Source organism: Carya illinoinensis, chromosome 4 (genome assembly GCF_018687715.1).
Source record: "Carya illinoinensis cultivar Pawnee chromosome 4, C.illinoinensisPawnee_v1, whole genome shotgun sequence".
NCBI classification, from domain to species: Eukaryota; Viridiplantae; Streptophyta; class Magnoliopsida; order Fagales; family Juglandaceae; genus Carya; species Carya illinoinensis.
Window position 1 is genome coordinate 1,834,905 of NC_056755.1, and position 116,340 is coordinate 1,951,244.

The 116,340-nt window shown below is 35.1% G+C and overlaps 13 protein-coding genes, 2 long non-coding RNA genes and 1 pseudogene across 21 annotated transcripts; 10 read left to right on the forward strand and 6 right to left on the reverse strand.

The window, feature by feature from the left end:
• Positions 1 to 1,088: 1,088 nt before the first annotated feature.
• Positions 1,089 to 4,132, forward strand: LOC122308410 (probable prolyl 4-hydroxylase 7). Its single transcript, XM_043121715.1, has 8 exons — positions 1,089 to 1,347; positions 1,423 to 1,506; positions 1,601 to 1,658; positions 1,810 to 1,914; positions 2,851 to 2,908; positions 2,998 to 3,173; positions 3,359 to 3,419; positions 3,646 to 4,132. The coding sequence occupies exons 1-8, from the start codon at positions 1,241 to 1,243 to the stop codon at positions 3,951 to 3,953; spliced, it is 957 nt and encodes a 318-aa protein (XP_042977649.1). The 5' UTR covers positions 1,089 to 1,240; the 3' UTR covers positions 3,954 to 4,132.
• A 1,271-nt stretch (positions 4,133 to 5,403) lies between these two features.
• On the forward strand, positions 5,404 to 9,187 carry LOC122307060 (transcription factor MYB35). Its single transcript, XM_043119673.1, has 3 exons — positions 5,404 to 7,634; positions 7,777 to 7,906; positions 8,262 to 9,187. Exons 1-3 carry the CDS (start codon positions 7,502 to 7,504, stop codon positions 9,112 to 9,114), a joined length of 1,116 nt encoding a protein of 371 aa, XP_042975607.1. The 5' UTR covers positions 5,404 to 7,501; the 3' UTR covers positions 9,115 to 9,187.
• A 1,322-nt stretch (positions 9,188 to 10,509) lies between these two features.
• LOC122307779 lies at positions 10,510 to 12,309 on the reverse strand. Its single transcript, XR_006241813.1, has 2 exons — positions 12,154 to 12,309; positions 10,510 to 10,824 (listed from the first exon to the last, which is right to left on the reverse strand). It is a non-coding gene; the product is annotated as an uncharacterized LOC122307779 (long non-coding RNA).
• Positions 12,310 to 15,889: 3,580 nt separating this feature from the next.
• LOC122307778 (probable inactive receptor kinase At1g27190) lies at positions 15,890 to 18,263 on the reverse strand. Its single transcript, XM_043120868.1, has one exon. It carries the CDS (start codon positions 17,896 to 17,898, stop codon positions 16,066 to 16,068), a length of 1,833 nt encoding a protein of 610 aa, XP_042976802.1. The 5' UTR covers positions 17,899 to 18,263; the 3' UTR covers positions 15,890 to 16,065.
• A 2,332-nt stretch (positions 18,264 to 20,595) lies between these two features.
• On the forward strand, positions 20,596 to 24,763 carry LOC122306694. Its single transcript, XM_043119166.1, has 4 exons — positions 20,596 to 20,945; positions 21,100 to 21,276; positions 22,387 to 23,940; positions 24,365 to 24,763. Exons 1-4 carry the CDS (start codon positions 20,928 to 20,930, stop codon positions 24,395 to 24,397), a joined length of 1,782 nt encoding a protein of 593 aa, XP_042975100.1. The 5' UTR covers positions 20,596 to 20,927; the 3' UTR covers positions 24,398 to 24,763.
• A 1,385-nt stretch (positions 24,764 to 26,148) lies between these two features.
• LOC122308017 lies at positions 26,149 to 29,692 on the reverse strand. Its single transcript, XR_006241893.1, has 3 exons — positions 29,549 to 29,692; positions 28,903 to 29,434; positions 26,149 to 27,181 (listed from the first exon to the last, which is right to left on the reverse strand). It is a non-coding gene; the product is annotated as an uncharacterized LOC122308017 (long non-coding RNA).
• On the forward strand, positions 26,614 to 29,285 carry LOC122308016 (type IV inositol polyphosphate 5-phosphatase 7-like). 2 transcript variants are annotated; one of them, XM_043121164.1, is made up of 7 exons: positions 26,614 to 26,757; positions 26,848 to 26,938; positions 27,023 to 27,133; positions 27,236 to 27,847; positions 28,114 to 28,377; positions 28,616 to 28,804; positions 28,940 to 29,285. In XM_043121164.1, exons 1-6 carry the CDS (start codon positions 26,658 to 26,660, stop codon positions 28,785 to 28,787), a joined length of 1,350 nt encoding a protein of 449 aa, XP_042977098.1. In that variant the 5' UTR covers positions 26,614 to 26,657; the 3' UTR covers positions 28,788 to 28,804; positions 28,940 to 29,285. The 2 variants fall into 2 exon arrangements, with proteins under 2 accessions (XP_042977098.1, XP_042977099.1); XM_043121165.1 differs by having other exon boundaries at positions 28,616 to 28,724.
• Positions 29,693 to 42,978: 13,286 nt separating the features above from the next.
• Positions 42,979 to 49,507, forward strand: LOC122307762 (ABC transporter B family member 15-like). 2 transcript variants are annotated; one of them, XM_043120843.1, is made up of 7 exons: positions 42,979 to 43,517; positions 43,702 to 43,771; positions 43,916 to 44,094; positions 44,192 to 44,649; positions 44,973 to 45,513; positions 46,445 to 47,350; positions 47,831 to 49,507. In XM_043120843.1, the coding sequence occupies exons 1-7, from the start codon at positions 43,287 to 43,289 to the stop codon at positions 49,217 to 49,219; spliced, it is 3,774 nt and encodes a 1,257-aa protein (XP_042976777.1). In that variant the 5' UTR covers positions 42,979 to 43,286; the 3' UTR covers positions 49,220 to 49,507. The 2 variants fall into 2 exon arrangements, with proteins under 2 accessions (XP_042976777.1, XP_042976778.1); XM_043120844.1 differs by having other exon boundaries at positions 42,980 to 43,517; positions 43,702 to 43,756.
• A 7,655-nt stretch (positions 49,508 to 57,162) lies between these two features.
• Positions 57,163 to 67,127, forward strand: LOC122307350 (paired amphipathic helix protein Sin3-like 2). 4 transcript variants are annotated; one of them, XM_043120194.1, is made up of 24 exons: positions 57,163 to 57,420; positions 57,538 to 57,633; positions 58,130 to 58,306; positions 58,398 to 58,584; positions 58,666 to 58,764; positions 58,866 to 59,024; positions 59,136 to 59,436; positions 60,112 to 60,248; positions 61,247 to 61,322; positions 61,410 to 61,439; positions 61,649 to 61,842; positions 61,936 to 62,090; positions 62,443 to 62,570; positions 62,651 to 62,905; positions 63,046 to 63,735; positions 63,903 to 63,994; positions 64,152 to 64,760; positions 64,852 to 64,952; positions 65,150 to 65,288; positions 65,359 to 65,511; positions 65,648 to 65,811; positions 66,030 to 66,141; positions 66,549 to 66,714; positions 66,814 to 67,127. In XM_043120194.1, exons 2-23 carry the CDS (start codon positions 57,557 to 57,559, stop codon positions 66,681 to 66,683), a joined length of 4,170 nt encoding a protein of 1,389 aa, XP_042976128.1. In that variant the 5' UTR covers positions 57,163 to 57,420; positions 57,538 to 57,556; the 3' UTR covers positions 66,684 to 66,714; positions 66,814 to 67,127. The 4 variants fall into 4 exon arrangements, with proteins under 4 accessions (XP_042976128.1, XP_042976130.1, XP_042976131.1 ...); XM_043120196.1 differs by having other exon boundaries at positions 61,247 to 61,310; XM_043120197.1 differs by having other exon boundaries at positions 58,153 to 58,306.
• A 1,231-nt stretch (positions 67,128 to 68,358) lies between these two features.
• LOC122308152 lies at positions 68,359 to 71,327 on the forward strand. The gene is made up of 3 exons (XM_043121341.1): positions 68,359 to 68,645; positions 68,882 to 68,942; positions 70,191 to 71,327. The coding sequence occupies exons 1-3, from the start codon at positions 68,574 to 68,576 to the stop codon at positions 71,054 to 71,056; spliced, it is 999 nt and encodes a 332-aa protein (XP_042977275.1). The 5' UTR covers positions 68,359 to 68,573; the 3' UTR covers positions 71,057 to 71,327.
• Positions 71,328 to 73,402: 2,075 nt separating this feature from the next.
• LOC122307959 (probable galacturonosyltransferase-like 10) lies at positions 73,403 to 75,192 on the forward strand. Its single transcript, XM_043121092.1, has one exon. It carries the CDS (start codon positions 73,823 to 73,825, stop codon positions 74,969 to 74,971), a length of 1,149 nt encoding a protein of 382 aa, XP_042977026.1. The 5' UTR covers positions 73,403 to 73,822; the 3' UTR covers positions 74,972 to 75,192.
• A 1,402-nt stretch (positions 75,193 to 76,594) lies between these two features.
• LOC122307960 lies at positions 76,595 to 78,703 on the reverse strand (annotated as a pseudogene).
• A 6,380-nt stretch (positions 78,704 to 85,083) lies between these two features.
• Positions 85,084 to 88,825, forward strand: LOC122307815 (protein NRT1/ PTR FAMILY 5.9-like). The gene is made up of 4 exons (XM_043120912.1): positions 85,084 to 85,449; positions 85,659 to 85,876; positions 87,216 to 87,754; positions 87,882 to 88,825. The coding sequence occupies exons 1-4, from the start codon at positions 85,389 to 85,391 to the stop codon at positions 88,723 to 88,725; spliced, it is 1,662 nt and encodes a 553-aa protein (XP_042976846.1). The 5' UTR covers positions 85,084 to 85,388; the 3' UTR covers positions 88,726 to 88,825.
• A 1,106-nt stretch (positions 88,826 to 89,931) lies between these two features.
• On the reverse strand, positions 89,932 to 91,450 carry LOC122307816. The gene has a single exon (XM_043120913.1). It carries the CDS (start codon positions 91,216 to 91,218, stop codon positions 90,223 to 90,225), a length of 996 nt encoding a protein of 331 aa, XP_042976847.1. The 5' UTR covers positions 91,219 to 91,450; the 3' UTR covers positions 89,932 to 90,222.
• A 2,436-nt stretch (positions 91,451 to 93,886) lies between these two features.
• Positions 93,887 to 100,782, forward strand: LOC122307817 (protein CREG1). Of its 2 annotated transcripts, XM_043120914.1 has the most exons (6): positions 93,894 to 94,309; positions 95,170 to 95,205; positions 97,423 to 97,624; positions 99,925 to 100,003; positions 100,110 to 100,227; positions 100,490 to 100,782. In XM_043120914.1, exons 1-6 carry the CDS (start codon positions 93,924 to 93,926, stop codon positions 100,524 to 100,526), a joined length of 858 nt encoding a protein of 285 aa, XP_042976848.1. In that variant the 5' UTR covers positions 93,894 to 93,923; the 3' UTR covers positions 100,527 to 100,782. The 2 variants fall into 2 exon arrangements, with proteins under 2 accessions (XP_042976850.1, XP_042976848.1); XM_043120916.1 differs by having other exon boundaries at positions 93,887 to 94,309; positions 99,925 to 100,023; positions 100,110 to 100,782.
• Positions 100,783 to 102,725: 1,943 nt separating this feature from the next.
• LOC122307813 (UPF0051 protein ABCI8, chloroplastic-like) lies at positions 102,726 to 105,385 on the reverse strand. Its single transcript, XM_043120911.1, has 2 exons — positions 103,795 to 105,385; positions 102,726 to 103,116 (listed from the first exon to the last, which is right to left on the reverse strand). Exons 1-2 carry the CDS (start codon positions 105,325 to 105,327, stop codon positions 102,898 to 102,900), a joined length of 1,752 nt encoding a protein of 583 aa, XP_042976845.1. The 5' UTR covers positions 105,328 to 105,385; the 3' UTR covers positions 102,726 to 102,897.
• Positions 105,386 to 116,340: the final 10,955 nt, after the last annotated feature.

Sequence of the window (116,340 nt, forward strand, 5' to 3'; positions counted from 1 at the left end):
TTATTTTTAATGTAACTGTACGGAATTTGTTAAAAAGACTACACAGGATTTTATTATTTGATATTCAAGATTATATTTAAAGTAATTAAGATCAGAAAATATTTTCTTTTGATTTTTACTTTCAAGTTGTAAAGATTTCTCCAAATCATCAAAGTATCATCCATGTATTCGTTAAGGAAGCCTTGCACCTAAGTACATATTAAAAAAAAGTCTTGAATTCACAAGGAATTTAATAGGTTGGAGGAAACCTATATTATTATATAATACATGTATATGTATGTATATTTATTTTAAAAAAAGGTTGAAGAGGAAACCAATACCCAATTGAATGGAAACGATGATCTGTCGTAATCTTATTTTTAGTTGCCAAAGAAACAAAGAGAGATATAAAAAGCTAGTAAATATTTAGGCCTCGTTTAGTTACATAAATAATATGAGAAATTCACTTAATAGTAATTAGGTATTGAGTATATTATAAAATGATTTTTGAAATAATTTGAATTAAGACTTTTATATAATTTTAAAAAAGGAGAGATAAAATATTAAATAATAAATTATAAAATTAAAAGAGGATTAGAATATAATTTTTTAATAGAAAAATTTAATTTTTGTTTTGTATTTTATTTAAAAGTTTAGAAAAATTGTAATAATTAGATAAAAAAAGTTAAAAATTAAAAAATGTTCATATTTAAATGGTATTTAAATATTGAGATGAGACGAGATAGTTTACGTTCACTTTCACAAAATTTTTTATCTCATCTCATTTAATCATTATAACTTTTTTAAATTTCTATATAAAATAAAATAAATAATTTAAAATTTAATTCAAAAATAATACTCAAATAATATATTTTAATAATATTTTATTTTATTTTTAATTTTAATATTAATTCGTTTCATCTTATCTGACTTTATCTTAAAAAACATACGGGTCCTTAATATATACGAAATAATTGGAGACTTTTTTGGAGCAGACGATTGATGACAACCTTAATGATGATGGATTTGATACGTTGGTTCGTTAGATTAGACTTTCACTTCGGCTTAAGAAAAGAAGCTTCCACAAACAAGCGGCTCAAAAGTCCGTGAGTTCCAAAATCCAATGGGCACCCACAAGAAATGAGACAGGACTGAAGGCCAGGAACCCTCGCCTGCCCGTCATTCCCCTTCAATAAAACCCGAAGCCGAAGCCATACGCGAAGTTGTATCTAAATTCGAACACTGCACAACAGATTTTCCCATGGAGTCTCCACATTTTCTCCTGATCTCTCTCTGTTTTCTATTCCTTCTACCTCATCTCTCTCATTCAGCTCCTCATTTACGCGGATTGCTCGCAGACACGAAAACGTATGTCTCTCTCTCCCCCTCTCTATGTGCTCGTGAAAGTGCCTTGAATGTTCTTTAAATTTGCTGCGGTTTCAGGCATGAGTCGGTGCTGAGATTGAAGAAACCTTCTTTCTCTTCTTTTGATCCCACTCGTGTCACTCAGCTGTCATGGCGTCCCAGGTCTCTCTCTCTCTCTCTCTCTCTCTCTCTCTCAATAAATTGCATTTCGTTTGTGGTTTATATTGATTCATTGCCTATATTTTTAATTCCGAAGGTCTTTCATTTATAAGGGATTTCTGACTCATGAAGAGTGCGACCACCTTATGAAACTCGTGAGTCAAATACTAATCATTCTCCGTCTGAATTCATGTTTTTCTCCTGGATATGTAGAAATATATAAGAATAATCAGAAATCAAATTTGATCCAAATGTAGCCATCTTCCTTAAATTCGATTTGATTTGTGTTAATATTGGGGAAAGTAGGCTAGGGATAAGCTGCAGAAATCGATGGTGGCGGATAACGAGTCTGGTAAGAGCGTAATGAGCGAGGTCCGAACGAGCTCGGGCATGTTTCTTCAGAAAGCTCAGGTATTGTTTAATCACTTATCTGTTCAGCATTTATGGACCTTTTCTGAGATTATGCATTTGAATTCTTTGGGTTCAGAATGGATAAACTTGCTAGCGATTGCTTTATTTTGCGTAGAGTTAAGGATTCGTATAAATCTGTAAGCATGTAGTGATAAAATCTGTGGTTGTAGCCGTCTTGCGTGCATTTCTCACAAGGATGTCCCAATCGAGAGAAGATCACGGGCAGCTTTTGGCATTTAGAAAGATACTTTTTATTTTTTGATAAGTATTTAAGGTGAGACGCTAATAAAATGAATGCTTCATTAACTTTGACAAGAATCAGCAGAAGTTTCACCAGAAATAGGGTCTTTATCTCATTGATCTTTAATTTAGTTTGAATGTGGGAATAGAGAAAATCTGAACTTCTTAAGTAATTTTGCACCTAGTTGAAACTTGACACCATTTGAGTTGGAGAATTATTGCATTTGGATAAACAGCGTAATCTAGTGCCGGATGGGTAACAAACAAGGTTCTCCGACCGCATTTTAACTCTCTTTGAACTGATGTCTTATTCAAACCTGAGCTCAGAATAAGCTATTTTCAGTTAAAGTCTGCTTTCTAAATTGGATGAATTGACATGGAGCTGTATTAGTTATGTTGGGTGTGAGATGTGTTACAACAATTTTTGTTGGTCCCAGCTGCTTGGACATCCATTAATCAGAATCAAAATTTAGATGTGTGTGAGTGCCAAACTTTCTTTATGTGAAGTGTTCCATAGAGTCACATGCAAGAAGTTGATTTGAGAGGCTTTTGTTAGACCCGGCATGTTTATGATTAATGCAGCCACTGGTTGCTGCGAGGACACGATCTGTTTTCATACCCATTCTGTGAAATATGCATTTTCCGTTTCTTATTACTTGACAAATTCTTACTTGGTGTCTTTGTTTCATCTTCAAGGATGAAATAGTCGCAGATATTGAGGCCAGGATTGCTGCATGGACCTTCCTTCCAGCAGGTAAAATAATTACTTTCTTCTCGTTGATTTAGGATTTCTGCGAGTGTATGGGAAGTTTATTATTCAATCTTTCTCACCCTGATTAACAGAAAATGGGGAGTCCATTCAAATATTGCACTACGAGCATGGTGAGAAATATGAACCACATTTTGATTATTTTCACGACAAGGCTAATCAAAAACTGGGTGGCCACAGGGTTGCCACTGTATTGATGTATTTGTCTGATGTTGAGAAGGGTGGGGAGACAATCTTTCCTAATTCAGAGGTAAAATTATCCGTGACTGACCATCGGAGTGATCTTCCTCCTTTTTTTCCCTGGTCTGGAAATTTTGTGAACGGCTTTAAGTTGGTTACACAGCTCCTTTCAATGCTTTCCGTGTATGTATGTGTTTTCCTTTTCTCCTATATGTCTACTTCACTAAGTCAACATTTATTTGTATCCTTCCACAGGCAAGGATGTCTCAACCAAAGGACGATGGCTGGTCTGATTGTGCTAAAAAAGGCTATGCAGGTATTAATTTGTTGGCTAATAACGAATCTGAATTTCTCTATTGTTTTACTCGGGTAATGCTAATTTATGTTTTAAGTTATTCAGAGGCATCTCTTTAAATTCTGTTGATTCCTGTCTTACAACAATTATCTATTTCATTACATTTGTTCTCGAGTAATTTACATTTGTTCTTTAAATACCCTACATCCATCATAGATCTGAAAATTACCTTTTCATAACAATGCAGTGAAACCCATAAAGGGTGATGCCTTGCTATTCTTCAGTCTTCATCCTGATGCAACTACAGATACCAACAGCTTGCATGGGAGCTGCCCTGTTATTGAGGGTGAGAAGTGGTCTGCAACCAAGTGGATTCACGTGCGATCCTTTGATAAACCAGCGAGGGACCCCGACAATGGGGATTGCGTTGATGAGGATGAGAACTGCCCTATATGGGCCAAGTCTGGTGAGTGTGAAAAGAACCCTCTTTACATGGTGGGTTCTGAGCACTCTAACGGAAATTGCAGGAAGAGTTGCAAGGTTTGCTCATCCTAGAAAAACCATTTTTACTTTGTTCTTTACGGGAGCGGGGATAATCATCGAATTGTTGTATATAATATTGAGGTGTGACTTAGTGGCACAATCATCAGAGTTGCTCGGACCAATCTTTTATAGCATTCGTTTGTATATTTGAAAACTTACCTATCTCATATCAAACCTGCCTCTCTTCCTTATGATGGCAATCCATTTAAAGCACTGGATCTAATTTTGGCCTTTGCACGAACTGCGTAATACCATACTTTTTACGGGGGTCTAGTGCTGGTACAATGATTCATTAACTTTTCTGGTGTCTAAGCTCAGTTCTAAAGTTTGAAAGTGGGAATTGTTTGTGTTTGTGTTTTTTTTTTTTTTTTTTTTTCCTGGTAAGTAAAAATATTATATATATATATATATATAACAATAGGAGAAACCAAATATACTATACAAAAAAAGGCCTAACCCATACTAGAGTGTCCCGAATCACCTAAAAGCCTGTGAAAATTACGCAAAATACACCAAATTTGAATTGGAATGGAACACACTTTTCCAATCCCAACTCCTTGTTTTTCCTACAACTAATTCAAATCCCTCTACAAGACCGTCTTCACATTGCCTTCCTTTTAGTCTTCTCTTGACTTGAACTACTTTCCTTAGCGTCGTAGTTAATTGTCCATGAAGGACGTTTTAATTCTCTGTTTTTCTTGAAACTTGATTTGGTTTCAAGTGAGTAGCTCGCCTCAATCATAGTGAAGAGAGTTTTGATTTGGTCTTCATATGCATCATTTGAAATCCCCATGATTTGCTTAAAACTTTTAACTTTATTAAAAACTTAGTTCGATACTGAAACTACTATATCATTTAACAGATAAAGAGAAACAAGGGGAGCAATATCCCTAGACATGGTACCCAACTACACTCTCGACTCTAAGCGGTCCTTCACACTAGGCACCAATGACAAATCCTGAGTCTCCTCGACAGCTAAAAGGTTGCTGTCCATTGTTTCTGTCACCATAAAAGGTTCCTTGCCTCCATCGATGACAACATTGCTGAAAATTGCTTCACCCCACGACAATCCTTGTAGTTCCACTTTGTTAGACCTTACTGTTCCCTCAGGAATAGAACAGATAGGAGATGCACTACCTTTTAATACTCCATTTTTGTCTTCTGAACAAGGCTCATCTGATTATTCATTTGTTTGTATTTTTGACATTTGTGTCAAAATAATTATCCTTCTTTGTTCTATATAATATAGATATATATATATACTAGGTCAAAGCAACGTGTAAAGCTCGTTTGCTTAGTTAGATCAAATGTGATTTTTACAGTATTATTTTGTGATTTCTAAATTGTAAAATTTAAATATTATGCTTTCTTAATATTAATAATTATTTTTGTATTTAAATTACACTCTAGTTTAAATTATTTTATTTTTAGGTTTTTTTTATTTTTTTTATTAATATTTAGTTGTACTGTTTTATTTGATTTTTATTGTGCATTTTTATCTTATTGGACTTCTAATTTTAGGTGGGCTTTGTTCTAGTGAGTTTTTCTTTGTTTTTGGGTCAAATTCTTTCAGTTTTCGGGCCCAGCCCGTGTGCTTTAAGCCCAGCCCCCTTTCTCCCCCAAAACGGTGCCGTTTGCTCCCCAACCCTTAGGGCTTTGTTTCTTATTTCTATCCTCCTGCTAGCACCGCTGCTTCCTCTTTCTTCTTCTTCCTTTGTTTTCTTTTATTCTCTCCCTTCTCATCGACCTAGTTGAGCAAATCAAGTTCAAGTAAAACCCATATGATAAGTTGGGATAAATTAGCGAGAATTGGGAATGGGTCAAGTTCTCTGCTTTGTGTTAAGTCAGAAACAAGCTTGAATTGGTGGATTCGATGAGAAGGGAGAGATGGAATGCGGTGGCATTCGGCGCTTGTGGTTTTGCAAAGCGGAGATGAATCTTGCGACTGGTATTTTTTTAGGAGCTTGTGGAGCGCTAAAGCCATTTAATTCCAAGCAGTAATCTTGCACGACGACGATGTGCTTTTCTAATTGGGAGGATGGAATCACATTCATTTGGTTGTTGCTGCTTCTTCTTCCTCTTTCGATTTCCATTTTTTTCTTTTCACTGTAGGTCCATCTATTTTGCCATTCTTTTACCATTTCCATACTCGGTTTCTAGCTCCATTTTCGTGCCAGTTTCTCTCCAAATCTGTATGCTATGGGTTTCGGTCATGCTCTATTTTTTTGACATCCTCTATGGGTTTCTACGTCCGTGATGTTGCTGCGTGGAGTATTCTGCAACCCGATCCCCAGCTTGTGCTTCTCCTCCAGACTCATCCCCCTCTTGTTCGGATCCTTTGCCTTCAGCTTTGGATGCTTCAGTGGTTTCACTGGTGGCATTTTCATTGGAGATTGCACCATTTGACGATTCGATGAGCTCGCATGGAGCTTCTGCAATGATTTAGAATGATCCGAAACCCCGTCCGATCTCTCCGTAATTTGCATCGGAATGGTATTACGATTATCGCTCGCTTGCAATTTTTCCCCTGCATCGAAAACCCATTTTTCTCCCTCTTCTTCATCAATCCGATCGATTTTCTTGTTGAATGGGTGAAACGACTCCTTGAATCTGGCCAGTAGCAGCTCGACAATGGCGTGCACGGTGTGGGGTTGTAGGTCAAGTTGCCTCGCATAAACGGCCAATAAATTATTGTTTTAGGCGAACGGATTTAGACGAATGGTGTTAACTTTAACGGAAAACAACAATAAATTGTTAAAATAAGATTTTCTGTTTGATAGCCGCTTTTTATATATAAAGATATATATAAGTATATTTATATATTTGTATAAGAGTTGAACATCTTTTCTGATCTCACGGGCATGCGGGTTTCACAAAAACACTGCTAAATAAGAAAATCTCTCAAGACATTTTGGAAAGAAAGTCCATTTCATGAGCACGTTTAAATCGCCTTTGGAGTAAATTCTATATGCCACAACTGACGATCTAAGTTTGGTTGATTTGGGTAGTGTGTGTGGGATACAAGTTGGACCCGGTGGAATCTGGATGATATTGATGGTTCGACAACTGGACATTTTCCTAGTACGCTAACACGACGCCATGGAAATTGCACCACTCATAAGCTTAAAGAAGCCTTTTTGGTTTTCATGTCAAACACAGGTAATCGGAATCAATTGATATTTTACCCGATTGAAACTATAACTACATAACTCACCCTATTTGAACCTCAAATAGAGTGCTCTAAGATCCAAGCATGTGAGAGAGAGAGAGAGAGAGAGAGAGAGAGAGAGAGAGAGAGAGAGAGAGAGAGAGAGAGAGAGAGAGAGAGAGAGAGAGAGAGAGATGCTTATATTGTGATGTCATTTGAAACCGTTTTTTGGAGAAGATGAAAATCATCATGCAATTGGGAGCCAAATTGCATGCATTTCTTGCCTCCTCATTTGTTAAACGTTCCCTTCCTCTTCATCTTTTAAAATGTACCCTCAAAGGTTTGCAATTGCATCACCATTACATAATTATACCTTCAGCTCTCTCTCTCTCTCTCTCTCTCTCTTCCTTCAATGGGAAGACCACCTTGTTGTGACAAATCCAACGTCAAGAGGGGCCTCTGGACTCCCGAGGAGGATGCAAAAATACTTGCATACGTTTCCAACAATGGGATTGGGAATTGGACCTTGGTTCCCCAGAAAGCAGGTTTTGTCCATTCTCCACTCTTCTAAATGGGAGCTGATTTTTATTTTTTCTTTCAATTTTTTGGATTTATCGTCTGTAAATGTAAGAGCGCCGCCTGCATTCTGTAATTATATGCGTGCATGAGCTAGTTTATTATGTACAGGACTCAATAGATGTGGGAAGAGCTGCAGGCTTAGGTGGACAAATTACCTCAGACCTGATCTCAAGCATGACGGTTTCGCCCCTCAAGAAGAAGACCTCATTATAAACCTTCACAAAGCTATTGGAAGCAGGTAAATCACCCAGTTTAACTCTCAATCTTGTATCTCTTTCAGTTAATTGTTCTTTGCCTGATTATATTCTTTGAGTTTCAAAGATGAACTTTTTTAAGGAGGTTGCACTTAAAACGAATATCTGGAGTGCTATAGTTACATGAAAGGACAGCGCTGTAATGTGCATCCTGAAAGAGAATCAAATTACAATTCCATGCACATTAATGTTCCTTATACCAGTTTACACGTCACCCGAGTCTTAAAAGATCATAACAAAAACTTCCTACTTGATATACAATTGTCAAACAGCCCAAGTATAATGACATGACTCTCTCTCTCTCTCTGTCTTTCTCTCAAACAAACCAATGTGTTGCAGGTGGTCTTTTATTGCAAAACAGCTACCTGGAAGAACAGATAATGACGTCAAAAACTACTGGAACACCAAGTTGAGGAAGAAGCTTACCAAGTTGGGAATTGATCCTGTTACCCATAAGCCATTTTCTCAGATCCTCTCTGATTGTCGAGACATTAGCGGCCTCCAAAACAGCCAAAACCAAATTGGATCTCTCAATAAGAACATCAAGTACTACGCATCAGTGCCCACACCAGAACACTCTTCAGTCCTCACAGTATTTCCAAATACCGATATGATCAGGAACAAGTCTGTGATGGAGCAAGTCCAAGATAGCTCCTCTAATGCAAACATCCACTCATGGCACTGTTTGTCTCAGTTTCAAGTCCTTGACCCAGAAATTATCCAGCCAAACTTCTTTAATGAAGCCACCTCTTCTTGTTCATCAACATCTTCTTCTAATGTCACACAGTTAGGCTCGCCACAATCGTATTCTTGCCAACCATCTCACGCACAAATCACACCATCTTCTTCCTTCAACTGGAGTGAATTCCTCAGTGAACCTCTTCCCTATCCGGGCTTTCAGCAACAGCAAGATCGCCACCTCAAGGGAGTCTTGTCACCAACCAATTGCCCTTCAACTCTAGAGCAAACACCCCAGTTAAACCTTGCTACTGGAAATTATAATGGCCTATATCGAATTGGACATGAGGGTGATTTTGGGACATTTGATTTTGGATCCACAAGTGGAGATCAAACAAACAACAGGTCAGAAGCTTCATCATCTGTGAGTTCATTTGTGGACGCTATTCTGGAACAGGACAGTGAGATGCGGGCAGAATTTCCAGATATTTTAGATGGATCTTTTGATTACTAGATACTGCAATATGGTTCTGTTACACTAGTAGAAAATAATAATAATAATAATAGCAGAATTCATAGTTTCAATAGGTAGTTTCTCGATGTAGTAGACTGAACAATATAGAGAGCCAGTATCTAGACAACACGGTAATGAGTAATTCCGGCAATGTGTATAATTTGGCATAAAATTTCTGGCGATCCAAATATTGAGTTGTAGCCCACAAACTACCTCACGAGAAAATATTTCAAGCCTGGAAATAATAAATATATAGTTGAGCAAAATTGTAAAGATTCCACGAGTTGGAAGTTCGCTGTCAACCCTACCTATGTTAATAATCAGAATTATATTTCTAACTCGTCCAAGAAAATCTACGTACATCAGATTCAGATGTTTGCTAAAACCTACCAATGTAGTTAATCCTCAATAATGGACATTAGCTCATGTAATGGGATATTGTGATGGCTAGAAAATGCAGTGAGAGACATTAGAAAAGTGGATTTTCAAACCATTTTTATTTTTCGAAAAGTTATTGTTCAGGTCCTTGTGACTCCCTCATCATTCTTGCCAAGCCTCAAATCAAGGTCCAAAGATGTTCTTGCTCTGCCCTTTTCGGCTGCTGTATGGGTTTTCCTACAGCCCAGGAGGATCTTTGGTTTTGTTCTTTTTAAGCAATCATCTGTGCAGATTTATTTGTATTAAGTTGCTCTTTCTTTCCGATATAGATTCAATTATTTCTTTCAACCTGTCAATCACGACATTGGTTCCTCTTAGCAAGAGATGTTCACTTCGTGCTTCACGATTCATATAGGTGTACGTTTGCCAGTTTTTTGGCATGTTTTCATTCTCACGTTCTTTTGTTTTACTCATAAACAAGTTTACAAGAACATTAATAAAATCCCTTCGAAAGAAACTATGCATCCATGCAGATGATGAAGGCTGGGGATGGACATCCCTTGAGCGTATTTTGTTCCTAAAATTTCTTCTTAATTTTAAGAGTTATTTTTAAGCACTTTTAGTTTAGACTCTCCCCACCCTCCTTGAATATACATACAATGGATGATTATAACAATGTTCACGAATCAAATGATAAATTGAAGGGTCCAACTGATTACATTATCTAGATTCAATGATAAGAGAACGTGGAGCCCTTCCTTCACAGGATAGTGGGCCACATTTTGATCAATCATAATATTCATAGGAGTCATAAAATGGTGTTCTTTCAATCAATAGAAATGTCTGATCTACACACAGTTTTTATATAAAAAAGTCACACCATGACGTGATTTAATGTGATCATTAAATTATAAAGTCTTTTTAAGCTAAGTTAGTATATAAACTTCTTTATGTAAGATTTATGTGTAAACCTATCTTCAACATATAAAAGGTGAAAGAAAATTTGCAGAGAAATGGTTTTGATCAAGACAAAGAATTCATTCAGTAGATGTCAAATATATAGAATTGTACAAGGTAAGCTGGAAAGGAAAGACTAAACTTAACAAATATACAATATTTGACAGATGTTAAGTTGTCTACACAGCAGTATGAATTAGTGGGATTCGAATGTTGGTGTCAAGATTGATCTCTATTAGGCATGTGGATCATATCTCTGAGTACTAAAGTTACTGCACAATTTCCTCTGCTGATGTGGCTGAAGAGATAGTGGGAGAGTTTGTGTGGTCTGCTGAATTGTACGATTTAACAAAAGGAACTGCCCGAGTTCGGAATCTGTATCCCATGCAACAAAAAGGCACTTAAATTTGAATCCCAGTTACTTTGGACCTAGTCTTAACTTCTCGAACCAATCAAAATCAAATCAGGAAAAGGAAGCAAAGAAAAAGTAAAAGAAAAAGCAAGGAACAGATATTGCTTCTTTCTTTTTTTCACTTTAGGAGAACTTCTATTTATACTAGAACTATATGTCCATATATTATATATACATGTATATAATATGTATGTATGGGCTATGTTTATCATTACCTGTCATTGGTTAAATCCCATTACGTTTCTTAGTTCTAAATGCACATTTAATCATACAGGGGTCAACAAAAGCAATTAAAAAGCATGCATTTTTTGGTTAAATACAGCACATTGTACGCTGTTCATTGAGTTCTGCAATATGTTGGTCTGTGTCTCCTTTCGTTTCTTGGGCAAGGGACTATTATATTAAAAAAAAAAAAAAGCTGTTAGAATATATAGGGAGGGGTGAGGTGAGACTCCTATAATCATCCTGTAGAGTAAAAATTGCCAGGAAAAGAAAAATACTCAATCAGATGGAAATGTTTGTTCTTTCGGGTATCAATTAGTAGTCTTTTGTTTGGCCATTGCTTGATATAACATTTAATAGAAGAAGAGTTATACTTATAAGGGGTGTAGATTGAATTCTAGATACAAGGAAAAACCAAAATATCATAAAAATTCCCTAAAATGCTCAACAAAGACGATACCTCATCATGTATTTGGACTGCTCAGTCAAGAACCTTTCTGGGGTAGTGTTGTTCTTTCTTATGGTAGCTATTTGGTCCACTTTTTTCAATACAAAGTAGATCTGTCCATGAATCTCTCCCTAAAACATTAAAGTAGGGACAAGAAAACAGTAGTTGGGATACCTCCAAAAGTTCAATCTTTCTCAAGCTTCCCCGTGTATTTTGTCTGATATAAACTCGGTTTTTTTAGACAAAATTACAGATTGCTTATCCAAGTCAGGAGTTGCGGGAATTTTCATGCCTCTCAACTGCCTAGAACGGCCTTGGTTGAATTTCGAATGGACGCTATTGGGTTGGTGCATTTCAGGCATCTACGTCTGTAATTTAAGTTCTTCCCTGGTCTGGTCTGAAGTTTTTGTATTCTTTAGCTTCATGTTTCATTCAGTTATGCAGAGTTGTATAGCTATTTGTGAAGAGCATCTAATTCATAACATTTTCTGTAATAAAATCTAAAAAGAAAACTCGGTTTTTTAATACCATGAAAACGTTACGGTTCGACCAATCACCGATCAAAAGTTCCGAAATTTAAGGCTGGCACAAAATGATTAGCAACTGAATGAATTGCACATACTTTTCCAAATATTTATAGGCACTCGCACCCAATCATAGCAGTTTGCATTAGTGTTCAGGGCAACACATTTCAACTCGGATGGCCTGATAATTGAGAAATCATAAATCTAACAGTCTCCTGCACATTCGCCACCTCACAATTGCTGATGCTTCTCAGTTCTCACTCCCCTTAGGCTCTACCAGGCGGCCGTCTAGTCTTCCCTGCTCCCCTGAATAAACAAATAAATTAGAAGATATTAACATCTCAGAGAGAGAGAGAGAGAGAGAGAGAGAGAGCTTTAACTTGAAACAAAAGACAATTTAGTTATTTATGCAGCACTATGATACCGGGTGTATTGAGGAGCCAAGTTAAACGGGGGCAGCATTTCTCTTCTTAGTTCTTATAGAACAGCAAACGTCTACGGGCACGATGGTTTGGTCGCTTAATGGGCCATTAATGGAATAAACTTCCAATATATTAATTAAAATTCGGAGAAAAAGGAAAGGAACAGAGTTTTCTTTGAATGTTTCCTCCAAACTGAAGTGGTCCATATCTTCCCCCGATGTCTTTATTTGTTTCTCATCAAAATAAGAGAAAGATTTGTTCAAAGAAGCTTTTAGTAAAGAGTTAAAAACTATCATCAACTTCCACGCAATTCATTTCTCACTTCATCAAGTTTTTTGGTTTCTTATCTAACGTCTTAGCTACAGCTTAGGTCGCCAAAGCCAAAGGGCCGAGGAAGTGCCGGGACAGTTTTGATTCTTGATGTTAAATAAAAGAGGAAAACACAACACACCCCCAAAGAGAAAAGAAAAGAAAATATAAAAATCTAGGCCATTGTCATCACGTGTAGAAGAAAAAGCAGAGAGACACTAGTATTTTTTAGTGGAGAAAGTGTACTGTCGCACTTGAATACCATGTTTGAAATTTAGAGAAATTGTGAAACAGGAAGATGGCATTTGATTCCAGTCTTCCAGACAATAAATTTTCTTCTTTGGGTCTGTTCCCTGTCTGATAAGGATGTCTCCCTCCTTAGTTTAGAAGCTGAAAAGCAATACCCGTTCATCCTCCATTCAAGTTCCTTCACGAGTACGTTTTTGATGCAGTAAATGATGCATATTTGATTAAGAAGGAGGAGAAAAAAAGTACCTGTTGTGAATGGGATCAGGTCCATGGGGCACTCTTCTCCTGCTCACGTAATTAAGATCGGAATGCCGATGAGCAGTATGCTTCTCTCTCCCAATCAGCTTCCAATACCTGAATATTTCAGTTGACCTTTCCATTGTAGTCGATGTTTTATTTTTACGGTTTGCTATGATTCCAACCGTCGACAGCCAAATGACGCCCACGAATATGAGAGCTCCAATCAGAGCCCTGAAAACCCTACGGCCACACACCATATCTGTTCCTCTCTTTCTCCTATAACTTCCCACTCGAGGAAATTGGCAGGCTGTTCAAAGAAGGGAATGAAGAGTAAATCAAAACAAGCATGTTGGGACTGAGAAGACGATGATCAATATGGATATGGACCTCCCACTTAAACGAAGTAAAAGAACAGAGGATAGAAAACGGCAGGACAACTGATTAGGTGGTTTTTTTTTTTTTTTTTCCCCTTTAACTTGGCGCGGAAGAAGTGGCTTTGTTCTATTTATAGGCAGAACATAGCAAGAAAGAGAGAACAAGGCTAATAAAACAAAAAAAAAATAAAAAGTTTTAACATCTTGTAACTTTACATATTGAAATGGGTCCATGCAAGCTCTCTCTCTCTTTATTTAGCTTTGTGCATTTTCATGCAGCTACTAGCACAGGGGACCTCCCTACCCCCGAATCTGGCGTTCTCTTAGGTTTGTAGAAGGTATAACCCAGTGCGTATATGAAATAATGAGGATTGATATATCTCCCATTATCGGTAACTCGGTTCCAAATACAGATTATCTTAACCCCTTGATCAAATAGGAAGAGCCCTCCCTTCTCTCTCAATCATATATATGTGGAGAGAGAGAGAGAGAGAGAGAGAGATTGCAGGCTCTTCGCAACGACGCCGAAGCTTGATAGAGAGAAGAAGAGGGGAGGGGGGCTATCACAAGGCGCATCCTTTATTATATTTGAATGGCAAGTGGTATTGTCAAAGCAATGACCTTGATGTCAAGCAATTTTTTCACCGTGTGCTCTGACAGCAACATAATTTGCTCCAGCAGTAGCATTTCCTAGCTGAAACTTCAGACACAAATCCAAACAGACAGACAGGGAAGACGAGCCGAAAAACAAAGAAAAGACACAAACTAAAAGAAGAGCATTGGATTAGTGATTTTCAAAGCTAGATGAAAAACATTGTCGGTCAGTAATTCCTGCGGGATTGCTGTTCAATAATACATGTGGGGGCAGCTCTTTCAATTGTGAAGGAAATGAAAGGTCCGTTGTCCACAACGTCTCAAATCTTTATTCAGCAGTTGAGGCATGTGTAAACTAGAGCCTACCGATTTTTTTGGTCCCTACACACAGATTTTATCTACAACAATTAACTTTTGTGGTCCCTAACCCTACAACTAGCAATTCAAACGGGAACAAGAGGAAGAGTGGAAGAAAATAACAGAGTAAGCATTACCCACGATAGTTTACAATAGAACGACTGCTGAAGGTAACCCCAAATTAAGAAACAAATGCATTTGCAACGAAAAGAATACAGTATGAGTACTGGAACAAGTTTGAACACTTCAAAATGGATCAAGATGCTCACACATTCTCAGGTTGCTCCTTCCCAGAAATGGAGAGAACAAATACTAATTCCGATTTTTTTAATGAGCAGGTCATTTTATTATGCCGGGCACCCACCTCTAGTACTTTATTAATAGCCTGCTATCGTTCAGTGATTCTTTCAATGTCAAAGAATTTGCAGGCGAATTTGTTTCTTTCTTTTTCTTTTTTTTATAGCCCTTTCCTCTTCAATTTTTGGGCCCCAACAGCTTATAAATAGCTTGCTACAGCCTACCGTTCAGTGATTCTTCGATGTCTAGGAATTTTATTTTATTTTTATTTTTTCCTTCTTTTGACTGATGATTTTGCATGCAAATATATGGTGACGTCGCAGGTTGTATCGAAAGCATTGGCACCATTAAAGGTACATTGATTATTTTAAAGGTACTTTGTCTGTCTAAGATACCAAGTCGCCAACAGTCAAGAAAAATCAGTGATTATCAATCCAGAAACCCAAATGGCAGGGCAACACAGTAGTCATAGTCACTATCTGGTTTCTGACACTTGAGGCACGAAAGGGAAATTTAATACAGTTCACCTCCTATTGGGATAGAATGTCTGGTTTTATCAGTTCTGTTTATTTAAGAGGACATTCCATCCTACAAGTTCAGGGCACCAGTATACCTAAATGATTGGTTGAAAGGCTAATGAGTACAGCCACTTAACAACCAATGCGTTACTCTGTCAATATTACTCAAAACATTCCAAAATAGCATGAACAAACATAGCATCATAATGTTCAGCAAAACATACAGATTTTGTGGAAGCCATTGTTAGGGAAGAAAACCACTAAACCAGTGGGGAATAAAAGAGTATATCTATCTTGGCTAAAAAATAATGTTTTAGAGAGATTAAATGATAAGGTTGTGACTTAGGTCAATAATCCCTTCAATGACTTACTGATGTTTAATAGCAGTAAGGCTAACAAACAAGGGAGAATAGCCCAGGTGTCTCGCATGCTTTTAGCCTCATTAGAATACACAGTAAAGGGCAAACAACTAGATTTTAAACCGGAGGTTTTTAAGAAGTTTATTGAATTTCATAGCTATAACGACAAATGGGAAACCGGCTATAATGGAGATTACTCCATTTACATAATTAAGATCCAGAAAAACCTTACCACTAGATGCAGAAAACTTAACAAATTTACCATGCTTCTCCCATCATTGCTCCAAGTTTTTATACTGGATCATTATCTAGCCTACCAGGTATCAGTTGAAATTCATTGTCTTGTTGGGAGAAACCATGGTCTTTGGACATATTCTTCAATGATTGATACGCCTGGTACATGGACCACCTGTCCTTGGGCCGAGAAACCACGCAATTACATGCAATTTTAAGGAACTGCAAGATTTCCTCTTCATGACCCTTTCCACACAGGGCCTTATCAATGGCATCTTTCGTTCGACCAGCACTGGAGAGGTGATTCATCCAATTCACCAAGTTGCCCTTAAATCCTTCCTCGACACTGTTAACTTCAAGAGGCTTTTGTCCAGTTACCAATTCAAGAAGCACCACCCCAAATCCATAAGCATCCCCTTTCAGCGAAGCAACCAATGTGCTTGGGTATTCTGGAGCCACATAACCAAGTTCTCCCAAGTCCCCATTGACAAAACTACTCTCATTAGAATCAGAAGAAGTCATCAGCCTTGCCAACCCAAAATCCATTATCCTGGCATCAAAGTCCTCGTCAATAAGGATCACACTGGAGCACACATTCTGATGCATAATTGGGGGGCGGCACCCACGGTGCAGCCAGGCCAGACCCCGAGCCGCTCCCAAACCAATCCTAAATCTACCTGACCAGTCCAATGCATCACCACCACTTCCATGCAACAAAGAAGACAGAGTCCCATTACACATATGCTTATAGACCAAAAGCTTCTCTTCCGCTACCACACAAAACCCCAAAAGGGGTGCCAGATTGGGGTGCCTAAGCTGTCCTAATCGGTTCATCTCCAAACGAAACTGCTTCTCCGGAAGCTTACAAGTACTCAAACGCTTGATTGCAAGCGCCGATCCATCCGGCAGCACAGCCTTGTAAGTAGTCCCAGTTCTAGTTGAAATGATTATATTTTCGGGGCAGAAGTTGTTGGTGGCTGCCATTAAATCCGCCAACTTAACCTTGACAAGCGGTTTCTGAAACAACGTAACTTGAACCAGTCTGTGTGCCCTCAACCTCTCAGCCCAATCATCATCTCTGCCAAGCCCATACCCTCTCTTCCTCCTACCCAACCTCAAATGGTACCACCACCACGCCCCAAAACCCAGCAACAACGACCCCGCCGCACCAAACACCCCTGCAGCAATGATAATGGCCAAATTCTTCTTGCTCAACCCCCCACACTTCCCTAAAGGTCCCCCACAAAGCCCATCATTCCCAGTAAAACCGGCCTTGTCAAACCGACCGAAAGGCGACGGCACCCTACCCGTAAGATCATTATTCGCCACGGAAAACTTGTTCAGCCTACCCAAACTAGAGAGTTCGTAAGGTATGGTGCCTGAGAGCTTGTTATCCGACATCATCAGACTATTCAGATACTTACAATTTGCAAGCTCGGGTGGAATCGAACCGGAAAGACCGTTATTTGATAGATCCAAGGTTACTAAAAAGGACAACCAAGTACATGTTTCTTTAGGTATCGTACCGTGCAGGTCGTTGGCCGAGAGATCCAGATTCTGAAGGCTCCGACAGTACTTCAAGGACTCGGGAACGGTGCCCGACAACTTCATGTCGCGGAGTTCGAGGCTGAGTACGCGATTCTCGCGGTCGTTCCAGCATGAGACCCCAACGAACTTGCATATGAAGCCTGCGGACGTGTTGGAGAAGCTCCACGAGCCGAGCTTCTGCAATGGATCGCGCAGTGAGTTCTTCAAACCTTGGAGGCACTTGAAGTCGTCATGCAGTACCACCTCCGCCGAAGAAGCAGAAAACGCGAGAAACAACGCGATCGGCACGATAACAAAGTTAAATATAACCAGAAACTTTTTGCCATCGGTTTGTCCTCTCATGCTGAAAATGAAACCGGTACCCAATTCTTCAGTATTCCGTTTCTAATATATATTGGAAACAACTCATGAAACTAATCGAAAAAAACAGAAGGAGGAGGAGGCGATGGAGATTACGCGTATAACTGTTGGTAGTGGTGTGGAGGTGAGATCAGGGCCATTGAAATTGCGTGGTGGGAGACGAAATACCATACAAATTAATGGCATAGAAATCAATTCAGGATTCAGTATGTTCATGTGGTTGATGGATTGTTTTTTTCAATGGGTGAGTGTGTGTTTGATGATCACAGCTTCTTTGAGGAGTTTTTTGACCAAAGAATGACTCGTCGGACGCTCCACTAAAAAGTATACTCTTGGGATTGATGTTTATTCCCATTGAGGAATTTTCTTTTCTAGACGGCCAATGAGAGAGTTGGGCTTTGGATCTTCCCAAGTCACGTACAGTATATTGCCACTGCTATTTTCTTAACGAGTTTATCGTATATAAATACAGTTACACACTAATCTTGTATTAATATTAATTTATTCATATTTAAAATTTAAATTAATACTATTTTTAATAAAATTTACTTTTTGATCAATCACATCATATTGATGTATAGATTAATGCACAATTATGCTTGTAACTATATTTTTCCTTTTTTGATTAATTGGGAATGGAGTAGGAAAGGTCTTTACTGTACGTCTTCCTGCGATGAATTTCTAGATTTGTAAGTGCCATTAATTTAATATATATATACACACATATTACGTCAAATCACATTAATTTATAAATTTACTTTTATATGATTATAGCACTCATCTTTATAATTTTATAATAATGCATTCAATTTCACTTTCATAACACTTTTTTATTTTGATATATTTGAGAGGAGCGGAGTTTCGAAATCTAGATCTCAATTTTAAAAGCTGTAGGTTATGTCAATCAGGCCACATGCCTTTGACAGATGTGCCACATAATCGATATAATAAAAGTTGATAAAATCTAAAATGAATGATAATATTACTCTAAAAATAGCATATAATACTAACATGCTAAGATAATATGAAATCAAGATAGAATTATTCGGATAGAAAATCTATGTCATCATTAAGGCTGAGCCTGAAATTTGTTTAAATTTTGGAGAGTGGTCAAAGATAAGGTTGTCCGAAAGTTAACATGTAGATTTTAGGCATGACACGGGCGGTTGGTGCGGTCAAAGTGTCCAACACTCGTACCTAACTGAATATTATGGAAAGTTGAGAAATTTTAGCCTAATTTAACTGCCCACCAACTTCATTAAGCTCTCGATCAGTTTGGATGTAAACTTATCGTTTTTTGCTTGTATAAGTAATTTACAAGCTATTGCCACATCCTAAAACGTACCCAAAACCCTAACTTGCAAGAATGAGTGTTCACGGTCGGGGGGGAATTGTGGAAGATATTAGATCTTTATTCTTAATGAGATCTTATTGGAATCTTGTGTTTACATGTCGTGAAGGAAATGCTGCAGTTCATCTCCTATCAAGGAAGGCTTTACAGATGATAGAGGAAGCCATATGGATGGAAGAGGCACCCACTGATATTGATTATGTTGTATGGAAGGAAATGGCATGTAATTGACTATTTTATTGAAGTGAATGTGAATGACTAAGGAAAAAAAATGTATTTTAAAGGTCACAAATAATTTAATGGCTAGACAATTGATGGTGACGCGTATTATTTAATGGTCTTTTTTATTAAACATTAATTTGATATTAACCTTATCTTTTTTAAATGTGTCTTGGCTCTTAATAGGGTTTTTTTTTTTTTTTCTTTCCTTGAAACTATGAGAGGCTGGAGAATAAGATTTAATAAGAAAAATGATTTAATCACAAAGAGATTGTATAAAGGAAAACAATAGTAGATTAGTGAATATACCCACCAATGTGCACACTCATATATTTTTATTTTTTTGAAAGTGACTATTAGTGAATTTATATATTTTTTAATGGCTAAGGATGTTTAAATAATGATTAAAGAAAAAAAAAACTTCATTTATACTAGTGTGCATATTTGGTAGCTACCTTAGCATTGTCATTTTATAAAAGTGAACTAAAAAATAAACTCACAAATTAACATGACTTAATGTGGTACGTTAAATTATAAAATTATTTTTATTATAAAATAAATATGACGTATCGTATAAAATTATATCAATTTGTATATTTATTTTCAAAATATATTTTTATAGCTGTAGTACTTTTCTTTCGTCAATACATGTTTATTTTTTAGAGATATATCATGCATTAAATTTTTATAATAATCATGAAAATGTCTTATAGTTTCTATATTTATTAACATATGAGATCGCATTTCTTTATTCTAGAAATATATGATATTCCAATTCAATTTTGAAATCATAAAAACTAAATAGATTATTCGGAAATCAAAACCTGATATTGAATCGGACCCATTCGATTCAGTTGATTTTATTCAATTTTTTTTTTCTTACCATCGTACAGTGTTTACTGTACCTCCAAAAGCATAGAGGAAACTTGGCACGCACGAAACGGAAAGCCAAGGTAAAGGTTGTCGATTCAAATTCGAAAAATTCTAAAAACATGTTGTGTTGTTGACCCCGCGCATCACAAAGAGCGGCCCCACACGTACAGCGACCCACGAGAAGTTCTCGAGTTGGTGGGCCCACCTCGCCTCTCTTTTTCTCAGTTTTCTGCGCGCCCCTGAATAGTGTTTTACAACAAGGCGAAAGAAATCCCGTTTCGCTAATGGTAAATCAGCAAAACGCCTAACCGCCCTTCCCCAGAGAAACCCCAGGTCCCCAACTAAACTGAGTAAACTCCCAGCACAAATCCCCGATGGAAAAGTCAAAACCTCCAGCCGAACAAAGCTAACTGACAATCTCGTAATTTACAATCGGAATGAGATAAGGAAAAAATGAATCACTTTCAGCTAAAAAACAGATACAGGTAGCAGTGGATAAAAGAGGGAAATTCAAGTTCAAAAATCCAGTGCTTTTGTGTCCTCAAAATAACGCCTGCTCTCTAGATTCATGGAAGACGATGCCCAGGTAACCACCGCCTACCTAAGTACCAAAAGCTTCAACCTCAACTACTACCGCTGGCCTATTATTTCCTATTTATGTATTTTTGATTTCTCGTTTCAAAGAAGTTAATTTTTCGTTTGTTTGTTTGTTTTTTATTTTTTATTTTTGGCGTGTGCAGAAAATGCTCTCGCTGAAGAAGGCGTACGCGGAGATAATCCTGAACACGGCAAAGGAGGCCGCAACGCGTGTAATGGCGTCGGAGCGGAAAGCTCTCCGCTTTCAGCAGGATTTGCGTGCCACCAAGGACGAGGCGCTCCGAATGCTCGTCCGCTTGAAGCAAACGTTCGACTCCAAGGTGCTTGGTTACGTAAACCTCAATGTGCTCGATACCGTTAATTTTGAGTTTCTTCCCTTTTCAATTGTAATTTTAGTGTATAATTACAATTGAGTAGCTCATTGATTCCGGCATAAATTCCTCGGGAAAATCTGTTTGCAGTCCCCAAATGCTAACCAAACCATACCCTGGCTGGGGAGAAGCGAAACCTAGCTAGAAATGCAATCTTTATCATCTTCAGCGTTCAGTATCTTTTCAATTTCTACAAAGCCTCTGTTTGGGTTATCTCCCAAGTGGCTAGACGCAAAACTCATAATTTCGTTAACAATAGACTCAAATTCGAATATATGTATACATAATACGTATACAAAACATGTGATTCCTCTTGGAGTTTATCTCTGCTTCACCTCGTGAGCGTTAGTATTGGTCCTTTTGTATTTTAGTCTGTAACCTATCATCTTATGCCTTAAAATTTTTTAACCATTAATAGATTCTTAAATCTTCACTTCATATACTTTCTTTTTCTTCAAGCAAATGCAAATAATGCCAATAGAGACGCGAGCCTACAGATTGCCTCAAAATATAATTGTATGAAAGAACCTGACAAGATTGGTTCCCTCTGATACTGGTTTCCAATCTTGGGTGCATATATATATATATATATATATATTTTTATGTAATATACTTCCAATTTTATTCACTTAAACCTCTGAGATGCCAACATTAAATTTTGGTGACAGGAATGCAGCAGGGATGCTGTTGTACCTGGTCCCTTCCCTGCTTTTCAGGTTCTATTAGGATAAGTCATGATTGAAGACAAATTGAAATCTATGTGTGACGTAATTTGATGGTTTAACGACTGGGTGCTTAGCGGTCTGATCTTTGTAGATTTGAACCAACTAGTTTTGCTAGTTGATCCACGTCCAATCTACGTCTTTGAGGCCTATATAGCGACTTTAGAAACAAGAGTTCATTGTGTTTTGCTCAAAATTGTTCAATTTGGTCTGATAACTGCCTTTTTTTCAATGTTTGTTGCTTTTGTGGACCTTTTCAATCTACCCAACTCTTGTGGAATTACATTTCTCTTGTTGTGAGTGGTTGGTATAGAATTGACCAGGTTTTACTTTACAGACAACTGAAGCGGAAATGGCATCCTTAATCCAGCAGGGAAGGATAGAAGAGCTTGAAGCACAGCTCAATGAGGCTGAGGATGTGATAGCAGGTCTTAGGACAGATTTGAAACAGGTATGGGGTGCATTGGAGAAGGTGAAAAGTAACCAAGCGCAACCTTTAAATGGACAAATAAAAAAGGCACCTTCTCATGAAAGTGCAGCATCTGAGTCCATCAGACCCAATCTTTTAAACGCAGGATTTGAAACCATGACAATTTCTGACATGAAGAATGCACCATTGAATGAGAGAATTTCAGTTGAGGAGTGCTGTAATACAACAAAAGAAACTGAACAAGTGTTGGATAATTATTACGCCAATAAATCTGATTTTGCCTCCATAATCATGAAAATTGAGGAACCTGAGCTGTATAGAAAAGGACTTACACAGAGAGTTTGTGCATTTGAAAGAGACTTCCTGGATGGAGAAGTGCCTCCTTCTAGAGATGAAATTGATCGACATTCTCTAAAAAAGAATGAGTTGATCTCTAAAGTGAGTGAGAAGGATGAAGTAAAATGTCTTGAACCCTCTACTATGACAAGCGACACAGAAATGGTGAATTCCTCAATTGGTGAAGAAGTAAATAACCGAATTAAGATCAGCACATCACAAAGAAGAAAGATACGATTTGGGAAAGCCAAAGCTACTTCATGGATGTCTGGTCCCAGTCCTGTTCAGGTCATGAAACTTTGTCAACCATCTTCATTTCTTTCATGTTGTAATGCGTATTCAGTCAACAGGAATGTTAAATCTGCTGAGAGCTCCTGTACTCTTCTGTCTATCAACACAGAAAAAGGGGAAGTTTGCCAAGGGAAAGGAAAAGAGGAGATGAAAATTAGGGATGCCACTGCGTCAGTCAGGTCTCCTTCTGATCAGCTTAACAAACATTGTCAGCTATCTTATGTTCTCCCCCACTGCAGAACATCTTCATATTCAACGAATGGAAATGTCAAAACTGGCGACGAGGGGTTGAAAATAAATGAAACTGAATCAAAGATAAAGCCATTGACCCGTTTGGATCCAGGATTGACGTTAATCACACGTGATGTAGATCCTAGATCAGGCTCTGCTAATATTACTGTGCATATTAAGGCAAGTAATGAATCCGGAGTTGTCAAGAATGTAGGGCAGAAGGACATGGAGTTGGGAGATGAGTCTGCCTTGGTAGAACATGAAGGTAGTGCTGCAGAGAAATTGATGAACCCAAGCTCAGAGTTGAACCTTGGGATGGTCAACAAATCACTGATGAACGCTAATTTGAAAGATGCTGAAGCATCTGAAGAAAGCAATGGTTCTCCTAGTCAAGCAGCCTGCAACAGGCTTCTCAGGTACACCTTTCAGAGGAAACGCAAGAAGGAATTCTTGAGCAAACCTGAGGAAGATATTTCTCTTGAAAGCAGCACCACTAAGAGGAGGTTGGGAGAGAACCAAAGTGATACCCAAAAACTACAAAACTCTAACTTAATCAATGACTCATCTAGAGACAGTCGTCGACTAGCTCAGGTTGCTCGTCAGGTTGGTTTTCTTCCTCTTCCTATTACTCACTTGATTGTGTTGAAGCCTAAGATAATCTATCGGGTCTCAAGTGAATAATTTGTGGCCTGCTCAGTAAATTCTGACCAGTGAATACATATGAATCACACTCACAGAGATAAGGTCACTATGCATGAGAACGCTTGGCCTAATTAATAATGGGAAGCAGGTGTGGTTCACTAAGCAATCATAGTTGACTTCAGTTACTTGGGATTACAAGTTCATAAGAAATGAACTATATGGTTTCTTTCATTGCGGTAGATTATGAAAATATTCTTATGTACGAAGCTGGTTTCTCTTGGCTTTTTCTGGCTCTCCCAGTGCAGAATTTCATGCTTCTCTAGTTTTATGTTCATAGATGATCAAGCTTGTCTAATATTGTATTTATGTTTCCCCTTTTGTGCAGCTAATTTCTTTGTCCGGAAAAAGATGGCGGTAGTAAAGGCAACCGTTTCTTACATCCAAATTCCAACTAGTGTAAAGTTGGATATCATTGGTCATTCAAGAAACATAACCTTAATTTGGGAGATAATTGAGGTTCTCAAGAAAATGCTTTTTGTGAAGGAATCTGATAGTTTTCTGCTGGTTGCACGCAGAGAGAGGGAGAGAGAGAGAGGGAGAGATTCGGCATTAATGTTTATAGTTTGGAGTCTTTAGACACCAATTTTTGTCGACAGGAGAGATTTTACGCCGTTGGATGTCCATGCTTAACTTGAATTCTTGTTTTTTATTTTTTATTTTTTGGTATAACCAGCTTTAAGTTAGTTTTGCTCCTTTTTTTAATATATTCTCCTTTCCATCTAAATGGGTAATTTAGTCGATTACTTGCACTTTGCATTCAGATCATCTCACGATTTTGCTGTGGAAATCGATAACAGAGTTGCTTTCAGTCATGTGATGCATTTTCAGCGAGAGCTAGTTGGAGAATTCAGATTTCATGTGAATCAGTGGTCCCAAAGAAGCTAAGAACCAAGGGAGCTGGAGCCGTTCATATAAGGGTCGACGTTGAAAGATAACTGTAAATTTCAAATGCACCCACTTATTTTAGAATGTCTCTTGCTCTGAAAGCTACACATAATGTGTCCGAGTTTTGGGCAGGCGCCATGTGACAATATGCATTAAGAAGAAACTCGAGCCAGGCACTCCTTCCCAATTAAAGGATGGTTGGATGGAACACATTTAGGATTGAGAACTTATGAACTTTATAATAGAAACTAACCAAGAAGAGAATAATGGCAAGTTCCAACCTTTTTTTTTTTTTTTGGGTAGCAAATGCAATTGTTTCCGAGAACTGGATATCTATGCAACAAGTGACAAAAAGCATCTCAAATCATGTAGACCCGCTTTCCAAAATAATGAAAATTTTGAGAATATAAAAAATTCAATAATACAACTGGCAGGCACCGTTAATTCATGAATGTTATGGGCCAGTTGATATGTACTCCCTATTAGACTGATTACCAGACAGTCACAGGATAACCAAAGTGACCCCATTTTTTGTTTTTTGGTGCAAGTGTATGGTGACCTTTTCTTCCAGCGAAAGAGTATAAAATTTGGGAAAATTACATTTTATTGCTATGTTATTCGGTTGAATTTGAATTACTAACATGTGGTTTAAATAATTACATCTCACTTGTAATTTGATTTGCTTTTGGCCCACATGTTTGATGCATTAAAATTGAAATAAGGTTGTTACTTGTTACTGTGTTTTCAAGAAATATGATATACATTGATGAATTTCAGTCGCAAAAATATATCAAAGAATCCTGCCTTAAACGCTAAAGTTGACCAATCAATCCAATCACGATTGAGTAAAATCTAAGCGACCCATAGATTTGTATATGCGTAGGCGTACCAAGCGACAATAAATAAATAAATAATTGATTCTTGAGTTGTACTTCGTGGCCATACCATTAGAACTCCAGCCAACCTAAACAAGTTATAATAATGATGATAATAATAATGTCCTTTGTAGCATGCAAGAAATTACTGATCTTTAGACCCTAAATGTTCTCTAAATCCAGATTATCTTAAGGCTGGTTTAGATTTAGAGATGAAATAATTTTAGATGAAAGATAAAAGTTGAATAAAATATTTTTAGAATATTATTTTTTAAGATTATTATTAATTTAAAATTTAAAAAATTAAATTATTTATTATATTTTATATAAAAATTTAAAAAAATTATGATGAGATGAAATATTACAGGTTTTTTTTAAGGAATAAGAGTCCTGAATTTATGATAATTAGATGTTAATACCTCGTTACATACCAAGGGCACCCTATGTCAATGCTAGGTTGTTTGACTTTGACACGAAATAATCTTATAACGTAAGATTCCAGGACACATACGTGACCAGCACCACCTATCAAGTCTAATTATCTGGCAAATGAAAAGAACTTTGTGAGGCCTAAGTGGTTGTTTCCTTCTGAACCAACCATCGAATAGCAGCACTACGAGAGAAGCTTGTTCCATATAACACCATTGACCTGACATTATTGGGGTGCTCTCCAGTCTCGGGGTTATCGGTGTAAGTATAACTTCTGAGGCTTGTCTCCTTTTTCTTCCTCTCATATAGGGCGATTGGCACAATGATATCCTATACCCAAATCCAGCGGCCATCCGAGGAAAGTGCGAGTCGCACTCCCTCCATCTTCATTTGATTCTGCCATGCATGGGCTAGGTTGTTTTCTGAGCTATGGATATTGAGACCCAGAAGCCGAAAGTTCTTAGGCTTGGCAAATGGTTTAAGAGGAAGCACAAGAGAGATGGCCCGTTTCATTTGAGGGAAGTTTCAGGTTAAATCTTTTTTCTCCTTTCACTTTGTTTCCTCCTTTTCATGGTGTTCTATTGTGTTCTATATTTCAAGCATTCAATTATTAGTACAGATGGAGGCGAGGATGAGGGTGATGATTACCTGGATAGTGTTCTCTTTCGGTCAAAGGAGATGGCTCCATACGTTTCGATCGATGAATTAAGGTGATCAGGTTTCGTCGTCTCTTGGTGGAAAGAAATAAACCAAGAAATTAATGACAACTTGTTTTCTGTTTCCACATACTCCAGGATCTTTGTGGGTACTTGGAATGTTGCTGGAAGATCTCCTATAGGGAGTCTAGCTGTAGATTTGGAAGAGTGGTTGAATCTCAAAGATGCTGCCGACATGTATGTTCTTGGGTAGGTAATGATTGTGGGCTGCCTTCATGTCCTTTTACCTCTTTAATCCTGCGTTAAAAACCAGAAGAAAGATTTTATAGCCAAAAAATTTTCCCATTTCAGATTTCAAGAGATCGTACCTTTAAAGGCCCGACATGTAATAGGAGCAGAAGATCCAACGGAAGCGACAAATTGGAACATGCTTATCGGAAAAACCCTCAATAACAAATACGGATGCCCTTGGTTGGTGCCGATGTTGAATATAATCTCGAGTAACAGTTATCACTATGCAGGAAATCCCGATTCGAGAAGAAAGAAGAGTGTTAGCAACCTTAATGGGAATCCATTGAGAGAGAGACCAAGGAATCAACACGACAGGCTGAACGGGAGCGGTGACCAGTACAAGCTAATAGCAAGCAAGAAGATGGTCGGAGTCTTTGTAAGTGTGTGGATGAAAAGTGAATTGCTCAAGAAGTATTGCATTTCAAATGTGAAAGTTTGTTCGGTTGCTTGTGGCATCATGGGTTGTTTGGGAAACAAAGGTGCGGTTTCTGTAAGCATGTCTATCGAAGGAACTAGCTTTTGCTTCATTGTTGCCCACTTGGCTTCCGGTGAGAAAAAAGGTGATGAAGTTCGAAGGAATTACCAAGTCTCAGAGATTTTCAGGCGAACTTCTTTCACTCGATCCCCACAAAACGACATGAGTTCTCCCCCTCTCACCATCTTAGGACATGAGTAAGTATACTCCAAACAAACAGAATACAAAACCAAAAAAAAATCAACTTTTGCGCATATAACATTTTTTCCTAAGCGCCTACATAGTTTTTTCTTAATAATGCAATGTTGGTTCTTGGTTATTTGAGCTTAGAAGTTAAAATTATACTATGACTTTCAATATATATTAGGATCAACATTGTTGACAAGAGTAGTTTTTGTCACAAAAACCCCGATTATATGCCATGTTCATAACCAAGACTCTATCTATTGTGTTTGTTGAATAGCCGGATACTCTGGCTCGGGGATCTCAACTATAGGCTATGCTTGGAGGACAGTTTTGCCAGGCAGCTTATAAAGAAGCAAGACTGGAGAGCATTGCACGAGTTTGATCAGCTCCGAAGGGAACAAAGAGATGGAAGAGTATTTCAAGGTTGGAAAGAGGGTAGCATTGATTTTGCGCCCACGTACAAGTATTCTTCCCACAATTTTAACTGTTACTCAGGTGGCCTTCCAAGCAGATCTGGAGAAAAGCAAAGAACTCCAGCATGGTATAACCATCAATCATTGTTCTCACTTAACTTTTGAACTGTATTAGGCAACCCCACCACGGGACCACCACCAAGCTTGGATGTGTTAGTATTTGGTCCTAAATCAATGGGTCATCTAACCTAGGTTGCAAGGATAGTTTTGAACTGAATTTCCATTCTCCCACTCTCAAAATTTTTGCTATTTGTCCCAAAATAAATTTACAAGAACAATGCGTGAGAGGATATCGTGTAATGGCAGGTGCGATAGAATTCTATGGTATGGGAGAGGAATAAAGCAACTATCCTATTTTCGTAGTGAAAGCAAGTTCTCCGATCATCGGCCTGTCTCGGCACTATTCTCTACACAGGTAAAGCCGTTAAGTCTACCAGTACAAGAGTTGTTGCAATGCACACCATTTTTCCCACCATAAGGCCTCCCAAACAAACTGTAAGTTCTACCTGCTAGTCCAAAAATAGTTTTCCATCTTACTTTTGTACCGGCATTCTGGTAAAACTGAATCATGTAAAAGTAAGAAAAACGGTTACCTTGTCATTGTCTTCAACATTATCATCATCTCTGCAGGGCCCAAGCGACAGATGATGAAGTGGCCAGATCCACATTCCTATTGTTTGTAAAGGATGTAGAGGCATCATCAGTACAAATGCACAACTATAGATCAAATAGATGAGAATGGATACAGCTGGCCTGTGTGGCTGCAGGCTGGCTTGATGTGCTATTTATTGTCTTGCAGCCTTCTTTCCCGTACCAAATTCTCTGTTTTCTGCGAGTCTTATTTGTTTGCAATGGAAATTAGGTCTGATTAATGAGAAGTCTAGTACTGCAATTGTACAAATGTAGTGAGGAATTATCTAGCAAAACAAGTGTATGAAGATTGGGATTCATTGAAATGTTTATGAAAATTGACAAAGTTTATTGTTGATGATTTAAAACATAAAAAAGCAATTCCAAAAAGTGGTTTGATTTTACACAAAATGGGCAGTCGTGTCACTTTTCAGTACCTTAAGATCTTCTACATCAGATCCAGCGGTAGATATCTCGTCCTGAATTGGAGAAACTCTAGCCCGAAAGAAGGTAAAAATAATTATTATATAGGAAATGATCCCACCTAAACTAGATCGAATCGAGCAGAAATTCAAGCAGACATTTATAAGAAATCCAAACTTAAAAAACCTCTAAGATTTGAATCAAACAATCGTTGCAAGAATCTTCAACTTCGTGTCCTCTAAGCTCTTGCTCAGCGGTTTCCTATGCATGCTTGAAGTTTCGAGCGCATTTGCTGCGTCGAGGTAGGAGCGAAGCTTTTCGATTCGCTTCTTTAAAGCAATAACTCCTCTCTCTACCTGTTTCAAAATATCTACTGACAGAGATTATTTGGTAATCTATGTTGCGTTTCAAGTCTGTCCAAGAATTACGCAAGACGATAAAGAAATAATATTTAAATAGTTCGACAAGTTATCTATATTCATTGGAGTCAAAATTTATTAAGTTTGTATGAGATTACAGACACTCAGCAATTCCTCTCTCACGTCCTCTATTTCTTTGTATTTGTCCACTAGGGTTTTGCTTGACTATTGAGAATTCTCAAATGAGAATTTTGAATTTTAAAATTAAATATTAAAATATAATACTTTAATATTATTATTATTTTAGAATTTGAAAAAGTTGAATTATTTATTATATTTTGTACGAGGATTTGAGAAAATTGTAATGATGAGATGAGAATTTTATATTTGAAATGAAAAATTTCAATGGTCAAATAGTACCTAATTTACACATATGAGCTCTCCTTTTATAGAAGAAGCTCTACTGAACATTAGGCTTAATGAATAACTAATGGTGAATTGGAGCAGCTATACTTAAAACTTCAACATAAAGGACGGTGGACAGTGCTATAGGACGGTGGACGGTGCATGTGCATTGCAACCTCTTAATCTCTGCATTCACACTTAGCGGCTATTTTCAACAATCTAAAGACTCTTAAGAGAGTGAAAAGGTAATAATAATAAAAAACTAGAGTATCTGTTTGGTTGGTGGGAAAATGGAGGAAGATAGAGCAAATCAAACTTTCGCTTCTCAGAATCCTATTGTTTACTGAGAAAAGAACTCATATCAACTGAATGCGTCTACTTTTACTGTCTGCTATTTCTTTGTTCTCGATGAGATTTTTGTATTTTTGAATACCAGAGCAACTTTGCTTGCGATGCTGAATTGATTTTCTTTGTTTCTTTTACCATCATTTTCTCGGTAACTAGAGGGATGAAGAGAAAATGAAGATGCAAGGACAGGGTATGGAGTACCTCCTTGCGATTTTCAGTCGCGGAATACGCTTAGTGGCTGCTTCTGAGGGTCACATCCCGCCATGGTTTTTGAGCTTCGTTTTGCGCGCGCTGCCTCTGCACAATATCGCCTGTTGGATGTTACAAACTCCTCATAGGCCATTAGGCCTTTATGGTGGTGCTCAGTTGAAGACTATCTGTGGCCCGAGACGAAGACCAGCTCACCGAGGATATACGCCTAGACTTATGGCCCAAGTCCAAAAAAATACAAAAGACAGATACCCAGGCAGGCTTAACAAATGTAGAGGCTCGTGACCCGGGACTACGGTAAGAGATTATGAACTTAAAATAATTAGAACGGTTTCTTCAGAGTTTGTTTAGTTTTATTTCGTCTTATTATTATAATTTTTTTAAATTTTTAAATAAAATATAATAAATAATTTAATTTTTTAAAATAATAATAATTTTAAAAAATAATATTTTATTTAATTTTTATCTAAAACTATTTTATCTCATATCTAAATCCAAACGAACCAATAATTTAAGGTAAATATTCTTTTAAATCTAATTTTTGTTATCTTCAATCGCACATATTGTTTTGACACTCACTTAAAAATATGCTACATCAATAAATTTAAATGAAAATAACATTGTCAATATTAAATCCAGTGTGTGGAACACAACCTTCACGATTCTAAATTTGATTTTTAAGAAAGTGTATTCTCCTACCGCTAAAATGGGATTAAGTGGCACATGGTACTTATGATATTATTGTTGTCCTCGACGGTAAAAAAAAAAAAAAGGACCCCACTAAGCTTCGTTGGTATGGGTTGGGCAATGGGGGTCCCACACCGGAACTTACTACTCGCGGGTCAGTCAGCCTCCAAAGAATCCACTAATCTTTGTCGAGGGCGCCCGGTATGGTATCGCCGGAGATTTGAGTTTTGTCTTGTTTTGTTTATTTCCTTTTGCTATTAATGAAAAGCTCTATAATTGTTAGGGAGTTAATGCTTTTCCCTACAAAATTTCCCCACGTGGTTGTCATTAATTGGGGAGCCTTTAATCTATAGTCTTATTAGGCAGAAGTGTCCCTAAGATATTTTTGCCCCCCCTTGAATTTTGTCCCGTTGATTAAAAAAGGAAAATGAATTGTATGTGAAATACTAGACTTCTACTGATACCATGGAGGACTCTATAAAAATAAGGGTTTTTGGTATATACAATTATATAATTATTTTTATATAATTTTTATGCACTATACTTCTATGATTAGTTAAAATAGTTATTTTATATTAAAAAAAATAATGTAACAATTAATTATATATAAAATTTTTGTAAAAATAAATATAGACTCGAAAAAGTTCTCAAATTCCCATATGTTAAGCTTAAGTGCTTATATATATAAATAATATGCATTAACTTCTCTTACTTCCCTTTCGTTTAGGTTTTATTGGTTTTATTATGATTAGCCGATTCTCTACTTCTAAATTCTTAAAAAATAATTCTTCTTGCAATCCACATATGTGGACTGCAACGCAGGCCCAGAGCGTTTCATTTGCAGATGAAACGTGGCGTCTCATCGAGAGAAATTAAACACAAGCCCAAGAACCGACAAAGGCTCTTAACTCATTTTTTCGCTTTTTAATTAGGAAGTTGGCGATACCGTTTCCATTTCCAATTATTATTTTTTCTAATTTTTGTATTCATCATTCATTAGAAAGTGGGTTTCCTGAAGGTTTGTTTCATTAACCTGCAGGGATCAGATTTACAAGTGGAAGAGCCTCCACCCTTTCAATCTCCTCTGTTTGGTCAATAAGATTTTTTAAATGAAAATTTTAAATTTTAAAATTAAATATTAAAATATTATATTTTAATATTATTATTGTATTAAAATTTAAAAAATTAAGAAAAAATTAAATTGTTTATTATAATTTATATGAAAATTATAAAAAATTATAATAATGAGATGAGAATTTTATGTTTGAGATGAAAATTTCTCGTGGTCAAACACAACCAATTTGAGAAAATTGCTCTTGACCCATTTCAAAAAACTCCACTAGTGTACAGCTACGATGGCGATTCTTTCGTGCCTGTCAATATTTTGCCTCCTCTCAAGTTCCAATCTTGCTTGCAGACCATGCATAGCTTGGTTGCTCCTTGCCTTGACGAGGAAGTCGATGAGAGCGTAGCTTCAATTGCGGATGACGATTATACCAATTATTTGGAGGAAGAAGCTTGGGATCTAATGACGATGACATTGATTTCTTGGATAAGCCAATTCTACAATGCTATGGTGATGAAAAAGAAATAATTGGTCACAAACCCAACACAAGCTTGAGTCGAGGTCACGTGTCTTCTGTGAATAAAGTGTTGTCCAAAGAAAATCTCAGGATTGAAGTATCTGAAAATTTCAAAAGATATATTGATGGCGAATCGAGTACCAGAAGATATCACGTCACCGTCTCCTTCCTCAAGAGAGGACCCCCTTCCTCGAGTACCCAGTCGGCCCAGGTTGCGATTCCATATGGGTTATGATGTTTCATTCGTATTGATATGAGCTGTGAGTGGGCTAATTAGAATGAAATTTCGAAGACATTGATATAGAAAGAGGGATCAAGGCCATTGAAATTTCATGCATGTTGTTTGTGCTGTTACCCTTACAGAACGGTAAAATTCAAGATCGATGACAAGAATTGCAACATTGGAGCCAATCAACTTATTCCTAAACTTTAAAATGATGCTTCTATAGGTTATTTCATGTACCTTTGTACGCCTGAGGTCCCGAGGAGTCGTCGATGGTGGTGGAGGTGAGGAGTAGATGCACGGCACAAAGAGGGAGCGGGACACTGAAATGCTCTTTCAGATTTTGGTATACTTCTTGATTTAGGGGTGTTTAGGTCAAGTCAATGATAAAGTGAGGGCCTTTTTGTCTATTCCTAAATTTGGACTGGAGTCCAAGACATTAAACTGTACATAGCGCCACGCATTTTTAAATCCCATTAAGTAGGGGTGAAAACCGATTTATTCAATCTAGTTTTTGGAAAAAACTAAAACCCAACTGATATTCAATAAATAAAGATAGAACTGGCCGATCAAGGAGGAGGAGGAAATCGGCGATGTCAGTTTCAACATGATACAGGTCAGTCTTCAGTGTCCCATTGACGTCGCGAGTGGTTGAAAACTAAGATATAGAGAATCAGAGATGTGAATTGTGATGAGAGAGAGATGGCTTCCTGTGCGAATCGCAACCGTGCGATGTGTGTGTGTGTGTGTGAGAGAGAGAGAGAGAGAGAGAGAGAGAGAGAGAGAGAATGGGAGATTAAACCTAAATTGAAACGACAACAACATTCTTAATTTTTGTTCTACTCAATACATTTAAAGCGACACCGTTTCACTTAAGGCTGGACCGGTTGACGTTGGTTTTGACTTAATTCTACTACTAGCCGACTAGTTCTATAATGGTTTCTTAATTCTATTGTAGACCGACTGGTTCTAAACTGGTTTTGGCCGGTTCCGTGCTCCAGTGGCTGGTCTGAGTTGGTCCCGATCAATTTTACACTTCTTGTATAACCCTACCGTGAAGTATTAATAAAAGACTTTGTTGAATCCATGATTTCAAGTTTTGTGTAATTATATATTTACACATGGATTTTGATGATAACAAATGAATTCAAAGAATAAAGAAGTCTCAAGCTCAAGTTGTCTACACAATAGAGTCAAGCACATCAAGGAAACAAGCATGAGCAAAAAGGGAACAAGTTCACATTAAAATTATAAAGTAATGTTGTAAATCTCTTCAAAATTCGAAATTAGGATTAATGTTCAAAATTAATATTTTATCATAAAGCATTAAAATACATTTTCCACATGTGCATGAATATTTTTGAAAATTAAATTTGAAAATTTTGAAAGATGATTGATTGTCATCTTTTGCATGCGCATACCTTGCTTAAAGGGTTGAACTTTGAAAATATTAAAGATGATTGATTGTCATCTTTCACATGTGCATATTTTATTTGAATATTTTCAAAAGTAATTGATGATTTTTTAGACTTATACAAAAGGTAGATGATTTTGTTTGAAAAATTTGAAAAGTAAAGTGTGCTCATTTTGTCATATGCAAAAAGTAAAAGATTAGGTTTAAATTTTTTGAAAAGGAAAAGTGTGCTCATTTTGTCATATGTCAAAAGTAAAAGATTAGGTTTGATTTTTTTGAAAAAGTGAATGATGTTGTCTTTGACAATTGAAAAAGAAGAACATTTTATTTGAATTTTTTGAAAAAGTGAATGATGTTGTCTTTGACATGTGAATTTTTTTAAATTTGAATATGAAGTCTCATATGCCTATAAATAGATCATTTGAGAGCTTCACATTCACAACACCAAGAGCATACAACATTCATTCAAAGCTTTCATTCTCTCTTCTCTAAGCATTGAGCCTTAATCCTTGTTCATTTTGAGAGATATAGTTTGCGCTGTATTGTTCTTATTTCACTCATTGAGGAGTGTTTTCTGATAACCTACCCACTATCAGCTTTTGTATCAGAAAAAAGGTGTGTATAACCCTTGTGCGTGTAGAAAATATTCTACACGGGGAATAGTTGAATCACCAAGTGTAAGGTGATTGCAAGTGTAGAGGGTGTTCTACACGGATCCTTTGTAGCGGTGTTGTTCAAATGTGTAATAGGTTTCTATCTCCACCTGAAGGAGGTTGAATAGTGAATTTGAGAATCCTCAATGGGTAGCTTGATGCGAGGACGTAGGCAGTGGGGCCGAACCTTGTTAACATGCTGAGTTTGCTTCTCTCTTACCCTTACTCTTTATATTTATTGTTATTTCATATTTTGTTTATATTTTATATTATATATTTGATTTATAATTATTACTTTTTTTAATACAACTCAATTCACCCCCCTCTTGTATTAGTCATCTGGGCAACAGGCTTGAAAAAACAAAAGATACGCGACGTCCTTAGCATTGATTTTTCATTTCTTTTCTTGATCTGTGTATATTAATATTTAATTTATTTTGAGAAGTTACTATATATTATGATTTAGTGATAATGATGACGAACATGCCAATAGTGGAAGGCCATAACTTGAGATAGCTCATCGACTTGTATCTGTAGAGAAGTTAGTGGGATACATGACAAAAATAAAGTGATTGAGCTCTAAATTCTCTCAATCAATTATATAGTAGCATTTATAAGTAATGGTGGGGGACGGCCAACATGGCTAATTTTTTTGTATTTATGTACACACATATACATGTAGCGGGGGGCCACGATTTGATATCTCAATCTCCCTGATCGATAACAATTATTGGTTTTTACAATGTCATCATTTAGTTATACAGGTTTACCTCATACAAAATTAGATATTTGCTTAAAAATTAAATAAAATATTATTATAATATAATTTTTTAATATTAATTTTATTTTAATATTTAAACAAATTAAATTTTTTATGATATTTTATGTGAGAATTTAAAAAAATTATAATAATATATGAGATGAAATAATTTAATTTTATGTAATCAAATCAGCACGAACCACGATTAATCCTGAATTATTTTTAGAATTCAAAAGAACTTTTCTCCCATTAAAATATTATATATATATATTGAAGAAAATATGCTTTTCATATAAATTATCTGGAGATATTATTTTTATATTATATTGCTGTATATTGATATTATGGTAAATTGTAATGGTGTATGGAGAACTAAAGAGTTCAAACGGATCTTGTTCATGCATGATTAATGATAGTTTTTTCAAAATCCTGATAATTAACTAGAGGACTTTCAGCGCATTTTTTCATCACAAACCTACTTGCTGATTGAAGAATTAGTCATGTCATAAGATCCGTAATATTACTTTACTTACATTTCTAAAAATTAATGTTATATAAGTAATACTAGAAGAATAATGCTATATAAAACATAATTATCTTACTTGCATCCCACTATATATAATATAGCACATTTATCATCATTTGATGATAAATAAGTATACAATAAATAATCATTCAATGGTAGTAAATGTGTCACATCTTACTCAATGGAATACAAGTAGGATGGTGATATGGTGTATACAATTTTCCATACCAGAAATAGTTATAACACGTGCAAATTTCACGTACTTTTTTTGAAAAAGTAAATAAATTTGAGATTCATATAAAAAATTATTTTTTTAATAATAAATCCCATTGTTTTTAGAAGGAATATACTGGACTTGTACATTTTAAAATTGTAAATATCATTTCTCATATTAAATATAATTTTAAGGTTTACAAACCTCAACACACTCTCTTTAAAAAAGAATGAGAGACGGCCTCCATCGTTAAAAAATAAATTTTTTCATATGTGTTTTATATATATATATATATATATATCTATTTTTTAAAATAGAGTGTACTCTAAAACTATGTATAATATTACTCTTTTTAATAACCTAATTTATTGTTGTATGCATGAATACTGTCCGAACAATTATCAAATGATATTATTTCAAACTGTATGTTAATTTCAATAATAATAATAGAATTATAACCTAAAGCTGACATATTATATATAAAAAATATATATTTATATTCTTATCATTGTGTGCACTACTTCGTGGGCCTCCCAGCATGTAACCCAAATAAACTAGCAACTCCCACTACTTCCCAATCTTGAAGAAAAGTGAAAGTAGGAACAGGCTAGCTAGGTGATGAGGCTCAATGTAATTCAGTCGAAGTGCTCGAAGGTGTCCCTTCATGCTACCCAACCACACAGACAAGATTGATAGATTGCGGTTCCGGAATATCTCCCGTAAAGATCTTTCTTTGCTTGCCTTTGTATTCCGAATCGGGAAAACCGCCCTCTTATCTTGACCAGATCGAATCCTTTACCTACATATGATATACATAGAACAGATACTTCGATCCCCCTCGTGGTGGAGAAAACTTTTCCAAACACTACTGTTACTGTTTAACCATGATCGCCACCAATATGATCAGTATTTACAAGGAACAACAGCAAGAGATGGCTCTAATAACTAGTTCCAACTCCCTGGCCTTAATCTCTGACCATATATGCCATATATAAGTGTCCTTAATTCCTAGTTTGCACTTAATTCCCTCACAATCCATGAATGCATGCACAGGGCAGCTGCTTAGCAAGTGCACCAGCTGCTAGCTCTATCGTCTTTGAACAGTAGTTTAGAACTTAGAATAAGCGGTGATTTAACAGGGAGATCAAATCAAGCACTTTACACGTGAATTGGAATGGCTTTTCAAGTTCATTGTACGATGCACCGACAAGATCCGTAGTTTCAGAATTACGCAACTGATCATCAAGCTCCACAAGTATATATATACAGCTAGCAAGCTCTCTCATCTTTCAGCAGAGTATTTCCTTCTCGACATAGAAACATCACTTCAACCATATAATGGAGTAGCTTTTTTCAGTCCATTAGACCACCACCCACAGCCACCACCAACGTACAGTACTACTACTTCAAAGAGAAACAAATTAAAGCAGGCGCGCGTAACTCATATATTATAAACATTAATTCTTTTGATTTGATCAGAACTCTCGTAATTCATCCGAGGACTTCGATGATCAGCAACTTAATTAAATGCCTCAGAAGAACTTGATTTTGGCTCTTTTCAGGTAGTAAGTTATTCCAATCCTTGGCGAAATTAAAAGAAAAAGTTAAAAGTTGTGGTTTTTATTTTTATTTTTTTTAAAATGATGAACAATATTACCTCCAATATTACTGAGTACGTAGCCCAAGTGGTAAAGGTGAATTTGTGTGCATGATCTCATATCATATATTCGATTTTTCTTGAGATCAAACTGCGATTTAAGTGAAAGGCAACGGTAATTTATTGCTTTGCTATTCTTTCTAAAAGTTTAGATTCCATAGGTGAGTCTTAAGGGCTAGGAAGGTTGCCCCATCATAATTAAAAACAAAAAACTAAAACAAAAACAAAAAAAGTTTAGTGAATCTCAAACTAGTTACAAAATTAATGCCATGTGGTTTTTATTTTCCTTACTCCCTTAGAAATTTCCACAAGATGGTCTCAGTCAATATGAACCTCGATCGATCCTGTATTGCTGTCCAAGAGCATGATTAATTCCAATATCTTTCCCAATGATAGCTTCACCCACTACAAAAGCATATTATATATATATCAGAGTCTGTACGTTCCATATTCTCTCTGATTATTTTCTTCAGTCAAGTACTTTTCTAATTGGATTCCTGCTAGTACCAACTAATAATATATATATATATATATCGAGAGAGAATCCCAATTGATCTACTTCGATGGATTATAACCTCACTAATCAATCCACTAATCATTTTTGTGGTGATGTCATCTTGATGTTAATTAGAATGAAATTTGAGATATTAATGAACGTACGTACGTGTCAAATGCTTGATTATCACAGCTAGCTATCTGCTAGATATTTTCGAAGAATATATATATATATATACAATATACAGTATACAGTCGAGTCCACCCAAGAAGTAAATGATCCAAGTGAAACAAATACAATATGATACCACACAGGAAGTAAACTAGTAATGATGATAGCTAGTTTTCTTACAATCGTTTTCATTAATCTATTAAGTATCTTGTTTGGGGTTTAATTTCTTGGTTGGTTTTCATATTCATGCAAATTGACTTAATGTTTTAATTATTAACCGTCGATCGATCATCATGCTGTCTGTCATGAGAAGGTGCAAATTAAAACAAATGATCACTAACATGGAAGAACAAGAACTTTAACAATTGTTAGGGAACATGGCAACAATTAGTAATTAAACCATGATAGCAAGCGAGTTCTTTTCCAAGACCGATAAAGGTCCACCCAGATGACACCTGGATTAAAGTTTTGGATCCCACCAGCAGTTCCATACTAGCATGGAGAACCAAAAGCTAGAGTACGTCGAATATATACCAACCTTTGTACATGTTTAGTGTTGCGTTAGGAATTTTAAAAATACTTTAATATAACAAAATTAAGTTGTTTCGTTCGGTATATATTAAAGTATTTTTTAATATTAAAAAAATTAGAAAAACACACTTTTTCAATGGGAGAAAATACCATCACTTTTACATAATTACAACAATACCTTTATCTTATGCATAATTTTATTACATACTATTTCACTTATGCATCATTGAAAAAAAAATTCATTATAATTGCTGAAAATTCTATTAGATTACTTTAATTGTTTTTTTATTATAAAATTTATCATTTCTACTTCAAAAACCATTTTTAAATCTTTTTTTTTTTCTAAACATGTGTTGAAAGTGTTTTAAACATATAGTTCTTATAAAATAGTACTAAATAACTTTTTAATAGTAATGCTTATTACTTAAGCTCTGCAATTATATATAAGCCTTAATTTAAAAGCTAAATTACTCATTGCAATCCCAAGCGTGCACTAAAGGCCGACACACCCCTTCATTTTTCTTTGAAATTTTTTATAATTAATTTACTTTCACAAACGTGGTGGGATCATTAGATTAGAGAACCAAATCTCCAAAACACTAAGAAGTGCATACTTTGTCATAAAATGTTGTTGTCTCCTCACATAAAGGTTGTGGATCAAGCATCGATCTAAAGCAATAATCGATTCCTTTAATAGCACAGTACGTCGCAATTGGTGTACTAATCTGATCTTTATTTTCCTTTAAACTTCTCCATCTACTGCACAATATATATAGTAGCAGACATATATATGTGACATGATCTAAAGTGGCATAAAAAAAAAGATGCATGTTGCTTATAATTATTATCTTCTTTTCCTTGGTCAATATTTTTTTCGCTTTCGATACTTTCATTAAATAATTGAAAAACTTTAAATCAAAACACTACAGCTTGTCCCTAATTTGTGACATATATTATAATATATAGTCTAATTATCTCCTGTATTAATAACATTATTAATATAGTTTTTTTACTATAAGAAAAATAGATATTTGTAATCAATCTTTTGCAACGAAATGAACTATTCGCGGAGAAAACATACTCATTTTAATTAAAAATAATGATTTTGCTGGAAATAACTAATTACAAATAAGTAATTTTTTTTGTAATAAATTTGTTTGAGTTCATGCGCATAAGAAATTAAGCCGCCTGGAGGCTGCAAGGGAAATAGAAACCATCACATGTTATATTGATTGGATAGTGACGTAAGACTTCCATATACATCAATTTCTCTTATATATTTGCGTTTCCTTAGTTTTCCTATAAATTAAAAAAGGACACGATTATCATTATCATCAATCATGTTTTTGGTCCCAAAAAAACGACTATACGTTTACCATTGTTGGTGCAATATCATATCGCACACTATATATAGTGTCTTTAATGAAAAGTAGACGTGGACTTAAAGACGTCTCCATGCGTGCACGGTTCTAGTCCCATCGTTCAAACTTTGGTGACATGAAAAGTTGGGTGCTGTGGCAATTGCCAGCTTTCCTCATGTGCTGAAGAAATTGAATAGTTTTCTATACAATCTATTTTGGGGTGCCAAATGTGAAATCAGCATTTCTTTTAAAAGTTTAAACGGATAAGAATTTGTATATTTTTTCATTTATTAATTTATATCTTAACACTTTTCCTTACATGTGAATCAAACTCTCTCTCAATAGATGATCCAACTCGTGAAATATTTAATTACATATGATAGCTATAGTGTAGAGTCAAGGTTCTAACTCGATCAAGACCACTACTCTGATAGTATGTGAAATTACTACTTATTCCAAAATTTTAAACTAATAAGAATATATATATATATATATTTTATTATTTATTTTATATCTTAACACCAAATTCATTTCAATCTATCTCAAATCAATTATAGTTGAGATATACTTATTATTTTCTTCAACTTTTTATAAAAAGTTAAATATATATCAACTTATTTTATACATTTAAATAAATCTCAATAAGATTCATAAAATATTATTATTCACACCCGAACGAAAACTTAAACCACATATGCTTCGACCTAATTAAATCGGGAATATGTTCGCCTTTTTGCCTTCCCTTTTGCCTTTTCCTTGGTTTTTTTTTTCAAACATCTTTCTTGTCAACAATTTTAATACTTTATTATCTATGATATCGTTTTGACACCACCACCTTTTTAGGAAAAAAGGCAGATCTTTTAACAACCTATAATTTATTTTTAATCTTAAATTTTAATAGATAACAACTTAATTAAAATATATATAATACATTTATAGATATGATGATTGGTCAGTAATGACAAAATATAGAATTTTAAAACAAATTTATAAACATATTATCAAGATCTCATTAATCTTAATAAAATAGGTAGTATATATGATTTATAAAATTTTCTTTAAAATAAGAATCTTGAAAAGAAAATTTCAGAAAAAAATAAATACCCAAACAGACTGTCCAATTCCCATTCCCAACCCAAATTTTTCCTTATCTCATTGAAATTTGTGGGCATATATATTATTAGCATGCATGGTTTTCAGTGCGCACAATTTTCAGTGCGTATTGGGATGCGTTAAGAATTCACATCCAGTTGCATGCCCTTGATTCTTCCGATCATCAATTGTTTTTTCTTTTTTAAATTTCTCTGTATATGTAAAGTTATTCCGAACTTGTATTTATATATTTAAAATAAAGAAATTAAACTATGCTGTTTGTTTATTAAACTTTTACTTATTCGAAACACGTACAATTGGTTGTAAGGCGTGCCACGTTTGACCTGAATTAAGGATACACATCACAAACCGACCGTACTCTTGTTCATACCGGTGAGTTGAACGCAAGGCTAGTGTGAGAGTGGCTTTAGTAAGTTGAAGGTCTCCTCGAATTACCTACCTACGTACGTACAAACATGCATGCAATACGGGTTTAAATTAAGAAATACGTAATATGTATATGACGAACAATATTATTTTGGTGTCACTGTGTTCTGCTATACATGGAGGAGCATGACATGATGCCACCCCCAAAAATCGTACAGTTAGAAAACAAGAAAAGAAGTGAAAAAAACACCACTGTCGAATTTCTTTTGTCGTTTCTCCTAAACCCCCCAACACTGATGCTGAACGAGTATCCTGCGCTAGATTTTCAGGATGAGACAGATAACTTAAAAACAGGGAAGCACGAGAGGCCTCCAGTACGGGTCCGCTATTGTAAAGCCCTGCAATTTTTAAAGAAAAGGCTTAATTTGGTGGTGGTGTATAGTGCAGTCGCAATCCCATAGTGGGTCTCCCACTCATCGTCATTAATGACGCTTTCATAGATTATATCCTTCCGTTTTTTTTTTTTTTTTTTTAATAATTTCCTGAATTGCAAAGAGCATTAAAGTCGTCTCCCTCGGCACATATATGTTGATCAACTAATACACTCGACTCTCCTCATGCTATCAACTACTTGCTGATCAAAGCCTGAGCTTCTTTCACCATTAATTCTTTGGCAATTCTCTCAAACACGCACACCTATATATATTGTCGATCCATATTTATTTGTTTACTTGCCAGGGATTGAAGATCCCCTTTCGGAAAGAAATTAACAGGTAGTACAACCACCTAAGTGGTTCGGAAATCTTACTATATATTGCTTGTTTCCCAAGCTATATAGAGTGGAAAAATGGGAAAGGAAAAAGGCAGTGTGGTCGTACAGAAGAGGAAGGGTTCTATACGATCCATATTCATGCATGCAGATGGCGTAGACTTGTGGTTGATGGCTCTTGGGATCCTCGGATCCGTTGGGGACGGGTTCTCTACGCCGCTGGTGTTGTTTATCAGTAGCCGGTTGATGAACAATATCGGCGTTGCCTCAGTTTCTTTAACACAGAATTTTCTGTGTAACTTCAATAGGGTCTCTCTCTCTCTCTCTCTCTCTCTCTCTCTCTCTCTCTCTCTCTCTCTCTCTCTCTCTCTCTCTCTCTCTCTCACACACACACACACACGCGCGCGCGCGCGCGCACGCATGTGTGAATACAGCATAAGCAAACCAGACATATTAGCCAAAGCTAATTGGGTTTTGGTTTCGTGGCTGACAGAACGCAGTGGCTCTTGTGTACTTGGCCTGTGGATCATTTGTAGCTTGCTTCCTAGGTGGGTTGCACTGTGGTAATGGTTTTTTTTTTCTAAATATTAAGCTAGAATTTATCATAGATTAAACCGCGATTATTGATTGTTCACGAAAAAATCGATGATGGGGAACCCAATATTTTTTTTTTTTTTTTTTGGGGGGGGTCATCTTACTTGATCCAGAGGGGTATTGTTGGACCAGAACAGGCGAGAGACAAGCCACAAGGATGAGAGCTAGATATTTGAAGGCAGTGTTGCGGCAAGATGTGGGTTACTTTGATTTGCATGTGACAAGCACATCCGAGGTCATCCAAAGTGTCTCAAATGACAGCCTCGTAATTCAAGATGTTATAGGCGAAAAGGTATATAGATCCTTGATTAATTACATGTTAATTAATCACATATAAACCACTGTAAGTTTTTTTTTGTTAATGATTTCCATTTCGATCGAACAATCAGGTCCCAAATTTGTTGACGAATGCTTTTATGTTCGTTGGAAGCTATATAGCAGCGTTCTTATTGCTATGGAGACTAGCTATCGTGGGGTTCCCATTTATTGTGCTTTTGGTAATACCTGGTTTGATGTACGGGAGGACTCTGATGGGACTGGCGAGGAATATGAGGGAAGAGTATAATCATGCAGGTATGACAGCAGAGCAGGCAATATCTTCTATCAGAACCGTTTATGCGTTTGTGGGGGAGAGCAAGGCAATTGCAGCGTTCTCTGCAGCTTTACAGGGGTCGGTGGAGTTGGGTTTAAGGCAGGGGTTGGCTAAAGGCTTGGCCATCGGAAGCAACGGCGTTGTCTTTGCCATTTGGTCTTTCATGTCTTACTACGGTAGTAGACTTGTCATGTACCATGGCGCTGAGGGTGGGACTATTTTCGTTGTTGGAGCCGCCATTGCCGTTGGTGGATTGTAAGAATTTATGCCCTAGTTTTATTTACTCAATCAAATTAATAACTCGCAGTTATTGCAATTAAACCTCCATGCCTGGACGATGATAACTAGATCATATCAATTAATTAATATAAAACATTAATTATTTCCATCTTATGACAACGTGAAATTACTATAATTTCATTTTTAGACTAAATGTATGCGATCAATTTCTAGTAAAATTGAGATATCTTGTTTCTTTTAATTTTTTTTTTCTCCAAATATTGCACCAGCTTCTATAATTAGTGTTGTTGTTATTAGAATTAATTTATATTAGTTTTTTATTTGGTCTTGTTGAACAGAGCGTTAGGTGCTGCTTTATCCAACTTGAAGTACTTCTCTGAAGCAATGTCAGCGGGAGAACGTATTATGGAAGTGATAAAAAGAGTCCCCAAGATTGACTCCGACAACATGGACGGCCAGATTTTAGAGAGAGTCTCAGGCAACGTTGAATTTAGAAACGTGGAATTCGCATACCCATCAAGACCGGAGAGCATTATCCTCAGAGATTTCTGCCTAGAGATTCCAGCAGGAAAGACTGTAGCTTTGGTGGGTGGGAGTGGCTCGGGAAAATCCACTGTGATAGCACTGTTGCAGAGGTTTTATGACCCACTCGAGGGAGCGATATTTCTTGATGGGATTGCCATTGATAAGTTGCAGCTCAAGTGGCTAAGGTCGCAGATGGGTTTGGTGAGCCAAGAGCCTGCACTTTTTGCGACCACCATTAAGGAGAACATACTTTTCGGTATGGAGGATGCTGCCATGGAAGAAGTTGTCGAGGCTGCCAAAGCTGCTAACGCTCATAATTTTATATGTCAGCTCCCTCAGGGATTTGATACCCAGGTTGGTTCTGCTGCTCCCTTTCACCAAACAGAGAGACTATGCGCTACACGCGCACCCACTCATGCATAAATGTCAGGAATTTCTATTTGTTTAATTAACTTTGGTAAATACACAAAAACTAAAAAAGGAAAGGATATTCGGTCCATAAAAAATAAAAATAAGAAAATACTGTTTTACGAATCAGAATAAAGTTATTTGAAGTCTTTACATAAAATATCATTGATGTGGAATGATTTAATTTGTAAAATTTAAATTGTAAGATTTATTTTCTGCATCAAATTATGTCATTTAGAGAATGTGTAGTATAAAAGTTTTTAAATAAAATTATTCTGCAAATTAATATGATATAAATGTTGTTAAATACAATTATTTTTATATATTCATTATGTACTTTACCGATGTGATTGATCAAAATAAATAATTTATATTAAAATAAAGTAACGCAACTATTATCATCAGTGGAGTACATAAATGAATATATTAAAATGACTGTACATAGAGTTTTTGTTTAAATTATGACGTATTTTTTACAATTTATGATCCATTTTACATATTACGTCTTCTAATTTTTTTTATGATTCTACTCGTAAACATAACGCTCATAATCTTTTTTTTTTCTTTTTTTTTTGTAAATTTGCTTTTCGTTGACCCCCCACTATAGATCGAACCTAATATAATATATATATATATATATATATATAACATTCTCAACTCACACGTACATATATTTTATGAAAAACTCCTCCGCTTTCAATGAAAAACTCATCTTAACAAAATTTCAAAAGAATTCGATGCAAAAGTGACCCTAGCCTGTATGTTATTGCAACTATATATGCACGCTAATGAGTATTAACGAAATAGTTCAAAATAGTTAATTAGCAATTAATGACGTTAAAATCTAGAGGATTAACAAATCCATGATGAAGTACAGGCCGGCGAGGGAGGTGTTCAGATGTCAGGAGGACAGAAGCAGAGGATTGCAATTGCGCGAGCAATAATCAAGAGACCAAGACTCCTCCTCCTAGATGAGGCAACAAGTGCGTTAGACTCGCAGTCCGAACGACTTGTCCAAGAAGCCCTAGACAAGGTTGCCATTGGCCGCACCACCATCGTAATTGCTCACCGCTTGTCCAGCGTTCAAAATGCCGATCTGATTGCTGTTATTCAAAACGGTCGAGTCATGGAGACAGGGTCACACGACGAGTTGATCCAAAACAAACACGGGTTTTACACTTCCCTTGTACATCTTCAACAGACCCAGAAACAGACAGACCCAGAAGAAGTCACTCGTGCCAATTCATCATCTTCTATATCAAACACAGACACCAACAACACGAGCAGCCGGAGGCTTTCCATGTTGAGCAGGTCAAGTTCTACCAACTCGGTAGCACCGACCCGCGGGGCCTTAGTTGCTGGAGAAAATCAGGTAGAAGTTACAAATTTTCCACTGCCATCGTTTCGAAGGTTGTTAGCTTTGAATCTTCCGGAGTGGAAGCAAGCATGCTTGGGGTGTTTGGGTGCTATACTGTTTGGTGCTGTTCAACCGGTGTATGCGTTCGCAATGGGGTCCATGATCTCGGTGTATTTTTTGAAAAGCCATGATGAGATTAAGGAAAAGACAAGAATTTACTCACTTTGTTTTCTTGGGTTGGCTGTGTTGTCACTGTTGATTAATATCATTCAGCATTATAATTTCGCGTACATGGGAGAGAACTTGACGAAGAGGATTAGAGAGAGGATGCTTTCCAAGATGCTTTCTTTTGAAGTTGGTTGGTTTGATCAAGATGAGAATTCTAGTGGTGCCATTTGCTCTAGACTCGCCAAAGATGCTAATGTGGTACGTACGTATCTTTTCTACTTTCTAAAACATAAAAGCAAGTTTCATACATAACAAGTTGATTACGTATGGATACAAATTCCGTAGAATTATTGATTGAATTCTATAGTTTAGAATGGTAGAAAAATAAGTGACTCGACATAATTTATTTTTACATTTAATAATATCAAAAATATTTATATAAACAATAATAGACGTCGTACATCTTATATTTTTCTATCTCGCTGAGACATTAATTTGGGCACAAACTTATAAAAATAATTCTACGTATATCCCTACAGACCACGTATCATGTACGTTTATTTCAAAAAAAAAATATTTTTTCTTATAACAAATATATGGTATATAAATAGTAAGTAGAATAACTCAATTAATTTAATCAGAATAAAATAATAAAATAAAAATAAAAATTAATTTTAAAATATATAATATAAAATGATGAATAAGATCCTCTTTTAATAATGGAGGTAAATTTTGCAGGTGAGGTCTTTAGTGGGTGACAGAATGGCCCTTCTGTTACAGACCTTCTCGGCTGTAGCTGTGGCCTGCACAGTGGGCATGGTCATTTCATGGAGGCTTGCCATTGTCATGATTGCGGTCCAGCCGATCATCATAGTCTGCTTCTACACTAGACGTGTCCTACTCAAAAGCATGTCCAGCAAGGCCATGAAAGCCCAAGATGAAAGTAGCAAGCTTGCTGCTGAAGCAGTTGCCAATCTCCGTACTGTCACCGCCTTCTCTTCGCAAGGTCGAATCCTACGAATGCTTGAAAAGGCCCAAGAAGGACCCCGACGAGAGAGCAGGAGACAGTCATGGTATGCGGGTATTGGGCTTGGTGCTTCTCAAAGCCTCACAACTTGCACTTGGGCTTTAGACTTTTGGTACGGCGGCAGACTTCTCTCCAAGGGTCAGATCACAACTGAATCTCTTTTTGAGACCTTCATGGTATTGGTAAGCACGGGCCGCGTCATTGCTGATGCAGGTAGCATGACCTCTGACCTTGCTAAGGGCTCAAATGCTGTTGGGTCAATCTTTGCAGTTTTAGATCGATGCACGGAAATTGAGCCTGAAGATCCAGAAGGTTACCAACCTGAGAAGATAATGGGCAGAGTGGAAATTCGAGATGTGGATTTTGCATACCCAGCTAGGCCGAAAGTGATGATCTTCAAAGGCTTCTCGATCGACATCGAAGCTGGGAAATCAACAGCTTTGGTAGGACAAAGTGGGTCCGGAAAATCAACCGTCATAGGGTTGATTGAGAGATTCTATGACCCATTAAAAGGCTCGGTGAAAATCGATGGTAGAGATATAAGGTCCTTCAATCTTCGATCCTTAAGGAAGCACATTGCCCTTGTTAGCCAAGAGCCAACACTATTTTCTGGAACCATTAGGGAGAACATCGCTTACGGAGCATCTAATAAAGTTGAGGAAACAGAGATTGCACAGGCTGCTAGACTAGCCAACGCTTACGATTTCATTGCAGGCCTAAAGGACGGGTTTAACACCTTGTGCGGCAATAGAGGCGTGCAACTATCTGGGGGGCAAAAGCAACGCATTGCGATAGCCCGTGCCATTCTTAGAAACCCATCCATGCTATTGCTAGACGAGGCAACTAGCGCGCTAGATAGTCAGTCGGAGAAGGTAGTGCAAGACGCATTGGAGTGCGTGATGGCGGGGAGGACCAGTGTGGTGGTAGCGCACAGGTTAAGCACCATACAAATCTGTGATATGATTGCTGTGTTGGATAAAGGGAGGGTGGTGGAGAGGGGGACCCATTCATCTTTGCTAGCAAAGGGCCTTGGTGGAGCGTACTACTCACTAGTCAATCTCCAAAGGACACCGATCAATAGTAGCCATCCATCCAACTAGAAAGTTACATTCACCGGCTTACAAATGGGCCCCTTTTTAACAGGCCATGCCAAAAAAAAACATGAGTTATATTATCTCTATCTTAGCATTGACGTGAAATTGTCTATTACTCATCAGATGAGTTTTCACTCTGCAATCTATAAGTCCCAACTATGAACTATATATGTGTAACGTCTTGGACGATGATGTAATCTATAAGCAATAATATTTAGGTATATTCAAAATACAATCTTATTGTAATATGTAATATTTGAAACGATTGCGTAGTCATTTTCGATGGTTTCTTAACTCTACTTCTCTACCAAGGCATTTTTATAATACTAGATTTGGAGCACGTGCAAAATATGTTTATCTAGTTGGATTAAATAGATTTTTTACAAAATTAGTATGATTTTTTTAAAAAAAACTTGATTAATGAATAATTTAATATATAAAGATAAAAAAAGTAAACTTTAACAAATATCTTTAGATAATGATAGGTCGGTAAGTATAATAATTACATCTTTAGATATATTAGAAAATAAAAAAATTAGTTTAAAATTAAAGTCAATATATATTAGAATAACATAGACAAATAAAAATACCACCATTGTCACCACAATAAATGGTACCATCACACTCAAATAACGCATAAGATTTTGAATTTTTTTTTTTGGATGTTGGACGATAAATCCAAATCATGTGTTTTGATATAATTTTTTTTAATCTCGACATATTTAAACAGATCTTGTTCAGATCTTTGTGTTTTTATTTGTATTTTTTTTTTTGTACTTGTTGTTCTTTATTATTATTATTTTTTTATAAATTTGAACATTTATACTCAGACTAAGATTTGATTGTTTTAGGAAAAGGTGTGAGATGGTAGGTTTGAGGGGGCTAGGTAAAGAGGTAGACATCGAAGAGTGAGAGAGAGAGGCTCAAGATGAGAAGAGAGAAAGGTAGAAAAAGATAATTGTATTTCTAAAATAATAAAGTAACAGACTTAATAGAAAAATAAGAAAAGTTAATAAAAAAAATTATTGTAATAGTTAGATAACTACTTAGAATAGATTTGTAAGATAGTTACATAAGATAAATATTAAGAGCAGATTTAGGGGAGGCATTTTTGTATTTATAGACCATATCGGTTACATTAGATAAGTACAATGAGATTGATATAATTACACAAGATAAATATTAATAAACAGGAGTTTATATATATCTTGACGTGCTTTGGCTTTATCCTTATCACTTACCAACAAGTTTTATCTTTTTCTATTCAACGTGCATATAGAGGAGGTAGTTTGAATTACTCAACCGTGTGGCAGTCCACGTTGCATGGGCTTTGAATAACTCTTTGTAGTAGGCAGTTTGTTCGGGTCTTTTACTCTTTGGTTGGTTGGGGGTCCGAAAGGGCCATAGGTGATAGGCCCATGGCAATATCCAAAGCAGTGAAAGGATTGAGCAAAATTTGGTCTCAAATGCCCTAATGGAGCAAAATCCTTTTTTTTTTTTTTTTTTTTTTTTTTTTTTTTTTTTTTTTTTTTTTTTTTTTATGGCACAAAATCTTAAATACAAGTGTGTTTCATATTTTATAAAATATTGATGATATTATGTTCACATTGAATTAACTAAATATTTTTTTATATAAAATATTAGTTACAGTAAATCCATCCAACATTCCATATATGAAAATAACTATAACTTTTTTAAACTATAATTTTATTATTTATTTTCCCATATTTTATAGATATGAGATTTTTATAGATTGTACGTGTGAGATTTTTATTTATATAATATGAGATTTCACCATCTATGTACGTATGAGATTATTATATTATAGATTGTTGGATTGTGAAATTAAAAATGAATATGATTGTTAGAGGTTATTGAAAATTATGAAAATAAAATAAAAAATTATTAAAAAATAAAAATAATTAAAGAAATATAAATAATAAAAAATAATAATATTTTATTATTATAAAAAATATAATGGTTAATCCAATATAGATTTTAAGTATTGAATGATTAGCTAAAAGTTAAAAAGTTACATATTCTTCAAATTTTGAATATTAAAATGACCAATCCAATGCCAATACTCTTACCTACTTAATTAAATATTTTGGGAGGTCTATAAATAATTTTATTTTAAAAAATTAACGAGTGCAAACTCAGAACCAATTGTACTGGGAGTGAATATCAATATGGATGCATTTTTATACAAATTAATATTATTGTTATATATTAAATTTTATCATATATAATCATATTTATAATATTGCTCATTTTAAGTATTAGACATATAAAGCCATTTAAAATACATCACATTAATATATATTATTGTGAATATCATAACTTAATATAAAAATTAAGAATATTCTTTTACACAATATTACTGTACAAATTATAAAAATTGGTGTCAAGATCCAATGGACAAGCTTCGAGCCCTATGCAGAGTTCAAAAATCTAGCCTAAGATATGGAAGCTACAGGTAACAAATGCAGCAAAGAATTGCTTATGGAGATTTAGCCTGGAATATAGTCCTACAAAACTCAACCTTTTTAAAAGAAGATAGTGGATTCATCACATTGTCTTATTTGCTTGTCTGACCTGAATCTGTTTTACATGCTTTATAGAGTTGCTAAACTGCTCAAGATGTTTAGGGATCTAGCTCGAGGAGATTGCAGAAATGCAATGTGGAGGTGGTTTCTTTTCATGATATATTATTCCATTTATTTACTTCCATGTCACATGACATACGTCTTAGTTGAAATGGCAATGATAACACCAGATTTAGAAAATAAGAAATTTGGTGGTTTTTTAAGACAAATTTAGTTATTGTTGAACTCAAGATTTCAAGTTTCATGTGATTATAAATCTACACATGGATTTTGATGATAACAAATGAATTCAAAGAATAAAGAAGTCTCAAGCTCAAGTTGTCTACACAATGGAGTCAAGCACATCAAGGAAACAAGCATGAGCAAGAAGGGAACAAGTTCACATTAAAATTATAGAGTAATGTTGTAAATCTCTTCAAAATTCGAAATTAGGATTAATGCTCAAAATTAATATTTTATCATAAAGCATTAAAATACATTTTCCACATGTGCATGAATATTTTTGAAAATTAAATTTGAAAATTTTGAAAGATGATTGATTGTCATCTTTTGCACGTGCATGCCTTGATTAAAGGGTTGAACTTTGAAAATATTAAAGATGATTGATTGTCATCTTTCACATGTGCATGTTTTATTTGAATATTTTCAAAAGTGATTGATGCTTTTTTAGACTTATACAAAAAGTAAAAGATTAGGTTTGAATTTTTTGAAAATGAAAGTGTGCTCATTTTGTCATATGCCAAAAGTAAAAGATTAGGTTTGATTTTTTTGAAAAAGTGAATGATGTTGTCTTTGACAATTGAGAAAGAAGAACCTTTTATTTGAATTCTTTGAAAAAGTGAATGATGTTGTCTTTGACAATTGAAAAAGAAGAACCTTTTATTTGAATTTTTTGAAAAAGTGAATGATGTTGTCTTTGACATGTGAATCTTTTTAAATTTGAATATGAAGTCTCATATGCCTATAAATAGATCATTTGAGAGCTTCACATTCACAACACCAAGAGCATACAACATTCATTCAAAGCTTTCATTCTCTCTTCTCTAAACATTGAGCCTTAATCCTTGTTCATTTTGAGAGATATAGCTTGCGCTGTATTGTTCTTATTTCACTCGTTGAGGAGTGTTTTCTGATAACCTACCCACTATCAGCTTTTGTATCAGAAAAAGGGTGTGTATAACCCTTGTGTGTGTAGAAAGTATTCTACACAGGGAATAGTTGAATCACCACGTGTAAGGTGATTGCAAGTGTAGAGGGTGTTCTACACGGATCCTTTGTAGCGGTGTTGTTCAAAGGTGTAATAGGTTTCTATCTCCACCTGAAGGAGGTTGAATAGTGAATTTGGGAATCCTCAAGGGGTAGCTTGAGGCGAGGACGTAGGCAGTGGGGCCGAACCTCGTTAACATACTGAGTTTGCTTCTCTCTTATCCTTACTCTTTATATTTATTGTTATTTCATATTTTGTTTATATTTTATATTATATATTTGATTTATAATTGTTATTTTTTTTTAATACAACTCAATTCACCCCCCCTCTTGTGTTAGTCATCTGGGCAACAGTTATCTTGAGAAATTAGTATTCCAGTCTCATAACATAATGGAGGATTATAGATGTGCAATGATAAAGACCCAAGATCAAGTAGACAATAGTAGAACACTTGTGCAAACCTAGGAAGCTCCACCATCTGGTATGTTCAAAATTAATTGAGATGCTGTAATGGATAAACACTAGTGCAAATTTGGAGTATGAGTGATAGTCATAGATTGTGATGGTCGAGTTATAGCTACCTGTAGATCTTCAATAAGCCTGTTTCCTTATGCATAATTAGGGGAGTCCATTGCACTACTTAAAATTACACTTGTGTGTATTGAATTAGGGATGCAGAAGGTGGTTTTTGAAGGAGATGCTCTTTTTATAGTTAAGGCCATTAATAGTGTTAATGAGGGATGAAATTCAGATTGTTTGATAATAAGGAATGTCAAAATTCTCTTTTACAGAGGGTCAATGAGTGGTCTATTAGGCATGTTCTTAGGGGCATAAACAATGTAGCACATGCTCTAGCTAATAATGCTTTTATCTGACTATGAGGAGTGCATTATGAGGGGCATAAATAATGCCCTCCCGAAGAGAAGAAGATATCTAAAATCCAAACAAAATTTTGCTTTGGGGTTCGTTTTATTTTGATCATAACCACAGTTTAATTCTAAAAAATAATCAGAATTTTCGAATATACATGACATGTTGAATGGTCAACATAGGCATCTATCTGATTTTGAGAGGCCAAGATGGTCTTGCGTTAATCAAAGTCTTCAAAACTTCAGAAATGATAACGTGTGGCCTTATTTGTATTGCTCAAAATGACCACTCACGTAATTTTTTTTTAATTTATTTTTTATTTAATAATTAAGAAAGCAATTTTTAATATATAGATATTTTTTTTATTTAAATATATTTAAATATAAAAAATGAAAAATAGACTAAAAAATCTCATTTTATGCTAGGTAGCAAGCCTTGTGGTCATTTCTGAATGACAGCCTAACACTACTCTCAAAACTTTATAAACGTGCCTCTCTAAAATGATTAATAAGCTCTGGTTTTTGTATCGATTATGGGGAATTTGTCCGGGCTCGCTCCAAAACATACATCAAATGCCAAAACTAACACTATAATATATTAATAACAAACGTTAAAACCTTTTATTATTGATAGGTCCAATTAATAAAGTAAGATTTGACCCTATCCAAATCTATCACGTAAATAATAGTAATATTAGACATAATCATAAAGTCTATAAATACTGTACAATATTAATAAAATTTATTATTAAAAAATTATTTTTTTAATTTAATTTTTTAAAAATTTAAATAACACTTATATATTTAACTACTGTACATATCATTTTTTCCGTAAATAATAGAGTTTTGACCACCTGTAATAAACCGAGACCGGAAGCATGGGATAAATGCCCACCTCCCAAAAAAGCACAACAGTCTCGCGGTCTTGTCAAATAACACTACCATGTGCTTAATGTGTCTGTATTTATGTGAAGATTATTATATCTCGAATAACTTTAGCCATGCGATCTACCGAAGTTGTACGTTCCATCAATATTTTGATTATTTTACGAAATTCCCGTTTTATGATCCATATGTTCGTTATAGATTATCAATATTGCCATTTTGTCGTCGGTTTTGAATCTTTTGTTCTAATTTTTAAGGTATTTCACGATAAAATATAGTTAGCACCTCGTACAACAACCGATTTTGATTCTTGACAACTGTTTATGCAATTTTCAGAGGCGTTAGAGTCCAATAATACGGTCCAATTCTCCATGTATAGTTATCTATAAAATTAATAATAAATAAAAATAGAAACACGTAATTCAATATATAAGTTTGAATACACGTCATTTGAATTTTGGGAGAGAAATATATATTTGGCGAGTATACAGTTTATTATGATCTCGTATAACTTTCAATACAAACCAAAAAAAAATAAAATTAATAAGATTAAAGAAATGGAAAAAGTTAGGGATCTCGCTTGGGGCTTTGCTCCTCTATTTTTTTAATTTTTTTTATTCAGTAATTAAGAAAATATTATTTAATAATATTATAACTTTTTTAAAAATATTAAAAAATAATATAAAATAAAAAATAGTTTAGTGAAAACTAACAACGGGAGCCCCCAATAGTGGGTGTAGACCCACCTTAAAGAAATTGTAGTCCATGTAATGAGAGCCCCGTTAATTGTATAGAAGTGCCCAAGTTTATAGAGATCCTCTAATTCCCTTTCCTTCTCTAAAATATTGATTCTTATTTCTACTTGTTTTAAGTCACCTTTACATTTATTTTTTAGCTTTATCAATTCATTTTTTTAATATATATTTTTTTTATAGTAGGCTTCCAGTGGACCGTATTCTATTTCATTTTATCCCCCACCAACAAACATCAACCATAATTATTTATTTTATTTTATTTTTTGTTTTGTTTTTTTTTAATTCATGAACTTTCTTAAACGAAATCCAAAATCAAAACCAAACAAAACACGGAGACATCGAAATCGCAACAAACAACAACAAAGAGAAAACCCTACATTCAAGACTAACAGAATTTGTTGAAAATAGATGACTACGGCGGCTTGATCCGATCAACACTCATCTTCGAATAAAATAAAAGGTGAATCCTCCAGGCAAAGTTATGGTGGCATTCAGAGATCTAAAACTTATAGACTTGTTATATTTTTAAGTTGATCTATAAAACAAACTATTCATGTTATTTAAATAATTAGATTTGATTTGTATAATTTAAATTTTAAAATTTATATTTTAAATCCAATTCTGCTTTGCTTATGCAAACTTAGCGGAAGTTTTTTGTTAAAAAAAAATAGGTCAAGAAAAATGATTTATTATTAATTTTCTCATGATGGGGTCATTTTTTATTTTTTTTGACAAAGGGCTGCATGAGACTTGTGTAATTGAGATTTGTATAAATTCTTATTAAAAAATTATATAACTAAAAAATTGAAAATGCATATATATATATATATGGATTTATTCTAAACATGTTATATAAATGTATTTAATTTTTTTCAAATACATCAGTTTGGTATGTTCATGATGAACTTAGCTCTTTTGATGGAATATTGAACCGAACGAAAGAAAAATAATATTTGTAATCATGAAGTGCACGAGTGTTATGCAATTTATTTAAAAAATATGAGTAAATATAAGACTCACATAAACAAAAAATAATTTTTTAATACTAGACCATACTTTTTTTAAAATGATTACGTAATACTTACGCACTTTACAACTATATGTAGCATTACTTAAATTGAAAATATCAATTATTTTTCACGCCTCAAAATTAATGCGAATACAAATGTTTAATACTTTATATTAATTATCCATGGATAGAGTGGATTTATTTAAATTTATCGTGCAAAATACTCCTTCATGTCCTTAATTTTCTTTGACATGACTTTTTTCAATCACATTCGTTTTCATTTCTCTTGAATTATATGCTACATTTTGTTTTAATTAAGAAAAATTTTATAAATTATTATTATCTTATTATATATAATGTGATATATTTATTATTATTAAATATTTATTATTATATGAATCTTAATGATCCAATAATGATAAATATAATATGTCTTATCTAATGAGATTAAAATAAAATATGAGAATGTTGTATAACATTATTTATTAAGTAATATCAGCTAAGAAATATGTCAAAAATAATACTAAAAATTTCTTATATACTTCACAGGCCCGGCCCAGGCCCAGACTCAGGCTCTCAGTATTTTAAAATTTTAAAAAGTTAAAACAATTGAACAAACAATGAAAGTTGAAACCACAGGCGCATCCTTAGGCCTATTGCGACACGGAGTCTCACGTACCGAAACCAAAGCCGAAAGCTTCCCATTCAGCATCAATTTCCTCACATCTATTTATATGTTTCTTCTACTTCTTCTTATTCCTTTTCTTATTCGTAGCGATCAAGTACCTGAACTAACTTTTCCTCGTCTCCTTAGAGATCTACTCACTCTTTTTGCCTGCATAGTTTTCCAGAGAAAATCTTTGAGCCATAGAGAAAGTTAGTCTTCTTCTTCTTATTATTATTGTTTTATTTGTTTTCTCGGGATTTCTAGAATTGCCTTTTGTGGTTTAGTTTCTTCATTTTATGCTGATTTGTGATTTCGTGGTGGATTAGCTTGTTGCGTTTCGTGGAGATGAAGAGATTAAAAGATGACCTTTACGCTGGTCCTTCTCAATTCAAGCGGCCATTCGGTTCTTCGCGTGCGGACTCGTAAGTTTCCTTCTCTCTATCTATCGCTCCGTTTTCTTTCTCTGTAAGCTTTTCTTTTTTCTTTTCCCTCTCTCTTTTTTCATTAGAAATTTGAGTTTTGTATGGTTTGCTAACAATTATTTTATCTGAGGGTGGGTGTGTACAAACATACTTGATCATGTTGGTAGTTATACTGTATTCTGTATTTTTTACCTATAATGTTTTTGCTTTGTGATTTTTCTGTTATGTTGGTTGTTAATTTGCCCGGGGCTTGTTATCTGATTCACTTTAATTAGCTAATATTTGGAGTTAATTGAGACAAATGGCTTCGAGTTTTTGGGAAAAGTTTTCCTGTAAATATTCTTGTGTCGAAATTGACCCAGCCTTAGTAGAAAACCATAAAACATTTGGCCTTTAAAGGGTGCGCGTAGATTGTATATTTGAATGAATTTTTTCCACGTGTAATTACTTAGGTATCTGTGTTAACTATCTGCAATGCAAATTTCTGTATGTAAAGCAATGGGCAATCTCAAATCCCAGGGGTTGGAGGAGGAGGTGGTCTTAGCGGTACCTCGCAGAAACTAACAACTACTGATGCCATGACATATCTTAAGGAAGTGAAGGACATGTTTCAAGACCAGAGGGAAAAATATGAAATGTTCCTTGAGGTCATGAAAGATTTTAAGGCGCAAAGGTAGATGTATTGAATCTATGCATTGTCTTTCATTAAAGGAATTTTGTATCTAAAAGCTAAATTTTAAAGCCGTTGTTTTTGTTTCTTGCAGAACCGACACTGTCGGTGTCATTGCAAGAGTAAAGGAATTATTTAAAGGGCATGATAACTTGATTTTAGGGTTTAACACCTTCTTGCCAAAGGGCTATGAGATAACCATTCATGATGTAGATGAGACTCCTCCACCGAAGAAGACGGTTGAATTTCAAGAAGCTATCAGCTTTGTGAACAAAATAAAGGTGAAAAAATGGTTTTTTATGTGGAATTTCAGCTGCAAATGTTGGTTCCTTGCAGATTAATGACGAATTTAATTCATGCAGAAACGCTTTCAAAATGATGAACATGTGTATAAAACATTCCTGGACGTTCTGAATATGTACCGGAAGGAGCACAAAGACATAAGTGAGGTTTACAATGAGGTAACTATACATTCTGGCTCTGGTTGTTGTTTGCATCTCTGCTTTTTTGAAGAGTTAGTAATTTTAGTGTTCTTAATGGGTTTTATTTTATCCATTTACAGGTTGCCACACTTTTTGACAATCATTCGGATTTGCTTGATGAATTCACAAGATTTCTTCCAGATTCTGCACATAATGCTCCACGTCTCCAAAACTCATTTCTGCGTATCAATGAGCGGAGCTCATCCACACCAACCGTGCGGCAAATGCATATGGACAAGGTTGTTTTTTATGTCTTTCTTTCCTTTCCCTTTCCCTTTTTTTTTTTTTTCTTTTATATCTTCTCACAGATTCTTAACAGTGAGCAAAAATACTACTATTTTTTTTTTCAGCAACGTATTCGACGGGATAGGATTATTACTTCCCATGTCAATGGTGATCTTAGTGTTGATAATCCTGAGCTGGCCGATGACAAAGCAATGGTAAAAATGCACAAGGAGCAGAGGAAACGTGCTGAAAAGGACAGTAAAGATAGGAGTAACGGTGATCAGGATGAAAGAGACCCCGATCATGATAATAATAGGGACTTCGCCTCGCAGCGTTTCGGTGACAAAAGAAAATCAGCCAGAAAAATTGAAGGATTTGGAATGAGTGCAAACTATGCTTCCTATGAGGACAGAGGTACTTTAAAGAGTGAGTCAGTAATGCTGTTTGATTGGACAGTCACAGCTACCACCACATATAATTTTATGCATTTTAATTGTTGTCAATTTGTTACACTTTGCATAATATGCTTGTTATATATACTGCATTTTCTTTAATTAATAATCGATCGTCGTTATTTTGGCTAGCATAGGCTGTACTAGTCAATGTCAAAATCCATTTGATACTTCTCTTTAAAAAGTTATGCAGAAAGAAATATCCCCTAACATCCATTCCAAAAAAAAAAAAAAAAGAGTAACCATTATGCTTAAGCAGAGGTGTGTGCAAACTTATGTGACAGCTGTTTAGACGTAGCCAATTCATAGGGGCTTTATGTTGATTATCCTTAACATGCGAAAGAAATTTCTTTCATGTCATCCAGAATGGGTTTGTTATTACTTTGTTTTTTCTTGCTGAGTTTCTTGTAACTTCACTGGGGATTTTTTTTTATTTATGTGAGGGGAGGAAATATTTGTTAATCTGATTTAATATGATATTTAATAGGGATTTTGAAACACTAAGAAATTTTATTTAATAATTGAGAGTAAGTTATTAAAGGTATCAGCTGTTCCTAAAATTTAGCTATTAGTGGTATAGTCATATGTATGTCAGCTTCATGATTTTTTTTTTTTTTTTTTAATTTTTGTATCTTACTTTTCATTCCAGATACGTGCAACCAAGGATTCATTTTCTGTGACAAAGTTAAGGAGAAATTGGGAAGTTCAGATGACTACCAGGCATTTTTGAAGTGCCTTAATATTTATAGCGAAGGAATAATTAAAAGGAGTGATTTACAAATTCTGGTATGTCTTACACTTTTTTTTATAAGCAAATCTGGTATGTCTTACGGTTTTCTGCAATTATTCTGGTCGTTTAAAACCACTTAGGCACATAATTCACTGTGGTTTGTCCTGGGAGATGCTATCCCATCTTTTTTTACACACCATCCCAAATTGATTTCGCCTTGAATGATTCCCCCAATGCTGAGCCAAATACTCTATAGGAAGTGATGATACCCCATAGCCAAGGATTCATAGCTGCCAATGTTATTCACTACTCCAACTGATACTAGTTCGGACTTGGCCAAATTTATTTCAATCCTGAGACAAACTCAAAGCATGTCATTAAACTATGCAAAGTAATTGGGTGTCTCTTTTTGTATTTTTTTTTGTTCATTTTTGTTCACTTTACCGAAATGTTAACTGTCTAGCAGCATAAATAGGCGTAAAATGCCGAAATGTCAGATAATGTCCCACCCAATCGGTGTAGCTTTCCTACATCTTTCTTAGACTACTTATAAACAAATTCTCTTCTAGACAATCGCATACTATGTAATGCTCAGTAAATCAAACTGTTAAATCCAGCATGACTTATTTTTCTGTTTTTGCATTTCTCAGAGTATATCAACCACTACCCAATGGAAAATGTTTTGTTCATCTAGAATTTTAAAAATTATGTTGCCAGAAACTATAGAAGGATTAAATTAATTTGGTGTATACCAACATGTTTTGTACTTGAGTAATAGAGTAGAAGATTGCTCTTATATGTTTGACAATCTACAATTGTGTTGCTGAACTAAAGTTCTCACATTTTTTTTCTAATTCGTGTATGTAGAGATGAGCTTTGGGCCAAACTGTTGGTGAATGTCTGTATAAGCATAAAGCTATTGTTTTGTGAAATAACTGCCATCTCCTCTCATTCTAGTTTGAAATCAGATAGATTGAAATTTTCTGGCAAGTTAATGAAAAATGCAATTGTCACTTCTTTGAATTCATGTTGGTTCAATATTTGTCAATATCAGGTGACTGATTTACTTGGAAAATATCCGGATCTTATGGATGGGTTTAATGATTTACTGGACCGCGGTGAGAATATTGGTAATTGTTGAATATTGCCATTAGTTAAGTTCTTGTCTCTTGGTTCCTTATTTATGAGGTTTTTTCTGATCAGTATTTTCTTTGCAGATGGGTTTCTTGCTGGTGTTATTGGTAAAAGTACGTAAAACGACTTATTTTTCCTTATTTCTTTGCCATATTACTGAAGATTTCATTATTTTCTTGGCACCTTCCAATATTTGTGTTTAGAGGATTATGTTAATATTTTAAATGACTTAATTTAATCTGCTAGATGATTATTTTCAAAGAATTTTGAGTTTTTCTTAAAAAAAATTTAAGCTCTGATGTAGCTGAACTGTTGATTGCAGAATCATTGTCTAATGATGGCCATCTTCCCAGATCACTAAAGGTAGAGGACAGGGATAAAGAGCATAAGCGTGAAACTGATGGAGCTAAAGAAAAGGAAAGATATAGAGAGAAGTATATGTATAAATCCATTCAAGAGCTTGACCTCTCCACTTGTGAGCGTTGTACTCCCAGCTACAGGCTTCTGCCAGATGATGTATGAGTTTATTTCGTATCTATGCTTCCTAATAGACATTATCAAGTTACTTCCTTAATGGTGCCTAACTCTTTGGTACTTATCAATTTCCAGTATCCAATACCATTTGCAAGTCAGAGGTCAGAGCTTGGTGCTCAAGTATTGAATGATCATTGGGTATCGGTGACTTCCGGAAGTGAGGACTACTCTTTTAAACATATGCGCAGAAATCAGTATGAAGAAAGCCTATTCAGATGTGAAGATGATAGGTAAAAGGACTTGATTCTGGATCTTGATCATTCCTGGATTTCTTTTTTTTTTTTCTTTTTTCTTTTTTCTTTTTTTTTTCTCTAAATGTATAATTCAGTGTTTTTGTCTATTATATTTGTGGTGGCATTTGAGTTTTACGGTGCTTACTTATTAATATAGATAACTAGTAGTTTGAGGATAAGGTTTTGAGATCTGAAGTAGTTCTTCACTTAACTTATATATTGCATTATCTGGGTTTTGCAATTACTGGATATTGTTTTTGACCTTTCCAAGGACGGAACTTTGATAATGATTTTTTCCCAAATTCTCTGGCATGTAATGATGGTATCTTGTTTCTCCCATTAAATTTAGATTTGAGCTGGACATGTTGTTAGAGTCTGTCAGCTCAGCTGCTAAACGTGTGGAGGAATTGTTGAACCGTGTCAATGAAAATGACATCAATTTGGAGACTCCTTTCCGTATTGAAGATCACTTCACAGGTTTGTATCTTACTTCCTACCGTTTGAGCTTTATCCTTCAGTTTGTTTCTAACTCCCTTGGCCCTTTTCACTCATTACAGCTCTAAATCTAAGGTGTATTGAACGTTTATATGGTGACCATGGGCTTGATGTAGTGGATATATTGCGAAAAAATCCCACTGTTGCACTACCTGTCATACTAACCCGCCTAAAGCAGAAACAAGGGGAGTGGACATGCTGCCGCACTGATTTTAACAAGGTTTGGGCTGAAATCTATGCCAAAAACCACTACAAGTCACTTGATCACCGCAGCTTCTATTTCAAGCAACAAGATTCGAAGAACTTGAGCACAAAATGTGAGTGAGCTTTGATACCAAGAAATCTTCTGTTGCAAATGTTACATTTTTATATAATGGGATTGCTTATATTTTTTTCTTCTTATAACTTGTTGCATTGGCTTTCCTAGTCTAATAGCTCCTCGTTTTTTAATACACAGCTTTGGTAGCTGAGATCAAGGAATTGAGGGAGACAAAGCAAAAAGAGGATGATTTTCTTCTGGCTATTGCTGCTGGAAACAGGCAACTTGTAGTTACACATCTGGATTTTGAATACTCTGATATCAGCATTCATGAAGACTTGTATAAACTTGTCCAATACTCATGTGAAGAGGTTTGCTCAACAAAAGAACAGGTGAATAAAGTAATGAGGCTTTGGACGACCTTCTTAGAGCCAATATTAGGTGTTCCTTCTCGGCCTCATGACATAGAGGGTACTGAAGATGTTGGACAATCTAAGCTTCATCCTATGAATTGTACTGTGTCGAGCATAGGAGAAAGTGATGGAAGTCCTGGTGGTGATGCCGTTATGATGAATTCTAAGCAACCAAAAGCTGGTAGTAATGAGATGGAAAGCACTTTGTCAGAACTAGCAAAATTTTGTGGGACCATGGCAAATGGGGACTTGGCTAAAGAAAATAATTATCTCAACGCCAATAATTTCCGTAGAGATGATGCTGATTGTAATACTCTTTGGCCAGTCAAAGAGCAGAAGGATAAAAATGTGACTGATAAAACGTCAGGATTAACTGCACAAATTGCCTCTGGTGAACAAATAGCCAAATCTAATGCATCTTTTGCAACTGGAGCAGAAATTAGTCATGGAAAAACCAGCTTGGAGGTGACTCCAGGTCTGTATTTATTCGTTAATTCCAAAGTTCATATCTTTCACTCGACTATGGTATTTGATTGATTTGGCCCAGTTATTTTTGGGAATTTTTTGCTTGATTTAGTTATATGATACAGAGATTCTCTCTCTCTCTCTCTCTCTCTCTCTCTCTCTCTCTTGAATTCCAAGGTTGTGGTGCAACTCCACCCAGACTACTTCACGCTGTCATTCAAGACGACCTTGTATCCAAAGCTAATGCTGTTGTTGTACCTTCATCTGAGGTATGAGTTGTTTACTGTCTTGGATTTTCTTGCCTCAGCCAAAGCATATTGCATCGTTAATATATATAATATATACATATATATTTTCTGCTGACATTTAAGAGGGTGCTTGTTTATCGGTTATCATATGTTCGTATGCCTCTCTTTGGTGCTTCAGGGAGATGCTGGTCCCAAACTCGTTTTATTGACAAATGGATTGATTAGCGAAGGCACCAATCTCAACAGATCTCATGAAGCATCTACTAGACCCTCTAAAATTGAGAAAGAAGAGGGCGAGTTATCACCTAGTGGTGATTTTAAGGAGGATAATTTTGTTGTCTTTGGAGAATCTATTGAACTGGCTCTGCATAAGGCTAAAAAAAGTAGGCAATACCAGGCTGGGAAGGGAGAAGAGATAAATTGTCAGGATGCTGGAGGAGAAAATGATGGAGACGGTGAAAACAGTGAAAATGCTTCTGAGGCTGGTGAAGATGCCTCAGGCAGTGAGTCTGGTGGTGATGAGTGTTCCAGAGATGAGCATGAAGAGGAGGAAGATGTTGATCATGATGATGCTGATGGTAAGGCAGAGAGTGAAGGTGAGGCAGAGGGGATGGTTGGTGGACATGTTGCTGGAGGGGATGGCAAGCTGCCATTTTCAGAACGGTTTCTTTTGTCTGTGAAGCCTCTCTCAAAGCATGTGCCTGAGGCATTTCTTGACAAAGAAAGAATAGATTCTGGAGTTTTTTATGGAAACGACAACTTTTATGTACTTTTCAGGCTTCATCAAGTAAGAAATCTTTATTATTTAATGTTCATTGTTAGTATTTGTTTATTTTTTCAGCGTGTTTGAGGCTGCTTATCCACTTTGAATTGACCAGGTACTGTATGAAAGGATTTTATTGGCAAAAATGAATTCGACAGCTGCTGAAATGAAATGGAAAATTTCAAATGATGCTAGTTCACCAAATCTCTATTCCAGGTACTCTAATGCTACATCTTTAGTTCTATTTAAAGAGTTCTTCTACTCATTATCCTTACCCCACACACCTGCTTAGTATAAAAAATAAAAAATAAAGGCAGGTGCGTGGTGTAGGGATAATGAGTAGAATTTTTCTTATTTAAATTGTTAATGCTCACGCATAATAATTTTGGCTGCATTATACACGTGTTCTGCAGATTTATGAGTGCACTGTACAATTTGCTTGATGGATCTGCCGAAAATGCAAAGTTTGAGGATGAATGCCGAGCTATCATTGGAAACCATTCATATGTGTTATTCACATTGGACAAGTTAATCTATAAATTAGTCAAACAGGTTTGTCACTTCTCTTTCGACTTCGTTCGTTGGTAACAGCAAAGGGTCTGAATTGTTGTTCTTGCTGCAGCTTCAAACTGTTGCGACTGATGAGGTAGACAATAAGCTTCTTCAATTATACGACTACGAAAAATCCCGGAAGCCTGGGAAGTTAATTGATTCTGTATATTACGAAAATGCACGTGTCCTCCTTCATGAGGAAAATGTATATCGTTTGGCATGTGTAAGTCCTTTGTGCTTAACCCCCTATCTCCCCCTCCCGCCCGCCAAAAAAGAAATATTAATTGCACCCAGTAGGATTTGCTTCAATTCATCGACTATGGTTTTGCATATATATGATTTTTTTGTCCTTTCTGCAGTCCTCTGCCACCTCCCGGCTGTCCATCCAGCTGATGGACAGTGGGAGTCAAAAGCCTGAGGTGTTTGCAGTTTCCATGGATCCTAATTTTGCAGTTTATCTGCATAACGATTATCTGTCAGTATTTCCTGGGAAAAAGGAGCCACGTGGCATTATGCTGCAAAGGTAGTAATCTTGAATTTCAGATTTTACACAATTCAGTAATCTATCTTTTCATTGCTCCTATGAAACTAATGAAAGGGTACCGATATTGTTTTGGGTTCTCAAATGAGATCCTGTTGAAAAAACTTTTTTATGTTGTCTAGGATCGAGGGGTAACTTGCTGCTTACTATTGATATTTGCATAAATAAGGGTGTAACTTGTTGCATATTGTTTTATGCAGAAACAAGCAAACAGATGCGAGCGTAGATGAATATTTTGCTTCATGCATGGCCATGGAAGGTACCCATACAGTCAGTGGTTTGGAGTGTAAGATAGCTTGCAATTCGTCAAAGGTAATACATGGAAATAGCACCACTGACAAAGACTCCAGTTTATATATCTTGCGTGTCACTTGATATTGCTCTATTTTAATGTTACATTGCTTTTTTATGTTTGCTTCAAAATGATCACTAGGCAGAAATAAGTATTTCAAGCTGTCTTCCTAAGGAAAAAGAAGTGTATTGCAGGCTGTTATGATTTGAAATAGGAAGTCTATTGAAGTAAGAGTGAACATTTTTAAAAGTGATTGGAATCATTAATATCTAGGTAGGTTACAACAGGATATTTAGAGGCGGTTCCATAGGAAAAATTTTGTCTGATTCTTCCTTTTTACAACTGAAGAGATTATGTGCCTTATGTATATGCACGTGCAGTTTGCTTCTGCTGGTTTTCACTTTTCATATTTATTATCACATGGCAGATCTCCTATGTTCTGGACACAGAGGATCTCTTCTTCCGACCTAGAAGGAATAGAAGAAACTCATCTAGAGGCACGTCTTTGACCCGTGCCGAGGCAAGAGTACAACGGTTCCACAGATTCTTGTCATCATCATAGCAGTCTTTTATGTTCCACTTGGACACTCGAGGTAGACATCGAGATTGCACTGCTTAACTCTGGCAGAGTTAACTTTTGGGTGCTTTTGAACATACTACTTGGAGACTCATCCTGCTTTTGTTTGTTTTAGGTCATTGGTGTGATGAAACCCAGACAAAGCTTCTTTGGGGAACATCATTCTTGTACACTTATTTGCCAAATGACAATTGAAGGGAATGGCTCGGGAAATGGAGTATGTCGTGAGGTCAAATGTGAGATTTAAGCCAATGTAAATAGCGTTGATGCACAAGTACAAATCATGTTATTGCTCTTTTTTTTGTAGATAGGAACACTTCTTCCGTAAGAAATAGCAAAATTCACATTTCATATGATAACCATGGGCCTAGAGGTGGATACAAGATATGTGGAAATAGCAAAAATCTTTCAGCTTTGTGACCCGGTTAATTATTATTATTATTATTATTATTTGGAAATTAGAATTATAACTCATAAAATCTTGTTTTAAAACTTGCTCTATTATCTCAATGCCAAGACAGCTGTAGCTGTCTTGGCATCAGGAGGCCATAAAAGGTATCATTGATGGGTCTTTCTCAGTAATAATTCGCATCTCTTGTTACATTGTTGCAATTTACATTGCTAGATGATTTAAATAATTTTATTTAAAGGATTGATATGATAAGTTATTAAAAATAGAAATATTATATTTTCATGACATAATTTGATTTAAAAGATAAATTTAAATATTTGAATCTTATAAATCAAGTCTTATCATTCAAGTGACGTTGATGGTGTGTTGTATATACAATACCATCTTGAAAATAGAATAACGCTTAAATATATATTACATAAGTTGATGTAATTGAAGATAGAAAAAACTACCAGATTTACTATTTGGAAATGCCTCAATAGATTACTTATTTTTTGAGACTTGTTATAATTATAAAAGAAATTAAAATAAATGTACTTTTTTTTATCATTGTGGGACTTGTTTTAATGATATGAAATAACTCATTTGTTTATCTAAAATATTTCATTTCATCATTATAATTTTTATAAAATTTCATACAAAATATAATAAATAATTTAATTTTTTTAAAATCTTTAAATAACACTAATATTAAAAAATTATATTATAATAAAATTTTATCTAAATTTTTTAAAAATATTTCATCTTATTTTATCTTATCTTTTAACTAAACGGATTAAAGGTCCGCAAGAAGATTGTTTTAAAAATAATAATAATAATAATTATTATTATTATGTACGATTTGAATTGGTTCAGATTTTTCTTTTGTGTTTGCGTCAAACACGATAGAGCATGCAGAGAGTTTGGGCCGCAACCACCAGCAACAAGGACCCACCAACCAAAAGACGGTAGTAATAAGGAACAAGTTAGAGGCCGCGGGGCCCAAGCCCTGATTGTGCTAATCGGATTTGTGATATCTAGCCGTCCACGTGTCCTCGTATACACGAACAGCCTCCTCGACTGGGAGGCTTCCACGTTCGGCATGCCTCTTTTTTCACGCCATTTCTGCCTGGCCAGCAACTTAGATTAATAGCGTAACAGGCTAACTACGATGCTCCTATATTACTAAAAGGCCCTTACCACCTGCAGCTTACATCGGATAGATTTCAAGGGCATTATGGTAAAATGGTAGCGTCGAAAAAATAGAAGAGTGAGGGAGAGAGCGCAAAGAGAGGGCTTCTGTAATATCCACTCCCTCCCTATCCCTCCCACCTCTGTCTCCTTCTCTAGTCAAATCAGTTCAGTTCATTTCGTTCCAATTCAATTCCATTCTACTCTCTTTCTCTGTCTGTCTCTCTCTTTGAGATACATCAAATTAGGGTTTTTGCCAATCCATTTCATTGTTCTTCTTCGACACAAATTCAATGGGTTCCGAATCAATTTCCGCCTCTCCCGCCCCTGTTGTTCTCCCCAAAGAACTCAGCAAGAAAAAGAGGGTATATTTCAAAAACCTGTGCGTGTGTGTTTGTGTGTGTGTGTGTGTGGTAATGATGCTCTGTTTGGTTGCCTAGAAAATGCCGTGAAAGAGAGAAGATATTATTACTTTTATTTTTATTTTTTACGGTATCTTATCATTTCATTTCGTGTTCATGTTCCTTTGTATTCCGGCAACGAAATTGAAGGTTAATCGCGTGTCTTTAATTATGTGCCTGAATTTTTCTCGTTTCTGCAGACGAACAAGAAACTGAAGCAGAGCAAGCTCGATGTTAGGCGTGAGCAGTGGCTTTCTCAAGGTTCGCCTTTGATCTCTTATTTCTCCTCAAATAGTTCGGTTTTGTAATTGTTAAGAAATCTTTCTTTATTCTATGCTTTTAATCACGATTCGAATGCACCGATCTAATTTGTTATTTGAGTAAAAAATACGTTTGCGGTATGTTCGTTCCTGAAGAATTGGTGTGAAAACGGAACTTTTCTTTTCTCCTTATCCCCCTACAAATAGTTGAGTTAATGAATTGTTTGTTATTCCCTCTCTCTCTCTCTGAGCGATGTATCTTTCCTTGTATGAAAGAATTAATATTTTATAGAGCATAGTTGTGTGGATCTCACTTCAATAATAAAAAATGCGAGTAATGTATCATGCAGATAGCTATCATGAATTGAGTATCTGCTATGAAATCCATGAGAAATTCTCCTGTGCTCTGGTTTGTTGTTAAAGACTTAAAAGTGTGTATAAAATGAATAAAATCTTCAGGTTATAGATTGTTGTGTTTTTGGATCCAATGATTTCTTGATTGCACTATTGGCTTGAATGATATGAGTTCTTCTCTCTCGCTCTCTCTCTATTTAAACACCAAGAACATGACTTTCCACTAGTTGTTTTCCTGGCACTAGTTTTGTGTTTCAATGTATACGTTGACTAGAGACTAGACAAATTTCCAAAATCCAGGCATGAGAGGATGGCTGTTTCATGTATTTGTGATTTACATGGTTTGGTATGTAGGAGATACTGTGGATGTAGATGAATGATAGAGGGAAAAAGATTGGCAGTATAACTTTTGGGATATAGCATTGACAAAATAGTTTTATATGCTTGTTATTCTTTAAAACGTTAAGAGTGAGGTGGTCTCTTTAGGTATTCACACCAGCGTTTGACAGGGTTTTGTCTTAATAGATGTATGAGATACCGAATCCTAACAGCATCAGGTTTCATAATTCTGAGTTTTGTTTCCTTTCTTCTCTCTAATTTCTCCATCAAATAGAGGATCAAGTTTTGTCTCAAACAACTTTTGCTATAGCCTTAATTCAGGAGAGACAGGATTGGTCATAATTTCTCATGCAGTGTCCTGTGAAGCTTTTCTACTTCTATTGATCATAAGCTCAGTCCTAGATCTGAAACAAAATAGTGATTTTATGATCTTTCTTTCATGTTTTCAGGAGACGAATGTGTGATAAAGATAGGATTTGAGAATTAGCTAGGCAAAACGGATTAAACTGAAATTATTACTTCATATGTTCATAATGAAATTGGGGTTGTATTGCAGTTAAGAACAAAGGATGCAAAGTGGATTCAACTGGGAGGGGTGAGTCTCACCCATCAGCCATGCGAACGGCCAATGTGCAGAGTGGATCTCTGAACAATCTGGGAATAAGGTCAAGAAAAGAGGACAATGAGGGCTCCGGCATCCATAGAAGTGATTTGGAGTCCCTGTTGAACAGCCCAATTGGAAGCAGTTTGGATCACAATGATTCAAGGAAGAGTCTAGGTCACAGCAGCAGCAACAGCAGCACGAGCAGTCGATGTTACTCTGGAAGCACCAGCGAGGTAGAAGAGGATGATGGATGCCTGGACGACTGGGAGGCTGTTGCAGATGCTTTGAATGTGAATGATAATCAGCATGAACCAATTCCAGATTCTATCGACAACCCTGGAACTAGGATTCAATCTGAAAATACTGGAGTATTTAGCAGTAATCATGAAACGAAATTGTTGAAAGAAGAGGGCAGGAAAGCTGTATCTGAAACAGGTGGGAATTGTCGAGCATGGAGACCTGATGATGCTTTCCGTCCGCAGGGTTTGCCCACTCTCTCCAAGCAGCACACTTTTCCAATGAATTCAGAGTGGCATCGTGGCAGTGGAGCCATCGCATTGGCATGGCAAAGCATCAAGCCCGAGCCTTCTTCATGTCCCATCTGCTATGAGGATTTAGATATCACAGACTCCAGTTTTCTGCCATGTTCGTGTGGATTTCGGCTATGCCTTTTCTGTCACAAAAGGATTCTTGAGGCAGATGGGCGATGCCCAGGCTGCAGGAAGCAGTATGATCATATAAATGCTGATATGTGCTTCAGTGAAGGGGTCCCTCCTTTCCAAGTTCCTCGTTCTCGCAGCTTGAGTACTAGACCTTAGAAGACTGTTTCTCTTCTCAGAAAGATCATGTACATGCTCTCTCTCTCTCTCTCTCTCTCTCTCTGAGGTCGTAGTCACGTTTCTTTGATAGGGTTTTGAAACATCCCAAGTAGTGAACTGGACTTTTATGGAGTGAGTGATTTTTACGTGTATTCTGTTTTGTGTATGTTGATGTAGAAAATATATGAGGTTAATGCGAATACATTGATGGGGGGTTGGTACAGAGACATCGAAAATATAACAATCAAGTATGATTAATACTTTTGCTTCACGTTTCCTATACTGTTTATGTGTTTTCTTCAGTTTTGACTTGAAAAAAAGTTAGTTTTCTTCTTTATGTTACCGTCAACGCGATGTCTGACCGTTGCAACACCTCCTTTTTTTAATACACACGCTGCTAGAGATGTTGTGGATTGCGATGACAATTAGAGATGAAGGAAACCCAAGGGAGGGAAGGAATAGATTAGTAGGGAGATGTCAAGAGAAAGAGAGGGAGGAGGGGTTCATCGCAGGCGAGCCGACGACGTGCTCGTGGTGCCATCGACGGAGCGGCACTAGCTTGTAGGGAGGCTTGCTGCGGAGTCACGGGAGGGGACGGCGCAAATGGGTTGTGGGGGAAAGGAAAAGGGGAAGACTGGACTAAATTTTAAGACCAAACTTTTTATTCTTAATCTAAAAATAACATTTTTTGTCATAAAATAAAATGATGAGTTTTAATAAATATCTCGTAAGAGAATAGAGTCATCTAAATAAAGATAGTTTTTAATATAAAATAAATTAATGAATATTAAATAATATTCTTAAAAAAATAAAATCATTTAAATAAAATAATTTTTTAAAACTATATTATTTTTGGAGTTTCAAAATATAAAGAAGCTTACATGAGAATTAGATTTTGTTCAATAACAATACAAATACCTCGATTAGAATGATTTTGAACTTTTTCTGCTTGGCCACTGAGATTGCTCATATGAGAATTTTGAGTTTTAAAATTAAATATTAAAATATTATATTTTATTATTATTATTGTTTTGAGATTTGAAAAAGTAGGAAAAAAAATTAAATTATTTATTATATTTTGTATGGAGATTTAGGAAAGTTGTAATGATGATATAAGAATTTTGTGTTTGAGATGAAAATTATTTGTAGCCAAACAGTACAAATAGAAGATTTCAAAATTCTTGTCTTAATTTAAAAATTATTTGCTAGATTTAAAATAAAGATATTAGATTTAAGAAAAAATTATATTTATTATCTCCACACACCACAATATTTTTTATCTTACCAAATGCATGGTATATGGATGATAAGTGGAAGAATTCAATTATTTTAAGAAGAATAAAACTAAAAAAAATTTAAAACAAATAAAATAAGTGCGGTATGTGTGTGAGGATGATGAGTAGCAAAGCTCGAGATTTAAAATGATTTTTTATAAAGAAATGTTATTCGTCATCTTCACACCTCACATTAATATTTGATTTGTTATTTTTGTCATCGATGTGTAAACACACATATTTATACGTCTATATATATATTTAAATAAAATGACAAAAATGACAAATCACATATTGGTATATAGTGTAGGAGATGATGAGTTGAATTTTTTTTCTATAATTCATTATGCCTACTTATTAAAGTAATTTCTTTGTTTAGAAAACAAAAAAATTATGTAAAATTAAAAATCGTTTATATCCATAGATGTAATTTTTTTTTTTTAAAGATCGTATCTATTCCATTTAATTAATTTAGAAAAATTTACTATGTTTCTACATTTTCATTAATTCATACAGGACAATCTACTATATCTTTAAAATATTGCCGCACGAGCTTTGAAAAATGAATAGATCATCCATCTTAGTCCAGAAATAAATCAACTCGGACAATAGCATTAAAAACTTAAAAGAAATTGAACGCCTCACTATCAGTCCCGTTAATGAAACAACGGCCTAAACCCTTAAAATCTTTTCTTATCAAACTTCCCAATATTGTAATTATGTAACTAGATAAAACATTGACTTGCATGAATCTCTCACTTCTTTTAATTTTGTACTATGTTTATTTTAACTTTTGTAGATCCATGACTTAGTTTTATGTGCCCTTTTTGGTTCTTGTTATCTCATTTCTCATTTTTTATCAATCTTATTTCTCAACGGGGCACGTGCATTGTACGTTGTCCCTTACTAGTGTGTGTATGTATATATATATATATAGAATTTTCCATATATATATATTATAACTTGTCCAAAGCACGCGGTCACAGCTCATGCGGCCATGCCTGCCTACAATGATGAATTTAGAGGGAATGAATGTAAATAACGCGTAAATGGAAGGAATCTGTACAGGGGCAGAGCATGTGGTCACATGTCTTACTTCAATGGAGGAGGAGGAGGAATGGGAAGTTGGACTAATCAACGCCCTTGGAGAAGCTCACCCAACCGAGTTGAAAATTTAATAGTCCAACTGGCAGAAATGATAAAGAAAATTCCTAGAATTTACCCATTCGTTCAGCCATACATTCCCACCACAACCGCGTTCTGCTTCTGTCATCATATATGTAGACCAGAAGCGTTAGCCTGTCTCTTGCCTTCTTCTTTTCCACTTCTTGACCATTTCAAGTTTTGTGTCTATCCTATAGATCATATACAGCCCCAGGTTTCTCCTTCTAGTTTCACACTTTCACTTGCATTTCATCCATTGTCTGGGTTTTTTTAAGGTTTATATTCCATCATAAGAAATAGAGCAACCCAGTTGATATTTATTTTGATAATGTTTCTTCCTAGAGCTATTTATGCTTTGACCATTCTGGTTTCCACGCTTCTATCGTCTGGCAGTGCAATTCGATCATTTCCGACCAAGCCGACATGTGTTGGAGAAGAATCACACGGCGGATTTGGCATGTCTATTCAATTCTCTGAGGCACCAGAGTACCAAAACGAACCCAAATGCGCTGCCCTGGCAAGAGAGAGTATGCTCTCTGTCTGTGACCCTTCACTTGTTCACATCGCCATGGCTATCGATTTTCAGTACTTGAGAGGCTCTGTCGCGGCTGTACATTCAATTCTCAAACACACTTCTTGCCCTGAAAATATATTCTTTCATTTCATTGCTTCTGATTCTAGCTTGGTGAATATAGCAGAGCTTACTCGGATTGTACGGACGACGTTCCCTTCCGTGAGTTACAAAGTTTACATCTTCAAGGAAAGTACAGTCCAGAGTCGAATATCATCTTCCATTCGTCAGGCTCTTGATAGCCCATTAAACTATGCAAGAAGCTACTTGGCCGACATAATTGAACCCTGCGTTGAACGTGTAATTTATCTAGATTCCGATGTCATTGTTGTCGACGACATCCAGAAGCTGTGGGGGATTCCTCTGACTGGGTCAAGAACAATTGGGGCTCCCGAATACTGTCGTGCAAACTTCACCAGGTACTTCTCTGATGAGTTTTGGTCCGACCCTGATTTAGCCAAGGTTGTTGAAGGGAAAACACCTTGTTATTTCAACACGGGTGTGATGGTGATGGATTTGGTGAGATGGAGAGAGGGCGACTACACAAGAAAGATTGAGAAATGGATGGAAATTCAGAAAGAGAGGAGGATCTATGAGTTGGGTTCTCTTCCGCCATTTTTGTTGGTTTTTGGTGGAGATATCGAGGCAATTGATCATAGGTGGAATCAGCATGGGCTTGGTGGGGACAATGTTGTGAGTAATTGCAGGTCTTTGCATCCAGGTCCTGTGAGTTTGCTGCACTGGAGCGGCAAGGGGAAGCCATGGGCTAGGCTTGATGGGAGGACACCTTGCCCAGTTGATTATCTTTGGGCTCCTTATGATCTGTACAAACCCCAACCCCACAGACCATCCTCAGCACCATCATCATCCAAAGTAAAAACAACAGTGACTCACACATTCTTCTAGTACAGTATAATGCGATTCTTTAAATTCTTTATACGATCAATATATGATATTCATTTATGTATATACAGAACCAGCAAACTCGGCGGAAATTTTGTATCGGATTTTTTTTTTTTCAATGGTTTTTGGTTGAGAACAAATTTGGCAGTGAGTTGTCTCATGTAATGGAAGAACCCCATACTTCAGTGTAGCTTCTTAAAAGCAGAAAACATGTTATCTGTAAAGTTTAAACAGCACAATATACGTTCGTGACAAATCTAGGACCAGCGGGGTACTAGTTGAACTTTAGTCCAAATGCATGGCTCTACAAATCACAAACTTATTAAAAACTGCTTCTTTAACCATTAAGTTTAAAAAAGAAGAAGTTAAATTGGTAGAAACTCTCGGACAATTTATCAATGGCTTAGGCATTTCCCCCTAAAAAACAAACGTATTACACATCAACCTTTAAGAGCATCCTCATTGAGTATATCGGCTAAAATTTGAATTATTTGTATAAAAAAGACCCAAATTAGATTCGGCAAATCTAAAATATTTTAGATTTTTGTTATAGTAATTGGCTAAATATGTAAAACCACTTTCATTATCTACAAATTAAAATATTACTTTCGCACTCCTACACTTTCATTTCTAGACTTTTATTTCACCAATTTAAAATATTCTACAATTTCATTCACTAATTAACTATTAAAATATTCTACATTTTCATTTAAAGAATTAAATGTCCATTGAAAATATGTTTTTTTACTATTAATTTAATTATAATATAATTATTAATAATATTAAATTGTTAGAATTATAAAATGGGATAAAAATAATTTTTTTAAAAAAATATTAATTTAATAATATTTTATTATTATATAGAGAATGAATGGCTAATTCAATGTGGGGATAGAAGTTAGATGGAATAGATAAATGCAAAGAAGTATTAATATTGGCTAAATTTGCAGATGAATTTGGCCAAGCCACTGAGGATACTCTAAATCACATATGTCATTCATACGACTGCATGAGACTGTGAACCCGACGTTATAAATGCGACCCTAGGTGTGAGTTTTTTGCCAAGTGGTTCTAGTTAGGGCTCCGTGGATCGGGTTGGGAAGTTTTTTACACAACTTGACAACTATCGCCCTCTGGTCGACCAACTCAAACCAACTATGCTACAAATTACAAAAACCAAACCAACCGGAAAGAGTTCTGGGCCGATTCAGGTCGGGTTGCTGGTTTGAGCTTCTACTGTCATTGGATGTAGGTTTGTTGAACAATTGATTTGCATGTTTCAAACATCAATAGAGGAAGAGATCCCTGTTGCTGTAAAAGGGTTGAAATCAACAGGGGAACGGCTGAGGAATGTAGTGGAAGGCCTTGAAGGTGAAGGATGTAGTCCATAGACACGGATTAAGGTGGGTTGGGGGCTGGGTGAGTGGTAGAAGCCCCCGTGGGGAAGGGAGAGTAATGAAGACATCCCACGAGATGAAGATAACAGTGGGTTTGGTAGGAAAATCCGAAGAGCTTATGCAATTAATGACAAAGGGCCAACAAATATAAATGATCATTACAACGCGCGAAAGGTCGGGGTTGCCTCAGCTTCACAGGCTCGAATTAAGTCGTAAGTAAAAGCAATAATAACTAAACGCGGTACTCTTACATGTTTTTTATTTGAATGATAATTATTGATACAGATAAAGGGTGAAAACAGATTTAAAACAGAACAAAACAAAAGAAGAAGAAGAGAATGTACATTTTTTTCCAGTTATCTTCTCTTCACAACAATCCAACGACACAACTCAAATGCAACCTGCTTTACAAGCCCCTTAAGTGATGTCCCAACAGCATACACCTACGTGGAAAAGTTAACTTTAGCATGCGATTCTAGATAGGAATTGATCAAGTTAATATAAGACACGATGAGGCTGACTCCCTACGATTCACCAAAAGCGAAGAATACTAACCAGAAAAGCAGCTTTGCTAGGTAATCTCGAGAAGCACCTGTGCTGTCACAGAATTCATCATCACCATCTGCGTGGTTCTCAGTCCTCTCCTCTTTGAAGAATCTACTCAATACATTTTGAACAAGTTGTTGAATAATTTCTTCAACTTCTAATGATGACGAACGGGATAATTCAGTCACCTAGTTGAGATATCAATCACAAATAGAAGACATTTCATATGTAGTACAAGTTTAAACCCGACTGGGGAAAAAAAAGAGGGAGGCTGGACAGCATTAGCAAAGGAATTTGTGTCATTACCATACCAGGATGCAAGGATTGCAAGTACTCTAACAAATTGTTCCAATTTCCTCTGCCATTTTCTATTTGCAAATTTTCCTACTTCTGGGGAGTAAGTTCCTGAAACAAAATACACCAGTTCAGCTTAAAGTGAGATTATCAAGCACCTTGGCATCTAAACAGGCAGTGAGGCGCAATGAAACGTTACAATCTTCTTCGTCTACAAATCATATTTCTTCAATTGAGCCGGTTAATATAAATTCACACTTTACTGTTAGTTCGTGATTGAAAGAACTAGTCCGGCATATTATTGATTGTAGCAGGAAACTGCATGGCGAACGGCAAGTTACTTTAGCAATTCATTAAGCTTATGAACTACATGGAAGGCTGATCATGGAAAACACAATCATGAAGTGAATCAGGGAACCAACAGTTGGAGGTCTTCCATAGGGAAAAGACCTAGGAAATAAGAGCTTGTGAGCCATGAAATGGAGAGATCCATAAGGTCTTGCTCACTCAGGATTACACACATGTACATCTTATCTTCAAGATTAAAAAATCCCAAGAAACTTGCAAAATCAAGTAAAGTACCAATAAAAGTGCACACTAAACTCGAAGAACATTTTTCGAATATTCCTCTATCAATTAAGCATCCAAATTACCAACAACTCCGGGAGTATGTAACATACAAAGCAATCACTGACCTCCTTTGCATCAGACAACTTCGACTGCAACCGTTGAATATAATTTAACGCCTCCGGCGACAAAGCCACTGAAAACCTGAGGCCCTCTACTCTCCAAATCCTCAATACTCATTGCAGTATCCCTATCCTCCTCACTCTCCTTGTCCTCATTCGAAAGCTCGCGCTGATCTTGACAATTTGACATATTCTTCGAATTCTCGGTCGAAATCTCCAAGTTCCTTGTCAAAGATATCCGGTACTCCGCATTCCACAGCGTATACCTAACATCAATACAATGCATTATTAGTGAGAGTTGGATGGTTTACTTTCCGAAATTTATTGAAATTGAGAAATGAGAGTGGTTTGGTACGCCGTGATGATAGAGGAGACAAGAAGGCGACGGAGGGGGTGTTTGGAAACCCTAATCGTTATTGAGAATTGGTCGGATGGGAGCAAGCCTAGCATAGTGGAGATAGTATGCTCCATGGAGTCTTTGGCGGGATCGGAGATACCCTTGGAGATAACAGAGATGTCCAAGGGTTCGATTTGCTTGAGCATATCACGATTACAGAGAATCTGCGGTTGAAGTTGGACTTTCGAGTGGAAACGAAGTCGTCAGAGACACCTCCTCCATCGGCGCCGGATATCAGGCAGCTGACGAGGAAGGCTGAAGAGGTGAGACGACGTTTTCTAGATGGGAGGAGGTGTTAGGAAAAGAGAGAGGACGGGGGTGAATTGGGGAGGAGGGGGTTGAGTGAGAGGTTAGTGAAGCGAGAGATCAGGAGAGCTCAAGCAGTTGAGGCGGCCATGAACTTGAGAGAAGAGAAGAGAAGAGAGTAATGTCTGCCTCAACGGGCTGCTCTCACCTCACGGCTTCCCCGAATCCCTCTCTCACCATCTTGTTTTTTGTCATATACCACAAACCTTTTTCATCTCTTAGAGTATTAGCATTGACTTTATCAAAAGCTAATGCATCTTCAAATTTCCATAAATTTATTTAAAATGAACTTGCATTGGATTCATCAAATAGATATTTGAGAAGTTTTGAGTTACAGTAATTGTTGCTCTTCCTTCAAATTTAAAGATTTACTATTCCACCTTCAAACTAATATTTTATTCTAATTTTAATAAGTAATGGTTTTATTTTATTTTATTCTAAATTATTTGGGAATCAATTATTTAAGTACTAAATTAAACTATTAATGTCCATATAGTTAGCATAATTAGAAAATATAAATACAAAAATTAAAAATATTATTATTAAAAAAATAATATTATATTATTATTTTGATGAATCTAATGGTTAATTCAATGTAGAATTATAGATATGAAAGTTTGGTATTTATGAAAAATTTGTACTTTTTATCTAATTTTAAAGATAAATTTGATGAGTCCAATGCTAGTACTTTTATGTTTTTAGTAGTCAAGCATTTGCAGCCCCATCATGAATTATTTATTTATTTATTCTTAATTTTTCTTTTACATTTTAAATTATAGATTATATTTGAATAATGAGGTAATTTCAGATATTTAATGAATAATATTAAAATAAAAAAATAATGATAAAATATTGAATATAAATAAATAGTAATAAAAAATAAATAAAAAGTAACGATAAAATAATAAAATAATAGTAAAATATTCTCATAAGAATAATCTAGTATCCAAGTAGCCTTTAATTAACTTGAATCTAATGGTTGGTATGGCAAATTGGCAATCTAAGTAGCATATACATCAATTGTAGTAAAGTGTTAGTAACTAAAACATTGTTCTTTCACTAAAACACAGAAATTTAGGGAGTGGGCCGACCTCGAAGTACTGGTGGGTATAGCTCGGGTGCCAGACTGACTGCCAGCCCCACATCGGCTTAATTAGCACCACGAATATTAATTAATGTGATTTTGTACTTTTTATCTCTGTAAATGGATACTGTCATTAGATAGATAGATAGGTACTTGTTCCCATGAGTAGCTTGGTCTCCATTTTGAAGCACAGAATGCCGGCATTTCCATTTAATTTGGTCGGTCCTAAATGTTTAGGTAAAACATAAACTCTCATGTGTCTTACCACGCAGGTGAACATCATGAACCAAAGTTTCCTCATTGCTAATTTAAGTCCGATGATGTTCGGGATCGTTGTGAGCTTTAAGGTCCCTCGTTTGGCCTTTAAAATATCCTCAGCAGCTACCTAAAGATTCTAGGTTCGTCCTCATATTCTTACGAAGTCACTATAATTGGGATTCTTCATAATACTACATACTGTCGGAAGCGCCGATGAAAGAACTGCACCAGTCATGTTGCTGATAATTAGTCTCGTGAATCTGTGGGCTTGTAGTACTATTGAATCTTTCATGCAAGGTCAACTTCTTTAAATCTTTTGCATCATGAATACAGAGATCATCGGATATTTGGGCACACGGAGCAAGGTTGGAGACGTTGCACGACTAATTTCCATGGAGCAGCAGCTTCGAGCATCTGAACAGCGTGCATGGGTCTGGGAACGCCAAATTACAAGGCAATCGAACTCGCTTGTAATTCGATCGGGTGGTGTTGATCTTGAATGGTGGACCTGACTGATTAGTCTTTGTCCCGTACTGGTCCGATGGGCTTACTTTCACTCAGGCTAGAAAATTGGGCTGGACTTTACTACAAGCCCAGATATGAATCACGGGCTTAGATCTTTTGGTCTTTGTTGGTGAAGATCACGCTGGTCTCGTTGGGAGAGCCAGGGCGTTACTCGGCTATGCAAAGACAACTGGGCAAACCCGTTGGAAACCCCCCCTCCCAAAAAAAAAGTAGTAGAAGATAACCACAATGGTCAAAAGACATTAAAAAATGGAGTACTCGCTCAATTGAAGGACATTCGTTCATTTGACGTTTAGAAAATGACCACAAATACATGGATTGCAAGTAATTTTTGTAGAGCTTGCATAAAAAAGTTGCCCCCCTCAATATAATTGTTAGTTCCGCCAATATTGGTTGCGTCATTTTTTTTTAATATAAAATAATTATTTTGACTAATTAAATCAGTAAAGTGAACAAAGTTAGAATATACAAAAATATCTGTATCATGCACTCGAAACTTTGAAAATTTCGGACATGATCATGCAGTCGTCAAGCAGAATGGGACGTCGAACTACCATAATCACTGCATGGCATGTGAATTCATGATCAAATGCATGCATTGAACATTAATGCGTACAGAGGTCAGAGCAAGAAATTTGGACGTCCTTCATGATAACAGATAGTACTTATATATTGGCCTCTCTCCAACTTTATTTGAAAATCTCTGGATCAGAGGCAGTATGATCTATCGTTAATATTCATCCATCGTCTGTGTCGTTAAATATGGATATGCGTTATTACCATATTTATCTTTATTTTCCTATATTAAAAAAGATTTGAAAAATCATATCGAGTGAGACAATATTAGTACTGCAACGTCCATAAAAAAATGATTGAAATCGATGAAAATACGTACGTACGTACGAGCAAGTTGAAAGGGTACTACGTACGTACTACTGCTGCATGCTGCAGTACTCAATTCATGTTCTGTATACCATTTTCTCTTTTATGGTATCTCGATCTCTTTTCTGTTTTTGTTTGTACGTACGTTAACGTTCGGCATATTTCACATCTTGTAGGTCTGTTTGTAAAAGCGGCTGTGGAGATACACGTAAAGAACAATGATGACATATGCCGAAAACTAATTCCTCATTGGATAGTGGCATATAGTCTGGTTGGCTAACAATATTATTGCGCAATGATCATGATCATGGCAAGTTATGGTGGCTCGAATCAGATCCTTTTCCAAAATTCGATCGATCTGTGCTTGATTCTACCAGATATTCCATATTCTATTTTGTGTATATTTTTATTAACTTTATTAAAAAAAAATTGTTTTATCCTTAAAAAAATTTCACAAAAATAAACTCACAAATTGAGTACGTAACTTGATTATAAAGTTTATTAAAACTTAAGATTTGAAACTATATTAATTTATAAATTTATCTTTACGAGATCTTTTTATAATTGTAATACTAACACTAATAAAAAGAATTATATATACAATATTTACAACAAAAAAAACAAGTCTGCAGTGGCGTAACTTGTACCCAAAATGGCATTCCTTCTCTGCAATAAAACATTATATATATGGTGGAGATTTAAAAAGAACGTAATTAGCTCTTACATTATTACGTTTAAATATGATAGCTACGCTGGTCGATCGTCCTACCTTATTTAAAAAAAAAAATTAAAAAATAAAAAAAAAAAACTCTTATGTTATTATATAGGAAATGAATTGATTTGATTACTAGCTAGTATAGCTAGCTAGTGATTTCAAATGAAAAGGTAGATTCGGATGCTACAATTTAATAAAGAGAAATGATATTTGCAGTCATGGTTATGCAAGCGGTATGCAGTTGCTTTAAAAAAAATGAATTAATATGGGACCCACATGAAAAAAAAACTAACTTTTTAATCGTAGACTCCACTCTTTTTCAAAATAATTGTGCGACGTTTACAATTCTACAATTGTATGTAACATTCCTACGTAATAAATGCAATTTCCGCCCTTGCATGTCAAAAATATTCAGCTAAATGAGGGTACTGGGCCATCTGAGACCAAAGTTATTATTATCCTTAGATTGTGTGTACAGAACCCGAATTGACAGAAAGGATATTCGACGTATACGGCCATGCAAATTAGTGCCCTTAGAGATCCCCCGTGTTGGTGGTTTTTGCTTACGTGTCATCAACTGAAAATTTAACCATAACATTGCTGATGACTTTTGGAAACTTTCAATAGCGTAACTTCGTACGCAGTACAATGGGCAAAGTAAAATTGCCCAAGAAACATCAAATCAGGGGAAAAAAACATAGACCAACATGTCTAGGAACGTGGCGATGACGGAACCCGGGCTTTTGTGACATGATTTGGTAATTCTGATGACTAGCTAGCTGGCTGCTATATATATTTTCTCGAGCGTTAATCTTTAGCCAGTGGAGGTGTAACAAAGTGATATCCTTGTCACCCAACCACCAAGCTAGGCAGGGGAATAATACGGTACGGGATATCGATCTCTGAAGCCTCGGCAAAAGCTAAGAGTCACTGCTTATGATGGCCATCGATCTTTCTCCATTATATGGGTATTTTGGTAGTTTAATATGAAGGCCGATTCCCGTCAGCCAGCACTAGTGTACGGTGATATTCTCTCACGATCTGTCTCTGATCTTTTCCCTATGTGTGTGTAGAAACTGTGTTTGCTGTGTGTCTGCATGTGGGTGGTGTGTGTGTGCCGAACTCGACCTTCCATGTAAGTTTAACGCATATTGACGATCTGTCTCTGTAGAACTAGTTCTTAACGCAAATACGCGATCAGGCTGCAGATCAGTCAGGAGCGCATTCGGGATTATTGGATTTAAAAATATATATTTTTTAATTTTGCTCTTAATTTATATGGTTTGGACTCGATTGTATGGGATAGATCATCACAACAGTAGATAGCCAGGAAATGCATGGCGGCTTTGATATATAAAGACTAAAAAGACGAGAATATGACAGCACGTACAAAGATTACCAGTACTGTACCAGCCTCTTTAATTAATTACTGGTAAATTAAAATTGCGTGAACCAAGGGGGTCTGAGTTTAGTGGATCGAGCTTTATCACGGTCAAAAGGTTTGTAAGGGTTTGGGATAAGATGACAATATATAGCACTACCTTCTCATCATTTGGTAGAATTATTTGTTTCCAGCCATGTTCACTTTCAAAGCATATCGGTGTATTAAGTTTCTAGATATCCAAGGTCTAAAATTTAGTTGTTTATGATCTATAATTTTTAAACGGTATTAAAAATAAAGGCATACTAAATATTATCCTACTAGGGCCGGCTCTTCCATTAGGCAACTTGGCAATTTGTCTAAGGCATCTAATGGAAGAAGGCTAAAAAAAAATTATAAGTAAAATTAATTAAAAAGAAAAAAAAACTAACTAAAAAAATAAATTAATTCAATGAAAAAACATCAAAAGTATTAAATAGATATTATGTTATTATTAGTTTTAAAAGTATTTCCAAGTAATAATTATCTTCCATACTCTGCTTATAAAAATACACATCTCCTTTGTCATTATTAGTTTAATATATAATGTAAAAATTATAAATAACAAAATCTAATTTTCGAGTACTCATGAAAAGTTTTTGTATTATCCTTTGAAGATGCAAGGGCCAAAACTTTCCCAAATGTGGAGATTGTTTATAAAATTTTATTGAAAACAATGATTATAATTAATGCTTCTAAGGCCCCGTTTAGATTTGAAAAACATTTTATCTCATCATTATAATTTTTTTAAATTTTCACATAAAATATAATAAACAATTCAACTTTCAAATTTCAATTCAGTTTTTTCAAATTTCAAAATGATAATAATATTAAAAAATAATATTCTAACAATATTTTATTTAACTTTTACCTTTCATCTAAAACCATCACATCTCATCTCTAAATCCAAACTAATCTTAAGAATCTAAAGCATGTCTTGTAAAATTAAATTAAATCAAATCCTCTCTAAACCTATAATTTTCTAACAAAGATTAAGTCGATTATTCGTTAAAAATATGATATTAAATTCTAATCAATAATTTACTTTACAAAAAGATAGGAATTATTTTTAAATAAAAAAGTAATGTAAAAATTAAATTTAAAATTATTTTATTTTATTGTTTTAAAATGAAAAAAGCTTTGCTCAAAATTTATGCAGTAGGCCCTACAACGTATTGAGCCGGCCTGATCCTACCGACAGATATCTTTATCTTTAATTGCGATTGCATGTTGAGACATGAACTGATCTACTTAATTTAAGAATCTTGCTAATTCTTCCCTTATATTTATTTTTACATGGTACAGGTGTAAACATTCCACGTGTTAATGACGCCACGTGGACCAAAAGAGGAGGGCACTGCAATATCGATCGGTTCCATAATCAAATTGGCCTGCGCATCAGGTTCTGTTTGATGTTTGCATGTCGACAATTTTGGGTTGTCGATAACGTTGCCGTGACAACATGTCTAAATTGAAAGTGGGATTTAGCTTTTTCTTCTCAAATAATACAACCAATGTTGGAAGCGCTTTAGCTATAGCTTTAATTTAGTGAAATGTCTAGTGTCCCATTAGGGCTATAAAAGCAAACCCTTTGCGACACTGATTCTAAAGATCATCAGTAGTAAATCAAAACATGAACAGATGTGTACCCAATAATATATATTGGTATTAGTACTACTACTGCTTGTTCTGTTGAGTGGTGACTAGAACTTTGGGGGCGAAAGCAACGTATAACTTTTGCCGCTTTGCGTACATGAGATGATATTTCAAAGAATAGATCAAACTAACTATTAAGTGTACGTGTTTGCTGCTTCAATTTTCATTGTCTTCTTCTAGTTGTCTCTCCAATCCCGAAGTTGCTTTGCTCTGATCTTCAGTACTGCATCCATCAAATTCTCTCTCTGATCATGGCTGGAGGAGATCATCACAGATCAAAGGGACTCAGCAAGTCATGCATTCTCTTAATAGGTACTTAATTGTCCTCTCTTGATCATTAATATGGGGGATACGGACCCATAATTACAAGCATTTGATCTTTATAACCCACATATATATAAGTACTTCAAGTGCTAGTCCATTCTAGTTCTTGTTTTGCTGAGCATTTCATGCTGAATGTATTGACAAATATAACATGGCTAATTTCAGTAATTTGAATTCATTAATATTCGATCTTATAGTGATAGCTGGTATGGAAAGGTTCGCATACAAAGGGGTAGCATCAAATCTGGTGACATATCTGACAGATGTGGTGAAGATGAGCAACTCTTCTGCGGCCAAGGCGGTCAACAGCTGGTGTGGTTTTACGTCCATGCTGCCACTGCTAGTGGCACCCCTTGCTGACTCTTATTGGGATCGCTATTCCACCATTTTAGCCTCTTCTTTCCTCTATATTATGGTCAGTCACTTCATCTATATATAAATAATTATTCCTCAAACACGTACATGATCTTCCACGAATTCGTTCTTTGTCGTGTGTGTGTATATATATATATATATATAATACTGATCGTGATCTTCGTCGACGTACGTTATCATAAATAGTATTATTAATGTTTGCCAGTCGTCATAATTTGGACGTTGAATGGAGAATGCATTAATATTGATCAGTACTTGCATGGATTTGCTTTTAAGATATGTCTTATCATGTCAAGTTGATCGGGGTTTAAAGGTTTTCAAAAGATCATGATTAGATGAACCATTATATATGATGGTGGAATGGAGGTTGATCGCATCAACACCCTATTGATCATCGAAGTGCTATAAAAGTGAGAGGGACTAGTATAGTTTAATTGGGGGTCACTAGATCAACTGATCATGTGCAAACATGCATCTCGAATGATTTGCTTGATCATAAAAAAGAACAGGTTTCAAATGCATGCGTTTTAATTTTTTCCCGTTTACCATAGCTAGCTAGGGAAGTCTTATAATTTAATAAATTTTCATACTATCTTTGCCTTATCATAACAGTCTCGAAAGCTTTCCAAGAATCACCTTCTCTGAGGAGATCATTTTATGATCACTTAAGCTTACTTTTTCTTTTCTGAAATTAGTGGCCCCAGAGACAGCATGCTTAACTAATTAAGAGCATAATAATCTTAATTATCGTGCTCTAGCTAGCTCATGAGTATGGGGAAACTATATATGGCTTTGTGACTGATATTGATGGAACGCGCGTGATTGCATGAGTTTTGATTCATAACAAAAGTTGTTAATTATTTGATTGGGGAATTTATTAAAAAAGAAAAAAAAAGTTGCCTTCTTTATGGCTAAATGAATTCACCACACCACTGTCGGTACTGTTTTTCGTTTTAAAATCATAATTTTTGTACGTGGGGGGCGAATGAATAGTGTGGACAATTGTTACAACAATGATATATATATAGTAAGAATTACTCGCTGTATACCATATTAATTAATAAAGACTGCCATATAAGCCAGAAAATTTACCGGTAAAAAGGAAGATCATGGATGGACTACTCTTTAGAAAAAGCAATGCTATATTTGTTACTTTTTGTTTACTTTATAGTGAAAACATCGATCATTTGTTATTTTGATTTTCTTCTAGTGTACGTATGGCCTAAAGATTCCACAACAGCAAAAATCGTGCTACGTATATGCACGTGGTCTCGATCAATTATATATAGTGGTAATTAACAAAAGCATTAATGAGATAAATTGATCCAGATAATGATTTTTGTCTGGTATAGTACTTTACAATACTCATGTTCTTTTAGGGTCTTGCGGCATTGACATCAACAACATGGGCCAGGGCATGGTCCCCTGCAAGTAAAAGTACAAGGTCTTATTCGTTTCTATTTTGGTCTCTATACTTGGTTTCAATAGGCCAAGGTGGATATAACCCATCTTTGCAAGCCTTTGGAGCAGATCAACTTGATGAACATGATCAAGAGGAAATACTGCCCTGTACTAAAGACGAGGAGAACAAGTCTAATAAGAAGGGTTTATTCTTCCAGTGGTGGTATTTTGGTGTTTGTAGTGGAAGCCTCACGGGGGTCACTTTTATGTCCTACATCCAAGATACATTTGGTTGGGTTCTGGGATTTGCTATTCCCACGATAGCAATGGTACTATCCCTTGCATTTTTCTCTTGTGGAAGCCGGATGTATACTTATACACATAAACGGGATGATGCTATCCATAATAATACGCCATTTGAGAGCATAGTTCGAGCTTTCAAAGCAACCAAGTCAAAGTTTATGACTAGTGGAATCACCTTATCAAATTACAGTTCTGATCAAAAGGTCGAGCTAGAGTAAGTTTTTTGTATCAATTTTCAAGGTAGCTTTGTTTTGGAATGACAATATCTAATTAGTTGTTTGTTGGCTTCAAGATAGAGCTAGCTCTTAAAAGATGAAGATTCTTGCTTGTTTTGTTTGTAGGCTTCAAGAGAAACCTCTTTGTCGTGAAGAGTTTGACAGCATAGAATTAGTCTTGGAAGAGAACCCCAGAAACGGTGCATATATGCTTCAAAATACCAAAGTAGTGCTCCGGCTTTTGCCCATATGGACAATGCTTCTGATGTTTGCTGTAATTTTTCAACAACCCGCAACTTTCTTTACTAAACAAGGAATGACAATGAAGAGGAACATTGGCGGCTTCAAGATCCCCCCAGCTACTCTACAGAGTGCTATTACATTGTCTATAATACTCCTAATGCCTTTATACGACAAAGTTTTGATCCCGATTGCACGGCTGACAACTTGTGATCCAAAAGGTATCAGTGTAATGAAAAGAATGGGAATAGGGATGTTTCTGTCCATCATCGCCATGGTCATCGCAGCAGTGGTCGAAATGAAGAGGTTAGAGATCAGCAGAAAGATGGGAAATCTTGATTCAGAATCTGCAGAAACGGTGCCACTGAGCATCTTTTGGTTGCTTCCTCAATACATTTTGTTAGGCATCTCAGACATTTTCACTGTTGTTGGGATGCAAGAGTTCTTTTACAATGAAGTTCCTGTTAGAATGAGAACCATGGGCTTTGCACTATACACAAGTGTTTTTGGGGTGGGAAGCTTCTTGAGTGCCATATCGATTTCACTAGTCGAAATCTTTACGAGTACAAAAGGAAGGCACAGCTGGTTCTCTGACAACATGAATGAAGCTTGCCTAGACAAATTCTACTGGCTTCTAGCCTTGCTAAGTGCCTTGAGCTTCCTATTGTACGTAGTTTTGTGCAAGTGTTACAAAAGTAGGTCTGAATTGGAGAATGAAAACTGTACATAAGCTCTTTGTTTTTATTTGGTTTTTTCTCCATGAGCAAGAAAGTTCTTTGTTTTGAGTTTGACACAGTTTTAGGTAATTGAATTTCGTATTGGTTTGCATACTAAAGATTGTAATATTGTTTGTGCATAAGAGCATCAGATAGAAGGAATCCCAACCGTAACCAGGCCTAATGTGCAACAATTATGTTAGTCCTGATTATTTAACAAAGAAATCATCATGTGAGCCAGTGAGCCCTACTACGTTTCCATGAAGACTGCTAATGACAAGCCTACACAAACAGAATCCTTTTACATTTCCAGAAAGCAGGATGTGCCAAGCTAATGTAGTTAACAGTCACTAACCTCGTTTAGCTCATTTAGATCTGCACTCAAATGGAAATCAAGACTCCATCTTTCTTCCAACTCCAGCACAATGAACTGTGGCACTTCATTTACAAAAACAAAAGAATGCAGAATTTTTCCAGTTATAACACATATAACATTTAGGTGAAGCCGTGTGAAAAACCAAGCAAAAAATATATAAATATTTTGATATTAATGCCTTTCCCTTTCAATCAAGAGATAAAAACACGGAATCATCTTAACCACTTCTTCTTCTTCTTCTTTTTAATCAAAAGAGGACGAGATCCCATTTTTATTTATATGCACTTGCTCTTGGTGAAGGAATACCTTTTACAATGTAGGAGTTTGGAAATTACAGTAGGAAATCCCAAAACCAAACTCCTTGTAAAAACCTATGATATATCTGTACTAAACTATAGCAAACATACAAAACTATAATGTCTATATAAAAGGAAAGGTATTTAAAACCGAAAGATGAGCAAATCTGATTTATCGAGAATCCATCTTAACCACATAAAGCCTCTTTTATAACCATAAGACATATGCCCAACAAAGTATATATGACACGTATTAGATCTTAGATGATGTCCTTGCCAAAGGCCTATGGCCCGATGGCATAACACCCAAGTCTCCAAAAATGGAGGTGTTGGGTTCGACCCCCCTCCCCTAATGTATAAAAAAAATATATATATCTTAGATGATGTCACAAAAGACATGAATTTATGTTGTCTTAACATCAAACCAATCCAACAACAAACCAAATTCCATCTCTTCTTGGAAAGATGGTGATGTCTCATATTGAAAATACCAACCGCATTAAACATTACATAAAACAGTAGAATTGAAAATCAATGGAACAGATAAGTTTATTCGGAAAGAACTTCACATAGACTCGAGCACATCTGAATATATTTATCCAAATCTTATGGAAATCACATGAAGCGATAGAATGAATGAAAGATGGAGTTTCATTACAAGGAACTGAAGGGCACAATGTACACAGAGTACTAGAACCAAATGTACAAAAATGAAATCCAGTAGAACCGTTATCTCAATTCATCTCCACAAAAGGGAAACCGCACTAACAACATTAAAAAAATGACAACCAATTGACACAATACGTTCACCAGCTAAAGCTTCGACTGTATTTAGCTCACTAATGAGTGCCATAACCATTTACACCCGATTCCACAACACCCACCTGCTTTTGCACGCTGTCCTCTTCCTTTATTTCTTCACCAACATCATCGTCAGAATCCAAAGTAAATTGTGCATTTCCAAATCGCCGCATTTCTGCACCGAGCGGTCTGTACCGCGTAAAATCACCACGAACTCCATATTTCCTCACAAAAATCGAGTACACCCCCACAATCGAAGTTACAAGAAGAGCTAGGTGACAATTAAATTGAAGCGTGGCGATAGCTCTTGCCCGGTGATACTCAGGGTGTCCCTTACACCTGATTGTATAATTCCCTCTACTCTTTTCGTGCAAAGTGCACCCACTAGTTATCAAATCGGTGTAAAAAGAGAGACCCATTTGCACAAACCATGAACCCTGTAAAATTAATCCAATCCCACGAGCCAATTTCGGGTAGTTCGATTTCGGGGATTTCAATTCCATCACTGTGGAGAATAAACAAACAGTTATAGGTACAAGCAACAGATCAAAGTACCTGTTCTCAATTCCACTTGGGTCTTTCCTCTGTAAGTAAAACAGCAAGAACTCTTGGACGAAAGCGAAAAGACCAATCAAACTAAGAATGGAACACGGCAGAGGCATTGAATTGGTGAAAATTACCAAGAAACCCGTAATCGAATACAGCAGAAAGAGCGACGCCATGGCGAGGACTTGTAATTGAAGGACCGAACCGACTTTGTCACTAGAATTGAGCGCTTCAAAGAAGGAAACCGTAGAGTTTACGATGACTAAGAAGGAGAGGACAGAGATGGAGATGAAGGTCATAGACGAAGAAAACTGGTTCTTTTTGGGTCTTGACGAAGAAGCATGCGGTGGTGTGTGAATCGAAGTGGGAGGTGAAGACGGAAACGAATACTCGTTAGGATTAGGGATTGAATTTGAGGACGTGAGGGCCTCCCAAGCGCCAATCAGAATGAATCCAGTGCCAGTCATGGTGTAGGTGAAGAACCCCATTATTGAATTTCTCTCGTCTCTTACGTTCTCCCTCTATCTGCGTGGGTCTCTCTCTCTCTCTCTCGCTCTCTCTCTCTCTCAAGACGGAGATCTCGATCCCGGGCTAGTCTTCCGAGACGGTGAGGTTGGGGTTGTTGGAAAGGTCAGAATGTGTCATTTTTTTTTGTTCACAGCAGAAAGGCTGGAGGCTAATGGAAAGGACGGGACAACTTTTATGACACACAATGCTGACCAGCCTTGGATTAACGTTGATTTGAACCTTCGCCTATAAACACCTCACCCCAAAGGTTATGTAAATTACAATTTTATGAATAATAATAATATAATAATTTAAATTACTAGACGCGGTGCAAAGAGGGGATTTACACCCTCCAATAGATTCATCACATGTATAATTTCTAGTAAGTGAAAAATAAAAATGACTTTAGGTAACTAAATTCGTAACCTCCTTCCCCGGTCTATCTCTCTTTTTCCTCAATCTCCTATATCAAGCTTAATATTTCTCTAGATTCACAATAAATACATGCTTTTATTTGGATGGTAAGTTGAATTGAGATGAAAGTTTAAAATATTAATTTTTAATATTATTATTATTTTAAAATTTAAAAAAATTAAATTAAGATTTAAAAAATTAAATTATTTAAAAGTTGAAAAGATTATAATCATTAAATGCGATAAGATGAGATGTATTGAATTGAATTAGGCTAAACTTGGTAACCAAACGCTCCCTAAATGAACACCTACTTACATTGAAACAAATTCACAAATAGAATCATAGCATGAGCTCCTAATAGACACTAAATTCACAACAAGCCTTAAACATCAGCCCCTAAACCCTAAAATACACCATATTCACAACCAAATATTTTTTTCTATTTATAGAGCAACTGGCAAGCCCATTGAGGGGAGAGAGAGGAAGAGTGACTGAGGGGTGAGAGAAAGTGAGAGCTTGAGGAGGGGGAGAGAGGGAGAGAGAGAGAGGGATGCAAATTTTTTCAATCGACTTGATGAGAAATAGAGGGGAGAAAGAGAGGACAATCAGGGAAGGTGTATGGGAGATCCTTATTTGTAGTCTATTCTATTTTTTTCTTGGTAGAAATCATACATGTCACAATGTTGTTGGATGGTGTAAATCTCCACTTAACATCACGTCCGTTTTGAGATTTTTTGCAATATATTTTATTATATTTTGAAAAATCAGATAAAAAATATTAAATAAAAATATTATAAAGTTAAAATATTATTAGAATATAAATTTTTAATATAATTTTTGTTTTGAATTTTAAAAATATTATATTGTTTTTATGTTTTGTTAAAAAATTTAAAAAAGTTATAATGATTATGTAATAATTAGATAAAAAAATTAAGATTTTAAATTAAAAAGAAATGCATATTTAAGATTAATAATTATTATTTATAGAAAAACACGAGACAACAAAATACCTTCATTTCTCCACTGAATCATGCGATCAACTCAGTGAGAAAGGTGTGGTATTAAAATTTTCACATAAAACAGAAAATAAAAACAATATAAAAAGTATAATTATCTTTAAAAGAAATGACAATAATTTTCAAAAAAACTTGTTCTGATTTTTTAATGTTAGTAAAAAACTATTATCAGGGAGTAGATCTTGTTGTGTTTTTTTTTGGGAGGGGGGTGTTGGGAATCTTTGAATTGGGAGGTGATATATCTTATCTCAATTCATTTCATCTCATTTTATTTTAATATTATAATTTTTTTTTTAATTTTTACATAAAATATAATAAATTATTCAACTTTTTTAAATTTCAATAGATAATAACAATAACAATAATATTTTATTTAACTTTTGTCTTTTATTTAAAATCATATCATCTTATCTCACAATTCAAATTAGGCATAACATAAAACATAAGGAATTTAATAATTGAGAAATACTTTAGCCATAAAAATAAATTTACAAATTAACTTGACTTAACATGATATATTAGATTATAAAAGTAATTTTATTATAAAACCGATATAATGTATCATATGAAATTATATCAATTTATAAGTTTATTTTATAAGTTTTGCTATTCATTATCTTCATACACGACACACCATATTTTTTTTTTCTTATCAAATGTGTGGTATACCATCTATGGACGATGAACATAAGAATTCAATTAGTTTAAGAAGAATAAAAAAAAGTGTAGTGTGTGGTGTGTGAGGATAATTAATAGAGTTTTTCTTATTTTAGTCAATTTATTTATAGTTGTAGTACTTTTTAATTAATTTTATTTTAAAAATAATATATATAATTTATATGGCTAAGACCGTTTGTTATTTGACAATATGGTGTGGTAGCTGTTTGTATAGTGAGTTGAGATGAAATGAGTTAAGATAAAAGTTAAAAATTAAATAAAATATTATTAAAATATTACTTTTTAATATTATTATAAATTTAAAAATATTAAATTATTTATTCTATTTTATATAAAATTTTTAAAAAATTATAATGATAAGATGAGTGGAGATAGGATGATAAGTGATAATCACGGGACACGCTGGGCCTAAGGCGGACAAGGCATAGCCACGACTTCGGATTTCTAGAGTAAGTAATTGGTGCAAACCCATGCTTGTTGGCCCGCAATGCTTGGGCCACTGCTCCTTCTCTGGTCGCTTTCTACAATCCAGTGCAACACCTAAGATCCAAGACTTGCATCAAGTCCACTTATTTTCAATGAAATTCCAAATGAAGCGATCCATCAAGCAGAAGAAACGCCTTCTTCACGATGTCCTTCAATTCGAATTGCAGAGGATAATAGCTCACTTCCTTGCAGCTTGTAACACGACCAGAATTTTTGCTTATAAATACTCGATTTTAGCCCGTTCGTCTTCATCTCCTAGTTGTACTTTCTCTGTGCAGACAGCAGGGTTCGGAGAAATCGGGAACATGGGCATCAAAGGTCTTCTGTATAATTTCCATCTCTTTTCCTTGGTCTTGCTTTTTGTGGGTTTTCTAGGTTCCGTACATGGACGGTTGCCTTTGATTAAGAAACCCGACCCGGATGATGCTGCCGTCACTGCTCGTTGGTTGGTCTCTAACAACGTCTGGGGTGTCTTAAAGTATATCCTCTCTTTCCCTGTCTCTCTTCTTCCAGTTCTCTATCTAGATTCCCAGTTTCTTGATGAGGCTTCCTTTTTATTGAATGATTTGGGTTTTCGGTCTGTTCTATGTTTGTGTCGATGACGACCAAAGAATCTATTGCGGCGGTTTCTTATGTTTGTAGTGTCTTTTGTTTTTCTATATGATTTGCCACTCCATATGGTCTTGTTCAAGTCTGGTTGGATCTTTGTTGTTATCTGTTTGAAAATTCGATTACGATTATTATCGATCCGAGGGGAGTCGACGGAGCAAATAGTGGTTGGCTGTAGTTCTGATGGTTGGTAAAGCAGTCATGCATTTTTCTGTTTAGATGCTTCAGGATGTAATTTACTGTCTGTGTTTACTTTGTTTATTTCACGAATTTTGTACCTGTTGGGCATAGGTTCTCTTCTTGGCCGAAAATATATTGGATGGGTTCTCCCCTCCTTGCTTTTATGAGATCGATTGGTCTTTTGGAAGAGGTAGCATGTAAACTTAATGTGAGTTGAATCCACTCAAAACCCGAGTTTTTGGTTGAATGCATTCGAGTTTTGGGCAACTTTTTTATTTGCCTTCATTTTAGATTCATCTTCAACTAGGTAGTGAGGAAGACGTTTAAGATCTTTTACAGAGTATAGTAAGGAGAGGATAATTCATCGTTTTATCTCGAAAGCCCAGTTATATTTGTTATTGTTTCACATTCAGTCATTGTGAAACCTGATTGTCGCTGAATTTTATTGTTTCAAAGGTCCTGACTTTTTAAGTTTGATTTCTATTTTTAATTCGGTTGTTAGATGTTGATCAATGATATTGAAGCTTATTTTTTAATTTAATTTTGCAGTACCATCTCAAGTGACTTGGGAGGAGCACCATTTGGGTAAGGTTTTCATATTTTTACATAATAGAGTTAAATTTAATGTCGAGTTAGCATAAAATTCCCTTGCTTTTCATATTGCCTCATTGCCTGTGTCCGGTTTGTTCTTCTCGAGGTGTGACAATCCAAGTTCTTTATGAGATACACAATGATTTTGATATGTTTTTTAAAGTTGTAGGGTTCAGGCAAAAAATAATGATTTTAATGAATATTATTTTTGCTTGTCTGATACTTAGATTTAATTCAGATTCCTGATGAGATATAATTGTAGTTGACCAAGGATGCTAGTCTTAGGAGTTTCATCTTCCCTAAAACTCATGACTTCAAGTGCCCATCTCATTATCTACCGTTTGAGGATTATTGTAAGTGTTGCCCAGATGACTAATACAAGAGGGGGGTTGAATTGAGTTGTATTTAAAAAAATAACAATTATAAATCAAATATACAATATAAAATATAAACAAAATACGAAACAGTAATAAATATAAAGAGTAAGAATAAGAGAAAAGCAAACTCAGTATGTTAACGAGGTTCGGCTCCACTGCCTACGTCCTCGCTTCAAGCTACCCCTTGAGGATTTCCAAATTCACTATTCAACCTCCTTCAAGTGGAGATAGAAACCTATTACACCTTTGAACAACACCGCTGTAAAGGATCCATGTAAAACACCCTCTACACTTGCAATCACCTTACACGTGGTGATTCAATTATTTCCTGTGTAGAACACTTTCTACATGCACAAGGGTTATACACACCCTTTTACTGATACAAGAGCTGATAGTGGGTAGGTTATCAGAAAACACTCCTCAATGAGTGAAATAAGAACAATACAACGCAAACTATATCTCTTAAAATGAACAAGGATTAAGGCTCAATGCTTAGAGAAGAGAGAATGAAAGTTTTGAATGAATGTTGTATGCTTTTGGTGTTGTGAATGTGAAGCTCTCAAATGATCTATTTATAGGCATATAAGACCTCATATTCAAATTGAAAAAGATTCACATGTCAAAAACAACATCATTCACTTTTCAAAAAATTCAAATAAAAGGTTCTTCTTTTTCAATTGTCAAAGACAACATAATTCATTTTTCAAAAACTTCAAACCTAATCTTTTACTTTTGGCATATGACAAAAGGAGCACACTTTACTTTTCAAAAAATTCAAACCTTATCTTTTATTTTTTGCATATGACAAAAGAAGCACACTTTATTTTTCAAATATTTCAAACAAAATCATCTACATTTTGCATAAGTAAAAAAAAAAGCATCAATCACTTTTAAAAATATTCAAATAAAACATGCACATGTGAAAGATGACAATCAATCATTTTTAATATTTTCAAAATTCAACCCTTTAATCAAGGTATGCACATGTGAAAGATGACAAGCAATCATCTTTCAAAATTTTCAAATTTAATTTTCAAAATATTCATACACATGTGGAAAATGTATTTTAATGCTTTATGATAAAGTATTAATTTTGAGCTTTAATCCTAATTTTGAATTTTTAAGAGATTTACAACATTACTCTATCACTTTAATGTGAACCTGTTCCCTTCTGGCTCATACTTGTTTTCTTGATGTGCTTGACTCCATTGTGTAGACAACTTGAGATTGAGACTCTTTTATTCTTTGAATTCATTTGTTATCATCAAAATCTATGTGTAGATATATAATTACACAAAACTTGAAACCTTGGATTCAACAGTAAGAATCAGATTTTTGCCTCATACATTATTTAAAAGGGTATGCAGTTTTCATCAGTAACTTGAAAAGTATAAAGATTTCTTTTGTCAAGGAACGTATTAGACTCTATTTTTAAATTTTATGATACTTGTTTGTTATGTCTGTTGATTCCTTAGGTCGGTTGAGTTTTCTTTTTTATAATTGTTTTGAAAAGTTTTGTTGTCTTCCCTTTCCTTTTTTAATATAAGAATACAAGCGTTCTTCATGAATATTTAAATATCTCACATTCACTTTATAAAAAGAAAAATTAAATATCTCACACGCAGAGTGCAAATGTATGTATATTGGTGGGCACACACACCTGCATAAATACATGCATATGCAAATGCGAACACACTTATTATGTTTATGGGCACATTTTCATGACTCTTTAATCTTCTTCTAAGATGAATTAAAATGTTTTTGTTATACTTGTTCGGCATGCCTTAATGATTGTTATTTTGACTGGATATATAACTGTCTACATGTGATGCAGGAATGTGGTTTCCTTTAGTGATGGGCTACCTGGCAAAGGTGGTGGCATACCATTCTTCTACTTGACAACTCTTGATCCAACTGCCAGAAATGCAATGGAAGACGAGAGGGCTTCTTTGACAATCAGTGAATACCCTATAGGAACTTGTGGCAATAAAGATCCCGAGAATCCCTCATGTGCGAAAATTACACTTATTGGCAAGGTCTGTTGCAAAATAAAAATTATCTAATACTAAATTAGACTGGCCACATGTAACACCCCATTCCCGTAGGATAGAGACGTTACTAACAAACATAATAAAATGCCCGGTAAAAAGACTCATTACTCTGAAATACCTTATTTATTGAAAGAAACTTAACTGAAAGGATATAAATAGTCTTGAAACTTGAAACTGAATAAAGCAAAACATGAGCTAATCTTAAACAATACTAATTATTGAAATGACATAAAAGAAACTTAATCCTTGTGTAAATGACACTTATTCATCTCTAAGTCCTTATACTAAATCTACTCCTGGCCATCCAGCTCTGCATCATCATAATCACCATCTGTGGCAATCAACATAGAAGAAAACAAAAAGACAAACAACAAAAATGAGTCGAATACTCAGTAAATAATACATCATACCGTAAAATACTATCTAGCTTAGCATAAATTTGGTTTTTAAAGCCTTATCATAACTTTCATATAACATTCATGGATTAACATGGGTGGAAACACTCATAATCATGGCAAACATGAAGCGTGAATGCATGAGTAACTTGTTTATCTTGAATTGTACTTATTTCATGGTGAACCACGCTTGAGTCCATGGCACCACATAACTTGACATGTAGTGAAACACGCTTGAGTCCGTGTTTCACTTAACTTGCATAACATGAAGTGAAATACGCTTGAGTCCGTATTTCACTTATCCTGCTTGACGTGGAGTGAAACACGCTTGGGTCCGTGTTTCACTTATCTTGCTTGACATGAAGTGAAACACGCTTGAGTCCGTGTTTCACTTATCTTGCTTGACATGGAGTGAAACACGCTTGGGTCTGTGTTTCACTTATCTTGTTTGACATGAAGTGAAACATGCTTGGGTCCATGTTCACTTAACTTGCATGACATGGAGTGAAACACGCTTGAGTCCGTGTTTCACTTAACTTGTGGTAACCACGCTTGAGTCCGTGGTACCGTCTTAGCATAACTGTGGTAAACATGCTTGGATCCGTGTTACCTTAAAATGTTTATCTTTCTTGATGCATGATAATTTTCTTGGACTTCTTAGACTTTTCTAGCATGGCATATTCTTGTACATGGCATGGCTTAACATGATATATTCTTGTACATGGTATAGTATAGCATGACATGGCCTAACATGATTTAATCATTTTATGACATTTCATGGCATGCATGATCTGAGAACTAATGAACATGTCATACATGATTAGGCTATTTATTACATGGCATGCTTGACTTAAGTTATTGCATGAACAATACATGGCATATATGGTCTAAGTACTACATGAATGAAGCATGCATGATCTGGCTATTTTAATTCATAGAATACCTATCTTAAATTATTATATGATCATATCATGATTTCCATGTGATTTTTGTAACATTCAATCCATCAATCAACAATCCGTAAAAACATAACATATATATAGGCTTACTTTCATGTAAATCATCGTAATTCATAGAAGTTCGTGAAAGCAATCTAACCTTGACTTGGCTCTTAGTGCAACGTAGATAACCATCAAAACCATATCATATTATCATACCCAATTATAATATTTACATTACGTGTACATTTATATGATCATACTATTTACCTCTTAGCGCTGCTTCAGAAATCTCACGTCGTAGCTCGTGACCTATACGAGGCACTAGACGTTACTAATCTTTCTAGAAAACGTGTCGTAGCAATCTAATTACTTAAAATCTTACCATAGAGATAATTTAATAAATAAGTAATTAATAAAAAGAATAAATATAATCATAACATAACTAAATAATTTCTAACTGACTTAACCTAAATTCTAGGTTCGTATGTTACACCACATGAATTTTGCCTTTATTATTAATTGCTCTCGTTTCCAGTTCACTTTTAGCTTTTATTTATTTTTGGTTACAAGTCATCAGACTTTGCTATATGTGCAGACAAGTATTAGAAATGGGCAGCAGGTGACCAAAAATGAATTCTAATGAACTCATGGATACCTAAATGATGCTTACTACTAAACCGAAAATCTATTGACACTCTTGTTGCAATTACTGGAGTATTGTTTTCTAAGCTTGTTAAGGAAAGCTATCTATTGACTTACGTGCACTGTCTATAAGTTGTCGACCTTAAAACCAAGTGGTTCAGATTTTTAACACACCCCCAAAAGAATAATAATAATAATAATAATAATAATAATAATAATAATGGCTTGGACGAGTTCTTTACCAGAAAGTAGTGAAACTTTTTCTTTTGAATAACTTGGATTAAATTTTCCCTTCATGTTATTTCAGTTGAAGGTAGTTGACAAAAAATCTAAAGAGGCAGAGTTTGCTAAAAGTGCCTTGTTCTCAAAGCATGCGGAGATGAAGGGTAAGTACGAGAATTGATACGTAAGTGACCTTTTCCCATTTCTTTCTGCCACCAACTACTAAACCTTTTTTTTTTTTTTTTTTTTTTTAATTTGTATGGTTGACAGGTTGGCCTATTGATCATGACTTCCAGTTCTTCAAGTTAGAAATTGAGAGTATATTTTTGATTGATTGGTTTGGTGGCCCAAAACCACTCACGGTGGAGCAGTACCTGCATCCTAAAATGTGAGTACCACATACCACTGATACCATGTTTGCAAATGGCAGTCATGCAGAAAAAATGCAGCGAAGAAACGAAGTTAATCGTAATTCCTTTACTGTCACATAATCAATATCGTATAATATTTAAATGCTTATTTATGTTCACTGATGCATCTTCTACACTTACATGATCTGCTAGAAATAGTTTGATGTTATTTCTCAGTGCTTATATATATCTCTACTAATGCATTTTCTTTCCCCAAACTCGTGCTTCTGACATCTTCAGAAGCAAACTCGCTTTCCTTGTGGGAGCGCACATCTAATTGTCTCTTGCTCATCTGCTCGTGCATTGGATGTTAATGAAGTGTGTAATAACGATGTAAATTAGATATAATGAATTCATTGTAAATAAGATGTGAGGGTTGTGATTTCTGATTATGTAATTGTTTTACTTGTACAATCATACCGTCTGATAAGAATGATCAAAGGCGGGGTAAATTCTAGGTACAAGGTTTGTACTCACAAGCACTCATTATTCTTTATTTCAATAATATTCTGGAAATGTATCAGTTTACTGTATCGATTGACTCTTGCCATCAATATGTACATGTTCTTGCAATTAGTTCTCTCACGTGACCAGTTCATTGAATTAAAAGGAGGCGGCCACGCCAAAGCACGGGAAGAACAAAGGTTTTTACTTGGTGAGATGAATATGCAGTCATACCCATAAGGTGTGTGTGGTGTGTTGATGTGTCAACCATGTCAAGAACCGTACGGATACAATCTTCCTACGCTCCCCGTGAAAGGCGTTGAGTGATCATATTTGAATGCAAACTCTCATTTTGCAAATAAATCTCGATAAATTGTATGCACGGCATGTAATTAATTACATTAATGTGGGTTGGCCCATGTGGTGAAAGTCTTGATCTTGGAGTATTATTCCATTCAAGATGGAAGGTTCAACACTTCACGGGTGCAAACAATCTTTTAGGACCACGCTTCCTAGTGAAAAGTCAGCGATTTAATTAATTCTGTATAAAAAAATTTTCAAGACTGCGTGCATGGGATAGAGGGATTTATTATGCAGCGGTGTGTCTACCCTGGAGGAGAGGTTCGCCAACATAAAAAAATTTAATTAATTAATTACATCAAATGAGATTCAGTAAATCTCGTATCTTTAAAGCAATTCTAACATGCCCAAAAAAAGTGAAATTAAACACCTAGTTGATTTTTTTTAATTGCAAGTACTAAATTATTAATGCAATTCTCATCAAACAAATAGATATATTGAACCCAGCAAATCTATACACTTTCAGCCGAGAAAGAATCACGGCATGGAAAATATATATCTAGCATCACGAGAATTCAATAGAAGCAACAATCATTTCAGGTTTGGAAATAATTTGATTTATTTTTGGCTGGAAATTGAAAATTTATCATAAATTCACAATAAATGAATTTTAAGGGCTCCTATGCATATAAAGAAGAAAGAGGATAGCCATTAGCCAGGCTCAATTGACATGTACGGTAATTTGACTCTGCTTGGTTCCATCCATTTTGTTCATGGCGTGTTGCTTTACTTCACAGAAAAATGATAAAAATAGAGGTGGGAGTTCTGCATCAAAAACCTGCGACAAAGATCGGGCAAAGAATGATGACATATTGGCAGAGATATTTTCGGTTAAAGAACACGAAAGGAAACTGGAGAAGGCTAAATGGGAAGAGAAGAGGCTGGAGAAAGAGGCTAAGAAGTTGCTTAAAACTGTGAAAATGAAGTCATCCAAGTTTGCAAATTCATGACGAGAACTTGCTTTTGATCTGGTAAAGACTCGTATATTTTGCCTCCTTCATGATTCATCATGTTTTCCCATTCTATTTCTAATAATATCAGTAAATTCATCATCTTAGAAATGCACTTCTTCTCTTCTCAAGACATATGGTATTCCTCTATATACATCTCATAACAACCATAATTACAGGGAGAACCGCAGAACTCCTCCCATGGGAACACCCTTGGGAGCCACAGGGGTAAACAATTAGACATAGAATGCGATAATGAAAAAATCATTTTATTTAGAGAAGAAAACTACAGTCAAGTTTCTTTTGGAAATCTTTAAAAACATTCCTGCCACCAGTAAGAAGTCCCTCAACCACATTGTTTGGTAAACAACATGGCATTAATCTGTTATTTATTTTTCCGATATATCCTAAATTGGACTTCATAAAATCTGAATCCGTATGATTAATTTGTCTTGATTGATTATTAAGTAATCCCTCTTGTGAGACGTCATATTAAAATTACTTAACCACCGTGTTTTATTGACATGACACCAAGTGACAGGATGAGATTAGCACATATTCATACTCAGAGACTGCCTACTATATTGGGCAATTTACCTTCTAATGTTCCACAAGGAACCAATAATAATACCTTGCAAGTGATAACCTCTTTTTCAAATTCCCAATTACCCAGACCAAGGTTCTAATGAATTAAAACTTATTTATCAAATAACAGTCAGTAATTAATAGACAACATGCAAATTGACTTATAACAACTATTATTTTTATGTACACGCTATCCATACCATTCACATTGTCTAATACAGATATTTGCTCAATAATCCTAAGACCTCTTGACAAAAAGACCTAAATTTCCTCCAACAAGCATGAGCTTTTTGACTAAGACCTTAATAGCTAACCAACTGATCCTTCAAGCTTCAAGCTCATGAGTTGATTCACCTCAGAACCAAACTCATCCGGAAGCTCATTGAACACGTCTCTGCAAAACCCAGAAATCATGGCAGCCATGGCTTTCTCGTAGTCAATGCCCCTCTGCTGAAAGTAAAACAGCTGATCTTCACCAATTTTGGAGGTACTGGCTTCGTGTTCAATTCGAGCAGTTGGATTCTTCACCTGTCAAATTAATCATGTTAGTACATAAACTGTCCATAAAGGACGAAAATTTTCTATCCTCCAAACATGACATGAATATAAGAGAATGCGAGGGAAGATCTGGTGATTTATCTGGTGAAACACTGGTTCTCATTATGAGTTATCTGGTGATTTACATCACAACTAGAATTTCCATAGTTGTCTTAAAAAGTTCTTATTCCCTACCCATTCCCCCTGTTGTCTGTAGACTAAAGACCTGTAGCTGCAAGGACCATCATTGGTAGGGTTAGCACAACACTTCATAAGCTTCAGACCTTCCAAGACCAGAATGGAAAGGTTCATACAAGACTATGAAGTGGAGAAGAGTAAAGCAACGCTTCTCTAATTTGTCCTCTGTTTAACGCTTCAATTGTAGATAGAACTTCCAAAATCATAGTTGCCTAACAAAGAGCACATACAAGGACTCCTGAGACCACCCTGAGAACACGTATAAGAACCACTAAGTAATACAAAGAAATGTAGATACGACATTCAGTAAGCTCGCCGTACAGGGAGGGGAGGAGGGATCCGAATAGTTACAATAACAGCATTGAACAAAGTACAAAACCAAAAGACTGGTATGATAATGAATAATCAGTCAAGATGCCAAAAACAGAAATGTTATAGAAACAAACTATACGTCACAAATGAACAGATTACCTGGATATATGGATATGTATTCGCAGCTGCATTGTCACCAATAAGCATTGAATCGCACTGAGAGGAATTCCGAGCATTCTCTGCCTTTGACTGAACCTGAACGAGACCCCTATAGCAGTTCCTTGAATTCCCAACCGATATACCTTTAGAAATAATCCTACTTCTGGTATTCTTCCCTTTGTGTATCATCTTTGTCCCGGTGTCTGCCTGCTGATGATTATTAGTCAATGCTACTGAATAGAATTCACCCACAGTATCATCTCCCTCCAAAACAACACTTGGATACTTCCATGTAATGGCAGACCCCGTTTCCACTTGGGTCCAAGATATCTTTGAGCGGTCCCCAGCACAAAGCCCTCGTTTCGTGACAAAATTATAAATTCCTCCATTGCCTTCTTCATCCCCCGCATACCAATTCTGCACTGTGGAGTACTTAATCTCGGCACCCTCATCACAATACAACTCAACCACAGCAGCATGAAGCTGGTTTCTATCATATGAAGGTGCTGTACACCCCTCCAAATACTCCACAGAACTCCTCTCCTCTGCAACTATTAATGTCCTCTCAAACTGCCCGGTTTCTAACGCATTTATCCGAAAATAAGTTGAAATTTGCATTGGGCACTTCGTGTCTTTTGGAATATAGCAAAATGAACCATCACTAAACACCGCAGAATTCAACGCTGCGTAGTAATTATCCTCACTAGGCACTACTCTCCCCAAATACTTCCTAACCAAATCTGGGTACTCCCTAATCGCCTCAGATATCGAGCAAAATATCACGCCGGCCTTCTCTAATGTCTTCCTATGCGTCGTGGCAATCGACACGCTATCGAGAACGGCATCAACGGCAACATTAGCTAATCGATTCTGCTCATTCAAAGGTACACCCAATTTATCGAAGTACCGAATGAGTTCCGGGTCAGCCTCGTCAAGGCTATTCAAAGAGGGTTTTTTCTTGGGTGCCGAGTAATAACATATATCTTGCAAATCAATAGGTGAATATCGGTTATCGGACCATTTGGGCTCTCTCATTTTCAAGAATTTCTCAAAGGCATTCAATCTAAACTCAAGCATCCAATCAGGTTCTTCTTTAAGCGAAGAAATCAATCGGATCGTCTCCTTCGAAAGCCCTTTAGGGATCGAAAACGAATCGATATCCATATTAAAACCGAATTTCTTATCATACTCAACGTTACGAAGAATTTCCTGGATTTTCTCATTGGCCGTAGCTGTTGATGGTGCAGTAATAGGAGTTGAAATCGAGGACTTACCGGGTGAAGCAGACGAAGAAGAAGAAGAAGAAGTCGGACCCGAATACCCGACATCCGCTCGAATCTTGAAGGGCCTTGAAGTTGGGATTCTGGGGTTTTGGAACTTGGGAATTGGGGATATCAGGCGAAACGCTTTTGGGAGTTTAGGTGATTCATGGTTGGGTTTGGGTGCTTTGGGAGACAAGCTTGAAACACTACCGTTAGCCAAGAAAGAAGTCATGGTTGTGGCCTGGTTCGGATAGACGGGCGTCAGAGACATTTTTAACACAAACAAGGAAAAGGTGAAGATGTTATTTCTTTTTTCGGGATATTTTCTTACGTTTAGGAGCGCTAAAAATGTATTTTATTTTTAAATAAATTAAAATATATGAGCGGTCATGACTCGTGAGTGACAAATTAACAAACTAGTATTTTCCTTTTATTTTTCTGGGCCACAAGTTTTAGAAAGTCTCGTGTCTGACACGTACTTCCCGAGATGAAGACACGTGGATATACCTGATAAGACCCTCCAAAGCATTGAAAACCAACGACAGGGACGGTGCAACGTCTCTTAGCACAGGGTTGTAATACAGTCGAGTTGAGTCGATTTTTGACGAATTGAGTCAATTTTTTATTAGTCGAGTTGATTCGATTAGATTCAAAATATTTGATATATTTTTTAATTCTTTATTCGAGTTTGATTCGATAAGTTAAATTTTTAATTTGAACTCGAACTTCTACTCATTCCATGATTGAGTTTGAGTTGAGTCGAATTCAAGCTTGAATTATTTTTTTAATAAGATTTAATAATTAATAAAATAAATAAATAAAACTAATATTGAATATAAATAACTAAAAACTAGAATCTTTATTAAATTTTAAAATGTTAAAAAATTTATAAATATTTCATATTTAACTAGTTGATATTTATCCAAAATAACAATATATTATATGCTTATATGTATTATTAATACATATACTTAATATGATAGCATATATCTATTTCATATATGTTTTCCACATACTAATATATGAAATTATTAAATTTTATTGACTAATTATTATACAAATTATAAAATATACATAGGAAATATATTCACTATATAGATATAAGTAATTAGAATACATATTATATATTTAATTATAAAAGTGGTATGCTTATATTATTAGCTAATACATATATACATGCATAGGTGTATGTATATATTTATCAATATATGAATGAGTTTTAATCGAGTCGAGCTAATGAGTATAGTTGAGTATAAACGAGCGAAACTAAACGAGTCTTAACCCAGTCGAGTCGATTTTTGTTAGGTATGTGTCATTTAGAAATCGAGCAGGTATCTGCTTTCACGAACGAACTTTTTTTTCACGAGTCGAGTTCGATTCGAGTTTAACCGAGCGGGCTATCGAACAGACTGGTTCATTTACAGTCCTACTCTTAGAAAAAAGCTTAGCAATCATAAAGGCAAACGTATGTAATTTTATTTAATAATTAGAGAATATTTCTAATGTTTTATAATTATTTAATATCATAATTGAAAGGTCTATAAAAAAGATAATAGAGTAATATTACGTAGAGTCTCTATTTGAAGATTGTTCATGTAAATTTAGATAATTTTATCTTTAAAATTTTTTTAAAATTACAATAATATCTCTCTCAAATTACAATAATTTCTATTTAATAAAATATATTAATAGATCTGTACACATAGTCCTCATTTAGAAATTGCAAATATAATTTATCTAATTATCTACATTTTACAGTACTTAACGTATATTCTCTTCAAAAATAAAATGGAGAGAATTTTACTCTTAAATGCATGGGTCTACTTTGAACTTTGATTGTCGATACAATAGATGGAAGTCATGTGTTTCTTATAATGTAGATCCTATTTTGTTTTAGGCCATAAAACACAAAGGTAAATTATAGTTCACCCATCACGGTTTGTCGCTTTTCATCTCTAGGTTAAGACATGGATCCCCACCCAAAGCCAAAGGGTCAATGCAAAAGTGATTCCTTGTGTTTACTTTTCAAATTATGTTTCTTTGGAGTAGCTTTTTTCTGTATTGCTGTCCTAAACATGCAAGATATAACATTAGAAAAACAAAAGTAAAAAAGAAGAAGGTAGAATGATCATGAGCTTGTTACTTTAACTGGGGATGGAGTCCCCATCAAAACTTTTCAATCCAATTAAGTAAAGGCCTTATTGTCGTGAGATATTGATCAATTTTTTTGCAATATAATTGAAACATTATTCATTCAAATAAAAGTGAACATTAGAATATAGATGTTTCGTTTGAAATTGTTTTAGATAGAAATTAAATGATATTTTATTATTTTTAATATTTTTAAAAATTTTAAAAAATTAAATTATTTATTATATTTTATAAAAAAATTATAATAAAAAAATTAAATAAAAAGAAATATTCTGTAAATTCAAAGGAAGCCAAATTTTTTTATTAATTACGGCTACCTAGTCAGCCTCGATGGAACTTCAATATTTTACATGCGCACTGAGTCACTGACGTTGGCTGGCCGAGCTAGCTCCTCTTCACTGTACAAGTACAATAAAGTCTTTTTCTTTTTTCCGATCAAGCGTGGTAAAGTCTTTATGAGTCTCATGATCATCATCATTCCCTTTCTCCCTCTTCCCCACTCTGACAGAAAGAGAGACATCAGCCAAGTGAGAGGGCATAAAATACCTTGAATCTCCTGCCTCTCTTTCAAAGCTAGACCCAGCAATCATCATGTCCTCTCTGTACCTTCTCCGTCGCCATCATTGTTCCCACGCTATCCCACCTTTTGCCCTCAACAACTCCACGCATCCCAAAGCGTCATCATTTCCATCGGCAAGAAAAAGAAGGATCAAACGGAAAGAGGATCAGAAACATGGACATGTGTTTGCAAAAGAAGAAGTAGCGGGAGACAGCCTAGCTTTCTTTGTTGGGCTTTCTTCTTGGTTTTGAGTGAAGGGTCTACTCCTTGTAAGACTTTCAAGTCTTTGCTTTTGGGGAATCAAGCATCCTGGTCCGATTATTTGCTCCATCAAGCTGCAAATTATTTTCTCAAGTTCTTATGTTTATGGGTTTCTTCCTTTCGCTAAGGTGAACTTCGTAGATCTTGTAAAATAGCTAGGGTTTATGGTTTAGGTTTTGAAGATCACTACTAAGAAGTTATGATAAAGGGTCGATCTTCTTGTTCCCTCTGATCTGTTTCCCTCCCTCTCTCTGATGTCTTGAATTTACTTGTGCGGTAGCTTCTCATCCTTGTTATCATGTCTACACTCATGTTCTGGTGCAACTTTATGTTTGGAGTTAATAAATTTATGGATTTCGCTTGTGAAATGAAAACATATGATCTTACGTCCTTCGTGTCAATACCTCGATTATCGTCTAATCATGTGTAAAAGAGTCTAGCCTTTGTTTGCCGAGCGAGCGATGTTAGATGAATGATTTTCTCTTGCAGATCTACCAGTAACCAGATCAAAGCATGTTATGGCTTAGATTATTATTTTTTTATACATATTAAAACCTTTTTTTCCCCTTCTTATGAATATCGGAAATAGCTAGCTAGCTAATTAATTTTCACGTAATATATGTATATTATGATATTGGTTAATTCTCATTGGATTTACAATGATAAAGACTTTGCTGCCATGCAAACTAGCTTATATACTCATTCATCATGTGTACGCGTACGTATACGCATAAAAATTTATTAGCAAGAGATCAAGGATTTTGAATATATATACTTTGGACCAAAAAATTTATTTATTTCATTTTAGTCGAATATTTCTCAAATCGGCTACCTGTATTTATGTATTATCATATGTAAGCATGCAGATCATCGTACCGTATGTTAATTAAGCACCATGAGTTTTGAGCCTTTTTTTTTTTTTTTTTCAATTACTGTGTTAATGTCATATTTGGATGATTTTTCATATGAGTTATGGTATATAAATCAGTTTTATATATTTTTTACACGCTCTATTGATATGATTGGTTAAATCAGTTATCTTACATTGAAAAAAAGATGCAACTAATCATTTACTAGAATATGTAAACACAAAAATGACTGTACATAAAAATTTTATTCTCGATACACTTGGAAGACATTACATGCTGATCAACCAGCCCGCTAAGACATATAGCATGCATGATACTCGCTAGCTAGTAGTGTATTGTTGTCATGTGATCTTTATTTTTGTATATGTATATGTATATCTTCTTGGAGTCACATGACAAGATAACTGCTTATTTACTACTATTTATTTTTTTATCAAAATTATTATTTTCTATTCTTGTCATAAATAGTCATTTCTATCGTAAATAATTTGTCATAAATGGTTTTTTTTTTTTTTAATAGTGCGGATGGAAGTGGTTTTCAACGTAGTATGTTTATTTGATTTCTGACTTTGAAAATCAGGTGCATGGCTTTGAATGTAATTCCAAAACTTACGGTTTTCATGATTTCTAGTAAACCGGGAGAGAAGCACACCGATTTGTAACTTGTAGAGCCCATTGCCTCTTGATCATCATCTTCAAGAAGTTCTAAGTTATCGGCATTCTCTTATACCAAGGCTGTCCTTAAATTGTTAGGGGAACGTATCTATTTACAGAACTTTTGTCAAATCGATTTAGGTTTTCTTCATGATCTGAATTTGTCAAAGTTTATAGTTAGGTGAACGTACGGAGCACACATGGAGTGTATGGTAAATGTTCAACATGATCGATCTTGATTGAAAGAAAAGTGGTATCAATCAACAGAAAAGTTCGGGTAGAACTTTCTACGATTGTTTCTACAAATTTAGAATAAAAACAAATAAATAAATAGTTTGGAGAAAATTACCAGACTATAGATGAATTAAGTAAAACGAAGCTCATTACTTAGCTAAATATAAGGATGTTTGGTCTTTATTATATGTTATATATATATATATATATATCTATATATGTAGTTGATCGGAGGTTTCAGTAATATTATTCTGATTTGAGTTGAGATAAAAATTAAAAATAAAATAAATATTATTTTTTAATATTATTATTATTTTAAAATTTAAAAATTAAGAATTATTTATTATATTTTATATTAAAATTTTAAAAAAATTATAATAATTAAATAAAATGAATTAAAAAAAAATTTAGTTTCCAAACGCAGCTTCAGTGGGAGGACAGATTAATGATGATGAGCTGTGAGTGAGCATTTCCAATCTGATCCAAATTCGGGGAAGCTCGATCGATCGTACTGTGTTTATGACTTTTTGTCCATCTTTGTTGACACTCCTGTAATTAACAAGATGGAAGACTTTTGGCCCATGTGGTTTGCCCTACATAACGAGTTCATGTCCGGCATCGATCTCAGAGCTGCATGCTAGCATGCACCCAAACACTAATCATACGGGAGCACGTTACTAAATTAATACTTATATATTAATTCGGGGAATGACAATGATCACGGATGTCTACTGCCTCTTGATCTTCCTTTTCAGATTATCTTTAACCAACCGAAAAATAAAAGGAGTTAAGGAATATTCCTAATTCCTTGAACTTTGATCATATAATTAATTAAGCTCTTATATTGTTTTTCTCCTTTCATAATTAACTATAGTCTATATATATATATAGGATTTAATCATCCCATGCTTACTACTCAAAGTGGGAAAATCGACGAGGCTACCTCTTGCGGGATAAGGCTGATAATGGGATGGTATTTTTGGGGTATAAACGTTTCCAACCGTGAGATGCGATTGACCAAAAGAAAAGCAAATAATACACTGATAATGTTGATGGACCCCAGGTTTTTGCTTTGTTATGGGTTTTGATTCTCGTGGATTAATTTTGAAAATATTGGTTTCATTATTTTTTATTTGGTTGCAATTGTTATGAAACTTTAATGTTGTTGGTGTTGGCTGCACTGAGAGAAAAATAGAGAGAGATCTTGAACGTGAGAGAGAGACGCTTCTTTTTCAATATTGAAAACCTTAAATGATACCCATATATATAAGAGTATAAAGGCGGTTTTAACGGTTAAGGACGATCAATTATGACGGTTACAAGCGATCATAATTGACGGCCAAGGAGGGTCAATTATGGCGACTGCATGCTGTCACAATTGACGGCTAAGTACGGTTAATTATGACGGCTAAAGTTGGTCATACAAGTTATTTATAACATTTCTTTTTTGGATAACCACATATAAAGAATATGCATCGTTAAAATCTCATCAAAGAAAAACCCTATGGGAAAAAAAAACCAATGGCAAGGGAAAAATGGTACAATATTCATGTGTACCGCCAAACGCTTTAGAATTGCCTCATTAAAACTTTGCAAAAGAAAATCTAATGGAAAAAAAACCTTAGAGAATGAAAAAAAATACAATCAGCACTAGTCTTCAAAACATTTACTCCCTTTGAAAAGTGCATTATGATAGGTTTTGAAATCTTCGCAATCCAATGTTCTGCATAATCTTCTTAAATGTTGCAGTTGGTAATACCTTAATGAATAAATATGTCAAATTATCATTTGATTGTATCTGCTTGACATCAATTTCACATTTTTTCTCATGAATTGCAATGATCTCTTTGTATGGATCTGAAAGATAACATGCATCCGTATATCCAACTAATTATGGACTTGATTCATGTTGATAAAATAATCTCATATCAATCCTACCTCGAAGGTAACAAATGACATGTTTAATATCATTCCAATGTCTTCAAGTTGGTGCGGAACTATATCTTGCAATTAAATTAACTGAAAATGCAATATCAGACCGAGTATAATTTTCAAGATACATCAGGGCTCCAATTGCACTGAGATAAGGCACTTCAGGACCAAGAATTTCTTCATCGTCTTCACAAGGATGAAATGGGTCTTTCTGCACATCAAGTGATCGAACAACCATTTGAGTACTCAGGAGATGAGTTTTGTCCATATAAAAGTTTTTCAAGACTTTATAGTGAAAGGTCTTTGGTTGATGCATCTCAATATTGTGTACCAACTCTTAAAATGATACAGTTGGTAATGTTTTGGTAAACAAATTCATCATATTGATTGAAGATCATTTTAACATTAAATTCACTACTCTTATGGAGTTGTGCTATTCTGAAGTTCTTGTAAATAACATAGTTAGTAGATAAGTCATTAAAATTTAGCCGACAACCTCCATATTCAACAAAAACAGTGGCCACATTTTTACACTAGACAAACACCGCAGGATTTTACACCTCTTCTGTAGCTGTCAGGCACCGCATGACTATGATGCTACATCTCTTGTAAAAAGATGCTTCACGAAAGATGTTGTGAAGCAATAGAGATGCTTTGTCGTTCCTTTTACTCACATGATGATGTTACTTTTATGATATGAACAGATATTCATTTTTCTAGAAGGATTTATTCTGTTGTCGTTTCATAATCAATATTTTTTAATGCTCAATATTTTGCCTCTGTTATGACCATGTCTTGGAAGTTATTAGTTAAAGTGAATTAGGTCAACTAACTTAATAATCAAATATCTTAATTGCGTTAGAAGCTCTTTGTGAAGAGTTGTAAGAACAAGAAACTGAAAGAGAAGAATAAAGCGCTAAAATAGTATGCCCAAGATCTTCAGGATCAGCAACAATGAATATTTGAAGGAGTCCACATACTTAGAGAATAAGGATAAGCTGCATTTAATCTCGCCGTCGATATCTCAAAAAGTCCAATTTCAAAGAGAGTAGGGGCAAGCTTCTTTTAATTTTACGGCCTAGTAAATAATTGTAGGATATCTGTGTTTAGCGTTTTCTCTATCAATATATATAATTTTATCTTGCTTTCATAAATTTATCTACAAAATAAATATTCAACTCATCTTCATTGACATCTCATCTTCTTCACTCTTCTGTAATTAGTCTGCTTTCTTATTTTACAATCTCTTTCTGCATTCTTATTCTGCAATGGCCCAGCAATCTTCTCGTGATCAATATATGAAGTATTCTACACCTCGTTCACCAGTTATTTCTACTTCTATCGTAGGTGTTATAATGCAATACAATAATGATTTGACTAATAAGTCAGATAATGATGCTATCTATGAGCTTGTGAGTCTCGATACCCGATACTTATCAACCATTATCGCATTTTCTTAGCGACTACAATCCAAAACTTGTAAGGTTGACAAATTCAACGAAAAAATTTCTATCTTTCAGCAACTTCTTCTAGAGTCCAATATGAAGATAGGAGCAATAAAGTAAGAGAATAGGAATTTAAAATTCTTGCTTAACTCTTCTTTTCGATTGCTTACTCCTTTAGATAGGGATGACATGCAAATTTTTGAATAGCAAGATCGTTTAAAAAATGAGGCGAAGAGCCTCAAATTTCTGTGATTTTATTTCGAGATAATAAAATAATATTTCACAAATATTCATATTGTGTTTCTATCTTCTGATAGATGTTCTGTGTGCTCTATTTTATTTCTTCTTTAATAATGCACATTTCTTATAAAACCGTAATATGAATTTGAAATACTAGTTGCATTTAAGATATGATATTTCAGAACTAATAATTTTATCCATCTCCCCCTTGAAGCCAAAAGGGTTTCAGATTTATATTTCAAATATGTGCAGTTTTCATGAACTCTCCTGAAGCCTTAATGACATTTAAACTATTTATATAAACTGCAATAAAAACTAATATAGATACTGAAATTATATAAAAATAGTTTGTTCCACGTGCGTTTAGATTGCAGTTTATATAAACTGTAATATAATAACTCTTCTTTTCGATTGCTTACTTCTTTAGATAGGAATGATATGCAAATTTTTGAAGAGCAAGATCGTTTAAAGAATGAGGCGAAGAGGTTCAAATTTCTGTAATTTTATTTCGAGATAATAAAATAATATTTCACAAATATTCATATTATGTCTTATAGATGTTTTGTGTGCTCTATTTTATTTCTCCTTTAATAATGCACATTTCTTACAAAACCGTAATATGAATTTGAAATACTAGTTGCATTTAAGATATGTTATTTCAGAACTAATAATTTCATCAATCTCCCCCTTGAAGCCAAAAGGGTTTCAGATTTATATTTCAAATATGTGCAGTTTTCATGAGCTCTTCTGGAGCCTTAATGACATTTAAATTATTTATATAAACTGCAATAAAAACTAATATAGATACTGAAATTATATAAAAATAGTTTGTTCCACGTGCGTTTAGATTGTTTTAGATTATATAAGGATTTTTGAAACTTGATAGAATAAGTACTTTAGGACTATATGCTTCATGCATTTCATATCTAATGATCTATATAAATATGCAGTTAATCATACATACTCATAACTATCAAGCTAATAAAAACCTCAATATAATTACATCCATTTCCAAAACATATCAATATTATTTTTGCGAGAAACCTACTCGTAATTTATATATCACATTTTCATTTCCTTTATACAAATACCCATTGATATTCAACAAGCATCACCTATGAGGTGTTTAGACTACAAGTCCATATGCATCACATTTTACTAGTGATATCAATTCTGTAGGAATTATTTCTTTCAAATTTGGCCAATATTTTTACGTCGGTATTCTTTGACGGTTCGTGACTCACTTTCTTCATTACTTCTAGTAATGTCAAGTGTCATCTTATATGAAAATACGTTGTCGACAACAGTTTTATTTCTATCCAGAATTTATCCAATACTCATGAAATGTATCGAGATCTCGTTATTTTTAGGTACATGTCCCTCTTCAAAGGAAGACATTTTGTGAAAAATCTCTTTAGGAGAATTATACTCTTTAGGAGTTTTTATTATGAGAGAATTTTGTACAGAAAGTTTGGATGAATCTTATTGCTTATTTTGTAGGTACGACCTCTTCAGGAGCACAAATTTATTTTCTTTGTGTTTTTTTTTTTCTTTTGAGATGCTTTATCTTTTGTATCAATAGGTCTCACATGCTTTTAGACATATCTTATATTCATTAGACTGCTAAATTTCTTAATTGTCCTACGAGGACTTCAATCCTCGCTGAGATTTTAGCATCTAAAATATGAGACATTTTTATCTTATTACATCCATAAATTAATTATCATCTGAACTTCTAGTTCACCTATGATAATCAAGATAACATTGAATTATTTTATTTTATTTTATTCTAGCAAATTTTTCTTTCCGCTCATGGTGGGAAGACTTTATAGTAAAAGAATCTTCTGGTTCTTTTATATACGTCTATATGAAAATTATTCGACTTATCGTAATTGATTTTGGATGATTAAGATAATCATGAAAAACATACAAATATTTTGAATCATATTACTTTTAATGCATCATAATATTTGATTTAATAGTTGTATAATATCATCTCAAATAGAAAGCTGGTAGTTTTTCTAATATGAGCTTCTGGCCCAAAATCATAGAACTACTATAAAAATATTCATTACCACGTCTAAACTCTTGGTTTTTTTGAAAAAATGCACCATTCACTTCTGGGAATTATATAAATCCAATACCGTTCATTTCAATGAATGATGTGGAACTAGTAGGACGTGACTCGTGATTTTTTAACAAAAACTCATTATTTTGCTCAGCCACTAGAAGACAAGATATAAGTTTAGAATATCTTGTAAACTTTCGCACTCGATATTGCTACTTCAGGAGTACATTCGAGGTATTCATTTTAAAGTACTCGATATTACTATTTCAGGAGCATATTTGAGGTATTCATTTTAAACAGATATTCTTTCGTGACTTTTCTCTACACAATTTCAATTATGCAACTTCAGGTGCATTAATCATAATGAGCTTTTGGTACATGTATCACTCCTTTAAACTATCTCACAGAATCAATAGATCTTTTATTATGAGATACTCAATAAAATTATTGATTTAGGGCGATCCTTTAGGGATGCTCCATTTCTATTCCAAGATGAATTTTATCATTAATAATTCATAACAAGTATAACAAAATAAATATAATTTGTATATAAATTATGTGAATAAACATAAAATTTTATCAAGTAATAATAAGAAATATAATCTTTAATACTCACATTGGGGATTACAAATAATATATTAAAAAACTTACTTGAAGTAGAAGACCACTAGCTTCATAATCAACAGAACCTCATGCTGATAATATAGAGAGATCTTAAACGTGAGAGAGAGACGTTTTTTATTCAATATTGAAAATCTTGAATGATACCCATATATATAGGAGTATAAAGGCGGTATTGGCCGTCATAATTGACGGTTAAAGACGGTCAATTATAACGATTACGAGCAATCATAATTGACGGCTAAGGAAG

Bases quoted from the DNA above. Each gene is read 5' to 3' on its own strand.
- LOC122307815 (XM_043120912.1), top strand. From the start codon at position 85,389: ATGGCTGGAGGAGATCATCACAGATCAAAGGGACTCAGCAAGTCATGC. The intron at 85,877-87,215 runs GTCAGTCACTTC...ATGTTCTTTTAG, and splicing joins CTTCTTTCCTCTATATTATG to GGTCTTGCGGCATTGACATC. The intron at 87,755-87,881 runs GTAAGTTTTTTG...TTTTGTTTGTAG, and splicing joins GATCAAAAGGTCGAGCTAGA to GCTTCAAGAGAAACCTCTTT.
- LOC122307350 (XM_043120194.1), top strand. From the start codon at position 57,557: ATGAAGAGATTAAAAGATGACCTTTACGCTGGTCCTTCTCAATTCAAG. The intron at 59,437-60,111 runs GTGAGTCAGTAA...TTTTCATTCCAG, and splicing joins GGACAGAGGTACTTTAAAGA to ATACGTGCAACCAAGGATTC. The intron at 66,142-66,548 runs GTAATACATGGA...ATCACATGGCAG, and splicing joins TAGCTTGCAATTCGTCAAAG to ATCTCCTATGTTCTGGACAC.
- LOC122307778 (XM_043120868.1), bottom strand. From the start codon at position 17,898: ATGAGAGGACAAACCGATGGCAAAAAGTTTCTGGTTATATTTAACTTT.
- LOC122307762 (XM_043120843.1), top strand. From the start codon at position 43,287: ATGGGAAAGGAAAAAGGCAGTGTGGTCGTACAGAAGAGGAAGGGTTCT. The intron at 44,650-44,972 runs GTAAGAATTTAT...CTTGTTGAACAG, and splicing joins GCCATTGCCGTTGGTGGATT to AGCGTTAGGTGCTGCTTTAT. The intron at 47,351-47,830 runs GTACGTACGTAT...TAAATTTTGCAG, and splicing joins TCGCCAAAGATGCTAATGTG to GTGAGGTCTTTAGTGGGTGA.
- LOC122308152 (XM_043121341.1), top strand. From the start codon at position 68,574: ATGGGTTCCGAATCAATTTCCGCCTCTCCCGCCCCTGTTGTTCTCCCC. The intron at 68,646-68,881 runs GTATATTTCAAA...TCGTTTCTGCAG, and splicing joins AACTCAGCAAGAAAAAGAGG to ACGAACAAGAAACTGAAGCA. The intron at 68,943-70,190 runs GTTCGCCTTTGA...GTTGTATTGCAG, and splicing joins TGAGCAGTGGCTTTCTCAAG to TTAAGAACAAAGGATGCAAA.
- LOC122307817 (XM_043120914.1), top strand. From the start codon at position 93,924: ATGAAATTCCAAATGAAGCGATCCATCAAGCAGAAGAAACGCCTTCTT. The intron at 94,310-95,169 runs GTATATCCTCTC...TTAATTTTGCAG, and splicing joins AACGTCTGGGGTGTCTTAAA to TACCATCTCAAGTGACTTGG. The intron at 95,206-97,422 runs GTAAGGTTTTCA...CATGTGATGCAG, and splicing joins TTGGGAGGAGCACCATTTGG to GAATGTGGTTTCCTTTAGTG.
- LOC122308410 (XM_043121715.1), top strand. From the start codon at position 1,241: ATGGAGTCTCCACATTTTCTCCTGATCTCTCTCTGTTTTCTATTCCTT. The intron at 1,348-1,422 runs GTATGTCTCTCT...CTGCGGTTTCAG, and splicing joins TTGCTCGCAGACACGAAAAC to GCATGAGTCGGTGCTGAGAT. The intron at 2,909-2,997 runs GTAAAATAATTA...CCTGATTAACAG, and splicing joins ATGGACCTTCCTTCCAGCAG to AAAATGGGGAGTCCATTCAA.
- LOC122307959 (XM_043121092.1), top strand. From the start codon at position 73,823: ATGTTTCTTCCTAGAGCTATTTATGCTTTGACCATTCTGGTTTCCACG.
- LOC122307060 (XM_043119673.1), top strand. From the start codon at position 7,502: ATGGGAAGACCACCTTGTTGTGACAAATCCAACGTCAAGAGGGGCCTC. The intron at 7,635-7,776 runs GTTTTGTCCATT...TATTATGTACAG, and splicing joins CTTGGTTCCCCAGAAAGCAG to GACTCAATAGATGTGGGAAG. The intron at 7,907-8,261 runs GTAAATCACCCA...AATGTGTTGCAG, and splicing joins CACAAAGCTATTGGAAGCAG to GTGGTCTTTTATTGCAAAAC.
- LOC122306694 (XM_043119166.1), top strand. The intron at 21,277-22,386 runs GTGCTTGGTTAC...TTTACTTTACAG, and splicing joins AGCAAACGTTCGACTCCAAG to ACAACTGAAGCGGAAATGGC. The intron at 23,941-24,364 runs GTTGGTTTTCTT...CCTTTTGTGCAG, and splicing joins TAGCTCAGGTTGCTCGTCAG to CTAATTTCTTTGTCCGGAAA.
- LOC122307813 (XM_043120911.1), bottom strand. From the start codon at position 105,327: ATGTCTCTGACGCCCGTCTATCCGAACCAGGCCACAACCATGACTTCT. The intron at 103,117-103,794 runs GTAATCTGTTCA...TTAATTTGACAG, and splicing joins ATACATATCCATATATCCAG to GTGAAGAATCCAACTGCTCG.
- LOC122307816 (XM_043120913.1), bottom strand. From the start codon at position 91,218: ATGGGGTTCTTCACCTACACCATGACTGGCACTGGATTCATTCTGATT.
- LOC122308016 (XM_043121164.1), top strand. From the start codon at position 26,658: ATGGATATTGAGACCCAGAAGCCGAAAGTTCTTAGGCTTGGCAAATGG. The intron at 26,758-26,847 runs GTTAAATCTTTT...TTATTAGTACAG, and splicing joins TCATTTGAGGGAAGTTTCAG to ATGGAGGCGAGGATGAGGGT. The intron at 28,378-28,615 runs GTATAACCATCA...GTGTAATGGCAG, and splicing joins AAGCAAAGAACTCCAGCATG to GTGCGATAGAATTCTATGGT.